General features: G+C 51.3%; 2 protein-coding genes and 1 long non-coding RNA gene across 9 annotated transcripts in view; 1 reads left to right on the top strand and 2 right to left on the bottom strand.

Moving 5' to 3' along the window:
* The window catches only part of LOC111922368 (TOG array regulator of axonemal microtubules protein 2-like), a 38736-nt gene extending 26282 nt beyond the window's left edge, over positions 1 to 12454 (bottom strand). For all 5 annotated transcript variants that reach the window (XM_086871591.1, XM_086871586.1, XM_086871570.1 and 2 more), the window contains exons 1-7: positions 12246 to 12454; positions 10848 to 11059; positions 9161 to 9321; positions 7873 to 7919; positions 4534 to 4745; positions 2838 to 2998; positions 1553 to 1599 (exon numbers count right to left, since the gene is read on the bottom strand). In XM_086871591.1, coding sequence (XP_086727717.1) covers positions 1553 to 1599; positions 2838 to 2998; positions 4534 to 4745; positions 7873 to 7919; positions 9161 to 9321; positions 10848 to 11059; positions 12246 to 12285 — 880 coding nt within the window. In that variant the 5' untranslated portion in view covers positions 12286 to 12454. The remainder of the gene's footprint in view (positions 1 to 1552; positions 1600 to 2837; positions 2999 to 4533; positions 4746 to 7872; positions 7920 to 9160; positions 9322 to 10847; positions 11060 to 12245) is intronic.
* Positions 12455 to 23041: 10587 nt separating this feature from the next.
* On the bottom strand, positions 23042 to 72973 carry LOC111944117 (TOG array regulator of axonemal microtubules protein 2-like). Of its 3 annotated transcripts, XM_086871487.1 has the most exons (30): positions 72692 to 72973; positions 71300 to 71508; positions 64520 to 64680; positions 63234 to 63280; positions 60672 to 60880; positions 58964 to 59124; positions 57456 to 57502; positions 54890 to 55101; positions 54331 to 54491; positions 52822 to 52868; positions 50251 to 50462; positions 49692 to 49852; positions 48228 to 48274; positions 45666 to 45877; positions 45107 to 45267; positions 43596 to 43642; positions 42663 to 42751; positions 41579 to 41729; positions 40317 to 40478; positions 38053 to 38185; positions 36242 to 36347; positions 35280 to 35515; positions 33597 to 33749; positions 32299 to 32416; positions 31236 to 31339; positions 29661 to 29865; positions 28262 to 28478; positions 27086 to 27172; positions 24447 to 24894; positions 23042 to 23983 (listed from the first exon to the last, which is right to left on the bottom strand). In XM_086871487.1, exons 1-29 carry the CDS (start codon positions 72729 to 72731, stop codon positions 24659 to 24661), a joined length of 4131 nt encoding a protein of 1376 aa, XP_086727613.1. In that variant the 5' UTR covers positions 72732 to 72973; the 3' UTR covers positions 23042 to 23983; positions 24447 to 24658. The 3 variants fall into 3 exon arrangements, with proteins under 3 accessions (XP_086727613.1, XP_086727633.1, XP_086727624.1); XM_086871507.1 differs by lacking the exons at positions 58964 to 59124; positions 60672 to 60880; positions 63234 to 63280 and having other exon boundaries at positions 72692 to 72910; XM_086871498.1 differs by lacking the exons at positions 63234 to 63280; positions 64520 to 64680; positions 71300 to 71508 and having other exon boundaries at positions 72692 to 72762.
* A 1141-nt stretch (positions 72974 to 74114) lies between these two features.
* Positions 74115 to 77094, top strand: LOC147655113 (uncharacterized). Its single transcript, XR_015281483.1, has 3 exons — positions 74115 to 74962; positions 75357 to 75517; positions 76972 to 77094. It is a non-coding gene; the product is annotated as an uncharacterized LOC147655113 (long non-coding RNA).
* The last annotated feature ends 64977 nt before the right edge of the window (positions 77095 to 142071 follow it).

Here is a 142071-nt window from a genome sequence, read left to right as displayed (position 1 = left end):
TCAATTCTAGATTGATTTTTGCACTTTGGGGAATTTTTATATTACTCATTCCATTAAAGGAAATGCTGGGACACAATGGCACCCCACATTAGACATAAAAGAAGCTTTGCTTTCTCCATTAGATGTCCCCAGTTTTCTGTGAGCATGTATTTCTGGAAGTAAAACAATCATCCAAAACTTCCACTTCTACTGTTATTTCCTGTTCCAGGGGTTTATTATGGACTTTCTTTTCTGCAGAGATGTCCATACCAAAGATAAACATGATCTGCCTCCAAACAGTTCTGATCATGCCTAATACTATCAATTCAAAGTTTGCTTAGAGGAAATACAAGAGAGCAGATCATTTTGAAACACTCTCCAACAGAGGTGTTGAAATTCACAGAACTAATCATTCTTTACATGGCTTCATGTAAGAAAAAATCATGTGGCAGCCAAACCTTAAGAGAGGAATGAAAACCTGTCTTAAAAATGGATTCTTTCCCCTGGAGAACATTCTAGTCAGCAATAAAAGTCAGACAGGTAAGGTTTAATGAGATAAATCATTTCTAGCCCAGAATTAATCCAGCACAAATGTCACCTGAGCAATATTTATCACTAGCTGCATTCAGGAATTAAGGAGTCTTTCTAAAGGAGCTGTACCCAGGATTTGGCAAAATAAACCCTAAGCAGAGGGACCAGGACATCTGATCCCTTTTCCTGCAGCTTTATGTCTTCAAGTTATCAAATTATATCAAATTATGTCTTCAAGTCTCATCTCTCCTATCAGTAAATGCCCAGAGATGGCAAAGGAACAACAACAGACTTTCATTGAGGCTTTCAACTTGAAAGCACTGGCTGACACAGACGCACCAGAGACTGCATTTTGTCTGGCACAATTCTACTTGTCAGGGATCAGGCAAGGCAGGCAGGGAGGGACAAGGCAGAAGGCATCTCCTCCTGCAGCCTCAGCCTGCAGCACTGACCCAGGCAGAGAGAGTCGGGGAAGAGATTTGTCATGGTGAACCTGCCATAGGTGGCTTTGGGCTTGTGCTGTCAGAGGATGACAAACTCAGACCCTGCATAGGCTGCATCCATTTGGAAACCTCCTTCTCCTTAATTGGAAATTTCACAAGGACTTTACCACAGAGGAGGTTTCTCTATTTCTCCCAGTGCAGAACCAGACAATGTCCATGAATTTCCATGACGAAGGAGCGGGAACATTTCCCATTTCATACTTTTTCTCTACTAACTGTGACACTAGAAAGGCTTCAGGGAGATAAAGGGCATGTGCAGGATGGAGAAGAATGTTTCGTTTTCCTGCACTACATTTCCAGGGCCGCAAGGTACCACTCCAGCTCCTGCAACTCAACACTTCACACTGGAGGAATTTTCACTGCACCACCACAGCACATTCCCAGTGATTGGGCTCTCCATGAGTCCACTGAGCCCATCAAGGAATTGAAACGAATTTAAAGAAATTTTTAAAATATTGGTTTTTATCCAAGCTCTCAAAATGTCACCTCTGAGCTAAAATTCCAACAGCCAGTTCAGGACAGACATGCCCAGTACCTACCTGCTTGTTCAGAGTCCATGTCTTTGGTAGTGCTGGTGGATCTTGCCCTTGAGAAAATGGAGGAGAAAAGAACATATGAGGAGGTAGAAAGCAAAGCAAGGGAATGCATGTAGCATGAAAGGAGGCAAACCATCTCAGCATGGTCACTCTGATGAAGGAGGAAATGCAACACAGAAACTAAACAAGATGCAAAGCTGATTCATTGTCCTTAAGCTCTCAGTTGCTGGAGTCAGACAGAGCTGGCCAAGCTCCGGCTGAAACACAGCAGTCATTCTTCAACTTGCATCCTAACCCCCCAGTTCTGCTGTCTCTCCTTTTGGAGCCAAGTGGCTCCTACAGCCCCTCTGAAGCAGCAAGAGCTGCTGAGCTGAGACACGAGTCTCTATGGAGGGCAGCTGCTTTTGTACTGCTGCAAAGCTTGACTTTGCCTGCTTGTGCCTTACACTGGTGACAGTCTCGTGCTCCATGTGGTCAGAGCACTGCTGTCTCCTGAGAATGATATTACACCTCCTTACTCTTTCAGAAAGAAGAAGGCTTTTTCACATTCAGCTGCTAGGGTAGGATATTCACATAGCACATTAAAAGCCCTACAGAAGATTTTCAATTAGAATGATACTTTGGAGACTACCTCTTTACTGTTATCACTCAGAGAAGCTTGACAGCTACATTTTCTCACAAATATCCAAGCCAATATCTTCCCATCAGGTACAGTCCTATACCTCTTCTCTAGCACCTTGCCCTCTTTGATCTTAAGCCCAGATTGAAATATTAAACATTCATCAGATTATGCATCCCAAAACTTCTCTGGGACCTCATTTCACAGTGGAGGCCCAGGCATAGAGAAGTTATGACTGACATTTACAAAGGCACCACTGCAATTTGTAAACACCTCTAAATCAGCCAATATTTGCCCAAACATGTTCTCATGGCTGAAGAAATTGACAGTCAAGGATTAGAGTATTCAAATATCTGCAGCATCCAGACCCATGCAATACAGTCCCCAAATGACACCACAAACATTACAGAGGAAATCAACAGCCAAGTCCAGAAGAGGACCTGTCTTGAGGAGCTTTTCAGCCCTGCCACCTCTTCCCCACCACCACCTCTGCTCTTGGGCCATATGGTGCTGGGTTTGACATTGGGCTGGATCACCACAGATAGGGCCAAATGCTGAATACACAGAGGTTTGCCTAAATACATGGGAGAGCTGACTGTGCAAAATAACCTCACGAGATGGGAAGAGCGAGGTGAACAGCACACTGGAGCAGCAGACACCTTGACTTACCTCATCTCCTGGGACTCTTGGTCATCCAGCTGCAGAGAGCTTTGCAGAGACTCTGCAGCACTGCCAGCACCAGGACTTACTGCCCTGCATATCGGGGGGATCAGAGGGAGACCCAATGACTCCTTCTTCTTATCCCCTTCAGTGTGATACAGCAAGGAAGCCTGCAAAGAGTAGAACACAGTGCTCACAATCAAGCATCCAGTCTTGTCCCCTTTCATGCCTCAAGAAAGTTAGCCATGCTCTTCACAGAGACCTGGCAGGAAAAGAAAAGTCAGACTGATGAAGCAGCTTGGCCCAGGATGGAGAATGGTGCCCTAGGACAGGCAGGTGGTGGGGGAGAGATCATGTCACACATTTACCACCTCTCCCCTCATGCTCACTTCCATGTAAATGTGGCTACATTCCCAGCAGGCATCCACATGTTTGACATCAAGATATGCTCAGGTGACGATGCCTCCACTGGCCTTTTGGATGTATGGGAAGCTGTTTAGATTCCTATAAACTCCCTGCCCCTAAAGCACCTAACAACCACTGCTGATCTCCAGCCACGTCCCCACAAAGCCATTCTGCAGGATGGCAAAACCTGCTTTTCTTAACCCCTCATTTCTTTTGCTGCTGCCCTTCCCTCCTACAGTTCCCCAGCAGCCTTTGAGGCCAGATGCTGCTGAGCCCTCAGGATGCCCAGAGCTCTCCAGCTCCCACACATCCAGCATCTCAGGCTCACTGGCATTTAGGAAGTTCAGCAGAGCTCTCTGATCTGCGGCTCAATGCAAGGTCTCTGCCTGCCCAAGTTGCTCCAGGGCTCCCATGCCATGACCAGGAAGGGGGGTGGAGGAAGTAGGGACAGATGCACACCCTTCCTTAGTATCCCATCATTTCTGGCACAGCTAAAAAGCCAAATCAGGACCTGTTCAATCTTCAGTAAAACATCAGTTCCTGTCAGGGATACATGGGACCCTTTCTCAGCAAGGCTGAGACCAAGTACCCAAGCCTTTGACTGGACATTCAGTCTGCCAAAGCTGTTGTCCATCTGCCTCCTCCTGCACCCCATGGCAAACCCAAAACAACTGCAGCTCCTGGCCCTGCTGCAAAGCTAATGGTGTGGCTGGGCTCTGGGCTGTTCTCCCCATGGCCACCTCCCACCCCTTCCCTATGGACAAAGCCACGCCAGAGCACACAGCTGCCCAGAAGCTGATGAAGTCTAGAAACAACATCACAGACAACTGTGCAGAAGGCCATGGCTGTACAGCTCCAAAGCTGAGACAACCTGGAACTGACTGTGCAGGACTGCCTGTTCCAGCAAACACCTTTTTCCATCCAAACCAGACACACTTGACAGAAAACACCACCAAGACAGAGACATGCTCCACAGATACTCATAGGTTACTAAACGTAGAAGGATTGTCTGGCCAGAGTAGACAACTTTACATGCTCTGACTGCTTCTGGGCATTTTCTCAGCCACAAGACAGAGGATGAACCAGGACAGAGCCCAGAAACCATTCAAAGGCCTCTCCTGCTCTGGATAGAAGTCTGCACCACACACCCATTACAACGACAGCTTCAAGTGCTGTGCCCAGCTGAGCTCTTTGGCTCAGCAGCTTCCCTGGGATCACACCACAGGCAAAGCTCTCTGAGCTCCGTCTGTAGCACATAGACTGAAAATCTCCCACACACGACTTAGCTTGGTCTCCTTACCTTACATCCTTTTCCCTCTGAACTCAGCTCCTGTTTTTTTCTGCTGTCGTCATTGTCATAGCCAGTGCCACTTTTCCCAGTCCCTTGCTCTCCGCTGCACATCTTGCTTGTCTTGGAAGAGCTCTTCGGGATAGGAGGCAATGGCTTGGAGGGCAGGAGCATAGAGGGATTTGCCAGAGAAATCCTCTTGGCAAGAGGGTAGCCAGTAAGTCCTGCAAAGTGGAGACACAAAATATAACACAGGATGCAGTGCAAACCTAAAGCACCTGAAGCTCCATATTTCATGGGACAGACTTGCTGCAAACTTCTAAATAGCTGCACAGGGAAACATGCTCCTGCCTGCAGCCACTTGAGGCAGGCCAGGGGACACCCTGCTACCACTTGCACAGAGCTACCACAGGAACAGCCTGGCCTCTGGGCTGGCCTGGGACAGCAGGGAGCCCAGAGCCCTGGGCTTTGCAGCCATGGCTCAGCTGCACATGCAGCCTCCTGCTCCTGTCCCTGCCCCACAGCTGAGCAGCCCTACAGCTGCACGGGGCACTGGCAGCAGCACAGCTCATTGCAGGGGGCACATGCAGGGCAGAACTGTTCCCTGGGGATGAGCACAGGCTCTCTAGGCTGGCACAAGACCCTTCCTCCTGCCAGAGAGCAGCCCAGCTCCCACCTTACCTCATGGCTGAGGCATGCTCAAAAGGGAAGAAGTGAGTTAGGTGAACTCCCACCTTTACAATCAATCCATCTAATGCATGAGCCATCCAGGGGGATTTTTGAATTTTTAAGAAGATCGATTTGGTTGTTATTTTTCATGAAACTAGCATCACTAGAATTCCTCTGAACTGTATGGAGCTGGCAAGCCAGGAGACACAGCTTCTACTACTTTGCTTATGTGTTGCTCATTGCCCATCCACTACTTTGGGATCTCTTTCCTTCCTCCCAACAGCTGGCAAGCCACAGTGGTCTCCAGAATTTGACAACTACACTTAGGAAGTAATTCCTTTCTAAAGCTAGTTTTCATAGCCTTTGTTTCTGTAACTCCCGCTCTGTTCTTGATGGGGTTTTATCAGTTGCTTTTATTTCTCTACATAGCAAAGGAAGTGCTGGCACATGAACAGTGGCACCCCATGTTAGAAGTAAGAGAAGCTTTGCGCTCCCCATTACAGGTCCCAAGTATTCAAGGACCCAAATCTGCAGGGAACAAATTTGGCATCCAATTGCAAAATGCCGCTTTACTCTTTGTCATTCATGCATAGGTTCACTCCCTGCCTTCATTCCTTATTGCAGAGACACCCAAACCCCACATAAACATGATCTGCATCAAAACAGTTCTGATCTTGGATAAACCTGACAATTCAAAATTTTCTTCATGGAAATAATGAAGAGTTAGTCATTTTGAAACACTCTCCAACAGAGGTGTTGAAATTCACAGAACTAATCATTCTTTACACGGCTTCACATAAGAAAAAATCATGTGGCAGCCAAACCTTAAGAGAGGAATGAAAAACCTGTCTTAAAACTGGATTCTTTCCCCTAGAGAACATTCTAGTCAGCAATAAAAGTCAGACAGATAGGGTTTAATGAGATAAATAATTTCTAGCCCAGAATTAATCCAGCACAAATGTCACCTGAGCAATATTTATCACAAGCTGCATTCAGCATCTCCGCTGCATATCAGCAATTAAGGAGTCTTTCCAAAGGGGCTGTACCCAGGATTTGGCAAAATAAACCCTGAGCAAAGGGACCAGGACATCTGATCCCTTTTCCTGCAGCAGCAAAATTATGTCTTCAAGTCTCATCTCTCCTATCAGTAAATGCCCAGAGATGGCAAAGGAACAACAACAGACTTTCATTGAGGCTTTCAACTTGAAAGCATTGGCTGACACAGACGCACCAGAGACTGCATTTTGTCTGGCACAATTCTACTTGTCAGGGATCAGGCAAGGCAGGCAGGGAGGGACAAGGCAGAAGGCATCTCCTCCTGCAGCCTCAGCCTGCAGCACTGACCCAGGCAGAGAGAGTCGGGGAAGAGATTTGTCATGGTGAACCTGCCATAGGTGGCTTTGGGCTTGTGCTGTCAGAGGATGACAAACTCAGACCCTGCATAGGCTGCATCCATTTGGAAACTTCCTTCTCCTTAACTGGAAATTTCACAAGGACTTTACCTCAGAGGAGGTTTCTCTCTTTCTCCCAGTGTAAAACCAGACAATGTCCATGAATTGGAGTAGGAACATTTCCCATTTCATGCTTTTTCTCTACTAACTGTGACACTAGAAAGGCTTCAGGGGATAAAGGGCATGTGCAGGATGGAGAAGAATGTTTCGTTTTCCTGTGCTGCATTTCCAGGGCCACAAGGTGTTAGAGTCTAGAATACAGAGTTTGAGCCCTTGTTTCTGATACTTAGTTACAAGATCTAGAAAAACATTGAATTTCATATAATATGAAATTCATGAACATGTTTTCATGGTGATACGTGAAAACAAATGTTAAAATTATATAGAAAAAGCTAAAAGTGTAAGTGTCTAGATTAGAAAGTATTTTTAAATCACTGGGTGAAAAAGTTAGTTTAGAGAACAGGAGACAAGATAGAAGATTTAGAGTGTTGTCTCTTGTCCCTTCTTCTTTCTTCTTCGTGTTCTTCTCCTGGAAGTTTCTGAGTAATAGGAAGTGATTAGATAAAAAATGCCACAGTGCATCACACAGGTGATGGGTCATTGAGTCATTAAGAAAAATAATATACGTATCTACTGTTAATTAAGTAAAAATAGGTATAAAGATAAAAGAACTGCGTAGTTTGGGGCCATTCTGTGCATCAGACACGATGTGTGCCACAAGGCCTTGTCTGTACCATCAAAAGAAAGAAATGAGCCAAATAGCAAAGATTAACCTTGTAACCAACCTAGAGAGATCTGTTAAGTTTTGTGATCACCTGTTAAAAAACACGAGAAACAAGATTCAAACAAGCTCAGGAGTTTTCTTTGAATAATAAGGACTGAGATAAGTGAGACTCCACACGAGGGAGGATCCCAGAGGAATTCAGCCCAAAGGATGCTGAGAGACTAGAGAAAAGTTATATCCACAGAGAATTGAGCCTAAAGGAGGCAAAATACACAAGGTACCACTCCAGCTCCTGCAACTCAACACTTCACACTGGAGGAATTTTCACTGCACCACCACAGCACATTCCCAGTGATTGGGCTCTCCATGTGTCCACTGAGCCCATCAAGGAATTGAAATGAATTTAAAGAAATTTTTAAAATAATGGTTTTTATCCAAGCTCTCAAAATGTCACCTCTGAGCTAAAATTCCAACAGCCAGTTCAGGACAGACATGCCCAGTACCTACCTGCTTGTTCAGAGTCCATGTCTTTGGTAGTGCTGGTGGATCTTGCCCTTGAGAAAATGGAGGAGAAAAGAACATATGAGGAGGTAGAAAGCAAAGCAAGGGAATGCATGTAGCATGAAAGGAGGCAAACCATCTCAGCATGGTCACTCTGATGAAGGAGGAAATGCAACACAGAAACTAAACAAGATGCAAAGATGATTCATTGTCCTTAAGCTCTCAGTTGCTGGAGTCAGACAGAGCTGGCCAAGCTCTGGCTGAAACACAGCAGTCATTCTTCAACTTGCATCCTAACCCCCCAGTTCTGCTGTCTCTCCTTTTGGAGCCAAGTGGCTCCTACAGCCTCTCTGAAGCAGCAAGAGCTGCTGAGCTGAGACACGAGTCTCTATGGAGGGCAGCTGCTTTTGTACTGCTGCAAAGCTTGACTTTGCCTGTTTGTGCCTTACACTGGTGACAGTCTCGTGCTCCATGTGGTCAGAGCTCTGCTGTCTCCTGAGAATGATATTACACCTCCCTTCCCTTTCAGAAAGAAGAAGGCTTTTTCACATTCAGCTGCTAGGGTAGGATATTCACATAGCACATTAAAAGCCCTACAGAAGATTTTCAATTAGAATGATACTTTGGAGACTACCTCTTTACTGTTATCACTCAGAGAAGCTTGACAGCTACATTTTCTCACAAATATCCAAGCCAATATCTTCCCATCAGGTACAGTCCTATACCTCTTCTCTAGCACCTTGCCCTCTTTGATCTTAAGCCCAGATTGAAATATTAAACATTCATCAGATTATGCATCCCAAAACTTCTCTGGGACCTCATTTCACAGTGGAGGCCCAGGCATAGAGAAGTTATGACTGACATTTACAAAGGCACCACTGCAATTTGTAAACACCTCTAAATCAGCCAATATTTGCCCAAACATGTTCTCATGGCTGAAGAAATTGACAGTCAAGGATTAGAGTATTCAAATATCTGCAGCATCCAGACCCATGCAATACAGTCCCCAAATGACACCACAAACATTACAGAGGGAATCAATAGCCAAGTCCAGAAGAGGACCTGTCTTGAGGAGCTTTTAAACCCAGCCACCTCTTCCCCACCACCACCACCTCTGCTCTTGGGCCATATGGTGGTAGGTTTGACATTGGGCTGGATCACCACAGATAGGGCCAAATGCTGAATACACAGAGGTTTGCCTAAATACATGGGAGAGCTGACTGTGCAAAATAACCTCACGAGATGGGAAGAGCGAGGTGAACAGCACACTGGAGCAGCAGACACCTTGGCTTACCTCATCTCCTGGGACTCTTGCACATCCAGCTGCAGAGAGCTTTGCAGAGACTCTGCAGCACTGCCAACATCGGGACTTACTGCCCTGCGTATCGGGGGGATCAGAGGGAGACCCAATGACTCCTTCTTCATATCCCCTTCAGTGTGATACAGCAAGGAAGCCTGCAAAGAGTAGAACACAGTGCTCACATCAAGAATCCAGTCTTGTCCCCTTTCATGCCTCAAGAAAGTTAGCCATGCTCTTCACTGGGACCTGGCAGGAAAAGACCAGTCAGGCTGATGGAGCAGCTTGGCCCAGGATGGAGAATGGTGCCCTAGGACAGGCAGGTGGTGGGGGAGAGATCATGTCACACATTTACCACCTCTCCCCTCATGCTCACTTCCATACAAATGTGGCTACATTCCCAGCAGGCATCCACATGTTTGACATTAAGATGTGCTCCAGTAACAGTGCCTCCACTGGCCTTTTGGATGTATGGGAAGGCATTTATATCCCTATAAACTCCCTGCCCCTAAAGCACCTAACAACCACTGCTGATTTCCAGCCACGTCCCCACAAAGCCATTCTGCAGGATGGCAAAACCTGCTTTTCTTAACCCCTCATTTCTTCTGCTGCTGCCCTTCCCTCCTACAGTTCCCCAGCAGCCTTTGAGGCCAGATGCTGCTGAGCTCTCAGGATGCTCAGAGCTCTCCAGCTCCCACACATCCAGCATCTCAGGCTCACTGGCATTTAGGAAGTTCAGCAGAGCTCTCTGATCTGTGGCTCTTTGGAAGGTCTCTGCCTGCCCAAGTTGCTTCAGGGCTCCCATGCCATGACCAGGAAGGGGGGTGGAGGAAGCAGGGACAGATGCACACCCTTCCTTAGTATCCCATCATTTCTGGCACAGCTAAAAAGCCAAATCAGGACCTGTTCAATCTTCAGTAAAACATCAGTTCCTGTCAGGGATACACGGGGCCCTTTCTCAGCAAGGCTGAGACCAAGTACCCAAGCCTTTGACTGGACATTCAGTCTGCCAAAGCTGTTGTCCATCTGCCTCCTCCTGCACCCCATGGCAAACCCAAAACAACTGCAGCTCCTGGCCCTGCTGCAAAGCTAATGGTGTGGCTGGGCTCTGGGCTGTTCTCCCCATGGCCACCTCCCACCCCTTCCCTATGGACAAAGCCACGCCAGAGCACACAGCTGCCCAGAAGCTGATGAAGTCTAGAAACAACATCACAGACAACTGTGCAGAAGGCCATGTCTGTACAGCTCCAAAGCTGAGACAACCTGGAACTGACTGTGCAGGACTGCCTGTTCCAGCAAACACCTTTTTCCATCCAAACCAGACACACTTGACAGAAAACACAGAGATGCTTCACAGATACTCATAGGTTACTAAACGTAGGAGGATTGCTTGGCCAGAGTAGACAACTTTACATGCTCTGACTTCTTGTTAGTGTTCTCTCAGCCACAAGACAGAGGATGAACCAGGACAGAGCCCAGAAACCATTCAAAGGCCTCTCCTGCTCTGGATACAAGTCTGCACCACACACCCATTACAACGACAGCTTCAAGTGCTGTGCCCAGCTGAGCTCTTCCTTGGCTCAGCAGCTTCCCTGGGATCACACCACAGGCAAAGCTCTCTGAGCTCCGTCTGTAGCACATAGACTGAAAATCTCCCACACACGACTTAGCTTGGTCTCCTTACCTTACATCCTTTTCCCTCTGAACTCAGCTCCTGTTTTTTTCTGCTGTCGTCATTGTCATAGCCAGTGCCACTTTTCCCAGTCCCTTGCTCTCCGCTGCACATCTTGCTTGTCTTGGAAGAGCTCTTCGGGATAGGAGGCAATGGCTTGGAGGGCAGGAGCATAGAGGGATTTGCCAGAGAAATCCTCTTGGCAAGAGGGTAGCCAGTAAGTCCTGCAAAGTGGAGACACAAAATATAACACAGGATGCAGTGCAAACCTAAAGCCTCTGAAGCTCCATATTTCATGGGACAGACTTGCTGCAAACTTCTAAATAGCTGCACAGGGAAACATGCTCCTGCCTGCAGCCACTTGAGGCAGGCCAGGGGACACCCTGCTACCACTTGCACAGAGCTACCACAGGAACAGCCTGGCCTCTGGGCTGGCCTGGGACAGCAGGGAGCCCAGAGCCCTGGGCTTTGCAGCCATGGCTCAGCTGCACATGCAGCCTCCTGCTCCTGTCCCTGCCCCACAGCTGAGCAGCCCTACAGCTGCACGGGGCACTGGCAGCAGCACAGCTCATTGCAGGGGGCACACGCAGGGCAGAACTGTTCCCTGGGGATGAGCACAGGCTCTCTAGGCTGGCACAAGACCCTTCCTCCTGCCAGAGAGCAGCCCAGATCCCCCCTCACCTCTGTGTGAGGCTGTGGCATGCTCAAAAGTCTTCGAAGAAGTGAGTTAGGTGAACTCCCACCATTATCATCAACACATCTCTTTGATGAGATGCTAGAGAGATTTTTTTTAACTATTGAGAAATTGTCTTCAAGTTTTATTTCTCATGTAACTAACCTGCATGTAATTCTTCTGAATAATATTGACTTATTAAGTCACATGGGAAAAGTGGAAGGCTCAAAAAATGAGAGGTGAAAAAGATCCTCTCTTGAGGTTTGGCCTTCTGTGAATACCCATTAAAGCCCTACACAACTCTGAGTGCAGTTTCTGAAAACCACAAAACTTCTCCACATGAGCCCTTGCTGGTGTTCTTATAACACAGTAATAGCGTCCTCAGGGTTAGATGCGATCAGCAAGCAGAGCAAGGACAGGAAATTGATCTGTTGCGAGACCCGACATTCATGGCAAAGAATGAAACAGGACTTGCATCTCATGGCCATGTCCAATTTGTGGTCAGCTGTGGCCACTGTCCCTGTCCTGGCTGACAGGATGAATGATTTGGCTACTATCAAAAAGGAGAACGCAGAGTAGACTAACGACAAAATTTTGTGATGCCATGGGCATCCTTGCAGGATCATCTGTCAGCCACCTACAGAGCCAGAACTGACCACCATGGACCAGTTTTCCCTGAAATCTGGTGGGACTTTTTACCATTTGGCTCAGACCTTTCAGCTCCTTTCTATCCTCACCTTTTCCTTCCATGCTCTTTCCTTTTCCGGTGAAGTTCATGTTGAACCCGTGCTTCTGCCTCGCAGAAGTATCTGGGTTTGAACTTGAGAACGGTCTCCGCGTAGACAGCGAATGGAGCTTGCTACCCAGCCCTAGAGCAAGGTCTCGTGACTCCAATCGCCAGCAGTCGGCACAGAGAGGCAGAGCCAGACGCGTCTCCTGCCGCTGTGTCCGTGTCAACCACAACCGTCACAACCCCAGCTCGTGGCTGCCCCTTTGTGATGCGCTCGCCCACGGTTCTGTTTCCATGGCTACAAAACCCCCACCCCAACTCCATCCCTTTCCCTTCCCAAGGACAGCCAGCCCTGGGCCCAGCCAGGCCAGGCCGGAGGGCTTCACACTGTCTAGGAAGTAAATGCTTTCCTAAGCTACTTTCCAAGGCCTTTATTTCTGTAATTCTCACTCAGTTCTGGGTTGCAGCTTGCTGGTGTGGGATTTTGTTTATTTCTCTTCACGTCCAACAAAGTGCTGGGACACAAACAATGGCACCAGGAGTTGCAAGTAAAAGAAGCTTTGCACTCCCCAGCAGATGAGCCCAGAATTCAGGTGGCCAATATCTGGAGGGAGGAATATGACCACCCAAATGTTCCACTTTTGCTCCACTTCACTGTTCCAGGGGTTTATTCCCAGCTTTCCATATTGCAGAGACGCCCAAACCTGACAAAAATATGATATGCCTCAAAACTTTTCTGATCTTGGCAGTTCCTGACAATTCAAAATCTCCTTAATGGAAATATCATGGGGCAGGTCATTCTGAAATACTCTCCCACAGAGCAGTTAAAACTAATCATGCTTGATTTGGCAGAACTAATTGTGAGCCAAAGGTCCAGTGGGTCTCATCCCTTTTTCTCCATCAGCTAAACTATTTCTTCAAGTCTCATCTCTCCAATATGTTCAAAGAAGCTTTGCAGTCTGCATTAGATGCCCCCAGTATTCAGTGGGCCAATATGATCATTGTAGCTGTAGGGTGTAAATTGGCCATGCAGAGTTCTCCTTCATTGTGGCAGTGCTTTATTCCTGCTTGCTTTCCTGCAGACACACCCAAACCCAACGTTACAAAACCGGCCTCAAAACAATTCTCATTTTGACTGTTCCTGAAAATTCAAAGCTATACTAAAAGCATTTTTTTATTTTTCCCTTTATTCTTGGATCTGTTCAAACATGCTGTAGACTGAAAAAAACCCAGACAAACCCCGGCATCTCACACCCTTGGCTCACCAGGGCCTGGGCCTCGACACTTTCCGGTGTCGGAGAGACTGAGAAGAACCTGAGCAAGCTGAGCTACACCACACGAAAAGGACTTTTTTTCCTGGATTTGCCATCTCATCGAACAGCTAGAAGTTTTATTGTTTAATATTATTCCATTTCTGTTAAATAAACAGTTTTTTCCACTTCTCTCCAAGGAAATGTCTTTTCCTGAACCAGTTGGGGGGAGGGCCTGTTTGAATTTGCTTTTCTAGGGGAACCCCATTTGGAGGTTCTCTCCCAGTTTTGCCCTGAAACAGGACAAATACAGTTCTTGGCCTGTTCCCAGGGACAGGCTCCAAGGCTGGGCTCTCACCTGCACGGGATGAAGAAGAGCTGCTGCACTTGCCAGCAACACCAGGGTCTCGCCATCAGCGCTTTGAATGCGGCTTTTGTACACACTCTGCCGAGTTTGTACACACTCCCTGAGCCAAGCAGCATCCCTGGGCATCTGCACTGCCTCTGTGGGCCAACATCCTCCAGGCACAGCTGCAGGAACGAGATTGCAACAAGTCCTGGCTGAAGGAGTCTCCAGTCAGCTGCAGCCCTTCACCTGCGGCAGAATCACCTGGCGCTGCCATGGGGGGAGTAAAGGGGTGGAGGGCTCTTGGTAGATGAGGGTCTCCTCCATGTGCTGCTGCTCACTGGGCCTGAAACAGCTGCTGGTGCCTTCCCCCACAGCTGTATCAGGAGCCTGCCTGGAAAAGTAACACTGCCAGTGCAAGTGACAGCCACTCATCCCGGCCATGGCCCTGCCCACAGGGCGTCCTGCCTACCAAACTGCTCCAGTCAGGTGATGGTGGCCAACAGCAAAATACGTTCAAACGATGCCTTTTCCACATTCTGGCAAAATCATGGCCATACAGTGCACATGGTGGAGGCAGACTGCTCTTGGCAGAATGGGGGAAGCCCCAGCAGCTGCTCTCCCCACGGCTGGATGGACACAGCAGCAGAGGCAAGTCTCTCACCGTGCCCACTGCTGTGGGGCCCCGTGCTTTGGAGCTGCTCCCGCTCAACTCAGGCTGCTGCTACAGCAGCAACATCACTTCACACATTTGATAACAGAGAGTTGGAATGGCACACAGGACTTGCCCCAAGAGCTACATAAAAACAAAAAAGGGGGGGAGGGGTCAGGGGAGTTAGAATAGTTTGCTCCTTCTAAATACAAGCATAACTGGACTTTAGCAGGGACATTGGGCTGATCATATTGGGGACTGGTTTGTAAGCCTTGTCTCTAGCAATTCCCACCAGTCTGCAAGATTTTTTACGTACAAACATGTAGATAAATTTTACAGAACTTTAACGAGCAAGCCTGTGCCAGAACTCAAAGCACAAGACAAATACTCCCAAATCTGCCCCCCACGAGGAAAGGAAGCAGAAAAGCAGATGAAAAAAGCGCCATTGAAGCTAAATGGTCTGTGTTTATCCCATGGTCCTACCTTTTTATACAAAAGCACCTCAATTCAAACACACAGCTTTAGATCAAGGAATAAAGGTGTTTCAAGAGCATCTAAAGCCTGATTCCTATTACTTTCAAGGAAAGGTGGATGCTAAATTCCTTAAAAACCCAAATGTGGATCTATTTGGGACTGCATCCTTCAAAACAAGGAGTGGAGGTTTAGAATTGCAGAACTGCTTCCACTGGAAAAGACTTTGAAGATCATAATGAGTCCCCCCCCAATAACCTGAGACCGCTAACCCTGCCAAGGCCACCACTGCAGCATATCCCAGGAAGGGATGCTATTGGCCTTCTTGGCCACCTGGGCACGCACAGGCTCACCTTCAGCCACTGCCAACCAGCACCCCCAGGTCCTTTTCTGCTGGGCGGCTTTCCAGCCACGCTGCCCCCAGCCTCTAGACTTCCATGGGGTTGTTGTGGCCCAAGAGCAGGACAAGGCACTTCACCTTGTTGAACCTCAAACAAGTGGCCTCAGCTCATGATCCAGCCTGTCCAGATCTCTCTGCAGAGACTTCCTACACTCCAGCAGATCAACAACCCCACCCAGCTTGGTGTCGTCTGCAAACTGCCTGAGGTGCCCCTGATCCTCTCCTCCACATCACTGATAAAGATATGAACACAACTGGCCCCAGTGCTGAGCCCTGGAGAATACCACTTGTCACCAGGCACCAGCTGGATTTAATTCCATTGAATACCACCACTCCCTGGGCCTGCCCATACTGACTGTTTTTACCTAGGAAAGAGTGCATTAAGTACTTCAGTCTTTTCCTCATCCTTTGTTCTATGTTTCCCCCCACATCCGACAGAAGACAGAAATTCTCCTTTTGTTGCTGATGCAGAAATAGTTCTACTCTAAGCTGCAAGTTTCTAGGAAGAAATTCTTTCCTGTGAGGCTGGTGAGGCACTGAGAACAGGTTACCCAGAGAAGCTGTGGATGCCCCAAGCTTAGAAGCATTCAAGGCCAGTTTGGATGGGGTCCTGAGCAACCTGGCGTAGTGGAAGGTGCCCCTGCCCACATCCAGGGGTTTGGGAGTAGACAATCTTTCAGGTCCTTTCCAAACTAAATCATCCTGGGATTCTATGATTTCACTGCTGTAGCCAGATTAAACTTGGGCTTTGTCCCTTCGAATTTTGTTGTCCCTGCAAATCCTCGCAACATCCTTAGAGTCCTCCCGAGTTGCCTGCCCCTTTCTCCAAAGACGATAAACTCTCCCGCTCTCCTGTGTTCCAGCCAGAGCTCTCTGTGGGACCCATTGCCAGTGGGACTCGTACAGAAAGCACGGAGTCAGGTCTGTCTTCCTGGGTCTCATTTCATAGGAACAATAGCTAGGAAATATCTCAATGGCAATTCTTGGCTGGTTAAGTTCATCTCCTCAATGAGGAGGACCATGCCCTCTTGCCTAAGGTATTAAAAATGACCAAGGGAAAGTTAAATACCAGAAATTAGTGCATCCTGTAGCTGCCTCTTGCATTGGCTTACCTGTAACACAAAGCCAGCTTCCACATGCCTCCATTTTTTCCCTCTCCCAGGCAGTTCTACCTCCAAACTAGCCTGTTGTACAGTGGCACCAGGAAGGGCATTACTTATGGCACCTCCCCTCTTGGTGCCTAAAGGCTTAGTTGCTGAAATTCAGCACACAGAACCTAATGGAGGCCAGCTAAGTGATATGGAAAATACCAAAGGTAAAGCTAGGTACCCCTTTCTCGCTTGCAATGAAACCCCTGCAGCTGGAATGACCGTGGCAAAGCAATATGCCTGCAGTCTGGGGGAGCCCTGGATTGCAGAAAACCTGCTGGTGTCATCAAATGGAAATGAATCCTCTGGAATTCCCAGCTTCTTAGGATCATTAGCACCCAGTAAATCAAAACAGAGACCTCAGGCCTGCAGGCAAATCACTGTGCAGCTCCTCTTGCTACTGATTCCATCTCTCCCCATTTTTCTATGTTCTTGGAGGCAAGGTCACTTAGGTTAGATACACAGCCTACAAGAAGTGTTCCTCTATTTTACTGCACAACTAATACATGTAAGATTACATATGCTAAATCTGTGTTGCCCTACTGTCAAACTGTCTGATTCAAGGAATTTCTGAAGCACCAAACTTTCTTCCTCAAATATTACTCTGTGAGGCAATGAGCATAAAGATTTAATGTTGAAAGCAACTTTAATTATGTCTATGAAAAACATTTCAACTATACACCATGCTTTGAGATGCTTGAACACATCATAAGCTTAAAAGTCCGTATCAACAACTAAGATGAAGAATTCAAGGGGTTCATGATGTGCAACAAACCCTGAGCAGCCTCCACAGCATCTTCTGAGCGTGCAACACTAACCCAGATGAAAACTAACCCTCCCTTGTGTAGGAAGGGATTTGTGCAGCCTCCCCATCCAGGCAGCTTCTCTCCCTGCCTGGCTGCAAGGCTGATGTGTGGAACCCCGGCCTTGCCAATGGAGACTTCGTTCCCGGTCTGTTCAGGGGCCTTGGCCCAGGAGCCCTGGCAGAGGCAGCGGAGCAGCGCTGTCCCCAGGGTCACTGCCAGGAAAGAGGACAAGGTGAAGGCCGAGCAAGGCTCAGCCTCACAAAGAAGTGAGGCAGGAGCTGGGCTGCTCTCTGGTGGTGAATGCCTCACCCAGTAGATGGGTTGATTGTCAAGGTGTGCACTTACCCCACTCACTTTGTCCCTTTTACCTGATCTGTATCTCCTGAATACCTATCAACAACTCAGAAGAAGAAGGCAAGGAGTTCATTGAGTGTGACATGCTCTGTTCACACTCTACAGCTTCATCTGACACAGCATCAACAACCCAGTGAAAGATGATAAGGGTTTCAGGGCATGCAACTGCTCCTGGACAGCCTCCACAGCTTCCTCAAGTCCATATCAACATTATTTTTGTCCTGAGATTTGGTGATACTCCTAAGAAAGTGAAGCAGAAGGCACCGGACCTGTTGGCCTGAGATCATAGGCACGCTAAAAGATGGGTTAAAGCCAGGGAAAAGCCCTGGGAAGCCTCTACAGCATCTTCCGAGTCTGAAACAATACAGAGGAAGAAAGCAAGGCGTTCATGGAGTGTGACAAATACCAAGCAGCCTCTACACCTTCCTCTGAATCTGCATCAACAAACCACAGAAAGAAGGCAAGTGTTTCAAGGAGTGCCACAAGCCGTGGACAACCTCTACAGCTTCCTCTGAGTCCATATCAACATTATTATTGTCTTGAGAATATCTATCAGCCACAAGAAAGTGAAGCAGAAAGCGCTGGACGTGCTGGCAGAAATCATTGGCATCCTGGAAGATGCCTTGAGCCCGGTGATCATCCATTTGGTGGAAGGAATTACAAACAACTTGAATTCAAAGGATCCCGGGGTTCATTCTGCAGCTGTGAAAGCTCTGGAAGAATCCATTTCTCATTTAGGTAAGGCTGACCCCTGACATGGACTCTCCTCAGCTGTGTCTCTGCCTCTCCCACACAAGAGAATGCTGAGAGCCTTGATAGCTCTTGTTGTCTGTGGAACGCTGCAGCTGACATCCACCAGAAGCTGTGGAGCTGCAGTCCTTACACACCAGTGCCCCAACAGGCTTGAATGTGCATCAGCATTTCCCAAAGGTCCCAGGAGCCCTTGGCTCTGTGCTGCTTGTCTGAAGAGGAAGTCCTGGAAGCCTACAGCTTTGCTAGAATGCAGAGCCAAGGGGATTTTGGAGTTTGCTTGGGCCCCATTTGACTTCCCAAGTGAATAGCTTTGCTGTTGGCATGAAGGGACACAGGCCCATCAGAGCTTCTGCAGAGCAGCCTCCTGGAAGGCTCTACATTATAGACATTATAGGCTCTTCATGTAGGTTCTTCATTGGGATAGCAGAATCAGTTCTTTAGTGCATGCTTGCATGAAGATAATTTGGTACCACCTGTTTGTATCTCCTGCAGGAAAGGAGCTCTTGATAATACCGTGCTACTTAAACCCACATTGGGATGTAGCTCTGTTGTGGTTCACAATGAAGCAGATTGCCTGCTTTGTCCCTGTCCACCCTGGTGATCCTGCGAGGGACTGTAGTGTATACCATGCACGTTTGGCCTCCAAGAAAAGCTTGGATTTGCTTCTTAGTGCGGAATAAATATTAGAGTAATAAAATGGACAATTAAACTGCTCACTGTGGAAGACATGCTCATGCTTTTGTATGTCAGCCTTGCATCTCATGCTTCCAAGGTTTGTTACTCATCATGAAAGAGTTTAATAGAAAAAACTCAGATCCCATGTTATTTTTGAATATAACTGCATCAGATCATTGAGAATTCTGCTGACAGGAACAAGGCAAAAGTCTTCTGACACTCACTTGCAGCTGTCCTGGATTTTGGCAGCCCTTTGTGACAAGTTGCTGTAGGAGGTAGAGTGTTTGGAGTTGGTTTCATGGCCTTTCTGAAAGGTGTGTGGAACAGTATGCAGGGCTCTCCTAGCAGAAAATGCCTGGCCAGCAATCATATTTTAGGAGTCCCCTGTGATGGCTTCACACAGCAACGCCAAAGCTGCTGAGAGGAAGGCCCAGAGGAAGACAGCCCTCATATTTCTGAGGGAATATCTCTGACAACAATCCAACTTGTCAAGCAGCTGTGAGAAATACTCACTCACTGGTAAAGGTGAAAGAGGAGAAAGCCATCTAAGCAAAACTCTTTATGAATATAAACGAGTCAGCTGAGCCGGGTGCATTCTGCTGACAAGGCGCACCTCCCCTCAAATGCACAAACCTTTATGCACTTCCCGGGCCCGCGGGGGTGCCTGTCCCCTTTCCCCCCGGCTGCTACTCAGGAACTTCCCTTCTTTCCGGCCGCCTACCAGGCTCCAACCAACACCTCCTTTCCCTTCCCCTTTCTCTGCCCGGTAACAAGCCTGGCTTCACTGCCCTTTTCCTCCCGCCCACACTCACCAGGCCCGGCCTATGGATGCTAAATCTGAGCAGTACCGTGCCTGTACAAATTACAGGCCGCATGGCTCCTCAGGCTGCCTGAGAAAGCAGCCTGGGAAAAATATGAGAAGGATTTCAAAACAATTCTCAGGGACACTGAACAGCCTTGCAGGTGTTGTTTTGCAGTCTTGTTTCCTCTTGCAGGAGAAGGCCAGAGGGGTGATGAGTGCCCCTGACCAATGATGGTAATGTAGCACTTTGTTAACCAGTAAGAGTTTCCTTTCTGTACTTTCCACGTATCTGTCTATAAGACAAGTCTGAAGCAATAAACTAGAGAATTCTCGTGTTGAAACTCCCTTGAGAGTTTATGTCGTTCTTTCTAGCCGTTCCCAATCGGAACGACACCGGCCTGCTGCTCCTCACCTCTTTGCCTGCCTGACGTGAGCTCTCCTTCCTATGGCTACCTACCATGGCCGAAGGAAAACATTATTTCTTATCCCTCACACAGCTGACCTGACGTTTCCAGCCATGGGCCAAAGGGGAAAGCTTTCAGTGTGTTGGGGCAAGGCCGGGTTATGCTCAAGGCAAAGGTGTGTCAGTGCACTTGGCTCCTTCTCTCCTCCTTGTGTCTGGCACACTCCGGAGCCCACAGCTCCTGCAGAAACCATCACAGCACTCAGCGGGAGCAACCTTGTGTCCAGTCCTCACAGGGAGCTGTGGTGTCCAGCACTCCACCTCACTGGAATGAGGAACTGATGCAGCCCCTTTAGAAGGAGCTGAGGAGGTTTGGCCTTCAGATCAGCTCCTTCCCACCTCTTGATTTGCTGCCCTGGCCAAGCTGCTGCTTGTGGCAGCACTTGTTTCACAGCTGAGAGCCCTGCTCTGCTGGCGTGCAGCCATTGCAGGAGCTTTTGCTAGGGACATGGAGCCTTTCAGATCCTCCTAAGGAAAGCTCGGGGCAGAATTTGTCAAAAGATCATTGCATGGGCGATGCTTTTGCCATTAAATCCTTTCTCTGTGCTCCATGCCTCACACAGTTAATATTTGAGGAAACAAGTTTGCTGCTCCAGAAATTCCTCACATCAGTCAGTTTGCCCATACAAGTACACTATTTTGGATGTGTAATTGTGGACAGGACCCACGGTGGGCTGGGGGTCAGAATAAGGAGTTGACAGAAAGAGGAAGCCAGCAAGATTCCTGTGTGTCCATGAGAAGAAGGGAATGAAGATAAAGGTAGAAGGAAACAAAGAACATCTATGCTGCAAAAAACACCATGGAAAACCAGGATTTATCTGTATTTTTGATTTTTGGGGATGCTTGCTCAAAACAGTGGTTAGACCAATGGACTTGAGGGGTGGTGTGATGATGGCCAATGAGATGGGATGCATTGTGAGGTCAGAAGGCAATAAAAATGCTATGTATGGGCACAAATAAAAAACTTGGAAGGAGTTTCTTTGTGTCGTGTCTGCTCTGACAACGACATGTAATCTCACTTTAATTCATTGTGCAGAAAAACAGAAGAGCACTTCTTGTGATCTGTGTGTCTAACCTAAGTGACCTTGCCTCCAAGAACTTGGAAAAGTGGGGAGAGATGGAATCAGTAGCACAAGGATCTGCACAGTGATTCTCCCACAGGCCTGAGGAAACAGCCCACTTCCACTGGGCCACGGCTTTTTAGCCTACATCAAAACTTCATGCTTCAGATTGTGGTGGTGAATCCCCCCAGCCTTGTCAGGCCACACTGTGACCTGAGAAACGCTGGTTAGTCCTTGGCCTTGCTGAACAGCCCCTGGGCTCAGCTCCTCTTGAGCTTATCGGAAACACTGAGCGCCGCCAGGAACTTGTGCTGTCTAACGAGCTCCTGGGGTTTTCTATGAACAGCCTTGGAAATTACTTTTCTTGCCTGAATGGCATAACATCCTTCTTCTCACACTTTCAAAGGCTGGGTGCTGACCCAAAGTGCGGCCAGGATGAAACATTTTGTGACTGAGGCCCACTCTCTTGTGGCCCATGAACAGCGGTCCAAAGGAGGCCCTTGGAGCTCTCCTGGACCACAGGGGCTGCCAGCAGCAACCGCCCTCGGAGTGGGGCCTCTCAGAGCCAGCGAGCTCTCACGCTTGCTGCACTCGCAGGATCGCCCATCAGCAATGGATCCTGGGCCGATACCCCCACTCCTGGAGGCTGCAGTTTAACTACTGTTAAGCTTGAGTGCTGTTAAGCTTTTAGGCCATATTCCTTTTTATCCTTGTCCCTTATGTTCCTTTGTCAAACACACCTAAACACACACACAAAGATAGTTCTTGGTTCATTTCTGGTTTCATTGACTGCATTTTGTTGGTTGTTTTTTTCCTTGTTTTCCTTACATTAACTGATTTGTAAGTAAGAGTGTGAAAGTTGCCAATGAATTTTGTTGAGCTATTTTTTCATATTCAATCTGGTTTTTACCAATAACCTTGCTGGAAAACTTTTAAGCAATCTCAAACACTTGTTTGTAACAAGCTGTGGGAGCATTAGGTACAACCTCGGTTGACACTGAAAAGCAGGAGAGTCATTCTAAAGTGACAAGTTTAATTGCCCATTTTATTACTCTTCTATTTCTTTGACTCTAGGAAGTGAGGCCAAAGTTTTTTTGGAGGCAGAACGTGTGTGAGATGCACTTTGGGATTATCCCATAGCTCTGGGCTGAATGGCACCCAGGAGTACAGACAGATTTGAGGAACCCTCATCACTGGTTGTTGGCCTCACATCCACTCATCCTTCTGCAAACAAGTAGCAAACAACACTGCTGAACTGCTGTCCTGGATAAATGTACATACAGATGACTTTTCCAAAGCAGTGCATCTTTTCCCACATGCTCTTCTTACCTATGAAATTGTGATTGAAGACACCTCTGAGCCAGATCGGTGTGAGCTTGCAAAGGGGCAAAGCTTTGGGATTTGGGCACACTTCTCTTTGTTTCTTTGCTCAGGCCTTTTGTGAGCACAGAATACATGTAGGTAGAAAACTTTTGACTATACAGGATCTTTTGGGTCTATTGTCCCCTGTCCTAGTTCAGGGCAAATTTGGGAGAACAGCTCCAAATGGGGGTTTCCCCAGGGAAAAAAATTCAAATGACCCCTCCCCGCAACTGGTCTGGGAAAAATAATTGCCTTGGAGAGAAGTGGAAAAAGCTGTTTATTTAACAGGAATTGAATAATATTAAACAATAAAACGTCTTGTTGTTCGATGGGATGGCGAATCCAGGAAGAAAAGTCCTTTTCCATGTGGTGTAGTTCGGATTGCTCAGGTTCTTCTCAGTCCTTTTGGTGATGGATAGTGCCGAGGCCCAGGCCCCGGTGGGCCAAGGGCTTGAGCTCCTGGGGTTTGTCTGGGTGTTTTTCAGTCCAAAGCAGATTTGCACAGATCCAGGAGAAAAAGAAAAAAAGGTCCAGGGAACTCCTCTGCCTCAGCTAACTAAAACTAACTAAAAGCCAAAGAGAAGCTCTGTCCCGCTGTCTCTCCGTGCTGCAGAGAGCACAATCCAGGAGCAGGATGCAGGGGGGGTGAGTTTTCTTTCAACACAAGCTGCATGCTTCTTCTACCCCCCATTGCTCTCAGAGCCAGTCTCAAAGGTGAGAGGCCCAGCGAGGAAAGGACGTGGTGAGTCACTGGGACATCAAGTGAGCTGTACTCTGATAACCTCAGCACATCTCCTCTAACCTAGCAGGTCCTAGTCTCACATTCTATGCTTGTATTTTTAAAAATTTAACTTACATAACATTAAAAAAACCCACTGTATCTACAAAAATATATATAAAGAATTAAAATATGTCATCACAATTTAAAAACTACAATCAAAATGTATCCTCAAATGTACATTATAATATAAGAACACTTCATCCCTACTATACTATATCCCTATACTACACTACTATCCCTTTACTATATCCTACATCCCTAACTCTAAAGCCTAAGCCATTAAACCTATTTGTCAACCAGGTTCGGAGAGGCAGAAGCTTCTTCCTGAGCTCTGAAGAAAGAGGGCTCTTCTGGATGGGAGGCAAGGACTCTGTGGGCACCCATGGAGCATGAAGAGAAAACTTCTTCGTAGGAGAGGAGCCTGTCAGATATGCAAAATGGAAACACAAAGTATAACAGAGACTGCAGTGCAAACCTAAAGCACCTGGAGCTCCATATATCATGGGACAGATTCCTGCAAACTTCTAAATAGCTGCACAGGAAATATGTTCCTGCCTGCAGCCACTTGAGGCAGGCCAGGGGACACCCTGCCCCGCTTGCACAGAGCTCCCACAGGAACAGCCTGGCCTCTGGGCTGGCCTGGGACAGCAGGGAGCCCAGAGCCCTGGGCTTTGCAGCCATGGCTCAGCTGCACATGCAGCCTCCTGCTCCTGTCCCTGCCCCACAGCTGAGCAGCCCTACAGCTGCACGGGGCACTGGCAGCAGCACAGCTCATTGCAGGGGGCACATGCAGGCCAGAACTGTTCCCTGGGGATGAGCACAGGCTCCCTAGGCTGGCACAAGACCCTTCCTCCTGCCAGAGAGCAGCCCAGATCCCCCCTCACCTGTGAGAGGCTGAGCCCTGCTCAGCCTTCGTCTTGTCCTCAATCCGGAGTTGCTTCAGGCCCCCCATGCCTTGACTAGGAAGGGCAGTGGAGAGAGTGGGGGCGGATGCAAACCCTTCCTCAGTATTTTGTCGTTGTTGGCACAGCTAAGAAGTCATGTCCGGAGGTGTGTGAGTCAGCTCTTCGTCATCTTCCTGGAGAGCATCAGTCCCTCACCAGCCCAAGATGCTGGAGAGGTTATCCCGCACATGTGGAGGCTGGCTGGCAGCACACTTCCTCAGCTTGGTGCCCATCACCTTGTAGAGGGCAGAGGCAAGCTTGGTGACCACAGTGCGGACATTGGCGCTTCGCACGGGCAGCGCCTTGTTCCCCAGGAAGGACCAGAGCACGGGCAGGGCGTAGCGCTGGACGACTTCAGGGCTCCTGGGATAAACCCATTCCACAAGCACTGCCAGGAGAGAGACACAAGCTTCTTAACCACCAACCTGAATGCAAACAAGGATCTATTTCTAAGTTTTGCCTCTGGCTAAGATCAGAGAAAGAGCACACAGAACCTCTTGAGCCAGAAATGGGCAAAGCAGCTGATCCTCCCAGAAACAGAACCAGCAACCCCCCAGGATTAATTTCTCCAAGCAGGGCCTTGTAGCTCTGGCAGACTTTGTACTTTTACTAAACTATTTCATGATCTGTATCTGCAGGGATAATTCCTGAATATGACAAATTGCCTTTTATTTCCATGAAGAAGTTGTCTAAACCCACACTGAAAATGTGGACATGCACCGTAGAGAGTCAATTGAAGGATTTGCAATAAAAAGGATGATTCCATTTTTGTGACCTTTGATGTCAAGTGCCAAAAGTTTAATCTGGCTCTTCCCTTTGCTCAGTGGCACGCAGCAAAGGGCAGTACTAGACCACACTTCAAAACTCCAGCCCACCAGAGGTGGGTGCTGCTTGACACTTGGAGAAGAAACATCAGTGACTGGCTGGTGTCATTGGCAGAATGCTTTTGTGGCTTCCAACAAACAGCAGTTCCAAACCCCAAGGTGTCTTAGATAATGACCCAGACCCCATTGCCATGGCATCTGAGCATCTCCACATTTTAATGGCATTTCCCCTCCCAATGTTAATGGCATTTTTCCTTACAATGTGCAGGAAAAGAGAGAGAAAACTGTTACCCAGGGGACTGCAATTTAACCAAAACATGAGTGTTTCCTCACATTGTGAGAAATGTGAGAAATCTGAAGCATCCTCTCTGCTTGTTTTCTGAACTGAACAATATGAAACACAGAGTATCAACTCTGTGAAAAAAAAGAAGACTGAGTATCAACAGGTTCCGTGCACAGCAGATATGGCTGAGAGATCAAAAGCTGAAATGGTCTGGAGAGCATTCTCATTTTCTAAACAGGCAAAATGTTGTGTAGGAGCCATTTATTATACTGTGTTGGAAGAGACTTCATTTTCTCTATGCTGTTAATTCACCAGCAGTTATCAACATTTCAACAGCTCCTGGAAGTACCCAAAACCAATGCTTCTAAGTGGGAAAAGGGTTATGGTATCCATTTAAAAACGGGGGTTCACTTGAGTTGAAATGCAATTAAAGACATTGGTCAGTATGGAAGTTGAGAAGAGAAAGAGTTGTGTGTTCCTACTAAATCTCAGAGAGCGCTTCTGCTCTTTCTAAACTAGCCCTAATTAATGTTTAATTCCTTCATTTGAAAAAGAGATCAAAATAACTGCAAAACTAAACTCCCTGTTCCTGGAGATCTACTTTATTCAACTGCTCTTTAACACGCCTTTGACATTCCCAATCGCTGAACATGCCCTTTTGAGATTCACAATGAAGATACAAAGTGTATTAAACCTTGCATTTAAAGATGCTGGCAGAATTAGTGGTGGATTTAGCCCCAGTTAAAGCAAGGCCATAAATCAGCTTCTCCACTATATATTGAGATGATGATGTTTCCATTCCTTGTCTATTGCTGCCATAGCAAGCTCCTCTGAGGAATCAATTAGCAGCTGCATTTGTAGCATTTTGGACAGCGCTGACATAGGAAGACACTGTTTGCACTCCCTGAAATGCTCAGCCCAATGCCACTTTGACAGCACAGGCAGGGAGCCTGAGCACTCTGCTTCTGCCCCTCTGCCCACAAAGGCTACCCTTGCACTAAATCTGTGCCTCTAATATGTGTGTTGAGTTTTGACCTAAGCTGAGAGCCCCAGGCCCTGCAGGGTTCAGCCTCAAAACCTCCCAAGAGCAAAACAAGGATTCTGTTAGGACAAAACAAACTGATCCCCTGAAACAGCATTTGCCACCACTTTCCCTCAAGGGTCACAGATGCCCCTGAACTTCCAAGGGAGGAGCCAGCTAGGATATTTTTAGCCCTTCCCTTTCCTGAAGGTGGCTTCTGAGGTGTCCCACTGAGAGCTCAGCCATGAGGCTGCACGCTGCCCCCGTCTCAGATGCTGCACACCACGGCAGCAGCCAGGAAAACCTGCCCAATACACCTGCCATGGGTGTTGGGCAGGAGGGACAAGCTCAGCAGGTCCTGATTTGGAGGAGCTACTCTACTGTCTATTTACAGGCATTCCCTGAACATTCTTCCTAGGAAGACCTCTTGGCTTAGAAGGGTTGGCCATACCTGTGATACGCTCAGTGACATCCAGCAGAGCTTGGCCACTCAGTTGACTCCATCTGTGGCCAAACTCTTTCATCAGTGATACTTTATCTACAAGAGAAACACACGTTTCTGCTCACTCTTCGGAGGTCATAGGAGAAAGGACAGTGGGGTGGGAAAGGGCAGGAGCAAGCCCTTATTTTATAAAATAAAAGTCAATTTCTGCTGGTTCTTGAATCCATTTCTTCTTTCCTTCCAGCCTCCTAGGGAGGGTTTTTAATTCCAAAAGAAAAGCTCTCCTTGCACAATTGTAGATCCAAAATTGTCTGCTGTACCAGGAGCTACGTTAAACATTTCACATCAGGGACTTCAAGAGTTCAATCACATGTAAGCAGTGAAAAGGGTTTGCATCCCAGAGCAAAAATGTGCCCCCCATACTTGGAACAGAGAAAGGCACTGAGTCAGGCAGTTCATGAGCTCACAGAGCAGCTGAGGTGGAGAAAGTGGAAACTCCCCTGGAAGACCTGCCTTTTTAACACTTCATTTCTCACGCATATTCCCCAGTGCGGCATTTTCAGAGCTGACATAAATCTGTGTGGCAAAGGAATTTGCAGCAGCCCTTGCCTAGGTAGCTATTTGCTACAGCCATCTTGCACCATGCAAAACAACATGTGGAACAAGGCATCATTGACAGCTGGATTTCTACCTGTTTCTTATAAGGAAATGAAGCTGCTGAATCGTAAGTTCACCTTTGAAAAAAGAAGCCAAAGAAGGAAGGTGGGAAATGGGCAGCTAATGCCTATAAATGTAGATTCTTCCAGGAGGCTGCTCTGCAGAAGCTCTGATGGGCCTGTGTCCCTTCATGCCAACAGCAAAGCTATTCATTTGGGAAGTCAAATGGGGCCCAAGCAAACTCCAAAATCCCCTTGGCTCTGAATTCTAGCAAAGCTGTAGGCTTCCAGGACTTCCTCTTCAGACAAGCAGCACAGAGCCAAGGGCTCCTGGGACCTTTGGGAAATGCTGATGCACATTCAAGCCTGTTGGGGCACTGGTGTGTAAGGACTGCAGCTCCACAGCTTCTGGTGGATGTCAGCTGCAGTGTTCCACAGACAACAAGAGCTGTCAGGGCTCTCAGCATTCTCTTGTGTGGGAGAGGCAGAGACACAGCTGAGGAGAGTCCATGTCAGGGGTCAGCCTTACCTAAATGAGAAATAGATTCTTCCAGAGCTTTCACAGCTGCAGAATGAACCCCGGGATCCTTCGAATTCAAGTTGTTTGTAATTCCTTCAACCAAATGGATGATCACCGGGCTCAAGGCATTTTCCAGGATGCCAATGATTTCTGCCAGCACGTCCAGCGCTTTCTGCTTCACCCTCTTGTGAGTGTCAGATATTCTCAGGACCAAATAATCAAAAATCTGTGGAGAGAACAAACAAAATGACAGCTGGATTACAATGTCCTTGTTTGAAGAGGGGATGTGGACATGTGCACTCAGCAATGTAAAAGATGAATCTGATCCTTTTGGACAGGTCAACACTTGCTTGCACAATTTCATTGTTTTCCTGGGGACCACTAACTGCAGTGGTTGCACAACCTCATGCTGGTTGAAAGATTTTCATCTATTTTGATGAGGTATGGGTGGGAACAGAATAATTCCTATGGTGTTTCCCTCCCCCTGTAAATCATTTGATTAAATAAATTAATTCATTTATTAATTGAAAAATATGACCTTTGCTTTAGAAGTATGGAACCAGATATTTACAGTGCTCATCTCTCTGTACACTTGCCTCAAGTACTGAGGGCAATTTTGATATTGCCAAAACTATGGCTGGAGGAGATCTAAGTTTTCTTTAGTCTGTCTCTATCTCTGTGTCTGGAGAAGTGCAGGGCTCTGATCAACTCTTCCAGGAACCACACCATTTGTCTAACTAACATGTAGGCTTCTGAAATTTATTGTGCTGTACAGCTCTTATTAGAGCAGGTTCAGTCCCTTGACAGCCACATTATCAGGCACCATTTACTGGAGAAAGGGAAAAAGCAGCTTCTGGGAGGAGAAGGCACAGATCTGTTCTTATTCATTTTCCTCCTTTTCCAGAGAGAAGAACAGGACCCCCCAAGAAGGTTGAGCACCATCTTTCCCAAGAGGAATAGGGAATGGAAATGAGTAGCCAGACGTGTGCCTGTGCAAGACAAGATTAAGTTTACAGAAGTGTAGTATAAAACAATCTGGGTTTAATCCAACCCAGCCTGATACTTCTCCATCCAAACCCATTTTTTATCAAGAGAATAATTGCCATGCTTTCAGTGCTGCTATTCCCTTCACTTAACCCAGCTGGGAGTAGGAGAGAGCATCAGCTACAGCAGCAGCAAACTCTGTCATCATTTGATGAACAGCATCAATAGGCACCTGCCCAACAAATACAGCTGGACTGAAAGAACTTGTTCTGAAGCCTGGATCTGAATGAAATTTGTCTGTGTAAGAGGGACCAGCCTGGCCCAAACTGCCAGGATGTAGTGCCAAGACACACAGAATGAACTTCACTGCTCCAGGCTTGGGGAAGGAGCTAAAGGAAAGGAACAATGAAGATACCCTACATACTTGGACAATGTTAGTGGAGATGAGCTGGGGGCGAGTTTGGCACAGCTCGAGAAGGAATGCCAGTCCTTCCAGCCGTGTCTGAAACCCCTTGGCTTCCAGGAGACTGTAAAGCTTCTGGAGCGGCTCTGTTTCTTCCACAGATGGAGGTAACGTGACCTGGGCTTTTGCACGGTGGAGGAGGCGTCCCTCAGAGGTAGACTTCACCCTGGAAAATAAAACCAAATTAGAACTTGGTGGTGATAATACCTTCAGTTAATGGAGAGCAAAACATCTCAAGGAGCATCCCTAATGATGTGATTTCCAGCTAGAAAATCATGAGGCTCTGAAAAACAATGTGGACCTCATGACAATCATTACAGGAGACAATCTGCGAGTAACATTCTCACCAGTGCTCACTCAGGAAAACCAAGGATGAGATGTATCTGATCTACCTTCAGATGGCTTCCCAGGCACAAAGGTCTCATTGCTTTGTGGGGAAAGAGAATTTAAACTTGCAAGTTTAAATGCCTCCTCATAGGGGACATGTGTGTCTTATAGTAAGGAAACTCATCACTCTGGAGAAGTGTCTCTACAGCAGGCATGACAATCTGTAACAGTAGCTCAGATGCCTCTGAACAGATGAACAGGGGCATATCTGAAGGATCCAGGAAATCAGTAACAGAGATAAAAACAGAAGGCAGACATCCCAGCACTATGCTAACTTTATGTTTGCTTCCCCAGAGACTAGATCCACAGCTTAACAAACCCACAGGGAACAATTCTCCTGCATCAACCTGTCTCTTCCATGAGCATTCCAAGTTCCTAGCTATGCTACTGAGGCATGTGCTCACTCTTCTGCCACCACTGAGCATGACAGAGCTAAAGAACTTTCCTCTGTTATCACAGGAGAACAGGTACAAGTAGCTCTGCCCCTGGCAGAAAGGACAGCAAGGACCAAATTGCTGTCTTAAATTTGGACTGCAGCACAGGGGGAAATAAACCAACATGCAGTCCATCAAGCAAACAGTGTGAAGGACAGGAATATCATAACAAAACATCCACATTGAGACACCTGTTGACCAATGTCGCTTAGGAATTGCCTTGATACTTACTACTCAAACTTGGTACAGTTTGAGAGTAAGAAAGCCATGAATCAGCCAGGCCCAACAACTTGCATGGGAGCTGCTTGTTTGGGGAATGGCATCTTGTTTCCTGACTGGGACTTCTCATCAAGACACCAATCTGAAAAAGACTCCTCTCTGATGAAAAAAACCAACCCTGATTGAATTTACTTTTCCCAAGTCCAGCAGCAGAGACACAGCCCTCTCCATGCCTCCACAACACTGCCCTTGCCAGTGCACTGCATTGTCTGAGCCACAACCAATGGGTGTCTTTTTGTTGCCCAATTTCTGTGGAAACCTCTCCAGAGAAGCTGTGTTCAGTGTAATGCAGAAGTAGCCAATTTTTATCATGGAGCATTTGTAGGGAATGGAAACAATCTCTGGTACGGGTCATCTGCCCCAGAAAGATTTTCCTGAGGAAGGACATGTAAAGCTTGTCACATGCTTTGTCCCATCTAACAAAAGTGCTCAGTACCGTTTACTAGAAGGCAATGTGGCCTGGGGCTTCTTCGAGGAATCGCTGCTCTTCTTCACCGGCATCTTGACTGATGGGCCTTCACCCTTCTGGCTTTCCATCTCCTACAAAGACATAAAGAAACCCCATGACTCTTTAGAAAATGCAATAGGAAACTCCCTGTTTAAAACACAAGTTGGAACCTCAGGATCACAGCTACCAAGACTTAGGGAGACATTTCCTAGCTTACGGAAGGCAACAGACCAGAGATTCAGTGATGCCAACTCTTTGTTCTCAATAGCCCAAGGCAGGTTATGGGTGCTGCCATACTGAGCAGCACTCTAAAATCCCAATTTCATTAGTCTTGAGCAGAAATGGGAATAATGCACACTGGTAGGCAATGAGTGTTCTTTAAGGAAGCAGCAGAAAAATTTGGACTCTCTGGGAGCTGGCCCATTGTGTTGGAAGTTGATTCAACACTCGCTCTCCCTGTTCCTCCACAACGTCACGCTCCCTTCTATAATGTAGATAAGAAGAATAAAAAAAACCCCTCAAACAAACAGGTGGTTTTCCACTGGATGCTGCTGAATTCACCAATCTTCCTCCAGCTCCATAGGGTTAAGAGCTATAATGCAGTAGGACAGTATTCCCAGCAGACAGATGGTAATTGTAGTAATCAGGATTGACATGTACATCTTTTGCATATTTGGAAGTTTTCCTGGCACTACAACATCCAGTGTCTTTTGCATAGACTATGTTATCTTCAGAAGCACTATTCGCATTTAATTCCTTTACTGGGGGCATAGCAGGGAGAGCATGGTGAGGGGTTACACTTAAATGAAAACCCTTTTTCTCCTCTTCCCCTTTCCCCTTTGTGATATTCAAAATATTCAAAACCCCACTTTTTCACTAAGAATACCAGTCCCTTTGTAGTCTGCAGGTGAACAAGCTGAGGATTAACAGCTCATTCCCAGGAGCAAAGTGATTCAGGAGAATGAGATAAAGACTAATTAGGTATAATTGATCTCATATAAGCATTGGCAATCCTTGCACAAAGGAGACATTTCTCCTGCCAAGCACTTACTTTCTTCTTAATTCTTGTCAGAATATCTTCCAGGTCACGGGTAGAAACAGATTTCTCCAAAAGCCTTTTAAATTTTGGATGACTTAGCATCATCTTCACCATCTCCTGTCCACAATGCCTAAGGAACAAAGGAAGGGAAAGAAAGAAAAGTGAACAAACATAGGAAGAGTGTTAACAGAAGAGGCTGATACCTTAAACTCATCAGGTGCAATCCTTGCATAAGAAGGCATTACCTACTCAGCAAAGAGAGACATTTACCTCCACTTGTCACTGCACAGTGCTGTCAGCTGATCACAAGAGGCAAGAGGAGAACGTGGGGCAACAGAAAATACCATTTGATTCTGAAACTGTGTGTGTGCTTCTGTGGGATCAATGGATCCCAGGGAACAATCAAAACACATCTGCTTGGTTGTCAGAGCCTATTAACAGTGTCTTGCTACCACTGCACAATAATTTGCCTTCCTTTAACAGGCAGGGAGGCCAGGACAAAACACCTCTTGCTTCCTATTGATTATTCTATACCATATGTATGGACAGGGGCAGCTAGTTGCTCCTGTGTTCTTGGCAGCTATTAATGGGAATTTAATCATCAATGCAAAAGAATTCAATTATCAAAGTAAGGGGATTTTGGTGGTTTGGGTTGATTTTGCCACTCAGAACCTGCAGTGCTCTTCAAGAACAAATTTGGAGGCCATTCAGCTACAGATAACAGCATTATAGATTTCTTCAGAATAGGTTTAGAAAGACTGAATACATTGGCTAAAGACCCCTGAAGTATTTCTAGGAAAATCTTAAGTTAATGAGAAATATGTATTTGGGATCCTTCAGTGATGAAAAGTAGGCAACACTTTGTCTTTGTGTGGTCCACCTAAGGCCAAACAAAACTGTTAGTCTGGCTAATCTGAGCTCTTTTGATCTCAGTCAAAATCCTTCAAGTCACAGGAAGCTGGCAATGCTCCTTCTTGCTGGACAACCTCAGGTTACCCAGTACAGTCATTTCCCTGGGGAACCCAGAGCACCGGTCACAATACCAAGGCTGACAGAGCTGAAGAAGGGTTTGGACAATGCTCTTGGGCACATGAGGTGTCTCTTGGGGTGTCCTGCACATGGCCAGGAGCTGGACCTGATGACCCTGATGAGTCCCTTCCAACTCAGCGTATTCCGTGATTCTATGCCCCTTATCCACATGGAGAGGTAACATATTATTTCCTGTTGTTTATACAATTTTGTGGGTTTCCCTTTTAAAGCCAGACACCAAACAGATTTCCTGTTTTAGGAGGTGAAATGAAGATCATTACCTTGTGTCCTTGTGACAGTCCTGAGCAAGTTTCCCTGCCACCTGTGCCAGGGTCTCAGCCCTGGGTGTGCCTGCGATCTTCGTGACTCCAATTTTCCCCATCAAGGACAGGAGGAGTTCGGCCGCACACTTCCGCACCTGGACGTAGCGGCTCCTGGGAAGAAGAGAGCAAACACTGGGACACAGGGAGAAGGAGGCACAGCAGCACAGGCCTTGGCCAGAGAATGCTCCCTGTCCTTGCTGGGCAAAGGAGGCCTGGGTTCTCCCTGCAACTTTAGACACCTGTAGGAGGTTCTGTCCTCAGATAAACACAAAGTTAGCATTGCACAGAAGGAGTGCCTGCAAGGAAGAGGGAGGAATTCAGTCTCCCTGCATTATCTGATACTCAATTTCTTTCCCAAAAATTTCCCTGAGAAAGATTAAAAAATAGATTACATATGAATAATTTAGTAATTAATGACAACTCATGCTGACCCATCAGAGGCACCCACTACACCAAGCAGCAGAAGCAGGACTGAGGCTCTTTCCTCCCATTTACCCCCCAATTCTAGAGACCTCTTAAGAAAAAAAAATGCAGGGAAAATGCCCCATGATTTGGGGCGTGAGGTTGCAGAATATCCAGCAATGCTGCCTGTTCCTTCTGTGAGGCTTGGCAAGGGATACATCTGAATGTTTTACCCTATTCCAAAGCTGAGGAAGGGGTGGCAGGCAGTTTAGCCAGGTTGTCCTGTTCTAGAGACTGTCTCTTGGGAACTATCAGGCCCAGCACCAACACTTAAGGCAGCATTTGCTTCAGCTGTCCAATGGCATTCGGCCTGTGAAGGTGCCTATAAAGTGATTCATCATCTCAAAGCTAACATGAAACATCAGTTTGAACAGAAAGTAAAGCTCTAAGGCCAGGACAGTCCTACAAGAATCCTTTTGGCAGGAGCTGCACCTGCTGTGCTGTCTGTGCCCCACCCAGCACATTCTCTCCCATGTGCTCCATGCCCCAGCAAGTCCCCTCCTTCTTTCTCAAGCTAATGGCATAATGAGGAGGCATGGTTTGTCCCAGGGCCTCTGTGCTTAGCGCTGTGAAATATCAAAGAGCGCTCACAGCTACAACTTCAATTGTCACTCTTCCCACAAAAGCACAAGGCTCTATCCTTAGCCTTTGCAGGCACTATCCTTTTCCCAGCATTCACCAGTTCTGGGAAGCTCTGACAGGCTGGGAGAATTCCAGGAAGCAGCAGGAAGCTGAGTCAGAGGAGGTTTAGGTTGGATATGAGGAAAAGGGTTTTCACCCAGAGGGTGGTTGAGCACTGGAACAGGCTCCCCAGGGCAGTGGTCACAGCACCAAGCCTGACAGAGTTGAAGAAGCATTTTAACAACAATCTCAGGCACTTGGTGTGATCCTTGGGGTGTTCTGTGCAAGGCCAGGAGCTGACCTCGATGCTCCTGATGGGCCCCTTCCAACTCCCCATATTCTACAGCTCTGTGATTCTGTGAACTTATAGGCTGCAGGAAGGCAGAAACAGGTGACAAGAGGAAAGAAGTGAGGTTGATGGGGGAATGAAGTCCCTGACTTCACAGAAGATGCAGGATGCAGGAGCCTTCCCTCCCACCATTCCCATTCTGTCTCTCATCCCTTCCCCCACGCACACACTAGAAGGTGAAGAAGATCACTAGAAGAAGAAGAACCTACTTGGCTCCCCTGTCCATGAGAGCAGCCAGTGCTCGTGCAGGAGTCACGTTCTCCACCATGATCCCCAGGGTCTGATTGGCTGCTTTCTCCAGAAACTCTGGGGAATTCCAAACCATCGGGAGCAGGACCTGAGCAACCTCATCCACTTTGGAGTCCATGTCCTTCTTCAAGGCTGCAAAGAGCTCTCCAAGAGTGACGATTGCAGCGTAGGACACCTTGGAGCGGAGGTTGCTCACCTGGGGAAGTGATGAGAGAAACATAAGAATCACCTTGAAAAGAAAACCAGTGGCCTTAGACAACAGTCCCAGGAACTGACAACACGTCCCACTGTGTCCAGGGGAAGATGAAAGCACAATAAGAGCAGGAGAGCATAGGCACACAAAGGCACTTAGTCTGGCACCAGTTTCTGGCCTCAGACCTGCTGACAGCAGGCCTAAAAACAAATCATTTCAATTAACTCTTCTATCATGTCCACCCCTTTGATTTTAGGCCCGTTTATTCGGAAATAAACAAATTAAACAAGCGCTGCTAGCAAACGATAAGGCACAAGTCATAAAGAGAAAAGAATCATGTCCTCCTGTTCAAAAAAGCAACACCAGTAGCTGAAGGACTTAGCCAAGAAATGGAAAGCACAGGCTCAAATCTACAGACTAATTGGCAGTGTTGAATTACATCTCAGGCAGAGATTAGGACACTGGAAAATAACATAATTAATGTCTCAGTTTGTGCATTTGCACCTTGCTTTACAATGACACCTCACTCAAAGATGAGTGTCAGACAGCCAACCTACCAGGAAATACAGCTACATGCACACACTGATCCTAGCTGAGAGACATTAGAAATACAAGGTCTAGAAACAGAAATGAAGGCAATCCCTGAGCACACATGGACATGAACATGCACATATCTACTCTACACACCATGTATGAGGTATGGGGGAAAAGTCAGAAGAATGTTCTCACCTCGCTGGTAACTGCCAGGCAAACTTCACGAAGTCTACAAAGCACGACTTCTGAATGGGACCCAGCCAGCTGTCCGATGCTGGAGAGCGCCTTCTCCTTCAGCTCCCTGAAAGGCAAGTCCCAAAAAGATTGGTTTTTCTCTCCACCCAAGAACTAGGCAGCACCCTCTGAAATGACCAGGCTGGCAGCTCAGTGGGACCTCAGTGGGAGGTGCTTTTCAAGGAGCACTTCAGGAAATTGTGGAACTCGTGGCCACAGGATGCTGAGGCTGTCAAAAGCACACACAGATCCAAGAGGCAAAGAGAGGGGTTTCAGAGTCTTCATTTGTGGCCATTTTACAAGACAGCCTTTCTGAAACCTCTGGCTCATGAGGTCCGTGTTTCACTGCTTCTTAGAAGCTGTGAGACCAAACCAAGCTGCTGTTTCCTGTCACCTCCCTGTTCCTGCCCCTGAGACACAGTCCCATGGGGCTGTTACTGGGGCTTTTTCCTTCTTTACAAGCCCCAGCAGGCAGTTCAGCAGTAAGAGACTGCACTGGCACTCTGGAGCTGACTTTCCACTCTGCAATCCAGGCCTGTCTCTCACCCACTCCACTTCTTTTCCTCCTTGCCCAAAAAAGCAGCAGGATGTCCCAGAAGATTCCACACCTGGGCAAGAACAGTTGAAACTCTGGCAAAACCCACTACCTAAAACAACCCCCACAAGAGCAATATGTTATTTAAAAGGTGCAAACAACTCCATCTCCCAGCACCTGCTTTGTGCAGGCCCTCAGCTACAGGCAGGTTTGTGAGGCATCAGGGCTGCAGCACAGGGCTGGTGATCGATCCCACAGGAACCCCTGATGTCACCCAGACTCCCCCACACCTCCAGAGGCTCTCTGCACCTCACAGGGCACCAAGGAGAAATGGGGAAGAGAAAGCAGAAGAGAAAGGGCAAAGCAAAGGTGACTGCACAAGGAGATGCATTGTGGCAGATTTTTCATGTTTATCCCAGTGTGAGTGGAGTCCTTATCTCTGTGTGAATGAAGCATCCACCAGTGAGTGGATGCCAACCCAGACATCAAAAAGACAACCAATACCACCCAACATTCAGGTTAGCACCTCTGGGCCTCCTTCTGACTGTGTCAAATTTTGGGACACGATGTGAGTTATAACCAAGTATCTCAGGCCCATATGAAGCAGTGAGAAGTAAAATTTGAAGGAAAAAGTTAAATTCCAAAAGTGCAAGATTCCTGAGGATTATATTTCTTTTTCCTTCTCTTCTGCCATGAGCCCTTCAGAAGTAATGACAGGCTGAGGGACTTGAAAGCACAAGTCAGGCCATTTCTCAGGAAGAGGAACTCCCTGGAGCTGCTTCTGGCATTCACAGCAGGAGGTCCCAGGGAGACCCTGTCAGCTGCCATTGCTGTCAGCAGTGGGGCCAGAGAGAAGAAATCTTACTCAGTCCCACTGGACCAGTGCTCCAAGGCACCCAAATCTCTACACTCAAAAGTGCTGCCATCCTGCTTCTGCCTTCAGCCAGCAAATCATCTTGTCCCACAGCTTTCTCTCTTCCCTCAAGATTTCCTCTGCAGCTCCATGGAGCAGCAGGCGAAGCAAGCAAACAGCAGGGACCTGCTGCAGCTGGAGCACTGCTGCAGACCAAGGCCAAGAAAAGGCTGCTGTCAAATCTTTATCCTCTCACGGCTCTGCAGTGGTTTCACTGGTGCCCCTTGGCCCTCTGGGCTGTCGGGGCTCAGAGGCACTAGCAAGATCCACTTCTGAGCTACCTTAACGCTAAGAGGGAGACAGAGTGAACGGGGCCTTTCTTACCAGTCATCGCTGCCCAGCAAGGACAGTGCCTTGAGCAAGGCCTGCTGTGGGTCACAAGAGGCTGTGTCCTTCTGCCAGTTCCCACGCAGCGGCTCCTCTCGACGCTTGGCACCAGAGGCCGTCTGCGAGGTCACTGTGAGGAGAGGGTCAGCCATGAGCGCTGCAGCCCCGGGCAAGGCACCCCGCCATGGAGCGGCCTGCAGCCCCATCTCCCAGCCAGGCTTCCGTGTGGGACAAAGTGGCACTGGGACAGACACTTCCCTGCTGCCTGGCTCCTTGGGCTGCTTGCTTTCTCCCAGCCCCCCCAGCTGGGCCCAGCTCCAGGCTAAAGCTGACAGCTGCCCACACAGCGCCAGCTGCCAAGTGCCACAGCACAGCAGCGGCAGCTTCCTGAGGCCGCAGAGCTCCCACTGCCTGCCAGACAGCGCCCACCAGCAGGACTTGCTAGCCCAGGAGAGAACCCCTCAGCTGCCTCTCTTGTCTCAGCGCCCTGATTTCCCCCAGCCCCGACGACAGAGGCACTCTGCAACTCCCTGAGGAAAGACCTGCAGCTGCCTCGCCACAGCACCAAGCCCAGCCTGAACAACCCAGCCCTGCTGGGCCCGGCTGAATCCCCACGGAGCAGCTACCAGGGAGCAGCGATACCTGACCCTTCACTCCTGACAGCGCCTCTCTTCCCATTGCCTTCAAATCTTCTAGACAGCAGACAGCTGACTGCACATACATTGTAGCCTACTGTTGCCCAGGGAGTACTTTATGGATTTTGTTCTTTCCAAGCATCATGAGTCTTTGCCCTTTCAGAGGGGCACACTGGCTGTATTTCAAAGATGCTGAAGTGAAATTTCTTTGTCATCAAATGGATGTGTTTGTGAACTCAGCAGTGCCTAAGCCTTCACTTGAGGAAAAATGCCACTTCCAGTCTAGACAGTTGATATAAAAGCCTTTCAAATGCAAACTGAGGATAAAAATATGCAAATACAGCTGCAAATTGTTGCCAGACACATGCTCTTGATAATCAGGTGTCCAGGCTTTGCCTTAATTGAATTTTTTGGTATGGAAAAAAATGTACAAGCTATGAGAAAAATCAGATGATAAATGCATGTCTTATGAAACCCAATTGTCATCAAAAGCACTGTGCATCCAAAATTTCATGTCATGCTCTCAATAGCTCATTTCCTAATGTGTAGATGAAAACATCAGAGCTGTCTACAATGATGGACTATCAACACTGAACAGAATCTAGATGAACTTCTCTAGACTCTGCTGGGTTTCTGTGCTACCTTGCCTGTTCTCACAAAGTATACCATAACATCAAAAATATTCAGACGGGGGCTAATGTGGATGTCACTGATGTACCCCAGACACTGACATCAGTGATGTCACTGCAGAAGTGTGTGGACATACACATCTAGATTCACTATGAATGGAGAGCCACGTCAGGCTACTTCTGGTCAATTCTCAACATGGAAGTAGCACCTCTAGAAAGGAGCATTCCAAGTATCATTCCTAGCTCCTTTCTTCTTATCTCACCCTACCTGGAATGCTAGCACAGGCACTCTACCCACAAGGGAGAGACAAGAGCCACTAGGGACTATCTGCTGGGTATTTACTGCAGGCAGCAAACAGCCTGGGAGCACCAGGCAGCCCCTCCTGGCTGTCACCTGCTACATACGGCCACTGTATTTGGCTGGGGTGACACAGGAGGCACTGCTTGTTCCCTCTTGGCATTGCAGGCTGTGGGATGGCAGCAGTGAGGAGCCACTGGGCACTTCTGGGAGCAGCAGCACGACTGCACCAAGCTGCTGACTGCCACGCAGAGACAGCCCTTGCTGGGATAGCAGGAAAGCTGTCTGCAGAGCCGGACAGCAGCACAGGCAGAGGGATGAGATGGTGAGTGGACAACTGATCGTGGTGGTACTCGTAGGTGCCCAGTGAGCACACCCTGGCACACTGCCCCACAGCTCATCCCTGCAGTTACAGCTGCCTCTTGCACCAGTGCTGTGGTTTGGACTATGAGGAGGGACAAAAGCCAGAGCTTAGGCCTTTACCACTACTTTATTCAGCTCAACTTTCCAATGGAACTCTAAGAACCAACTGCTCCACTACTGCAGAGCTGGACTAACTCAGAAGTACACTTGCTGTTCATTCTCAGGACAGGCTATGGACCCAAGATCCCAGCTGTGCTGGGTGAGGCAGGTGGCAGTTTGTGCCCCATGGGCAAGGAAAAACCCATGTGGGAAAAAGCTGCCTCAGAGCAGGCTTACCTGAGGAGTTGCGTGGGAAGCTGCCAATCCCATGGATGATGGGCATATTGGGCAGTGAGGGCATGTTGTCCTGCTTCCTCAAGACCTTCTCCTTCAAGGCACTACCAGGGTATTTTCTCCGCACACTGGAAGCTGTGCCATCGACAGGCGGTACGCTAAAGCCTGTGGGGAGACCAAAGAGGAGCTTGTAAGTGGAGGCTGCTGCACAGGGTGACGATGGAAAGGGCCAGAAAACTTGCTGGACTTGGGTAACAGCTCTTTGTTATCCCAAAGAACTTCAAGTATAACAGTGGCATGCTAACATGGGACTGTGATCACAGTATCACAGAATCCTAGAAGAGTTTGGCTTGGAAGGCACCTCTAAGCACCATCTAGTCCAACCCCTGTGAACAGGGACATCTTCATCTAGATGAGATTCCTCAGAGCCCCATGTAAATTGGCTTTGAACACCTTCAAGAATGGATCAACAGCAGCTTCTGTGAGCCCACCCTTCCAGTGCTTCATCCCCTTCATTATAAAAACATTCCCCCTAGAATCTAACCTGAATCTACCCTCTTCTAGTTTAAAACCAAATTGCAGTGATGCTTCCCCTAAGAAAGAAGGAAAACACAGTATTGCTTTGCTTTTGTTTTTCTGTTTCTGAGTCTGGCTGGGGAAGTTACCAAATGAAAGTGCAGATAGCCTTGAGTGATGCCCTTGGGCTGAGTGCTGCCTCCTAAGGTCCCTGCTGCCACCCTGGGGGCAGCACACACAGCACTGCAGTCAGAGCCCCTCAGCCAGGATTCAGTCAGGAACGCTCCTTGCTCCTGGGGCTACAACAGAAGCAGTGGCTCAGGGCTTCAGCACAGCTCTACAGTGCCAGCTCCTCAGCAGGCTGTGGCAGGAGAAGGATCTCTGGTGTTTTCATTAGAAGCAGTTGAATTTTGTTTCTTCTCAGTTCCACCATGGCTGAGAAGCATTCTTCTGGGCTCCCCTTCCCTGCAGGCTGCTCTCCAGGAGAGAGTCTGAAGCCCCAGTTAACTTTGCAAGACAAAATTTTCTACTCTGAAAGACTTTGGAGATGAAGGTGGGAAGCTGATATTCTGTTACTGAGTCTGTGAAACCTTGGGCATGACTCTTCATGCCTCTGTATTATTTTGGGGGGAAGGGAAAGAACTCCTCTTCAAGCTTCCACTCAGATGCAAGCAGAACAGCCTGACTGCAGCACCGTGCAAAGGGCAAGCAAGTGGTCAAAAAGGACCACAGGTGTAGTCTGCACTTACTTGCTTCTTCTGCATCCCCAGGGTCAGCTGTCTGTGGAGGCAGCTGCAAGGATGTTTCTGTTTGCCTCCTTCTCTTGAGCTCTTTCTCCAACAGCTCCATTTTCTTCCGCTCTAAGTTCTTTTGAGCCAACTTGCACAATGCAGGACGGATCTAGTTGCAAAGGAAATACATCACAGATGTAAGCAGAGACACCCAAACCAGACACAACATCTCATCAGGAGCACAGGATCCATGGAGAGCCACAGTCTTTAATGCAGCTCCATATTCATTCCAAGTGTTTCAGAAGAATGTCTCCCAACCTCATCTTGGCAATTACACACAAGGAGGTGGAAGACTTTAGGGCCACAACCTTACATTGCTCCAACTGCAGCCTATGACAGGAAGCCCTGCTTGAAGCACCAAAGTCATACGAGTGCTCCAAGACAGGTGAAGAGCTCACATGACCAGAGAGCAGGCAGTTCAGTTCCTACAGGCCATGGCAGCAGAATAAAAACCATGTGCAATAAATACGCAGCAAGGAGGGGTAATTGCTCTTGCTTAACACTCATGGCCAGGAATGGCAGCTGTTCTCACTTCCTGGCTTCTGAAGAGCTCAGCTCTAAAGGTCTCTGAAGGACCTCAAGGAAAGGACTCACGTGAAAACAATTTCCAGAAATATTGATATTAATGAGCAGAAAAATTGAGAAAGAGAGGGCTGTGAGATACAGCCAGAAAGGTTACCATGAAAAATCAAACTCTCATTTTATTTTTCAGCCTTACTTACGCTTAACATTACAATCTTTGCTTCTCTGCTCCTGCGGGTGCAATTTGCACACATTCACAAGTCTGCAGCTTGCTCTGCCATTCAGAACTTCTCTAAAATGACCATGGCACCTAAAGAATGCTTCTGGCATGACCTTAGCACCATCTCCAAATCAGTCACCTTTTCACCACTAGTAAAAGCCACACAATTGCTCTTTAAAAAGCAAATATATTCCAAGAAGAATCCCCATCCCTCAGGAATGGAAGACTATGATTATCAGTGACATTTGGGGCCAAGCAATAAGGAAAGGAAGTCTGCTCATCCCTGTCTTTAACCCTTACCTTTCCAGAGCTGTCCCTCAGGTCTTCATCACTCATATGACCAGGACTGGTGGGACGATCTGTCCCCTTGGCTTGGCTCAGTGGGAGGCCTGGGAATGGAAAGAAAGGTTGGTGTAAATCTCTGACAGATTTCAAGCCCTCAAAAACACCATTCTGGGCAACAGGCAAGAAAGATTCCAGACAGCAGAGCTCTCATAAGAAATAGCAATTGTGTATGAGAGCAGCAAGGCACATATGCCTAGATATCCTCCCAATGAACGGGCTACTGGCACAAGCAGAGAGAGTCAGGGAAGAGATTTGTCATGGTGAACCTGCCATAGGTGGCTTTGGGCTTGTGCTGTCAGAGGATGACAAACTCAGACCCTGCATAGGCTGCATCCATTTTATAAACCTCCTTCTCCTTAACTGGAAATTTCACAAGGACTTTCTCTCAGAGGAGGTTTCCCCATATCTCCCAGTGCAGAACCAGGCAATGTCCATGAATCTCCTTCAGATCTCAAAAGGGTTCAGCCCAGAAACTGCTGCAAGGAAAGGTTTTCTCCTTTAAGGGCAGGAAGAAGGACTGGGAACATTTCCCATTTCATGCTCAATGCCTGCTTATTCTCTACTAACTGTGACACTGGAAATGCTGCAGGGAGATAAAGAGCAAGTGCTGGATGGAGAGGAATGTTTCCTTTTCCTGTGCTGCACTTCCAGGGCCCCAAGGTACCACTCCAGCTCAGCCACACAACACTTCACACTGGAGGAATTTTCACTGCACCATCACAGCACACTCCCATGATTGGGCTCTTCAGGAGCCCACTGAGCCCAATAAAAAAGTGAAATCAAATTGAAGAATTTTTGAAGAGAATTATTTTTACCCAATCATTCAAAATACGAATTCTGTGTCAAAATTCCAACGGTCATTTGAGGACAGACATGTCCTGTACCTACCTCCTTCTTCAGAGTCGTCATCTACACTTCTGCTGCCGGATGTGGACCTTGAGAAAATAGAGGACAAAAGAACATATTAAGAGGAAGAAAGAGAAAGGAGGGAATGTGTGTAGCATGAAAGGAGGCAACCCTTCTTAGCATGGTCACTGTGATGAAGGAGGAAATGCAACACAGAAACTAAACAAGATGCAAAGCTGATTCATTGTCCTTAAGCTCTCAGATGCTGGAGTCAGACAGAGCTGGCCAAGCTCTGTCTGAAACACAGCAGTCATTCTTCAACTTGCATCATAACCCCCCAGTTCTTCTGTCTCTCCTTTTGGAGCCAAGTGGCTCCTACAGCCTCTCTGAAGCAGCAAGAGCTGCTGAGCTGAGACACGAGTCTCTATGGAGGGCAGCTGCTTTTGTACTGCTGCAAAGCTTGACTTTGCCTGTTTGTGCCTTACACTGGTGACAGTCTCATGCTCCATGTGGTCAGAGCACTGCTGTCTCCTGAGAATGATATTACACCTCGTTGCTCTTTCAAGAAGAAAAAGACTTTTTCACACACAGCTGCTATGGACAGGATATTGAGATTGCACTTTAAAAGCCCTACAGAAGATTTTCAATTAGAATGAGAGTTCTGTGATTTTTCCTTCGTTATTGTTACCACTCAGATAAGCTTGACAGCTACATTTTCTCACACTTCTCCAAGCCAATATCTTTCCATCAGCTACAGTCCTGTACCTCTTCTCCAGCACCTCGCTCTTTTTGATCTTAAGCCCAGATTGAAATATTAATCATCACTTGGATTATGCAGCTGTACCCCAAAACTTCTCTGGGATCTCATTTCATAGTGGAGGCCCAGGCACAGGGAAGTTGTACCTTAGGTTTACTTTGGGATCCCTTTTCTTCCAAACAGTTGGCAACACACAATGGTCTCCAGAATTTGTGTTATATCTAGAAAGTAATTGCTTCCAAAAGCTAGTTTTCATGGCCCTTGTTTCTGTAACTCTCACTCAGTTCTGTGTTGGGGTTTGTCAGTATATTTTGTTTTAAAAAAAAATGTTGTTTTATAAATGCTGGCACATGAACTATGGCACCTAACTTTAAAGAATGAGCACAGGAAATTGAAGACACCTTAACATTTCCAATATTTGTCCAATCATATTCTTGTGGCTGCAGAAGTTGACAGTGAAGGATCACATTATTTAAAGATCTGCAGCATCCAGACCCATGCAATACAGTTCCCAAATGACACCACAAACATCACAGAGGGAATCAACAGCCAGGTCCAGAAGAGAACCTGTCTTGAGGAGATTTTCAGCCCTGCCACCTCTTCCCCACCACCACCTCTGCTCTTGGGCCATATGGTGCTGGGTTTGACATTGGGCTGGATCACCACAGATAGGGCCAAATGCTGAATACACAGAGGTTTGCCTAAATACATGGGAGAGCTGACTGTGCAAAATAACCTCACGAGATGGGAAGAGCGAGGTGAACAGCACACTGGAGCAGCAGACACCTTGGCTTACCTCATCTCCTGGGACTCTTGCACATCCAGCTGCAGAGAGCTTTGCAGAGACCCTGCAGCACTGCCAACATCGGGACTTACTGCCCTGCGTATCGGGGGGATCAAAGGCAGTCCCAGTGACCCCTTCTTCTTATCCCCTTCAGTGGGATACAGCAAGGAAGCCTGCAAAGAGTAGAACACAGTGTTCACATCAAGTATCCAGTCTTGTCCCCCTCAAGACATGCCTCAAGACATTTAGCCATGTTCTTCACTGGAACCTGGCAGAAGAACAGAAATCAGACTGATGGAGCAGCTTGGGCCAGGATTGGGAATGCAAAGGGAAGTGCAGAGGGAGAACCCAGAAACCCTTCAAAGTCCTCTCCTGCTATTGTTACACACTGAAAATGTGAAGTCTGCACCACACACCCTTTGCAAAGACATCCTGAAGCTCAGTGTCCAGCTGAGTTCTTCCTTGGCTCAGCTGCTTCCCTGGGCTCACTTCACAGAGAAAGCTCTCCAAGCTCTGCCGGCAGCACATCGACTGAAAATCTCCCACACAGGACATGGCTTGGTCTCCTTACCTTACACCTTTTTCCCTTTGACTTCAGCTCCTCTCTTTCTCTGGTGTCTTCCTCATAGCCACTGCCATTTTTCCCACTCTCCTTCTCAAAGCTGCACATTTCTCTTCTGTTGGAAGACTGAGAGGTTTTCCGGATGGGAGGCAACGGAGCAGAGGGAAGGAGCATAGAAGGAGATAGCCGGAAAGATTCAGAAAAAATGAACCTAGTCAGCCCTGCAAAGAAGAAACAAAAAATGTAACTGAGGCGGCAAAGCAAATCTAAAGCATCTGAAGCTCCATATTTTGTGGGAGAGACTTCCTGAAAACTCCTAAATAGCTGCACAAGTTGACATTTCCAGGCATGAAGACCCTTGAAGCACTCCAGAGGAAAAGTCCTGTCCCGCTTGCACAGAGCTCCCACAGGAACAGCCTGGCCTCTGGGCTGGCCTGGGACAGCAGGGAGCCCAGAGCCCTGGGCTTTGCAGCCATGGCTCAGCTGCACATGCAGCCTCCTGCTCCTGTCCCTGCCCCACAGCTGAGCAGCCCTACAGCTGCACGGGGCACTGGCAGCAGCACAGCTCATTGCAGGGGGCACATGCAGGGCAGAACTGTTCCCTGGGGATGTGCACAGGCTCTCTAGGCTGGCACAAGACCCTTCCTCCTGCCAGAGAGCAGCCCAGCTCCCACCTTACCTCATGGCTGAGGCATGCTCAAAAGGGAAGAAGTGAGTTAGGTGAACTCCCCCCTTTACAATCAATCCATCTAATGGATGAGCCATCCAGGGGGGTTTTGAATTATTCCCATGATCGCTTTGTTTTTTATTTTTCATGCAACTAGCATCACTAGAATTCCTCTGAACTGTATAGAGCTGGCAATCCAGGAGACACAGCTTCTACTACTTTGCTTATGTGTTGCTCATTGCCCATCCACTACTTTGGGAACTCTTTCCTTCCTCCAAAGAGTTGCCAGACACAGTGGTCTCCAGAATTTGACAACTACACCTTGGAAGTCATTGCTTTCCAAAGCTCGTTTTCATCGCCCTTGTTTCTGTAACTCCCACTCATTTCAGGGTGGGGTTTTGTTGGTTGCTTTTATTTCTCTTCACAACTAAGGAGGTGCTGGCACATGAACAATGGCACCCCATGTTAGAAGTGAATGAACCTTTGTACTCCCCTTCACATGTCCTCAGTGTTCAAGGAGCCCAAATATGTAAGGGAAAATTTGGTTTTCCAACATTGCAATTTGCTCTGATTCCCTGCCCCTGGGGTTTATTCCCTGCTTGCTTTCCTGCAGAGACGCCAAATACCAACGCAAAGATCACCTGCAACAAAACATTTCTGACCATGGCAGTTAAAAACCATTAAGAATTTCCTAAATGCAAACAGCAGAGTGTAGAGCATAAAAAGAAGACACGGATAAAATCTGTGTTTCTTTATCCCAGTACAATGGTGACATCATTTACAAAAGAGCATCTGACAACCTTTGATGAGGTAGGTAATTTCTAGGCCAGAATCAATCCAGCAAAAATGTCACCTGAGCAATACTGAGCAGTAATTCTCCTCAACTGCATTCAGCATTGCAGCTGCATATCAGCAATTAAGGAGTCTTTCCAAAGGGGCTGTACCCAGGATTTGGCAGAACAAACCCTGAGCAAAGGGACCAGGACATCTGATCCCTTTTCCTGCAGCAGCAAAATTATGTCTTCAAGTCTCATCTCTCCTATCAGTAAATGCCCAGAGATGGCAAAGGAACAACAACAGACTTTCATTGAGGCTTTCAACTTGAAAGCACTGGCTGACACAGATGCACCAGAGACTGCATTTTGTCTGGCACAATTCTACTTGTCAGGGATCAGGTAAGGCAGGGAGGGAGGGACAAGGCAGAAGGCATCTCCTCCTGCAGCCTCAGCCTGCAGCACTGACCCAGGCAGAGAGAGTCGGGGAAGAGATTTGTCATGGTGAACCTGCCATAGGTGGCTTTGGGCTTGTGCTCTCAGAGGATGACAAACTCAGACCCTGCATAGGCTGCATCCATTCGGAAACCTCCTTCTCCTTAATCGGAAATTTCACAAGGACTTTCCCTCAGAGGAGGTTTCCCTATTTCTCCCAGTGCAGAACCAGACAGTGTCCATGGATCTCCTTCAGATCTCAAAGGGTTCATCTCAGAAACTGCTGCAAGGAAAGGTTTTCTCCTTCAAGGGCAGGACGTAGGACTGGGAACATTTCCCATTTCATGCTCAATGCCTGCTTATTCTCTACTAACTGTGACACTGGAAAGGCTGCAGGGAGATGAAGGGCAAGTGCTGGATGGAGAGGAATGTTTCCTTTTCCTGTGCTGCATTTCCAGGGGCCCAAGGTACCACTCCAGCTCAGCCACACAACACCTCACACTGGAGGAATTTTCACTGCACCACCACAGCACACTCCCAGTGATTGGGCTCTTCAGGAGTCCACTGAGCACATCAATGCATTGATATCAATTTGAAGAATTTTTGAAGAGAATTATTTTTAACCAACCATTCAAAATACAAATTCTGTGTCAAAATTCCAATGGTCATTTGACGACAGACATGCCCTGTACCAACCTCCTTCTTCAGAGTCATCATCTTCGCTTCTGCTGCTGGGTGTGGACCTTGAGGAAATGGAAGACAAAAGAACAGATGAGGAGGAAGAAAGAGAAGGGAGGGAATGTGTGAAGCATGAAAGGAAGCAAACCTTCTTAGCATGGTCACTGGGATGAAGGAGGAAATGCAACACAGAAACTAAACAAGATGCAAAGCTGATTCATTGTCCTTAAGCTCTCAGTTGCTGGAGTCAGACAGAGCTGGCCAAGCTCTGTCTGAAACACAGCAGTCATTCTTCAACTTGCATCATAACCCCCCAGTTCTGCTATCTCTCCTTTTGGAGCCAAGTGGCTCCTACAGCCCCTCTGAAGCAGCAAGAGCTGCTGAGCTGAGACACGAGTCTCTATGGAGGGCAGCTCCTTTTGTACTGCTGCAAAGCTTGACTTTGCCTGCTTGTGCCTTACACTGGTGACAGACTCGTGCTCCATGTGGTCAGAGCACTGCTGTCTCCTGAGAATAATATTACATCTCCTTGATCTTTCCAGAAAAACTAGGCTTTTTCACACACAGCGGCTATGGACAGGATATTTACACTGCACTTTAAAAGCCTTATAGAAGATTTTCAATGTGAGTGATACTTCTGAGACTCCTTCTTTATCGTTATCACTCAGTCAAGCATGACAGCTACATTTTCTCACACTTCTCCAAGCTAATATCTTTCCATCAGCTACAGTCCTATACCTCTTCTCCAGCACCTTGCTCTTTTTGATCTTAAGCCCAGACTGAAATATTAAACATCACATGGGTTATGCAGCTCTATCTCATAACATCTCTGGGAACTCATTTCTAAGTGGAGGCCCATGCACAAAACAGATGGCAACACATAATGGTATCCAGAATTTGACAGTTACATCTAGGAAGTAATTGCTTCCCAAAGCTAGTTTTCATCACCCTTGTTTCCGTAACCCCCACTTAGTTCTGCGTTGGGTGCTGTCAGTATATTTTTCTTCTCAAAATATAAGTGCTGGCAAATAAACTACAGCACATGACTATAAAAGTACAAGAATCAGAACAGGAATTTGCGTACACCTCCATATTTGCCAATATTTGTCCAATCATATTCTTGTGGCTGCAGAAGTTGACAGTGAAGGGTCACAGTACTCAAAGATCTGCAGCATCCAGACCCATGCAATACAGTTCCCAAATGACACCACAAACATCACAGAGGGAATCAACAGCCAGGTCCAGAAGAGGACCTGTCTTGAGGAGCTTTTCAGCCCTGCCTCCTCTTCCCCACCACCACCTCTGCTCTTGGGCCATATGGTGCTGGGTTTGACATTGGGCTGGATCACCACAGATAGGGCCAAATGCTGAATAGACAGAGGTTTGCCTAAATACATGGGAGAGCTGACTGTGCAAAATAACCTCACGAGATGGGAAGAGCGAGGTGAACAGCACACTGGAGCAGCAGACACCTTGGCTTACCTCATCTCCTGGGACTCTTGCACATCCAGCTGCAGAGAGCTTTGCAGAGACCCTGCAGCACTGCCAACATCGGGACTTACTGCCCTGCGTATCGGGGGGATCAAAGGCAGTCCCAGTGATTCCTTCTTCTTATCCCCTTCAGTGGGATACAGCAAGGAAGCCTGCAAAGAGTAGAACACGGTGCTCACATCAAGTATCCAGTCTTGTCCCCCTCAAGACATGCCTCAAGACATTTAGCCATGTTCTTCACTGGAACCTGGCAGGAGAACAGAAATCAGACTGATGGAGCAGCTTGGCCCAGGATTGGGAATGCAAAGGGAAGTGCTGAGGGAGGACCCAGAAACCCTTCAAAGTCCTCTCCTGCTATTGTTACACACTGAAAATGTGAAGTCTGCACCACACACCCATTGCAAAGACATCCTGAAGCTCAGTGTCCAGCTGAGCTCTTCCTTGGCTCAGCTGCTTCCCTGGGCTCACTTCACAGGGAAAGCTCTCCAAGCTCTGCCGGCAGCACATCGACTGAAAATCTCCCACACAGGACATAGCTTGGTCTCCTTACCTTACAACCTTTTCCTTTTGACTTCAGCTCCTCTCTTTCTCTGGTGTCTTCCTCATAGCCACTGCCATTTTTCCCACTCTCCTTCTCAAAGCTGCACATTTCTCTTCTGTTGGAAGACTGAGAGGTTTTCCAGCTGGGAGGAAACAGAGCGGAGGCAAGGAGCATAGAAGGAGATCGCCGGAAAGATTTGGAAAAAATGAACCTAGTCAGCCCTGCAAAGAAGAAACAAAAAAAAAATGTAAATGAGGTGGCAAAGCAAGTCTAAAGCATCTGAAGCTCCATATTTTGTGGGAGAGACTTCTTGAAAACTCCTAAATAGCTGCACAAGTTGACATTTCCAGGCATGAAGACCCTTGAAGCACTCCAGAGGAAAAGCCCTGTCCCGCTTGCACAGAGCTCCCACAGGAACAGCCTGGCCTCTGGGCTGGCCTGGGACAGCAGGGAGCCCAGAGCCCTGGGCTTTGCAGCCATGGCTCAGCTGCACATGCAGCCTCCTGCTCCTGTCCCTGCCCCACAGCTGAGCAGCCCTACAGCTGCACGGGGCACTGGCAGCAGCACAGCTCATTGCAGGGGGCACATGCAGGGCAGAACTGTTCCCTGGGGATGAGCACAGGCTCTCTAGGCTGGCACAAGACCCTTGCTCCTGCCAGAGAGCAGCCCAGCTCTCACCTTAACTCATGGCTGAGGCATGCTCAAAAGGGAAGAAGTGAGTTAGGTGAACTCCCACCTTTACAATCAATCCATCTAATGCATGAGCCATCCAGGGGGGTTTTGAATTATTCCGAAGATCGCTTTGTTTTTTATTTTTCATGAAACTAGCATCACTAGAATTCCTCTGAACGGTATGGAGCTGGCAAGCCAGGAGACAGAGCTTCTACTACTTTGCTTATGTGTTGCTCGCTGCCCATCCACTACTTTGGGAACTCTTTCCTTCCTCCAAAGAGATGCCAGACACAGTGGTCTCCAGAATTTGACAACTACACCTAGGAAGTCATTGCTTTCCAAAGCTCATTTTCATGGCTTTTGTTTCTGTAACTCCCACTCAGTTCAGGGTGGGGATTTGTTGGTTTCTTTTATTTCTCTTCACAGCAAAGGAAGTGCTGGCACATGAACAGTGGTACCCCATGTTAGAAGTGAATGAACATTTGTACTCCCCTTCACATGTCCTCAGTGTTCAAGGAGCCCAAATATGTAAGGGAAAATTTGGTTTTCCAACATTGCAATTTGCTCTGATTCCCTGCCCCTGGGGTTTATTCCCTGCTTTCTTTCCTGCAGAGACACCAAATACCAACACAAAGATCACCTGCAATAAAACATTTCTGATCATGGCAGTTAAAAACCACTAAGAATTTCCTAAATGCAAACAGCAGAGTGTAGAGCATAAATAGAAGACTCGGGTAAAATCTGTGTTTCTTTATCCCAGTACAATGGTGACATCATTTACAAAAGAGCATCTGGCAACCTTTGATGAGATAGGTAATTTCTAGGCCAGAATCAATCCAGCAAAAATGTCACCTGAGCAATACTGAGCAGCAATTCTCCCCAACTGCATTCAGCATTGCAGCTGCATATCAGCAATTAAGGAGTCTTTCCAAAGGGGCTGTACCCAGGATTTGGCAGAACAAACCCTGAGCAAAGGGACCAGGACATCTGATCCCTTTTCCTGCAGCAGCAAAATTATGTCTTCAAGTCTCATCTCTCCTATCAGTAAATGCCCAGAGATGGCAAAGGAACAACAACAGACTTTCATTGAGGCTTTCAACTTGAAAGCATTGGCTGACACAGATGCACCAGAGACTGCATTTTGTCTGGCACAATTCTACTTGTCAGGGATCAGGCAAGGCAGGCAGGGAGGGAGGGACAAGGCAGAAGGCATCTCCTCCTGCAGCCTCAGCCTGCAGCACTGACCCAGGCAGAGAGAGTCGGGGAAGAGATTTGTCATGGTGAACCTGCCATAAGTGGCTTTGGGCTTGTGCTGTCAGAGGATGACAAACTCAGACCCTGCATAGGCTGCATCCATTTGGAAACCTCCTTCTCCTTAATCGGAAATTTCACAAGGACTTTCCCTCAGAGGAGGTTTCTCTATTTCTCGCAGTGCAGAACCAGGCAATGTCCATGAATCTCCTTCAGATCTCAAAGGGTTCAGCCCAGAAAGTGCCCCAAGGAAAGGTTTTCTCCTTCAAGGGCAGGACGTAGGACTGGGAACATTTCCCATTTCATGCTCAATGCCTGCTCATTTTCTACTAACTGTGACTCTGGAAATGCTGCAGGGAGATAAAGGGCAAGTGCTAGGTGGAGTAGATTGTTTCTTTTTCCTGCACTGCATTTCCAGGGCCCAAAGGTACCACTCCAGCTCCTGCCATTCAACACTTCACACTGGCGGCCTATTCACTGCACCACCAGAGCACACTCCCTGTGACTGGACTCTCCAGGAGCCCACTGGGCCCATCAAGGTATTGAAATGAAGTCAAATAAATTTTAAAATTAATTATTTTCAACCAAGCTTTCAAAATGACACCTCTGAGTCAAAATTCCAATGGTCATTTGAGGACAGACATGTCCTGTACCTACCTCCTTCTTCAGAGTTGTCATCTTCGCTTCTCCTGGTGGATCTGGGCCTTGAGAAAATGGAAGACAAAAGAACAGATGAGGAGGAAGAAAGAGAAGGGAGGGAATGTGTGAAGCATGAAAGGAAGCAAACCTTCTTAGCATGGTCACTGTGATGAAGGAGGAAATGCAACACAGAAACTAAACAAGTTGCAAAGATGATTCATTGTCCTTAAGCTCTCAGTTGCTGGAGTCAGACAGAGCTGGCCAAGCTCCGGCTGAAACACAGCAGTCATTCTTCAACTTGCATCATAACCCCCCAATTCTGCTGTCTCTCCTTTTGGAGCCAAGTGGCTCCTACAGCCTCTCTGAAGCAGCAAGAGCTGCTGAGCTGAGCCATGAGTCTCTATGGAGGGCAGCTGCTTTTGTACTGCTGCAAAGCTTGACTTTGCCTGTTTGTGCCTTACACTGGTGACAGTCTCGTGCTCCATGTGGTCAGAGCACTGCTGTCTCCTGAGAATGATATTACACCTCCTTGATCTTTCAAGAAGAAAAAGGCTTTTTCACACACAGCTGCTATGGAAGGATATTCAGACTGCACTTTAAAAGCCCTACAGAAGATTTTCAATGTGAGTGATAGTTCTGTGACTCCTTCTTTATTGTTGTCACTCAGACAAGCATGACAGCTACATTTTCTCACACTTCTCCAAGCCAATATTTTGCCATCAGGTACAGTCCTATAACTCTTCTCCAGCACCTTCCTCTTTTTGATCTTAAACCCAGATCTAAATACTAAATGTTGATTAGATTATACATCTATACCCCAAAACATCACTGGAATCTCATTTCATAGTGGTGGTCCAGGCACAGAGAAATTGCACCTTAGGTTTATTTTGGGATCCCTTTTCTTCAAAACAGTTGGGACACACAGTGCTCCCCAGAATCTGACAATTAATCTAGCAAGTAATCGCTTCCCAAAGCTATTTTTCATGGCCCTTGTTTCTGTAACCCCCACTTAGTTCTGCGTTGGGGTTTGTCAGTATATTTTTAAAAAAAGAATTTTATTGTTTTATAAGTGTTGGCACATGAACTATGGCGCCTGACTATAAAACAATGAGCACTTGAATTTGCAGACAGCTTAACAATTTCCAATATTTGTCCAGTCATATTCTTGTGGCTGCAGAAGTTGACAGTGAAGGATCACAGTGTTCAAAGATCTGCAGCATCCAGACCCATGCAATACAGTTCCCAAATGACACCACAAACATTACAGAGGGAATCAACAGCCAGGTCCAGAAGAGAACCTGTCTTGAGGAGCCTTTCAGCCCTGCCTCCTCTTCCGCACCACCACCTCTGCTCTTGGGCCATATGGTGCTGGGTTTGACATTGGGCTGGATCACCACAGATAGGGCCAAATGCTGAATACACAGAGGTTTGCCTAAATACATGGGAGAGCTGACTGTGCAAAATAACCTCACGAGATGGGAAGAGCGAGGTGAACAGCACACTGGAGCAGCAGACACCTTGGCTTACCTCATCTCCTGGGACTCTTGCACATCCAGCTGCAGAGAGCTTTGCAGAGACCCTGCAGCACTGCCAACATCGGGACTTACTGCCCTGCGTATCGGGGGGATCAAAGGCAGTCCCAGTGATTCCTTCTTCTTATCCCCTTCAGTGGGATACAGCAAGGAAGCCTGCAAAGAGTAGAACACGGTGCTCACATCAAGTATCCAGTCTTGTCCCCCTCAAGACATGCCTCAAGACATTTAGCCATGTTCTTCACTGGAACCTGGCAGGAGAACAGAAATCAGACTGATGGAGCAGCTTGGCCCAGGATTGGGAATGCAAAGGGAAGTGCGGAGGGAGAACCCAGAAACCCTTCAAAGTCCTCTCCTGCTATTGTTACACACTGAAAATGTGAAGTCTGCACCACACACCCATTGCAAAGACATCCTGAAGCTCAGTGTCCAGCTGAGCTCTTCCTTGGCTCAGCTGCTTCCCTGGGCTCACTTCACAGGGACAGCTCACCAAGCTCTGCCGGCAGCACATCGACTGAAAATCTCCCACACAGGACATAGCTTGGTCTCCTTACCTTACAACCTTTTCCTTTTGACCTCATCTCCTCTCTTTCTCTAGTGTCATCATCGTAGTTGGTGCCATTTTTCCCACTCTCCTTCTCAACTCTGCACATTTCTCTTCTGTTGGAAGACTGAGAGGTTTTCCGGATGGGAGGAAATAGAGCAGAGGCAAGGAGCATAGAAGGAGATCTCCGGAAAGATTTGGAAAAAATGAACCTAGTCAGCCCTGCAAAGAAGAAAAAAAAAAAAATGTAAATGAGGTGGTAAAGCAAATCTAAAGCATCTGAAGCTCCATATTTCTTGGGAGAGACTTCCTGAAAACTCCTAAATAGCTGCACAAGTTGACATTTCCAGGCATGAAGACCCTTGAAGCACTCCAGAGGAAAAGCCCTGTCCCGCTTGCACAGAGCTCCCACAGGAACAGCCTGGCCTCTGGGCTGGCCTGGGACAGCAGGGAGCCCAGAGCCCTGGGCTTTGCAGCCATGGCTCAGCTGCACATGCAGCCTCCTGCTCCTGTCCCTGCCCCACAGCTGAGCAGCCCTACAGCTGCACGGGGCACTGGCAGCAGCACAGCTCATTGCAGGGGGCACATGCAGGGCAGAACTGTTCCCTGGGGATGTGCACAGGCTCTCTAGGCTGGCACAAGACCCTTCCTCCTGCCAGAGAGCAGCCCAGCTCCCACCTTACCTCATGGCTGAGGCATGCTCAAAAGGGAAGAAGTGAGTTAGGTGAACTCCCACCTTTACAATCAATCCATCTAATGCATGAACCATCCAGGAGGTTTTTGAATTATTCCAAAGATCGCTTTGTTTTTTATTTTTTATGAAACTAGCATCACTAGAATTCCTCTGAACTGTATGGAGCTGGCAAGCCAGGAGACAGAGCTTCTGCTACTTTGCTTATGTGTTGCTCATTGCCCATCCACTACTTTTGGACCTCTTTCCTTCCTCCAAAGAGTTGCCAGACACAGTGGTCTCCAGAATTTGACAACTACACCTAAGAAGTAATTGCTTTCCAAAGCTCGTTTTCATGGCTTTTGTTTCTGTAACTCCCACTCAGTTCAGGGTGGGGATTTGTTGGTTGCTTTTATTTCTCTTCACAACTAAGGAGGTGCTGGCACATGAACAATGGCATCCCATGTTAGAAGTGAATGAACATTTGTACTCCCCTTCACATGTCCTCAGTGTTCAAGGAGCCCAAATATGTAAGGGAAAATTTGGTTTTCCAACATTGCAATTTGCTCAGATTCCCTGCCCCTGGGGTTTATTCCCTGCTTGCTTTCCTGCAGAGACACCAAATACCAACGCAAAGATCACCTGCAACAAAACATTTCTGATCATGGCAGTTAAAAACCATTAAGAATTTCCTAAATGCAAACAGCAGAGTGTAGAGCAGAAAAAGAAGACAGGGATAAAATCTGTGTTTCTTTATCCCAGTACAATGGTGACGTCATTTACAAAAGAGCATCTGGCAACCTTTGATGAGATAGGTAATTTCTAGGCCAGAATCAATCCAGCAAAAATGTCACCTGAGCAATACTGAGCAGTAATTCTCCCCATCTCCATTCAGCATTGCAGCTGCATATCAGCAATTAAGGAGTCTTTCCAAAGGGGCTGTACCCAGGATTTGGCAGAACAAACCCTGAGCAAAGGGACCAGGACATCTGATCCCTTTTCCTGCAGCAGCAAAATTATGTCTTTAAGTCTCATCTCTCCTATCAGTAAATGCCCAGAGATGGCAAAGGAACAACAACAGACTTTCATTGAGGCTTTCAACTTGAAAGCATTGGCTGACACAGATGCACCAGAGACTGCATTTTGTCTGGCACAATTCTACTTGTCAGGGATCAGGCAAGGCAGGCAGGGAGGGACAAGGCAGAAGGCATCTCCTCCTGCAGCCTCAGCCTGCAGCACTGACCCAGGCAGAGAGAGTCGGGGAAGAGATTTGTCATGGTGAACCTGCCATAGGTGGCTTTGGGCTTGTGCTGTCAGAGGATGACAAACTCAGACCCTGCATAGGCTGCATCCATTTGGAAACCTCCTTCTCCTCAATTGGAAATTTCACAAGGACTTTCCCTCAGAGGAGGTTTCTCTATTTCTCCCAGTGCAGAACCAGGCAATGTCCATGAATCTCCTTCAGATCTCAAAAGGGTTCAGCCCAGAAAGTGCCCCAAGGAAAGGTTTTCTCCTTCAAGGGCAGGACGAAGGACTGGGAACATTTCCATTTCATGCTCAATGCCTGCTTATTCTCTACGAATTATGATACTAGAATGGCTTCAGAGAGATAAAGGGCAAGTGGTGGATGGAGTAGAATCTTTCCTTTTCCTGCACTGCATTTCCAGGGCCCAAAGGCACCACTCCAGCTCCAGCCACTCAGCACTTCACACTGGAGGATATTTCACTGCACCACCAGAGCACACTCTCAGTAACTGGACTCTCCAGGAGCCCACTGGGCCCATCAAGGTATTGAAATGAAGTCAAATAAATTTTAAAATTAATTATTTTCAACCAAGCTTTCAAAATGTCACCTCTGAGTCAAAATTCCAATGGTCATTTGAGGACAGACATGTCCTGTACCTACCTCCTTCTTCAGAGTTGTCATCTTTGCTTCTCCTGGTGGATCTGGGCCTTGAGAAAATGGAAGACAAAAGAACAGATGAGGAGGAAGAAAGAGAAAGGAGGGAATGTGTGAAGCATGAAAGGAGGCAACTCTTCTTAGCTTGGTCACTGTGATGAAGAAGGAAATGCAACACAGAAACTAAACAAGATGCAAAGCTGATTCATTGTCCTTAAGCTCTCAGATGCTGGAGTCAGACAGAGCTGGCCAAGCTCTGTCTGAAACACAGCAGTCATTCTTCAACTTGCATCATAACCCCCCAATTCTGCTGTCTCTCCTTTTGGAGCCAAGTGGCTCCTACAGCCTCTGAAGCAGCAAGAGCTGCTGAGCTGAGACACAAGGCTCTATGGAGGGCAGCTGCTTTTGTACTGCTGCAAAGCTTGACTTTGCCTGCTTGTGCCTTACACTGGTGACAGACTCGTGCTCCATGTGGTCAGAGCACTGCTGTCTCCTGAGAATGATGTTACACCTCGTTGCTCTTTCAAGAAGAAAAAGGCTATTTCACACACAGCTGTTAGAGAAGGATATTCAGATTGCACTTTAAAAGCTCTACAGAAGATTTTCAATTAGAATGATACTTCTGAGACTCCTTCTTTATCGTTATCACTCAGACAAGCATGACAGCTACATTTTCTCACACTTCTCCAAGCCAATATTTTGCCATCAGGTACAGTCCTAAAACTCTTCTCCAGCACCTTGCTCTTTTTGATCTGAAGCCCAGACTGAAATACTAAATGTTGATCAGATTATACATCTATTCCCCAAAACATCACTGGGATCTCATTTCATAGTGGTGGTCCAGGCACAGAGAAATTGCACCTTAGGTTTACTTTGGGATCTCTTTTCTTTCAAACAGTTGGGAACACACCATGATCTCCAGAATTTGACAATTACATCTAGCAAGTAATTACTTCCCAAAGATATTTTTCATAGCCCTTGTTTCTGTAACACCCACTCAGTTCTGTGTTGGGGTTTGTCAGTATATTTTTAAAAAAAGAATTTTATTGTTTTCTAAATGCTGGCACATGAACTATGGCGCCTGACTTTAGAGAATGAGCACCGGAATTTGCAGACAGCTTAACAATTGCCAATATTTGTCCAGTCATATTCTTGTGGCTGCAGAAGTTGACAGTGAAGGATCACAGCATTCAAAGATCTGCAGCATCCAGACCCATGCAATACAGTCCCCAAATGACACCACAAACATTACAGAGGGAATCAACAGCCAGGTCCAGAAGAGGACCTGTCTTGAGGTGCTTTTCAGCCCTGCCTCCTCTTCCCCACCACCACCTCTGCTCTTGGGCCATATGGTGGCGGGTTTGACACTGGGCTGGATCACCACAGATAGGGCCAAATGCTGAATACACAGAGGTTTGCCTAAATACATGGCAGAGCTGACTGTGCAAAATAACCTCACGAGATGGGAAGAGCGAGGTGAACAGCACACTGGAGCAGCAGACACCTTGGCTTACCTCATCTCCTGGGACTCTTGAACATCCAGCTGCAGAGAGCTTTGCAGAGACCCTGCAGCACTGCCAACATCGGGACTTACTGCCCTGCGTATCGGGGGGATCAAAGGCAGTCCCAGTGATTCCTTCTTCTTATCCCCTGCAGTGGGATACAGCAAGGAAGCCTGCAAAGAGTAGAGTACAATGCTCACATCAAGCATCCAGTCTTGTCCCCTTCAAGACATGCCTCAAGACATTTAGTGACATTCTCCTCTGGGACCTGGCAGAAAAAAACAAGACTGATAGAGCAGCTTGGCCCAGCATGGCGAATGGTTTTGTAGGAAAGGGAGGTGGTGAGGGAGAGATCATGTCACACATTTGCCACCTCTCCCCTCATGCTCACATATGTACAAGTCTGGCTACATTCCCAGCTGGCATCCACATGTTTGACATCAAGATGTGCTCCAGTAACAGTGCCTCCACTGGACTTTTGGATGCATAGGTAAGTGCTTAGATCCAAATTCTCTCCCTGCCCCTAAAGCACCTAACAACCACTGCTGATCTTCAGCCACGTCCCCACAAAGCCATTCTACAGGATGGCAAAACCTGCTTTTCCCAAGCCCATCATGCCTTCTGATGTTACCCTTCCCTCCTACATACAGTTCCCCAGCAGCCTTTGAGGCCAGAAGCTGCTGAGCTCTCAGGATGCTCAGAGCTCTCCAGCTCCCACACATCCAGCACCTCAGGCTCACAGGCATTTAGGAAGTTCAGCAGAGCTCTCTGATCTGCAGCTCTCTGGAAGGCCTCTGCCTGCCCAAGTTGCTCCAGGGCTCCCATGCCATGACCAGGAAGGGGGGTGGAGGAAGCAGGGACAGATGCACACCCTTCCTTAGTATCTCATAATTTCTGGCACAGCTAAAAAGCCAAATCAGGACCTGTTCAATCTTCAGTGAAAACATCAGTTCCTGTCAGGGATACACGGGGCCCTTTCTCAGCAAGGCTGAGACCAAGTACCCAAGCCTTTGACTGGACATTCAGTCTGCCAAAGCTGTTGTCCATCTGCCTCCTCCTGCACCCCATGGCAAACCCAAAACAACTGCAGCTCCTGGCCCTGCTGCAAAGCTAATGGTGTGGCTGGGCTCTGGGCTGTTCTCCCCATGGCCACCTCCCACCCCTTCCCTATGGACAAAGCCACGCCAGAGCACACAGCTGCCCAGAAGCTGATGAAGTCTAGAAACAACATCACAGACAACTGTGCAGAAGGCCATGGCTGTACAGCTCCAAAGCTGAGACAACCTGGAACTGACTGTGCAGGACTGCCTATTCCAGCAAACATCCCAACCAGACCCAGCTGAGACAAAACACCACCCAGACATAGAGATGCTTCAAAGATACTCATAGGTTACTAAATGTAGAAGGATTGCTTGGCCAGAGTGGACAACTTTACATGCTCTGACTGCTTCTGGGTGTTCTCTCAGCCACAAGACAGAGGAGGAACCATGGCATAGCCCAGAAACCCTTCAAAGGCCTCTCCTGCTCTTGATAGGTGCTGAGGACGTGAAGTCTGCACCACAGACCCATTGCAAAGGCATGCTGACCTGCAGGGTCCAGCTGAGCTCTTCCTTGGCTCAGCAGCTTCCCTGGGATCACACCACAGGGAAAGCTCTCCGAGCTCTGTCTACAGCACAGAAACTGAAAATCTCCCACACATGACTTAGCTTGGTCTCCTTACCGTACGTCCTTTTCCCTCTGAACATGACTCCTGTTCTTTTCCACTGTCATTGTCATTGCCAGTGCCACTTTTCCCAGTAACGTGCTCTCCGATGCAGCTCTTCATTGGCTTGGAAGAGCTCCTTGGGATGAGGGGCATTGGCTTGGAGGGAAGGAGCAGAGAAGGATTTGCCAAAGAAAATCTCTTGGCAAGAGGGTAGCCAGTCTGGCCTGTAAAGTGGAGACACAAAATATAACACAGGTTGCAGTGCAAACCTAATGCATCTGGAGCTCCATATTTCATGGGACAGACTTGCTCCAAACTCTTAGAAAGCTGCACAGGGAAACATGCTCCTGCCTTCAGCCACTTGAGGCAGGCCAGGGGACACCCTGCCCCACTTGCACAGAGCAACCACAGGAACAGCCTGGCCTCTGGGCTGGCCTGGGACAGCAGGGAGCCCAGAGCCCTGGGCTTTGCAGCCATGGCTCAGCTGCACATGCAGCCTCCTGCTCCTGTCCCTGCCCCACAGCTGAGCAGCCCTACAGCTGCACGGGGCACTGGCAGCAGCACAGCTCATTGCAGGGGGCACATGCAGGGCAGAACTGTTCCCTGGGGATGAGCACAGGCTCCCTAGGCTGGCACAAGACCCTTCCTCCTGCCAGAGAGCAGCCCAGCTCCCACCTTACCTCATGGCTGAGGCATGCTCAAAAGGGAAGAAGTGAGTTAGGTGAACTCCCACCTTTACAATCAATCCATCTAATGCATGAACCATCCAGGGGGGTTTTGAATTATTCCGAAGATCGCTTTGTTTTTTATTTTTCATGAAACTAGCATCACTAGAATTCCTCTGAACGGTATAGAGCTGGCAAGCCAGGAGACAGAGCTTCTACTACTTTGCTTATGTGTTGCTCATTGCCCATCCACTACTTTTGGACCTCTTTCCTTCCTCCAAAGAGTTGCCAGACACAGTGGTCTCCAGAATTTGACAACTACACCTAGGAAGTCATTGCTTTCCAAAGCTCATTTTCATCGCCCTTGTTTCTGTAACTCCCACTCAGTTCAGGGTGGGGATTTGTTGGTTGCTTTTATTTCTCTTCACAACTAAGGAAGTGCTGGCACATGAACAATGGCACCCCATGTTAGAAGTGAATGAACATTTGTACTCCCCTTCACATGTCCTCAGTGTTCAAGGAGCCCAAATGTGGAGCGAACAAATTCATTTTCCAACATTGCAATTTGCTCAGATTCCCTGCCCCTGGGGTTTATTCCCTGCTTTCTTTCCTGCAGAGACACCAAATACCAACACAAAGATCACCTGCAACAAAACATTTCTGACCATGGCAGTTAAAAACCATTAAGAATTTCCTAAATGCAAACAGCAGAGTGTAGAGCATAAAAAGAAGACAGGGATAAAATCTGTGTTTCTTTATCCCAGTACAATGGTGACGTCATTTACAAAAGAGCATCTGACAACCTTTGATGAGGTAGGTAATTTCTAGGCCAGAATCAATCCAGCAAAAATGTCACCTGAGCAATACTGAGCAGCAATTCTCCCCAACTGCATTCAGCATTGCAGCTGCATATCAGCAATTAAGGAGTCTTTCCAAAGGGGCTGTACCCAGGATTTGGCAGAACAAACCCTGAGCAAAGGGACCAGGACATCTGATCCCTTTTCCTGCAGCAGCAAAATTATGTTTTCAAGTCTCATCTCTCCTATCAGTAAATGCCCAGAGATGGCAAAGGAACAACAACAGACTTTCATTGAGGCTTTCAACTTGAAAGCATTGGCTGACACAGATGCATCAGAGACTGCATTTTGTCTGGCACAATTCTACTTGTCAGGGATCAGGCAAGGCAGGCAGGGAGGGAGGGACAAGGCAGAAGGCATCTCCTCCTGCAGCCTCAGCCTGCAGCACTGACCCAGGCAGAGAGAGTCGGGGAAGAGATTTGTCATGGTGAACCTGCCATAGGTGGCTTTGGGCTTGTGCTCTCAGAGGATGACAAACTCAGACCCTGCATAGGCTGCATCCATTTGGAAACCTCCTTCTCCTTAATCGGAAATTTCACAAGGACTTTCCCTCAGAGGAGGTTTCTCTATTTCTCCCAGGGCAGAACCAGGCAATGTCCATGAATCTCCTTCAGATCTCAAAGGGTTCAGCTCAGTAAGTGCCGCAAGGAAAGATTTTCTCCTTCAAGGGCAGGAAGAAGGACTGGGAATATTTCCCATTTCATGCTCAATGCCTGCTTATTCTCTACTAACTGTGACACTGGAAATGTTGCAGGGAGATAAAGGGCAAGTGGTGGATGGAGTAGAATCTTTCCTTTTCCTGCACTGCATTTCCAGGGCCCAAAGGTACCACTCCAGCTCCTGCCATTTAACACTTCACACTGGAGGACTTCTCACTGCAACACCAGAGCACACTCCCAGTAACTGAGCTCTCCAAGAGTCCACGGAGCCCATCAAGAAATTGAAAACAAGTTAAAGAAATTTTGAAGAGAATTATTTTAAACCAACCATTCAAAATGTCACCTCTGAGTCAAAATTCCAATGGTCATTTGAGGACAGACATGTCCTGTACCTACCTGTATGTTGAGATTTCATGTCCTTGCTTCTGCTGCTGGGTGTGGACCTTGAGAAAATGGAAGACAAAAGACCATATGAGGAGGAAGAAAGAGAAAGGAGGGAATGCATGTAGCATGAAAGGAGACAACCCTTCTTATCGTGGTCACTGTGATGAAGAAGGAAATGCAACACAGAAACTAAACAAGATGCAAAGCTGATTCATTGTCCTTAAGCTCTCAGATGCTGGAGTCAGACAGAGCTGGCCAAGCTCCGGCTGAAACACAGCAGTCATTCTTCAACTTGTATCATAACCCCCCAGTTCTGCTGTCTCTCCTTTTGGAGCCAAGTGGCTCCTACAGCCTCTGAAGCAGCAAGAGCTGCTGAGCTGAGACACGAGTCTCTATGGAGGGCAGCTGCTTTTGTACTGCTGCAAAGATTGACTTTGCCTGCTTGTGCCTTACACTGGTGACAGTCTCGTGCTCCATGTGGTCAGAGCACTGCTGTCTCCTGAGAATGTTACACCTCCTTGCTCTTTCAAGACAAAACATGCTTTTTCACACACAGCTGTTATGGAAGGATATTCAGACTGCACTTTAAAAGCCCTACAGAAGATTTTCCAAGTGAGTGATACTTCTGAGACTCCTTCTTTATTGTTATCACTCAGACAAGATTGACCGCTACATTTTCTCACACTTCTCCAAGCCAATATCTTTCTATCAGGTACAGTCCTATTCCTCTTATCTAGTGCCTTGCCCTCTTTGATCTTAAGCCATCACCGAAATATTAAATGTGGATCGGATTATATGCACATCCCCCAGAATTTCTCTGGGATCTCATTTCACAGTAAGGGTCCAGGCACAGAAAAGTTACATCTAACATTTACAGAAACAACACCCAAATTTGCAGACACCTCTAAAGTAGCCAATATTTGTGCAAACATGTTAATGTGTCTGCAGAAGTTGACAGTGAAGGATCACAGTATTCAAAGATCTGCAGCATCCAGACCCATGCAATACAGTTCCCAAATGACACCACAAACATTACAGAGGGAATCAACAGCCAGGTCCAGAAGAGAACCTGTCTTGAGGAGCTTTTCAGCCCTGCCTCCTCTTCCCCACCACCACCTCTGCTCTTGGGCCATATGGTGCTGGGTTTGACATTGGGCTGGATCACCACAGATAGGGCCAAATGCTGAATACACAGAGGTTTGCCTAAATACATGGGAGAGCTGACTGTGCAAAATAACCTCACGAGATGGGAAGAGCGAGGTGAATAGCACACTGGAGCAGCAGACACCTTGGCTTACCTCATCTCCTGGGACTCTTGCACATCCAGCTGCAGAGAGCTTTGCAGAGATCCTGCAGCACTGCCAACATCGGGACTTACTGCCCTGCGTATCGGGGGGATCAAAGGCAGTCCCAGTGATTCCTTCTTCTTATCCCCTGCAGTGGGATACAGCAAGGAAGCCTGCAAAGAGCAAATCACAGTGCTCACAATCAAGCATCCAGCCTTGTACCCCTCATGCCTCAATATATTTAGCCAAATTCTTCAATTGGACCTGGCAGGAAAAGACAAGTCAGATTGATAGAGCAGCTTGGTCCAGGATGGAGAATGGTGTCCTAGGACAGGCAGGTGGTGGGGGAGAGATCATGTCACACATTTACCACCTCTCCCCTCATGCTCACTTCTGTACAAGTGTGACTGCATTCCCAGCTGGGAATCATCCACGTTTTTGACATTAAGATGTTCTCAGGTGACGATGCCTCCACTGGCCTTTTGGATGTATGGGAAGGCATTTAGATCCCTATAAACTCCCTGCCCCTAAAGCACCTAACAACCATTGCTGATTTCCAGCCACGTCCCCACAAAGCCATTCTGCAGGATGGCAAAACCTGCTTTTCTCAAGCCCCTCATTCCTTCTGCTGCTGCCCTTCCCTCCTACAGTTCCCCAGCAGCCTTTGAGGCCAGATGCTGCTGAGCTCTCAGGATGCTCAGAGCTCTCCAGCTCCCACACATCCAGCACCTCAGGCTCACAGGCATTTAGGAAGTTCAGCAGAGCTCTCTGATCTGCGGCTCAATGCAAGGTCTCTGCCTGCCCAAGTTGCTCCAGAGTGCCCATGCCAAGGCCAGGAAGGGGGGTGGAGGAAGCAGGGACAGATGCACACCCTTCCTTAGTATCCCATCATTTCTGGCACAGCTAAAAAGCCAAATCAGGACCTGTTCAATCTTCAGTAAAACATCAGTTCCTGTCAGGGATACACGGGGCCCTTTCTCAGCAAGGCTGAGACCAAGTACCCAAGCCTTTGACTGGACATTCAGTCTGCCAAAGCTGTTGTCCATCTGCCTCCTCCTGCACCCCATGGCAAACCCAAAACAACTGCAGCTCCTGGCCCTGCTGCAAAGCTAATGGTGTGGCTGGGCTCTGGGCTGTTCTCCCCTGTTGTAGTTAGGGCCTGACGCTGCGGAAGAACTCGGGATGTAACGGAAAGCTAGCAGACCCCCTCTCTGCTAAGATAGTAAGTTCTCTTGCAATTAGCCAATAGCACCTAGGTGTGACGTATGCAGATGGGAGTAACACAGTGAACCCAGGCTATAAAATGTTAAGTTTCCCTGTAATAAATTGCCATATTTGCCGTCCATCACATTGATGCTGTGGAGTATGGTCCGCGCGGCTGGGATAGCCACTGCTGGAGTGGGTCAGGGTGCTTATCTTGCTTTAAACCCAACATCTTGTGCCGGAATCCCGGGAGAAGAAAAAAGTGGGAAGAAGCATGAGAAGAAATTAGAAAAGCAAGGATACCCTGGTTCAGCTGACAGCGGCCAAGTGAGCTGGACTGTTCTTGGCGTGAAATGCCTGGGCCCAGAAGGATGATGGAATCATAAAAAAGGTTAGATTGCTAATAAGTTGTAAACATAATTTGCTTGCTATTGCAAGAATTTAGGTTGTTGAAGCTGTAAATGAGTTTGGAAAGATTATCCGCCCTAAGGTGTGGGACAGATGTGCTAAAATCCTTGCTGAACAAATTTGGGAAACGACAAGGAACTATTTGCTGGCTACCCTGAAATTTAGGGTCAGAGCTTTACAGCCCCCAGATGGGAGAAGCTCAACTGAGCCGGGAGCGGGGCTGGGAGTCCCCTCAGTCCCTAAATTCTTATCTGCTCTCAGAGAAACAGCGAAGAGCAGAAGATTTTTGGAAAAAGTTAACAGAAATAGCCAGAGGTGTGGCAGAAAAAATAAGAAGAAAGCATCCCCCCAAAGTCATAAAGATGGTGCAGAGAAAGAAATTGTAGCGCGGGAAAATATGTCTCTAACAAAGAACTAAATCTGGCCTTGGAAGGTGGGCACAGTCGGGGGGATGGGAGAGAAAAGGAATGTGAAGAAGTGAAGTGAAAGAGATAAGACGCGGCGAATGGGAACAGAGACACAGAGATTGGAATGCAAAGAGATAAGGAGGAGAAGAAGGCGAAAGGAAAGGTGGGGTAAAAGGCGGAGTGGAGGGTGGAAGGAAAGGCGTGGAGAGCCGGGGGGGAGGGAGCAGCCTGCCCACAGGGGTGGTAGCGGAGCCGGGGCCCAAGAAAAACGCACAGAAAACAGGAAGTAACCAGCCAGGTCTGACTTTGGCCGAGACACGAGCGGTTCACCAGGCCCACCCCCCCGAGAAGAAGCGCCGGGATAATACCGAGTTTGTTACGAAGTCATAATTTACTGAGTTTTTAAAAGGTGTTTATGTATCTTTTTAGAGTTAATTTTGTGTTTTGAGTAATTATGAGTTTATCTAGTTAGAGTTTTCAGAGTTTTTCTCAGATTTAAAAAGTAGCTCGGCGCCGATGACTTTAAAAAACACACACGGCAAAACACTGTTGCCAAGACAACCACCGGTGAAACAAGTAACAGTGACTTCAATAAACTGCGGAAAGCAAAGCAATAAAACAATAAAAAACAACAAAAAGCTGGATATTTTGGAGAGGGATAAAAAAGAGAGGGTTTTAATTAGACAATTCAAAAATTAAAAGTTTTATAAATTGTATTGTTTGTAAATCAGCAAATTGTTGCAATCAAGATTGAAATTTAAAAATAAGTTTCTATTAAATGAAGCGCCTTTAAAAATAGATTAAAAAGTTTAAATGTTGTATTTCTGTATCCCAAGAAACTTAAAAGATTTTTGTTTTGTTTTAGTAATCTCAAAGTTATGTTAACCATGTATTATCCATTTGTTGAGTTTTTGACAATTTTAATAAAGAAATTATAATGTGAATCTTTTTGTTATATAAAACACATATAACAGCATATATACCAATTTGGATTTTTGATTTTAGTTTAAAAATTGGACTTGATGTTTCTGAGAAGTGCTACAAAAGCTAAATGACAACTTGCCCAATCCTGTGTTGTTGTGGCTTTTCTTTAGAGAAGCTGCACTTTAGAATTTTAATTAATTTGAACATATACTAGGCAAATTCTTGTTGTGAATGAGTGTTTTTGGTAACATTTGCAGTTATTGTGAGTTATTCTCAAAGCTAGATAACATGGAATTGTGATGTATTTGTTACATTTTTATAATTTTTATAGTGAATCCATGTTACCGTTAGCTTGAATGTTTTTTAGTTAAGCTGTGTAACTTAGATATTCTTTAAAAGTTAAGTTTTGTTATTTTCTTTTGTTACAAATAATTATTGTTAAGTTTAAATGTTGTTTAATTTAAATTGTTTTATGTTTTATTAGAAACACTTGTCTAAATTGCAAAGTATAGTTGTTTTCCTAGAAATATGAAGACAGATACAACTGAAGCAACTGTGATGGACCACTGGTGACCACCTGCTTGTAGACAAAAATAAATACAGTTTGTGACATCCTTGATTTCATCAAGAGCTCTATGAATTGTTGCAATCTTTGCAGTTTTGTTTGTTATAACTTCTTATTTTTCAGTGTTTCCAGAATTTTAGTAAGATGTACCATTGCTAAAGATTAACTGCCATTGAAGAAGCTTCAAATTAAACCAACTGCTGAATGATTTAATTCGTCTAGTATCTAAAGTTCTTAATTATTTGCTTTGTACAAATGCATTATAACAGTTTGCTGTGCTGTAAGCATCTCATAGCTGTTGCTATTGAAAACCTTGTTTTAAAAATAAGTTAAGAAACATCTTTCCAGTTTAAAGTCTAAGACCCTGGCCAAGTCTTAACTTTACCTGGACAGAATGTTTATCAATAGATCCAGATGTTCTTGTACCAAATCAGTATTTGAGTCACGTTTTAACTCAACAATTTGACCCTATTAATATGACAGCTGGATCAATTTTGAAGTAGACTTGGAGAATCATTTCTGGACTGGTTATCCAATCCTTCATTGATAATTTTTGGTTTTGTTTGTTTATTAACTATGAGATGCTGGTGCAGTGTTTTAATAATTAATAGTACTTTTATATTAATTGATTTTCAACTGTTATAAGTTCTTACTAATTGTATATAAAGTTTTGTGTTAATGTTGAACAGAAATACATTTCATTTTTATTTTTTAAGGAAAAGGGGGGAAATTGATACCCTAAAAGCAATTTGATTAGTGTAATTCATTAACTTCAAGGAGAGAAGTGTCTGTGTTTTGTTGGCAGGTTCAGAAAGGTCACCTGTCCATCTGACCAGACTGTCTGTCTCTGAACACACGAGATCCAGTGAACAGAGACATCATCACACAGCCTTGGTGCTCCAGACATGGATCAGAAGTGGAGCTGCCAGGACACAGTTGTGTCTGAACACTACACAGTTTACCAACAGAAATTTTATGTTGTTATTATGATGTTGTGTCTCTACCAATTTTTCAGTTATCCTTTGTTTTAAGATTTAGAAGGGTTTGAAAAACAACTTGAACATCAAAACCCTCAGTCACCGATCAGCTGCCAGCTGACATCACGGGAGCAGTGAACATTCCAGGACTGAATCGTGTTGGAAAAATTCTGTAGAAGATTTGAGAGGTGTAGAGACTCCATCTAACTATATACAAAGCAAATTGTAATTGTGTGTTTATCCTTTTAGCAAATTGTTTTCACGCTTAGATTACATATATACCAGAGCACGTGTATTAAAAGTAGTTAGATAATAGTTTAAGGTAAAATGTTTAGCCTGTGTAGTAATTGTTATGTTAGTATAAAGTATAAGTATTTTTCTTTAAGAAGTAGTGTAAGCATCTTTGAAAGTTCATTTAACGTTAAAGTTTTAGCTGTGAGTTTGCAAGTATGGTGTCATTTACATGGTAAGCTGCTTATGGTAACTGTGCTGTTTATAGGTATAACACCTGAATCAGTGAGCCCCAATTTTGTGGTACAGGCTGAGAACCCATGATCTAAGAGTCTAGCCCTTGCATTTATACCCAAAGTTTAAACTCCTCTGTTGACTTTTGTGTATTAGCTGTTATCATCCCCAGAGTCCTATACCACCTGGATGAAGAGTTGAGCCTGCAAGTGGAGAGACTCACCCAACTTCAGAAAAGAGAAGTGGTGACAGGTGTAACCATGGCAGTGCTGCTTAACCTGAAAGCAGCTGGTGCTGCCACAGGTGTCTCTGCCATCGTGACCCAACAACAGAGACTGCTTTAGCTACAGATGACTAAAAAGTGAGGTCTTGACCTTCTGTTCATGCAGCAAGGAGGCCTCTGCATCGCCCTGAAAGAAGAATGCTGCTTCTACGCTGACCACACCAGAGTAGTGAGAGACACCATGGCAGAACTACGAGACAGGCTGTCTCAGCAAAAAGCAGAAAGAGAAGCTCAGCAAAACTGGTTCCAATCCTGGTTCGATCAAGCTCCGTGGCTAACCACCCTGGTGTCTACCCTGATTGGACCAGTTATGATGATTTTACTCGTGTTAATTTTTGGACCATGTATTTTGAATAAGCTTGTGCCCTTTGTTTAGAACCGATTAGAAAAAGTTAACATTCAGTTTATAAAAAAGCAACAGATGCTTTAAAAATATACTTAGTCATTGCATGTGCTTTATATTTACTAATGAAAACTGTATTATCTATTTTATAAGTTTTTAGTTTTTAGTTAAGTATAATGTATTTTATATTTTACTCAATTTTATACTATTTACTTTTAAAAACTTTTTAATAAAGATAAATAAATAAAGTGTTTAGAGATACATATATAAAATAACATTAGAATTTTAAAGACTAATATACCTTATATTTTAGCAAATTAGTTAGTCATAGAGAGGGGGGGAAATATGTTGTAGTTAGGGCCTGGCGCTGCGGAAGAACTCGGGATGTAACGGAAAGCTAGCAGACCCCCTCTCTGCTAAGATAGTAAGTTCTCTTGCAATTAGCCAATAGCACCTAGGTGTGACGTATGCAGATGGGAGTAACACAGTGAACCCAGGCTATAAAATGTTAAGTTTCCCTGTAATAAATCGCCATATTTGTCGTCCATCACATTGATGCTGTGGAATATGGTCCGCGCGGCTGGGATAGCCACTGCTGGAGTGGGTCAGGGTGCTTATCTTGCTTTAAACCCAACACTCCCCATGGCCACCTCCCACCCCTTCCCTATGGACAAAGCCACCCCAGAGCACACAGCTGCCCAGAAGCTGATGAAGTCTAGAAACAACATCACAGACAACTGTGCAGAAGGCCATGGCTGTACAGCTCCAAAGCTGAGACAACCTGGAACTGACTGTGCAGGACTGCCTGTTCCAGCAAACATCCCAACCAGACCCAGCTGAGACAAAACACCACCCAGACATAGAGATGCTTCACAGATACTCGTAGGTTACTAAATGTAGAAGGATTGCTTGGCCAGAGTGGACAACTTTACATGCTCTGACTGCTTCTGAGTGTTCTCTCAGCCACAAGACAGAGGAGGAACCATGGCATAGCCCAGAAACCCTTCAAAGGCCTCTCCTGCTCTTGATAGATGCTGAGGACATGAAGTCTACACTACACACCCATTGCAAAGACAGCCTGACCTGCAGGGTCCAGCTGAGCTCTACCTTGGCTCAGCAGTTTCCCTGGGATCACACCACAGGGAAAGCTCTCTGAGCTCTGTCTACAGCACAGAAACTGAAAATCTCCCACACATGACTTAGCTTGGTCTCCTTACCTTACGTCCTTTTCCCTCTGAACATGACTCCTGTTCTTTGCCACTGTCATTGTCATTGCCAGTGCCACTTTTCCCAGTAACGTGCTCTCCAATGCAGCTCTTCATTGGCTTGGAAGAGCTCCTTGGGATGAGGGGCATTGGCTTGGAGGGAAGGAGCACAGAAGGATTTGCCAGAGAAAATCTCTTGGCAAGAGGGTAGCCAGTCAGGCCTGTAAAGTGGAGACACAAAATATAACACAGGTTGCAGTGCAAACCTAATGCATCTGGAGCTCCATATTTCATGGGACAGACTTGCTGCAAACTTCTAAATAGCTGCACAGGGAAACATGTTCCTGCCTGCAGCCACTTGAGGCAGGCCAGGGGACACCCTGCTACCACTTGCACAGAGCAACCACAGGAACAGCCTGGCCTCTGGGCTGGCCTGGGACAGCAGGGAGCCCAGAGCCCTGGGCTTTGCAGCCATGGCTCAGCTGCACATGCAGCCTCCTGCTCCTGTCCCTGCCCCACAGCTGAGCAGCCCTACAGCTGCACGGGGCACTGGCAGCAGCACAGCTCATTGCAGGGGGCACATGCAGGGCAGAACTGTTCCCTGGGGATGAGCACAGGCTCTCTAGGCTGGCACAAGACCCTTCCTCCTGCCAGAGAGCAGCCCAGATCCCCCCTCACCTCTGTGTGAGGCTGAGGCATGCTCAAAAGTCTTCGAAGAAGTGAGATAGGTGAACTCCCACCATTATCATCAACACATCTCTTTGATGAGACGCTAGAGAGATTTTTTTAACTATTGAGAAATTGTCTTCAGTTTTATTTCTCATGTAACTAGCCTGCATGTAATTCTTCTGAATAATATTGACTTATTAAGTCAGATGGAAAAGGTAGATTGCTCAAAAAATGAGAGGTGAAAAAGATCCCTTCTTGAGGTTGGCCTTCTGTGAATACCCATTAAAGCCCTACACAACTGTGAGTGCAGTTTCTGAAAACCACAAAACTTCTCCGCATGAGCCCTTGCTGGTGTTCTTATAACACAGTAATAGCGTCCTCAGGGTTAGATGCGATCAGCAAGCAGAGCAAAGACAGGAAATTGATCTGTTGCGAGATCCGACATTCATGGCAAAGAATGAAACAGGACTTGCATCTCATGGCCATGTCCAATTTGTGGTCAGCTGTGGCCACCGTCCCTGTCCTGGCTGACAGGATGAATGATTTGGCTACTATCAAAAAGGAGAACGCAGAGTAAACTAATGACAGAATTTTGTGATGCCATGGGCATCCTTGCAGGATCATCTGTCAGCCACCTACAGAGCCAGAACTGACCACCATGGACCAGTTTTCCCTGAAATCTGGTGGGACTTTTTACCATTTGGCTCAGACCTTTCAGCTCCTTTCTATTCTCACCTTTTCCTTCCATGCTCTTTCCTTTTCCAGTGAAGTTCATGGTGGAACCAGTGCTTCTGCCTTGCAGAAGTATCTGGGTTTGAACTTGAGAACGGTCTCCACGTAGACAGCGAATGGAGCTTGCTACCCAGCCCTAGAGCAAGGTCTCGTGACTCCAATCGCCAGCAGTCGGCACAGAGAGGCAGAGCCAGACGCGTCTCCTGCCGCTGTGTCCGTGTCAAGCACAACCGTCACAACCCCAGCTCGTGGCTGCCCCTTTGTGATGCGCTCGCCCACGGTTCTGTTTCCATGGCTACAAAACCCCCACCCCAACTCCATCCCTTTCCCTTCCCAAGGACAGCCAGCCCTGGGCCCAGCCAGGCCAGGCCGGAGGGCTTCACACTGTCTAGGAAGTAAATGCTTTCCTAAGCTACTTTCCAAGGCCTTTATTTCTGTAATTCTCACTCAGTTCTGGGTTGCAGCTTGCTGGTGTGGGATTTTGTTTATTTCTCTTCACGTCCAACAAAGTGCTGGGACACAAACAATGGCACCAGGAGTTGCAAGTAAAAGAAGCTTTGCACTCCCCAGCAGATCACGCCAGAATTCAGGTGGCCAATATCTGGAGGGAGGAATATGACCACCCAAATGTTCTACTTTTGCTCCACTTCACTGTTCCAGGGGTTTATTCCCAGCTTTCCATATTGCAGAGACGCCCAAACCTGACAAAAATATGATCTGCCTCAAAACTTTTCTGATCTTGGCAGTTCCTGACAATTCAAAATCTCCTTAATGGAAATATCATGGGGCAGGTCATTCTGAAATACTCTCCCACAGAGCAGTTAAAACTAATCATGCTTGATTTGGCAGAACTAATTGTGAGCCAAAGGTCCAGTGGGTCTCATCCCTTTTTCTCCATCAGCTAAACTATTTCTTCAAGTCTCAGCTCTCCAATATGTTCAAAGAAGCTTTGCAGTCTGCATTAGATGCCCCCAGTATTCAGTGGGCCAATATGATCATTGTAGCTGTAGGGTGTAAATTGGCCATGCAGAGTTCTCCTTCATTGTGGCAGCGCTTTATTCCTGCTTGCTTTCCTGCAGACACACCCAAACCCAACATTACAAAACCGGCCTCAAAACAATTCTCATTTTGACTGTTCCTGAAAATTCAAAGCTATACTAAAAGCATTTTTTTATTTTTCCCTTTATTCTTGGATCTGTTCAAACATGCTGTAGACTGAAAAAAACCCAGACAAACCCCGGCATCTCACACCCTTGGCCCACCAGGGCCTGGGCCTCGACACTTTCTGGTGTCGGAGAGACTGAGAAGAACCTGAGCAAGCTGAGCTACACCACACGAAAAGGACTTTTTTTCCTGGATTTGCCATCTCATCGAACAGCTAGAAGATTTATTGTTTAATTTTATTCCATTTCTGTTAAATAAACAGTTTTTTCCACTTCTCTCCAAGGAAATGTGTTTTCCTGCACCAGTTGGGGGGAGGGGCTGTTTGAATTTGCTTTTCTAGGTGAACCCCATTTGGAGGTTCTCTCCCAGATTTGCCCTAAAACAGGACAGATACAGTTCTTGGACAAGACGAAGGCTGAGCAGGGCTCAGCCGCTCACAGGTGAGGGGGGAGCTGGGCTGCTCTCTGGCAGGAGGAAGGGTCTTGTGCCAGCCTAGAGAGCCTGTGCTCATCCCCAGGGAACAGTTCTGCCCTGCATGTGCCCCCTGCAATGAGCTGTGCTGCTGCCAGTGCCCCGTGCAGCTGTAGGGCTGCTCAGCTGTGGGGCAGGGACAGGAGCAGGAGGCTGCATGTGCAGCTGAGCCATGGCTGCAAAGCCCAGGGCTCTGGGCTCCCTGCTGTCCCAGGCCAGCCCAGAGGCCAGGCTGTTCCTGTGGGAGCTCTGTGCAAGCGGGACAGGGCTTTTCCTCTGGAGTGCTTCAAGGGTCTTCATGCCTGGAAATGTCAACTTGTGCAGCTATTTAGGAGTTTTCAAGGAGTCTCTCCCACAAAATATGGAGCTTCTGATGCTTTAAGTTTGCTTTGCTGCCTCAGTAACATTTTTTGTTTCTTCTTTGCAGGGCTGAGTAGGTTCATTTTTTCCAAATCTTTCTGGCGATCTCCTTCTATGCTCCTTCCCTCCACTCTGTTTCCTCCCAGCTGGAAAAACTCTCAGTCTTCCAACAGAAGAGAAATGTGCAGCTTTGAGAAGGAGAGTGGGAAAAATGGCAGTGGCTACGATGAAGACACCAGAGAAAGAGAGGAGCTGAAGTCAAAGGGAAAAAGGTGTAAGGTAAGGAGACCAAGCTATGTCCTGTGTGGGAGATTTTCAGTCGCTGTGCTGCCGGCAGAGCTTGGAGAGCTTTCCCTGTGAAGTGAGCCCAGGGAAGCAGCTGAGCCAAGGAAGAGCTCAGCTGGACACTGAGCTTCAGGATGTCTTTGCAAAGGGTGTGTGGTGCAGACTTCACATTTTCAGTGTATAACAATAGCAGGAGAGGACTTTGAAGGGTTTCTGGGTTCCCCCTCAGCACTTCCCTTTGCATTCCCAATCCTGGGCTGGGCTGTTCCATCAGTCTGATTTCTGTTCTCCTGCCAGGTTCCAGTGAAGAACATGGCTAAATGTCTCGAGGCATGAATGGGGAGAAGACTGGATGCTTGATGTGAGCATTGTACTCTACTCTTTGAAGGCTTCCTTGCTGTATCCCACTGAAGGGGATAAGAAGAAGGAATCACTGGGACTGCCTTTGATCCCCCCGATACGCAGGGCAGTAAGTCCCGATGTTGGCAGTGCTGCAGGGTCTCTGCAAAGCTCTCTGCAGCTGGATGTGCAAGAGTCCCAGGAGATGAGGTAAGCCAAGGTGTCTGCTGCTCCAGTGTGCTGTTCACCTCGCTCTTCCCATCTCGTGAGGTTATTTTGCACAGTCAGCTCTGCCATGTATTTAGGCAAACCTCTGTGTATTCAGCATTTGGCCCTATCTGTGGTGATCCAGCCCAATGTCAAACCCAGCACCATATGGCCCAAGAGCAGAGGTGGTGGTGGGGAAGTGGAGGCAGGGCTGAAAGGCTCCTCAAGACAGGTCCTCTTCTGGACCTGGCTGTTGATTCCCTCTGTAATGTTTGTGGTGTCATTTGGGAACTGTATTGCATGGGTCTGGATGCTGCAGATCTTTGAATACTGTGATCCTTCACTGTCAACATCTGCAGCCACATTAACATGTTTGGGCAAATATTGGCAATTGTTAAGGTGTCTGCAAATTCCAGTGCTCATTGCTTTAAAGTCAGGTGCCATAGTTCATGTGCCAACACTTCTAAAATAATTTTTTTTTTATATACTGACAATCCCTAACACAGAACTAAGTGGGAGTTACAGAAAAAAGGGCGATGAAAACTAGCTTTGGGAATCAATTACTTCATTGATGTAATTGTCAGATTCTGGAGATCATTGTGTGTTGCCAACTGTTTGAAAGAAAAGGGATCCCAAAGTAAACCTAAGGTGCAAATTCTCTGTGCTGGGCCTCGACTGTGAAATGAGATCCCAGAGATGTTATGGGGTATAGATGTATAATCAAATTGATGTTTAATATTTCAATCTGGGCTTCAGATCAAAAAGAGCGAGGTGCTGGAGAAGAGGTACAGGACTGTAGCTGATGGAAAGATATTGGCTTGGAGAAGTGTGAGAAAATGTAGCTGTCAAGCTTGTCTGAGTGATAACAAAAAAGGAGGGGTCATCCAATTATCATTCACATTGAAAATCTTCTGTAGGACTTTTAAAGTGCCATCTGAATATCCTTCCATAGATGCTATGTGTGAAAAAGCCTGTTTTGTCTTGAAAGAGCAAGGAGGTGTAATATAATTCTCAGGAGACAGCAGTGCTCTGACCACATGGAGCACGAGACTGTCACCAGTGTAAGGCACAAACAGGCAAAGTCAAGCTTTGCAGCAGTACAAAAGGAGCTGCCCTCCATAGAGACTCGTGTCTCAGCTCAGCAGCTCTTGCTGCTTCAGAGGGGCTGTAGGAGCCACTTGGCTCCAAAAGGAGAGACAGCAGAATTGGGGGGTTAGGATGCAAGTTGAAGAATGACTGCTGTGTTTCAGCCGGAGCTTGGCCAGCTCTGTCTGACTCCAGCAACTGAGAGCTTAAGGACAATGAATCATCTTTGCAACTTGTTTAGTTTCTGTGTTGCATTTCCTCCTTCATCAGAGTGACCATGCTAAGAAGGGTTGCCTCCTTTCATGCTACACGCATTCCCTCCTTTCTCTTTCTTCCTCCTCATCTGTTCTTTTGTCTTCCGTTTTCTCAAGGTCCACACCCAGCAGGAGAAGTGAAGATGATGACTCTGAAGAAGGAGGTTGGTACAGGGCATGTCTGTCCTCAAATGACCTTAAGAATTTTGACACAGAAGTGACATTTTGCCAAGAAAGAAATTTGAAAAGCCCGGACTGGATTTTTCCCGGAGTCCTGAATGGAGTCGGCAACCTAGAAAACCCGGAACGGATTTTTCCCGCAGTCCGGAATGGAGTCGGCAACCCGGAAAACCCGGACGGGATTTATCCCGCAGTCCGGAATGGAGTCGGCAACCTGGAAAACCCGGACCGGATTTTTCCCGCAGTCCGGAATGGAGTCGGCAACCTGGAAAACCCGGAACGGATTTTTTCCGGAGTCCGGAATGGAGTCGGTAATTTGGAAAACCCGGACCGGATTTTCCCTGGAGTCCGGAATGGAGTCGGCAACCTGGAAAACCCGGACCGGATTTTTCCCGGAGTCCGGAATGGAGTCGGCAACCCGGAAAACCCGGACCGGATTTTTCCCGGAGGTCGGAATGGAGTCGGCAACCTGGAAAACCCGGACCGGATTTTTCCTGGAGTCCGGAATGGAGTCGGCAACCTGGAAAACCCGGACCGGATTTTTCCTGGAGTCCGGAATGGAGTCGGCAACCCGGGAAACCCGGACCGGATTTTTCCCGGAGTCCGGAATGGAGTCGGTAATTTGGAAAACCCGGACCGGATTTTTCCCGGAGTCCGGAATGGAGTCGGCAACCTAGAAAACCCGGACCGGATTTTTCCCGGAGGCCGGAATGGAGTCAGCAACCCGGAAAACCCGGACCGGATTTTTCCGGAGTCCGGAATGGAGTCGGCAACCTGGAAAACCCGGACCGGATTTTTCCCAGAGTCCGGAATGGAGTTGGTAATTTGGAAGACCCGGACCGGATTTTTCCCGGAGGCCGGAATGGAGTCGGCAACCTGGAAAACCCGGACCGGATTTTTCCCGGAGGCCGGAATGGAGTCCGTAATTTGGAAAACCCGGACCGGATTTTTCCCGGAGTCCGGAATGGAGTCGGCAACTTGGAAAACCCGGACCGGATTTTTCCCGGAGTCCGGAATGGAGTCGGCAACTTGGAAAACTCGGACCGGATTTTTCCCGGAGTCCGGAATGGAGTCGGCAACCCGGAAAACCCGGACCGGATTTTTCCCGGAGGCCGGAATGGAGTCGGCAACCCGGGAAACCCGGACCGGATTTTTCCCGGAGTCCGGAATGGAGTCGGTAATTTGGAAAACCCGGACCGGATTTTTCCTGGAGTCCGGAATGGAGTCGGCAACCTGGAAAACCCGAACCGGATTTTTCCTGGAGTCCGGAATGGAGTCGGCAACCTGGAAAACCCGGACCGGATTTTTCCCGGAGGCCGGAATGGAGTCGGCAACCTGGAAAACCCGGACCGGATTTTTCCCGGAGGCCGGAATGGAGTCGGCAACCTGGAAAACCCGGACCGGATTTTTCCCAGAGTCCGGAATGGAGTCGATAATTTGGAAAACCCGGACCGGATTTTTCCCAGAGTCCGGAATGGAGTCGGCAACCCGGAAAACCAGGACCGGATTTTTCCCGGAGTCCGGAATGGAGTCGGTAATTTGGAAAACCCGGACCGGATTTTTCCCGGAGGCCGGAATGGAGTCGGCAACCTGGAAAACCCGGACCGGATTTTTCCCGGAGTCCGGAATGGAGTCGGCAACCTGCAAAACCCGGACCGGATTTTTCCCGGAGTCCGGAATGGAGTCGGCAACCTGGAAAACCCGGACCGGATTTTTCCCGGAGTCCGGAATGGAGTCGGCAACCCGGAAAACCCGGACCGGACTTTTCCCGCAGTCCGGAATGGAGTTGGTAATTTGGAAAACCCGGACCGGATTTTTCCCGGAGTCCGGAATGGAGTCGGCAATCTGGAAAACCCGGACCGGATTTTTCCCGGAGTCCGGAATGGAGTCGGTAATTTGGAAAACCCGGACCGGATTTTTCCCGGAGTCCGGAATGGAGTCGGCAACCTGGAAAACCCGGACCGGATTTTTCCCGGAGTCCAGAATTGAGTGGGCAACCTGGAAAACCCGGACCGGATTTTTCCCGGAGTCCGGAATGGAGACGGCAACCTGGAAAACCCGGACCGGATTTTTCCCGGAGTCCGGAATGGAGTCGGCAACCTGGAAAACCTGGACCGGATTTTTCCCGGAGGCCGGAATGGAGTCGGCAACCTGGAAAACCCGGACCGGATTTTTCCCAGAGTCCGGAATGGAGTCGGCAACCTGGAAAACCTGGACCGGATTTTTCCCGGAGTCCGGAATGGAGTCGGCAACCTGGAAAACCCGGACCGGATTTTTCCCAGAGTCCGGAATGGAGTCGGCAACCTGGAAAACCTGGACCGGATTTTTCCCGGAGTCCGGAATGGAGTCGGTAATTTGGAAAACCCGGACCGGATTTTTCCCGGAGTCCGGAATGGAGTCGGCAACCCGGAAAACCAGGACCGGATTTTTCCCGGTGTCCGGAATGGAGTCGGTACTTTGGAAAACCCGGACCGGATTTTTCCCGGAGTCCGGAATGGAGTCGGTAATTTGGAAAACCCGGACCGGATTTTTCCCGGAGGCTGGAATGGAGTCGGCAACCTGGAAAACCCGGACCGGATTTTTCCCAGAGTCCGGAATGGAGTCGGCAACCTGGAAAACCCGGACCGGATTTTTCCCCCGGAGTCCGGAATGGAGTCGGCAACCTGGAAAACCCGGACCGGATTTTTCCCGGAGTCCGGAATGGAGTCGGCAACCCGGAAAACCCGGACCGGACTTTTCCCGCAGTCCGGAATGGAGTTGGTAATTTGGAAAACCCGGACCGGATTTTTCCCGCAGTCCGGAATGGAGTCGGCAATCTGGAAAACCCGGACCGGATTTTTCCCGGAGTCCGGAATGGAGTCGGTAATTTGGAAAACCCGGACCGGATTTTTCCCGGAGTCCGGAATGGAGTCGGCAACATGGAAAACCCGGACCGGATTTTTCCCGGAGTCCGGAATGGAGTCGGCAACCTGCAAAACCCGGACCGGATTTTTCCTGGAGTCCGGAATGGAGTCGGCAATTTGGAAAACCCGGACCGGATTTTTCCCGGAGGCCGGAATGGAGTCGGCAACCCGGAAAACCCGGACCGGATTTTTCCCGGAGGTCGGAATAGAGTCGGTAATTTGGAAAACCCGGACCGGATTTTTCCCGGAGGCCGGAATGGAGTCGGTAATTTGGAAAATCAGGACCGGATTTTTCCCGGAGTCCGGAATGGAGTCGGCAACCTGGAAAACCCGGACCGGATTTTTCCCGCAGTCCGGAATGGAGTCGGCAACCTGGAAAACCCGGACCGGATTTTTCCCGCACTCCGGAATGGAGTCGGTAATTTGGAAAACCCGGACCGGATTTTTCCCGGAGTCCGGAATGGAGTCGGCAACCTGGAAAACCCGGACCGGATTTTTCCCGGAGGCCGGAATGGAGTCGGCAACCTGGAAAACCCGGACCGGATTTTTCCGGAGTTTGGAATGGAGTCGGCAACCTGGAAAACCCGGACCGGATTTTTCCCGGAGTCCGGAACGGAGTCGGTAATTTGGAAAACCCGGACCGGATTTTTCCCGCAGTCCGGAATGGAGTCGGCAACCTGGAAAACCCGGACCGGATTTTTCCCGGAGGCCGGAATGGAGTCGGCAACCTGGAAAACCCGGACCGGATTTTTCCCGGAGGCCGGAATGGAGTCGGCAACCTGGAAAACCCGGACCGGATTTTTCCGGAGTTTGGAATGGAGTCGGCAACCTGGAAAACCCGGACCGGATTTTTCCCGGAGTCCGGAATGGAGTCGGTAATTTGGAAAACCCGGACCGGATTTTTCCCGGAGTCCGGAATGGAGTCGGCAAACCGGAAAACCCGGACCGGATTTTTCCCGGAGTCCGGAATGGAGTCGGCAACCTGGAAAACCCGGACCGGATTTCTCCCGGAGTCCGGAATGGAGTCGGCAACCTGCAAAACCCGGACCGGATTTTTCCCGGAGGCCGGAATGGAGTCGGTAATTTGGAAAACCCGGACCGGATTTTTCCTGGAGTTTGGAATGGAGTCGGCAACCTGGAAAACCCGGACCGGATTTTTCCGGAGTCCGGAATGGAGTCGGCAGTTTGGAAAACCCGGACCGGATTTTTCCCGGAGTCCGGAATGGAGTCGGTAATTTGGAAAACCCGGACCGGATTTTTCCCGGAGTTTGGAATGGAGTCGGCAACCCGGAAAACCCGGACCGGATTTTTCCCGGAGGCCGGAATGGAGTCGGCAACCTGGAAAACCCGGACCGGATTTTTCCTGGAGGCCGGAATGGAGTCGGTAAATTGGAAAACCCGGACCGGATTTTTCCCGCAGTCCGGAATGGAGTCGGCAACCTGGAAAACCTGGACCGGATTTTTCCCGGAGTCCGGAATGGAGTCGGTAATTTGGAAAACCCGGACCGGATTTTTCCCGGAGTCCGGAATGGAGTCGGCAACCCGGAAAACCAGGACCGGATTTTTCCCGGTGTCCGGAATGGAGTCGGTACTTTGGAAAACCCGGACCGGATTTTTCCCGGAGTCCGGAATGGAGTCGGTAATTTGGAAAACCCGGACCGGATTTTTCCCGGAGGCTGGAATGGAGTCGGCAACCTGGAAAACCCGGACCGGATTTTTCCCAGAGTCCGGAATGGAGTCGGCAACCTGGAAAACCCGGACCGGATTTTTCCCCCGGAGTCCGGAATGGAGTCGGCAACCTGGAAAACCCGGACCGGATTTTTCCCGGAGTCCGGAATGGAGTCGGCAACCCGGAAAACCCGGACCGGACTTTTCCCGCAGTCCGGAATGGAGTTGGTAATTTGGAAAACCCGGACCGGATTTTTCCCGCAGTCCGGAATGGAGTCGGCAATCTGGAAAACCCGGACCGGATTTTTCCCGGAGTCCGGAATGGAGTCGGTAATTTGGAAAACCCGGACCGGATTTTTCCCGGAGTCCGGAATGGAGTCGGCAACCTGGAAAACCCGGACCGGATTTTTCCCGGAGTCCGGAATGGAGTCGGCAACCTGCAAAACCCGGACCGGATTTTTCCTGGAGTCCGGAATGGAGTCGGCAATTTGGAAAACCCGGACCGGATTTTTCCCGGAGGCCGGAATGGAGTCGGCAACCCGGAAAACCCGGACCGGATTTTTCCCGGAGGTCGGAATAGAGTCGGTAATTTGGAAAACCCGGACCGGATTTTTCCCGGAGGCCGGAATGGAGTCGGTAATTTGGAAAATCAGGACCGGATTTTTCCCGGAGTCCGGAATGGAGTCGGCAACCTGGAAAACCCGGACCGGATTTTTCCCGCAGTCCGGAATGGAGTCGGCAACCTGGAAAACCCGGACCGGATTTTTCCCGCACTCCGGAATGGAGTCGGTAATTTGGAAAACCCGGACCGGATTTTTCCTGGAGTCCGGAATGGAGTCGGCAACCTGGAAAACCCGGACCGGATTTTTCCCGGAGGCCGGAATGGAGTCGGCAACCTGGAAAACCCGGACCGGATTTTTCCGGAGTTTGGAATGGAGTCGGCAACCTGGAAAACCCGGACCGGATTTTTCCCGGAGTCCGGAACGGAGTCGGTAATTTGGAAAACCCGGACCGGATTTTTCCCGCAGTCCGGAATGGAGTCGGCAACCTGGAAAACCCGGACCGGATTTTTCCCGGAGGCCGGAATGGAGTCGGCAACCTGGAAAACCCGGACCGGATTTTTCCCGGAGGCCGGAATGGAGTCGGCAACCTGGAAAACCCGGACCGGATTTTTCCGGAGTTTGGAATGGAGTCGGCAACCTGGAAAACCCGGACCGGATTTTTCCCGGAGTCCGGAATGGAGTCGGTAATTTGGAAAACCCGGACCGGATTTTTCCCGGAGTCCGGAATGGAGTCGGCAAACCGGAAAACCCGGACCGGATTTTTCCCGGAGTCCGGAATGGAGTCGGCAACCTGGAAAACCCGGACCGGATTTCTCCCGGAGTCCGGAATGGAGTCGGCAACCTGCAAAACCCGGACCGGATTTTTCCCGAAGGCCGGAATGGAGTCGGTAATTTGGAAAACCCGGACCGGATTTTTCCTGGAGTTTGGAATGGAGTCGGCAACCTGGAAAACCCGGACCGGATTTTTCCGGAGTCCGGAATGGAGTCGGCAGTTTGGAAAACCCGGACCGGATTTTTCCCGGAGTCCGGAATGGAGTCGGTAATTTGGAAAACCCGGACCGGATTTTTCCCGGAGTTTGGAATGGAGTCGGCAACCCGGAAAACCCGGACCGGATTTTTCCCGGAGGCCGGAATGGAGTCGGTAATTTGGAAAACCCGGACCGGATTTTTCCCGGAGTCCGGAATGGAGTCGATAATTTGGAAAACCCGGACCGGATTTTTCCCAGAGTCCGGAATGGAGTCGGCAACCCGGAAAACCAGGACCGGATTTTTCCCGGAGTCCGGAATGGAGTCGGCAACCTGGAAAACCCGGACCGGATTTTTCCCGGAGTCCGGAATGGAGTCGGCAACCCGGAAAACCCGGACCGGACTTTTCCCGCAGTCCGGAATGGAGTTGGTAATTTGGAAAACCCGGACCGGATTTTTCCCGGAGTCCGGAATGGAGTCGGCAATCTGGAAAACCCGGACCGGATTTTTCCCGGAGTCCGGAATGGAGTCGGTAATTTGGAAAACCCGGACCGGATTTTTCCCGGAGTCCGGAATGGAGTCGGCAACCTGGAAAACCCGGACCGGATTTTTCCCGGAGTCCAGAATTGAGTGGGCAACCTGGAAAACCCGGACCGGATTTTTCCCGGAGTCCGGAATGGAGACGGCAACCTGGAAAACCCGGACCGGATTTTTCCCGGAGTCCGGAATGGAGTCGGCAACCTGGAAAACCTGGACCGGATTTTTCCCGGAGGCCGGAATGGAGTCGGCAACCTGGAAAACCCGGACCGGATTTTTCCCAGAGTCCGGAATGGAGTCGGCAACCTGGAAAACCTGGACCGGATTTTTCCCGGAGTCCGGAATGGAGTCGGCAACCTGGAAAACCCGGACCGGATTTTTCCCAGAGTCCGGAATGGAGTCGGCAACCTGGAAAACCTGGACCGGATTTTTCCCGGAGTCCGGAATGGAGTCGGTAATTTGGAAAACCCGGACCGGATTTTTCCCGGAGTCCGGAATGGAGTCGGCAACCCGGAAAACCAGGACCGGATTTTTCCCGGTGTCCGGAATGGAGTCGGTACTTTGGAAAACCCGGACCGGATTTTTCCCGGAGTCCGGAATGGAGTCGGTAATTTGGAAAACCCGGACCGGATTTTTCCCGGAGGCTGGAATGGAGTCGGCAACCTGGAAAACCCGGACCGGATTTTTCCCAGAGTCCGGAATGGAGTCGGCAACCTGGAAAACCCGGACCGGATTTTTCCCCCGGAGTCCGGAATGGAGTCGGCAACCTGGAAAACCCGGACCGGATTTTTCCCGGAGTCCGGAATGGAGTCGGCAACCCGGAAAACCCGGACCGGACTTTTCCCGCAGTCCGGAATGGAGTTGGTAATTTGGAAAACCCGGACCGGATTTTTCCCGCAGTCCGGAATGGAGTCGGCAATCTGGAAAACCCGGACCGGATTTTTCCCGGAGTCCGGAATGGAGTCGGTAATTTGGAAAACCCGGACCGGATTTTTCCCGGAGTCCGGAATGGAGTCGGCAACCTGGAAAACCCGGACCGGATTTTTCCCGGAGTCCGGAATGGAGTCGGCAACCTGCAAAACCCGGACCGGATTTTTCCTGGAGTCCGGAATGGAGTCGGCAATTTGGAAAACCCGGACCGGATTTTTCCCGGAGGCCGGAATGGAGTCGGCAACCCGGAAAACCCGGACCGGATTTTTCCCGGAGGTCGGAATAGAGTCGGTAATTTGGAAAACCCGGACCGGATTTTTCCCGGAGGCCGGAATGGAGTCGGTAATTTGGAAAATCAGGACCGGATTTTTCCCGGAGTCCGGAATGGAGTCGGCAACCTGGAAAACCCGGACCGGATTTTTCCCGCAGTCCGGAATGGAGTCGGCAACCTGGAAAACCCGGACCGGATTTTTCCCGCACTCCGGAATGGAGTCGGTAATTTGGAAAACCCGGACCGGATTTTTCCCGGAGTCCGGAATGGAGTCGGCAACCTGGAAAACCCGGACCGGATTTTTCCCGGAGGCCGGAATGGAGTCGGCAACCTGGAAAACCCGGACCGGATTTTTCCGGAGTTTGGAATGGAGTCGGCAACCTGGAAAACCCGGACCGGATTTTTCCCGGAGTCCGGAACGGAGTCGGTAATTTGGAAAACCCGGACCGGATTTTTCCCGCAGTCCGGAATGGAGTCGGCAACCTGGAAAACCCGGACCGGATTTTTCCCGGAGGCCGGAATGGAGTCGGCAACCTGGAAAACCCGGACCGGATTTTTCCCGGAGGCCGGAATGGAGTCGGCAACCTGGAAAACCCGGACCGGATTTTTCCGGAGTTTGGAATGGAGTCGGCAACCTGGAAAACCCGGACCGGATTTTTCCCGGAGTCCGGAATGGAGTCGGTAATTTGGAAAACCCGGACCGGATTTTTCCCGGAGTCCGGAATGGAGTCGGCAAACCGGAAAACCCGGACCGGATTTTTCCCGGAGTCCGGAATGGAGTCGGCAACCTGGAAAACCCGGACCGGATTTCTCCCGGAGTCCGGAATGGAGTCGGCAACCTGCAAAACCCGGACCGGATTTTTCCCGGAGGCCGGAATGGAGTCGGTAATTTGGAAAACCCGGACCGGATTTTTCCTGGAGTTTGGAATGGAGTCGGCAACCTGGAAAACCCGGACCGGATTTTTCCGGAGTCCGGAATGGAGTCGGCAGTTTGGAAAACCCGGACCGGATTTTTCCCGGAGTCCGGAATGGAGTCGGTAATTTGGAAAACCCGGACCGGATTTTTCCCGGAGTTTGGAATGGAGTCGGCAACCCGGAAAACCCGGACCGGATTTTTCCCGGAGGCCGGAATGGAGTCGGCAACCTGGAAAACCCGGACCGGATTTTTCCTGGAGGCCGGAATGGAGTCGGTAAATTGGAAAACCCGGACCGGATTTTTCCCGCAGTCCGGAATGGAGTCGGCAACCTGGAAAACCTGGACCGGATTTTTCCCGGAGTCCGGAATGGAGTCGGTAATTTGGAAAACCCGGACCGGATTTTTCCCGGAGTCCGGAATGGAGTCGGCAACCCGGAAAACCAGGACCGGATTTTTCCCGGTGTCCGGAATGGAGTCGGTACTTTGGAAAACCCGGACCGGATTTTTCCCGGAGTCCGGAATGGAGTCGGTAATTTGGAAAACCCGGACCGGATTTTTCCCGGAGGCTGGAATGGAGTCGGCAACCTGGAAAACCCGGACCGGATTTTTCCCAGAGTCCGGAATGGAGTCGGCAACCTGGAAAACCCGGACCGGATTTTTCCCCCGGAGTCCGGAATGGAGTCGGCAACCTGGAAAACCCGGACCGGATTTTTCCCGGAGTCCGGAATGGAGTCGGCAACCCGGAAAACCCGGACCGGACTTTTCCCGCAGTCCGGAATGGAGTTGGTAATTTGGAAAACCCGGACCGGATTTTTCCCGCAGTCCGGAATGGAGTCGGCAATCTGGAAAACCCGGACCGGATTTTTCCCGGAGTCCGGAATGGAGTCGGTAATTTGGAAAACCCGGACCGGATTTTTCCCGGAGTCCGGAATGGAGTCGGCAACCTGGAAAACCCGGACCGGATTTTTCCCGGAGTCCGGAATGGAGTCGGCAACCTGCAAAACCCGGACCGGATTTTTCCTGGAGTCCGGAATGGAGTCGGCAATTTGGAAAACCCGGACCGGATTTTTCCCGGAGGCCGGAATGGAGTCGGCAACCCGGAAAACCCGGACCGGATTTTTCCCGGAGGTCGGAATAGAGTCGGTAATTTGGAAAACCCGGACCGGATTTTTCCCGGAGGCCGGAATGGAGTCGGTAATTTGGAAAATCAGGACCGGATTTTTCCCGGAGTCCGGAATGGAGTCGGCAACCTGGAAAACCCGGACCGGATTTTTCCCGCAGTCCGGAATGGAGTCGGCAACCTGGAAAACCCGGACCGGATTTTTCCCGCACTCCGGAATGGAGTCGGTAATTTGGAAAACCCGGACCGGATTTTTCCCGGAGTCCGGAATGGAGTCGGCAACCTGGAAAACCCGGACCGGATTTTTCCCGGAGGCCGGAATGGAGTCGGCAACCTGGAAAACCCGGACCGGATTTTTCCGGAGTTTGGAATGGAGTCGGCAACCTGGAAAACCCGGACCGGATTTTTCCCGGAGTCCGGAACGGAGTCGGTAATTTGGAAAACCCGGACCGGATTTTTCCCGCAGTCCGGAATGGAGTCGGCAACCTGGAAAACCCGGACCGGATTTTTCCCGGAGGCCGGAATGGAGTCGGCAACCTGGAAAACCCGGACCGGATTTTTCCCGGAGGCCGGAATGGAGTCGGCAACCTGGAAAACCCGGACCGGATTTTTCCGGAGTTTGGAATGGAGTCGGCAACCTGGAAAACCCGGACCGGATTTTTCCCGGAGTCCGGAATGGAGTCGGTAATTTGGAAAACCCGGACCGGATTTTTCCCGGAGTCCGGAATGGAGTCGGCAAACCGGAAAACCCGGACCGGATTTTTCCCGGAGTCCGGAATGGAGTCGGCAACCTGCAAAACCCGGACCGGATTTTTCCCGGAGGCCGGAATGGAGTCGGTAATTTGGAAAACCCGGACCGGATTTTTCCTGGAGTTTGGAATGGAGTCGGCAACCTGGAAAACCCGGACCGGATTTTTCCGGAGTCCGGAATGGAGTCGGCAGTTTGGAAAACCCGGACCGGATTTTTCCCGGAGTCCGGAATGGAGTCGGTAATTTGGAAAACCCGGACCGGATTTTTCCCGGAGTTTGGAATGGAGTCGGCAACCCGGAAAACCCGGACCGGATTTTTCCCGGAGGCCGGAATGGAGTCGGTAATTTGGAAAACCCGGACCGGATTTTTCCCGCAGTCCGGAATGGAGTCGGCAACCTGGAAAACCCGGACCGGATTTTTCCCGGAGGCCGGAATGGAGTCGGCAACCTGGAAAACCCGGACCGGATTTTTCCCGGAGTCCGGAATGGAGTCGGTAATTTGGAAAATCAGGACCGGATTTTTCCCGGAGTCCGGAATGGATTTGGCAACCCGGAAAACACGGACCGGATTTTTCCCGGAGTCCGGAATGGAGTCGGTAATTTGGAAAACCCGGACCGGATTTTTCCCGCAGTCCGGAATGGAGTCGGCAATCTGGAAAACCCGGACCGGATTTTTCCCGCACTCCGGAATGGAGTCGGTAATTTGGAAAACCCGGACCGGATTTTTCCCGGAGTCCGGAATGGAGTCAGCAACCTGGAAAACCCGGACCGGATTTTTCCCGCAGTCCGGAATGGAGTCGGCAACCCGGAAAACCCGGACCGGATTTTTCCCGGAGTTTGGAATGGAGTCGGCAACCTGGAAAACCCGGACCGGATTTTTGCTGGAGGCCGGAATGGAGTCGGTAATTTGGAAAACCCGGACCGGATTTTTCCCGGAGTCCGGAATGGAGTCGGCAACCTGGAAAACCCGGACCGGATTTCTCCCGGAGTCCGGAATGGAGTCGGCAACCTGCAAAACCCGGACCGGATTTTTCCGGGAGTCCGGAATGGAGTCGGCAACCTGGAAAACCCGGACCGGATTTTTCCCGGAGTCCGGAATGGAGTCGGCAACCCGGAAAACCCGGACCGGATTTTTCCCGGAGTCCGGAATGGAGTCGGCAACCTGGAAAACCCGGACCGGATTTTTCCCGGAGGCCGGAATGGAGTCGGTAATTTGGAAAACCCGGACCGGATTTTTCCCGGAGTTTGGAATGGAGTCGGCAACCCGGAAAACCAGGACCGGATTTTTCCCGGTGTCCGGAATGGAGTCGGTACTTTGGAAAACCCGGACCGGATTTTTCCCGGAGTCCGGAATGGAGTCGGTAATTTGGAAAACCCGGACCGGATTTTTCCCGGAGGCTGGAATGGAGTCGGCAACCTGGAAAACCCGGACCGGATTTTTCCCAGAGTCCGGAATGGAGTCGGCAACCTGGAAAACCCGGACCGGATTTTTCCCGGAGGCTGGAATGGAGTCGGCAACCTGGAAAACCCGGACCGGATTTTTCCCCCGGAGTCCGGAATGGAGTCGGCAACCTGGAAAACCCGGACCGGATTTTTCCCGGAGTCCGGAATGGAGTCGGCAACCTGGAAAACCCGGACCGGATTTTTCCCGGAGTCCGGAATGGAGTCGGCAACCCGGAAAACCCGGACCGGACTTTTCCCGCAGTCCGGAATGGAGTTGGTAATTTGGAAAACCCGGACCGGATTTTTCCCGCAGTCCGGAATGGAGTCGGCAATCTGGAAAACCCGGACCGGATTTTTCCCGGAGTCCGGAATGGAGTCGGTAATTTGGAAAACCCGGACCGGATTTTTCCCGCAGTCCGGAATGGAGTCGGCAATCTGGAAAACCCGGACCGGATTTTTCCCGGAGTCCGGAATGGAGTCAGCAACCCGGAAAACCCGGACCGGATTTTTCCGGAGTCCGGAATGGAGTCGGCAACCTGGAAAACCCGGACCGGATTTTTCCCAGAGTCCGGAATGGAGTTGGTAATTTGGAAAACCCGGACCGGATTTTTCCCGGAGGCCGGAATGGAGTCGGCAACCCGGAAAACCCGGACCGGACTTTTCCCGGAGTCCGGAATGGAGTCGGCAACCTGGAAAACCCGGACCGGATTTTTCCCGGAGGCCGGAATGGAGTCCGTAATTTGGAAAACCCGGACCGGATTTTTCCCGGAGTCCGGAATGGAGTCGGTAATTTGGAAAACCCGGACCGGATTTTTCCCGCAGTCCGGAATGGAGTCGGCAACCCGGAAAACCCGGACCGGATTTTTCCGGGAGTCCGGAATGGAGTCGGCAACCTGGAAAACCCGGACCGGATTTTTCCCGCAGTCCGGAATGGAGTCGGTAATTTGGAAAACCCGGACCGGATTTTTCCCGGAGGCCGGAATGGAGTCGGCAACCTGGAAAACCCGGAGCGGATTTTTCCCGGAGGCCGGAATGGAGTCGGTAATTTGGAAAACCCGGACCGGATTTTTCCCGGAGGCTGGAATGGAGTCGGCAACCTGGAAAACCCGGACCGGATTTTTCCCGGAGTCCGGAATGGACTCGGCAACCTGGAAAACCCGGACCGGATTTTTCCCGGAGTCCGGAATGGACTCAGCAACCTGGAAAACCCGGGCCGGATTTTTCCCGGAGTCCGGAATGGAGTCGGCAACCTGGAAAACCCGGACCGGATTTTTCCCGGAGTTTGGAATGGAGTCGGCAACCTGGAAAACCCGGACCGGATTTTTCCCGGAGGCCGGAATGGAGTCGGCAACCTGGAAAACCCGGACCGGATTTTTCCCGGAGTCCGGAATGGCGTCGGTAATTTGGAAAACCCGGACCGGATTTTTCCCGGAGTCCGGAATGGAGTCGGCAACGTGGAAAACCCGGACCGGATTTTTCCCGCAGTGCGGAATGGAGTCGGCACCCCGGATAACCCGGACCGGATTTTTCCCGGAGGCCGGAATGGAGTCGGCAACCTGGAAAACCCGGACCGGATTTTTCCTGGAGTTTGGAATGGAGTCGGCAACCTGGAAAACCCGGACCGGATTTTTCCGGAGTCCGGAATGGAGTCGGTAATTTGGAAAACCCGGACCGGATTTCTCCCGGAGTCCGGAATGGAGTCGGCAACCCGGAAAACCCGGACCGGATTTTTCCCGGAGTCCGGAATGGAGTCGGCAACCTGGAAAACCCGGACCGGATTTTTCCCGGAGGCCGGAATGGAGTCGGTAATTTGGAAAACCCGGACCGGATTTTTCCCGGAGTTTGGAATGGAGTCGGCAACCCGGAAAACCTGGACCGGATTTTTCCCGGAGTCCGGAATGGAGCCGGCAACCTGGAAAACCCGGACCGGACTTTTCCCGCAGTCCGGAATGGAGTTGGTAATTTGGAAAACCCGGACCGGATTTTTCCCGCAGTCCGGAATGGAGTCGGCAATCTGGAAAACCCGGACCGGATTTTTCCCGGAGTCCGGAATGGAGTCGGTAATTTGGAAAACCCGGACCGGATTTTTCCCGCAGTCCGGAATGGAGTCGGCAATCTGGAAAACCCGGACCGGATTTTTCCCGGAGGCCGGAATGGAGTCAGCAACCCGGAAAACCCGGACCGGATTTTTCCGGAGTCCGGAATGGAGTCGGCAACCTGGAAAACCCGGACCGGATTTTTCCCAGAGTCCGGAATGGAGTTGGTAATTTGGAAAACCCGGACCGGATTTTTCCCGGAGGCCGGAATGGAGTCGGCAACCCGGAAAACCCGGACCGGACTTTTCCCGGAGTCCGGAATGGAGTCGGCAACCTGGAAAACCCGGACCGGATTTTTCCCGGAGGCCGGAATGGAGTCCGTAATTTGGAAAACCCGGACCGGATTTTTCCCGGAGTCCGGAATGGAGTCGGTAATTTGGAAAACCCGGACCGGATATTTCCCGGAGTCCGGAATGGAGTCGGCAACCCGGAAAACCCGGACCGGATTTTTCCCGGAGTCCGGAATGGACTCGGCAACCTGGAAAACCCGGGCCGGATTTTTCCCGGAGTCCGGAATGGAGTCGGCAACCTGGAAAACCCGGACCGGATTTTTCCCGGAGTTTGGAATGGAGTCGGCAACCTGGAAAACCCGGACCGGATTTTTCCCGGAGGCCGGAATGGAGTCGGCAACCTGGAAAACCCGGACCGGATTTTTCCCGGAGTCCGGAATGGCGTCGGTAATTTGGAAAACCCGGACCGGATTTTTCCCGGAGGCCGGAATGGAGTCGGCAACGTGGAAAACCCGGACCGGATTTTTCCCGCAGTGCGGAATGGAGTCGGCACCCCGGATAACCCGGACCGGATTTTTCCCGGAGGCCGGAATGGAGTCGGCAACCTGGAAAACCCGGACCGGATTTTTCCTGGAGTTTGGAATGGAGTCGGCAACCTGGAAAACCCGGACCGGATTTTTCCGGAGTCCGGAATGGAGTCGGTAATTTGGAAAACCCGGACCGGATTTTTCCCGGAGTCCGGAATGGAGTCGGTAATTTGGAAAACCAGGACTGGATTTTTCCCGGAGTCCGGAATGGAGTCGGTAATTTGGAAAACCCGGACCGGATTTTTCCCGGAGTCCGGAATGGAGTCGGCAATTTGGAAAACCCGGACCGGATTTTTCCCGGAGTCCGGAATGGAGTCGGCAATTTGGAAAACCCGGACCGGATTTTTCCCGGAGTCCGGAATGGAGTCGGCAACCTGGAAAACCCGGACCGGATTTTTCCCGGAGTCCGAAATGGAGTCGGCAACCTGGAAAACCCGGACCGGATTTTCCCCGGAGTTTGGAATGGAGTCGGCAACCTGGAAAACCCGGACCGGATTTTTCCCGGAGGCCGGAATGGAGTTGGTAATTTGGAAAACCCGGACCGGATTTTTCCCGGAGGCCGGAATGGAGTCGGCAACCTGGAAAACCCGGACCGGATTTTTCCCTGAGGCCGGAATGGAGTCGGCAACCTGGAAAACCTGGACCGGATTTTTCCCGCAGTCCGGAATGGAGTCGGTAATTTGGAAAACCCGGACCGGATTTTTCCCGGAGTCCGGAATGGAGTCGGCAACCTGGAAAACCCGGACCGGATTTTTCCCGGAGTCCGGAATGGAGTCGGTAATTTGGAAAACCCGGACCGGATTTTTCCGGGAGTCCGGAATGGAGTCGGTAATTTGGAAAACCCGGACCGGATTTTTCCCGCAGTCCGGAATGGAGTCGGCAACCTGGAAAACCCGGACCGGATTTTTCCCGGAGGCCGGAATGGAGTCGGTAATTTGGAAAACCCGGACCGGATTTTTCCCGGAGTCCGGAATGGAGTCGGCAACCTGGAAAACCCGGACCGGATTTTTCCCGGAGTCCGGAATGGAGTCGGCAACCTGGAAAACCCGGACCGGATTTTTCCCGGAGGCCAGAATGGAGTCGGTAATTTGGAAAACCAGGACCGCATTTTTACCCGGAGTCCGGAATGGAGTCGGCAACCCGGAAAACCCGGACCGGATTTTTCCCGGAGGCCGGAATGGAGTCGGTAATTTGGAAAACCCGGACCGGATTTTTCCCGGAGTCCGGAATGGAGTCGGTAATTTGGAAAACCCGGACCGGATTTTTCCGGAGTCTGGAATGGAGTCGGTAATTTGGAATACCCGGACCGGATTTTTCCCGCAGTCCGGAATGGAGTCGGCAACCTGGAAAACCCGGACCGGATTTTTCCCGGAGGCCGGAATGGAGTCGGTAATTTGGAAAACCCGGACCGGATTTTTCCCGGAGTCCGGAATGGAGTCGGCAACCTGGAAAACCCGGACCGGATTTTTCCCGGAGGCCGGAATGGAGTCGGCAACCTGGAAAACCCGGACCGGATTTTTCCCGCAGTCCGGAATGGAGTCGGCAACCTGGAAAACCCGGACCGGATTTTTCCCGGAGTCCGGAATGGAGTCGGTAATTTGGAAAACCAGGACTGGATTTTTCCCGGAGTCCGGAATGGAGTCGGTAATTTGGAAAACCCGGACCGGATATTTCCCGGAGTCCGGAATGGAGTCGGCAACCCGGAAAACCCGGACCGGATTTTTTCCGGAGTCCGGAATGGAGTCGGCAACCCGGAAAACCCGGACTGGATTTTTCCCGGAGTCCGGAATGGAGTCGGTAATTTGGAAAAGCCGGACCGGATTTTTCCCGGAGGCCGGAATGGAGTCGGCAACCTGGAAAACCCGGACCGGATTTTTTTCGGAGTCCGGAATGGAGTCGGTAATTTGGAAAACCCGGACCGGATTTTTCCCGGAGTCCGGAATGGAGTCGGTAATTTGGAAAACCCGGACCGGATTTTTCCCGGAGGCCGGAATGGAGTCGGCAACCTGGAAAACCCGGACCGGATTTTTCCCGCAGTCCGGAATGGAGTCGGCAACCTGGAAAACCCGGACCGGATCTTTCCCGGAGGCCGGAATGGAGTCGGTAATTTAAAAAACCAGGACCGGATTTTTACCCGGAGTCCGGAATGGAGTCGGTAATTTGGAAAACCCGGACCGGATTTTTCCCGCAGTCCGGAATGGAGTCGGCAACCTGGAAAACCCGGACCGGATTTTTCCCGGAGTCCGGAATGGAGTCGGCAACCTGCAAAACCCGGACCGGATTTTTCCCGGAGTTTGGAATGGAGTCGGCAACCTGGAAAACCCGGACCGGATTTTTCCCTGAGGCCGGAATGGAGTCGGCAAACTGGAAAACCCGGACCGGATTTTTCCCGCAGTCCGGAATGGAGTCGGTAATTTGAAAAACCCGGACCGGATTTTTCCCGGAGGCCGGAATGGAGTCGGCAACCTGGAAAACCCGGACCGGATTTTTCCCAGAGTCCGGAATGGAGTCGGCAATTTGGAAAACCCGGACCGGATTTTTCCCGGAGGCCGGAATGGAGTCGGTAATTTGGAAAACCCGGACCGGATTTTTCCCGGAGTCCGGAATGGAGTCGGCAACCTGGAAAACCCGGACCGGATTTTTCCCGCAGTCCGGAATGGAGTCGGCAACCTGGAAAACCCGGACGGGATTTTTCCCGGAATTTGGAATGGAGTCGGCAACCTGCAAAACCCGGACCGGATTTTTCCCGGAGTCCGGAATGGAGTCGGTAATTTGGAAAACCCGGACCGGATTTTTCCGGGAGTCCGGAATGGAGTCGGCAACCTGGAAAACCCGGACCGGATTTTTCCCGGAGTCCGGAATGGAGTCGGCAACCTGGAAAACCCGGACCGGATTTTTCCCGGAGGCCGGAATGGAGTCGGCAACCTGGAAAACCCGGACCGGATTTTTCCCAGAGTCCGGAATGGAGTCGGCAACCTGGAAAACCCGGACCGGATTTTTCCCGGAGTCCGGAATGGAGTCGGTAATTTGGAAAACCCGGACCGGATTTTTCCCGGAGTCCGGAATGGAGTCGGTAATTTGGAAAACCCGGACCGGATTTTTCCCGGAGGCCGGAATGGAGTCGGCAACCTGGAAAACCCGGACCGGATTTTTTTCGGAGTCCGGAATGGAGTCGGTAATTTGGAAAACCCGGACCGGATTTTTCCCGGAGTTTGGAATGGAGTCGGCAACCTGGAAAACCCGGACCGGATTTTTCCGGGAGTCCGGAATGGAGTCGGCAACCTGGAAAACCCGGACCGGATTTTTCCCGGAGTCCGGAATGGAGTCGGCAACCTGGAAAACCCGGACCGGATTTTTCCCGGAGGCCGGAATGGAGTCGGCAACCTGGAAAACCCGGACCGGATTTTTCCCGGAGTCTGGAATGGAGTCGGTAATTTGGAAAACCCGGACCGGATTTTTCCCGGAGTCCGGAATGGAGTCGGCAACCTGGAAAACCCGGACCGGATTTTTCCCGGAGTCCGGAATGGAGTCGGTAATTTGGAAAACCCGGACCGGATTTTTCCCGGAGTCCGGAATGGAGTCGGCAACCTGGAAAACCCGGACCGGATTTTTCCGGAGTCTGGAATGGAGTCGGTAATTTGGAAAACCCGGACCGGATTTTTCCCGCAGTCCGGAATGGAGTCGGTAATTTGGAAAACCCGGACCGGATTTTTCCCGCAGTCCGGAATGGAGTCGGCAACCTGGAAAACCCGGACCGGATTTTTCCCGGAGTCCGGAATGGAGTCGGTAATTTGGAAAACCCGGACCGGATTTTTCCCGGAGGCCGGAATGGAGTCGGCAACCCGGAAAACCCGGACCGGATTTTTCCCGGAGTTTGGAATGGAGTCGGCAACCCGGAAAACCCGGACCGGATTTTTCCCGCAGTCCGGAATGGAGTCGGCAACCCGGAAAACCCGGACCGGATTTTTCCCTGAGGCCGGAATGGAGTCGGCAACCTGGAAAACCCGAACCGGATTTTTCCCGCAGTCCGGAATGGAGTCGGTAATTTGGAAAACCCGGACCGGATTTTTCCCGCAGTCCGGAATGGAGTCGGTAATTTGGAAAACCCGGACCGGATTTTTCCCGGAGTCCGGAATGGAGTCGGCAACCTGGAAAACCCGGAATGGATTTTTCCCGGAGTCCGGAATGGAGTCGGCAACCTGGAAAACCCGGACCGCATTTTTGCCGGAGGCCGGAATGGAGTCGGTAATTTGGAAAACCCGGACCGGATTTTTCCCGGAGGCCGGAATGGAGTCGGCAACCTGGAAAACCCGGACCGGATTTTTCCCAGAGTCCGGAATGGAGTCGGCAATTTGGAAAACCCGGACCGGATTTTTCCCGGAGGCCGGAATGGAGTCGGCAACCTGGAAAACCCGGACCGGATTTTTCCCGGAGTCCGGAATGGAGTCGGCAACCTGGAAAACCCGGACGGGATTTTTCCCGGAATTTGGAATGGAGTCGGCAACCTGGAAAACCCGGACCGGATTTTTCCCGGAGTCCGGAATGGAGTCGGCAACCCGGAAAACCCGGACCGCATTTTTCCCGGAGGCCGGAATGGAGTCGGTAATTTGGAAAACCCGGACCGGACTTTTTCCCGGAGTCCGGAATGGAGTCGGTAATTTGGAAAACCCGGACCGGACTTTTTCCCGGAGTCCGGAATGGAGTCGGCAACCTGGAAAACCCGGACCGGATTTTTCCCGGAGGCCGGAATGGAGTCGGGAACCCGGAAAACCCGGACCGGATTTTTCCCGGAGTCCGGAATGGAGTCGGTAATTTGGAAAACCCGGACCGGATTTTTCCGGAGTCCGGAATGGAGTCGGTAATTTGGAAAACCCGGACCGTATTTTTCCCGGAGGCCGGAATGGAGTCGGCAACCTGGAAAACCCGGACCGGATTTTTCCCAAAGTTTGGAATGGAGTCGGCAACCTGGAAAACCCGGACCGGATTTTTCCCGGAGTCCGGAATGGAGTCGGCACCCTGGAAAACCCGGACCGGATTTTTCCCGGAGTCCGGAATGGAGTCGGTAATTTGGAAAACCCGGACCGGATTTTTCCCGGAGTCGGGAATGGAGTCGGTAATTTGGAAAACCCGGACCGGATGTTTCCCGGAGGCCGGAATGGAGTCGGCAACCTGGAAAACCCGGACCGGATTTTTCCCGGAGGCCGGAATGGAGTTGGCAACCTGGAAAACCCGGACCGGAGTTTTCCCGGAGGCCGGAATGGAGTCGGTAATTTGGAAAACCCGGACCGGATTTTTACCCGCAGTCCGGAATGGAGTCGGCAACCTGGAAAACCCGGACCGGATTTTTCCGGAGTCCGGAATGGAGTCGGTAATTTGGAAAAGCCGGACCGGATTTTTCCCGGAGGCCGGAATGGAGTCGGTAATTTGGAAAACCCGGACCGGATTTTTCCCGGAGTCCGGAATGGAGTCGGCAACCTGGAAAACCCGGACCGGATTTTTCCCGCAGTCCGGAATGGAGTCGGCAACCTGGAAAACCCGGACCGGATTTTTCCCGGAGGCCGGAATGGAGTCAGCAACCTGGAAAACCCGGACCGGATTTTTCCGGGAGTCCGGAATGGAGTCGGCAACCTGGAAAACCCGGACCGGATTTTTCCCGGAGTCCGGAATGGAGTCGGCAACCTGGAAAACCCGGACCGGATTTTCCCGGAGTCCGGAATGGAGTCGGTAATTTGGAAAACCCGGACCGGACTTTTCCAGAGTCCGGAATGGAGTCGGTAATTTAGAAAACCCGGACCGGATTTTTCCCGGAGTTTGGAATGGAGTCGGCAACCTGGAAAACCCGGACCGGATTTTTCCCGGAGGCCGGAATGGAGTCGGCACTTTGTAAAACCCGGACCGGATTTTTCCCGGAGTCCGGAATGGAGTCGGCAACCCGGAAAACCCGGACCGGATTTTTCCCTGAGGCCGGAATGGAGTCGGCAACCTGGAAAACCCGGACCTGATTTTTCCCGCAGTCCGGAATGGAGTCGGTAATTTGGAAAACCCGGACCGGATTTTTCCCGGAGTCCGGAATGGAGTCGGTAATTTGGAAAACCCGGACCGGATTTTTCCCGGAGTCCGGAATGGAGTCGGTAATTTGGAAAACCCGGACCGGATTTTTCCCAGAGTCCGGAATGGAGTCGGGAACCCGGAAAACCCGGACCGGATTTTTCCCGGAGGCCGGAATGGAGTCGGCAACCTGGAAAACCCGGACCGGATTTTTCCCGGAGGCCGGAATGGAGTCGGCAACCCGGAAAACCCGGACCGGATTTTTCCCGGAGGCTGGAATGGAGTCGGTAATTTGGAAAACCCGGACCGGATTTTTCCCGGAGTCCGGAATGGAGTCGGCAATTTGGAAAACCCGGACCGGATTTTTCCCGGAGTCCGGAATGGAGTCTGCAACCTGGAAAACCCGGACCGGATTTCTCCCGGAGTCCGGAATGGAGTCGGTAATTTGGAAAACCCGGACCGTATTTTTCCCGGAGGCCGGAATGGAGTCGGCAACCCGGAAAACCCGGACCGGATTTTTCCCGGAGTCCGGAATGGAGTCGGCAACCTGGAAAACCCGGACCGGATTTTTCCCGGAGGCCGGAATGGAGTCGGCAACCTGGAAAACCCGGACCGGATTTTTCCCGGAGGCCGGAATGGAGTCGGTAATTTGGAAAACCCGGACCGGATTTTTCCCGGAGTCCGGAATGGAGTCGGCAACCTGGAAAACCCGGACCGGATTTTTCCCAAAGTTTGGAATGGAGTCGGCAACCTGGAAAACCCGGACCGGATTTTTCCCGGAGTCCGGAATGGAGTCGGCACCCTGGAAAACCCGGACCGGATTTTTCCCGGAGTCCGGAATGGAGTCGGTAATTTGGAAAACCCGGACCGGATTTTTCCCGGAGTCGGGAATGGAGTCGGTAATTTGGAAAACCCGGACCGGATGTTTCCCGGAGGCCGGAATGGAGTCGGTAATTTGGAAAACCCGGACCGTATTTTTCCCGGAGTCCGGAATGGAGTCGGCAACCTGGAAAACCCGGACCGGATCTTTCCCGGAGTCGGGAATGGAGTCGGCAACCTGGAAAACCCGGACCGGATTTTTCCCGGAGGCCGGAATGGAGTCGGTAATTTTGAAAACCCGGACCGGATTTTTCCCGGAGTCCGGAATGGAGTCGGCAACCTGGAAAACCCGGACCGGATTTTTCCCGGAGTCCGGAATGGAGTCGGCGACCTGGAAAACCCGGACCGGATTTTTCCCGGAGGCCGGAATGGAGTCGGCAACCTGGAAAACCCGGACCGGATTTTTCCCGGAGGCCGGAATGGAGTCGGTAATTTGGAAAACCCGGACCGGATTTTTACCCGCAGTCCGGAATGGAGTCGGCAACCTGGAAAACCCGGACCGGATTTTTCCGGAGTCCGGAATGGAGTCGGTAATTTGGAAAACCCGGACCGGATTTTTCCCGCAGTCCGGAATGGAGTCGGTAATTTGGAAAAGCCGGACCGGATTTTTCCCGGAGTCCGGAATGGAGTCGGCAACCTGGAAAACCCGGACCGGATTTTTCCCGCAGTCCGGAATGGAGTCGGCAACCTGGAAAACGTGGACCGGATTTCTCCCAGAGTCCGGAATGGAGTCGGCAACCTGGAAAACCCGGACCGGATTTTTCCGGAGTCTGGAATGGAGTCGGTAATTTGGAAAACCCGGACCGGACTTTTCCAGAGTCCGGAATGGAGTCGGTAATTTAGAAAACCCGGACAGGATTTTTCCCGGAGGCCGGAATGGAGTCGGCAACCTGGAAAACCCGGACCGGATTTTTCCCGGAGGCCGGAATGGAGTCGGTAATTTGGAAAACCCGGACCGGATTTTTCCCGGAGTCCGAAATGGAGTCGGCAACCTGGAAAACCCGGACCGGATTTTTCCCGGAGTCCGGAATGGAGTCGGTAATTTGGAAAACCCGGACCGGATTTTTCCCGGAGGCCGGAATGGAGTCGGCAACCTGGAAAACCCGGACCGGATTTTTCCCGGAGTTTGGAATGGAGTCGGCAACCTGGAAAACCCGGACCGGATTTTTCCCGGAGGCCGGAATGGAGTCGGTAATTTGGAAAACCCGGACCGGATTTTTCCCGGAGGCCGGAATGGAGTCGGCAACCTGGAAAACCCGGACCGGATTTTTCCCGGAGTCCGGAATGGAGTCGGCACTTTGTAAAACCCGGACCGGATTTTTCCCGCAGTCCGGAATGGAGTCGGCAACCCGGAAAACCCGGACCGGATTTTTCCCTGAGGCCGGAATGGAGTCGGCAACCTGGAAAACCCGGACCGGATTTTTCCCGCAGTCCGGAATGGAGTCGGCAACCTGGAAAACCCGGACCGGATTTTTCCCGGAGTCCGGAATGGAGTCGGCAACCTGGAAAACCCGGACCGGATTTTTCCCGGAGTCCGGAATGGAGTCGGCGACCTGGAAAACCCGGACCGGATTTTTCCCGGAGGCCGGAATGGAGTCGGTAATTTGGAAAACTAGGACCGGATTTTTACCCGGAGTCCGGAATGGAGTCGGCAACCCGGAAAACCCGGACCGGATTTTTCCCGGAGGCCGGAATGGAGTCGGTAATTTGGAAAACCCGGACCGGATTTTTCCCGGAGTCCGGAATGGAGTCGGTAATTTGGAAAACCCGGACCGGATTTTTCCCGGAGTCCGGAATGGAGTCGGTAATTTGGAAAACCCGGACCGGATTTTTCCGGAGTCTGGAATGGAGTCGGTAATTTGGAATACCCGGACCGGATTTTTCCCGCAGTCCGGAATGGAGTCGGCAACCTGGAAAACCCGGATTGGATTTTTCCCGGAGGCCGGAATGGAGTCGGCAACCTGGAAAACCCGGACCGGATATTTCCCGGAGGCCGGAATGGAGTCGGCAACCTGGAAAACCCGGACCGGATTTTTCCCGGAGGCCGGAATGGAGTCGGCAACCTGGAAAACCCGGACCGGATTTTTCCCGGAGGCCGGAATGGAGTCGGCAACCTGGAAAACCCGGACCGGATATTTCCCGGAGGCCGGAATGGAGTCGGCAACCTGGAAAACCCGGACCGGATTTTTCCCGGAGGCCGGAATGGAGTCGGCAACCTGGAAAACCCGGACCGGATTTTTCCCGGAGTCCGGAATGGAGTCGGCAACCTGGAAAACCCGGACCGGATTTTTCCCGGAGTCCGGAATGGAGTCGGCAACCTGGAAAACCCGGACCGGATTTTTTTCGGAGTCCGGAATGGAGTCGGTAATTTGGAAAACCCGGACCGGATTTTTCCCGGAGTCCGGAATGGAGTCGGTAATTTGGAAAACCCGGACCGGATTTTTCCCGGAGTCCGGAATGGAGTCGGTAATTTGGAAAACCCGGACCGGATTTTTCCCGCAGTCCGGAATGGAGTCGGCAACCTGGAAAACCCGGACCGGATTTTTCCTGGAGTCCGGAATGGAGTCGGCAACCTGGAAAACCCGGACCGGATTTTTCCCGGAGTTTGGAATGGAGTCGGCAACCTGGAAAACCCGGACCGGATTTTTCCCGGAGGCCGGAATGGAGTCGGCAACCTGGAAAACCCGGACCGGATTTTTCCCTGAGGCCGGAATGGAGTCGGCAAACTGGAAAACACGAACCGGATTTTTCCCGCAGTCCGGAATGGAGTCGGTAATTTGGAAAACCCGGACCGGATTTTTCCCGGAGGCCGGAATGGAGTCGGCAACCTGGAAAACCCGGACCGGATTTTTCCCAGAGTCCGGAATGGAGTCGGCAATTTGGAAAACCCGGACCGGATTTTTCCCGGAGGCCGGAATGGAGTCGGTAATTTGGAAAACCCGGACCGGATTTTTCCCGGAGTCCGGAATGGAGTCGGCAACCTGGAAAACCCGGACCGGATTTTTCCCGGAGTCCGGAATGGAGTCGGCAACCTGGAAAACCCGGACGGGTTTTTTCCCGGAATTTGGAATGGAGTCGGCAACCTGCAAAACCCGGACTGGATTTTTCCCGGAGTCCGGAATGGAGTCAGCAACCTGGAAAACCCGGACCGGATTTTTCCCGGAGTCCGGAATGGAGTCGGTAATTTGGAAAACCCGGACCGGATTTTTCCGGGAGTCCGGAATGGAGTCGGCAACCTGGAAAACCCGGACCGGATTTTTCCCGGAGTTTGGAATGGAGTCGGTAATTTGGAAAACCCGGACCGGATTTTTCCCGCAGTCCGGAATGGAGTCGGTAATTTGGAAAACCCGGACCGGATTTTTCCCGCAGTCCGGAATGGAGTCGGTAATTTGGAAAACCCGGACCGGATTTTTCCCGCAGTCCGGAATGGAGTCGGCAACCTGGAAAACCCGGACTGGATTTTTCCCGGAGTCCGGAATGGAGTCGGTAATTTGGAAAACCCGGACCGGATTTTTCCCGGAGTCCGGAATGGAGTCGGCAACCTGGAAAACCCGGACCGGATTTTTCCCGGAGGCCGGAATGGAGTCGGCAACCTGGAAAACCCGGACCGGATTTTTCCCGGAGGACGGAATGGAGTCGGTAATTTGGAAAACCAGGACTGGATTTTTCCCGGAGTCCGGAATGGAGTCGGTAATTTGGAAAACCCGGACCGGATTTTTCCCGGAGGCCGGAATGGAGTCGGCAACCTGGAAAACCCGGACCGGATTTTTTTCGGAGTCCGGAATGGAGTCGGTAATTTGGAAAACCCGGACCGGATTTTTCCCGGAGTCCGGAATGGAGTCGGCAACCTGGAAAACCCGGACCGGATTTTTCCCGGAGTCCGGAATGGAGTCGGCAACCTGGAAAACCCGGACCGGATTTTTCCCGCAGTCCGGAATGGAGTCGGCAACCTGGAAAACCCGGACCGGATTTTTCCCGGAGGCCGGAATGGAGTCGGCAACCTGGAAAACCCGGACCGGACTTTTCCAGAGTCCGGAATGGAGTCGGTAATTTAGAAAACCCGGACAGGATTTTTCCCGGAGGCCGGAATGGAGTCGGTAATTTGGAAAACCCGGACCGGATTTTTCCCGGAGGCCGGAATGGAGTCGGCAACCTGGAAAACCCGGACCGGATTTTTCCCGGAGTCCGGAATGGAGTCGGTAATTTGGAAAACCCGGACCGGATTTTTCCCGGAGGCCGGAATGGAGTCGGTAATTTGGAAAACCCGGACCGGATTTTTCCCGGAGTCCGGAATGGAGTCGGCAACCTGGAAAACCCGGACCGGATTTTTCCCGGAGGCCGGAATGGAGTCGGTAATTTGGAAAACCCGGACCGGATTTTTCCCGGAGTCCGGAATGGAGTCGGCAACCTGGAAAACCCGGACCGGATTTTTCCCGGAGTCCGGAATGGAGTCGGTAATTTGGAAAACCCGGACCGGATTTTTCCCGGAGTCCGGAATGGAGTCGGTAATTTGGAAAACCCGGACCGGATGTTTCCCGGAGGCCGGAATGGAGTCGGTAATTTGGAAAACCCGGACCGGATTTTTCCCGCAGTCCGGAATGGAGTCGGCACTTTGGAAAACCCGGACCGGATTTTTCCCGGAGTTTGGAATGGAGTCAGCAACCTGGAAAACCCGGACCGGATTTTTCCGGGAGTCCGGAATGGAGTCGGCAACCTGGAAAACCCGGATTGGATTTTTCCCGGAGTCCGGAATGGAGTCGGCAACCCGGAAAACCCGGACCGGATTTTTCCCGGAGTCCGGAATGGAGTCGGTAATTTGGAAAACCCGGACCGGATTTTTACCCGGAGTCCGGAATGGAGTCGGCAACCCGGAAAACCCGGACCGGATTTTTCCCGGAGGCCGGAATGGAGTCGGTAATTTGGAAAACCCGGACCGGATTTTTCCCGGAGTCCGGAATGGAGTCGGTAATTTGGAAAACCCGGACCGGATTTTTCCGGAGTCTGGAATGGAGTCGGTAATTTGGAATACCCGGACCGGATTTTTCCCGCAGTCCGGAATGGAGTCGGCAACCTGGAAAACCCGGACCGGATATTTCCCGGAGGCCGGAATGGAGTCGGCAACCTGGAAAACCCGGACCGGATTTTTCCCGGAGTCCGGAATGGAGTCGGCAACCTGGAAAACCCGGACCGGATTTTTCCCGGAGTCCGGAATGGAGTCGGCAACCTGGAAAACCCGGACCGGATTTTTCCCGGAGTTTGGAATGGAGTCGGCAACCTGGAAAACCCGGACCGGATTTTTCCCGGAGGCCGGAATGGAGTCGGCAACCCGGAAAACCCGGACCGGATTTTTCCCTGAGGCCGGAATGGAGTCGGCAAACTGGAAAACACGAACCGGATTTTTCCCGCAGTCCGGAATGGAGTCGGTAATTTGGAAAACCCGGACCGGATTTTTCCCGGAGGCCGGAATGGAGTCGGCAACCTGGAAAACCCGGACCGGATTTTTCCCAGAGTCCGGAATGGAGTCGGCAATTTGGAAAACCCGGACCGGATTTTTCCCGGAGGCCGGAATGGAGTCGGTAATTTGGAAAACCCGGACCGGATTTTTCCCGGAGTCCGGAATGGAGTCGGCAACCTGGAAAACCCGGACCGGATTTTTCCCGGAGTCCGGAATGGAGTCGGCAACCTGGAAAACCCGGACGGGATTTTTCCCGGAATTTGGAATGGAGTCGGCAACCTGCAAAACCCGGACCGGATTTTTCCCGGAGTCCGGAATGGAGTCGGTAATTTGGAAAACCCGGACCGGATTTTTCCGGGAGTCCGGAATGGAGTCGGCAACCTGGAAAACCCGGACCGGATTTTTCCCGGAGTTTGGAATGGAGTCGGTAATTTGGAAAACCCGGACCGGATTTTTCCCGGAGTCTGGAATGGAGTCGGTAATTTGGAAAACCCGGACCGGATTTTTCCCGGAGTCCGGAATGGAGTCGGCAACCTGGAAAACCCGGACCGGATTTTTCCCGGAGGCCGGAATGGAGTCGGCAACCTGGAAAACCCGGACCGGATTTTTCCCGGAGGACGGAATGGAGTCGGTAATTTGGAAAACCAGGACTGGATTTTTCCCGGAGTCCGGAATGGAGTCGGTAATTTGGAAAACCCGGACCGGATTTTTCCCGGAGGCCGGAATGGAGTCGGCAACCTGGAAAACCCGGACCGGATTTTTTTCGGAGTCCGGAATGGAGTCGGTAATTTGGAAAACCCGGACCGGATTTTTCCCGGAGTCCGGAATGGAGTCGGCAACCTGGAAAACCCGGACCGGATTTTTCCCGGAGTCCGGAATGGAGTCGGCAACCTGGAAAACCCGGACCGGATTTTTCCCGCAGTCCGGAATGGAGTCGGCAACCTGGAAAACCCGGACCGGACTTTTCCAGAGTCCGGAATGGAGTCGGTAATTTAGAAAACCCGGACAGGATTTTTCCCGGAGGCCGGAATGGAGTCGGTAATTTGGAAAACCCGGACCGGATTTTTCCCGGAGGCCGGAATGGAGTCGGCAACCTGGAAAACCCGGACCGGATTTTTCCCGGAGTCCGGAATGGAGTCGGCAACCTGGAAAACCCGGACCGAATTTTTCCCGGAGTCCGGAATGGAGTCGGCACTTTGGAAAACCCGGACCGGATTTTTCCCGGAGTCCGGAATGGAGTCGGTAATTTGGAAAACCCGGACCGGATTTTTCCCGCAGTCCGGAATGGAGTCGGCAACCCGGAAAACCCAGACCGGATTTTTCCCGGAGTTTGGAATGGAGTCGGCAACCCGGAAAACCCGGACCGGATTTTTCCCGCAGTCCGGAATGGAGTCGGTAATTTGGAAAACCCGGACCGGATTTTTCCCGCAGTCCGGAATGGAGTCGGCAACCTGGAAAACCCGGAATGGATTTTTCCCGGAGTCCGGAATGGAGTCGGCAACCTGGAAAACCCGGACCGCATTTTTGCCGGAGGCCGGAATGGAGTCGGCAATTTGGAAAACCCGGACCGGATTTTTCCCGGAGGCCGGAATGGAGTCGGCAACCTGGAAAACCCGGACCGGATTTTTCCCGGAGTCCGGAATGGAGTCGGCAACCTGGAAAACCCGGACGGGATTTTTCCCGGAATTTGGAATGGAGTCGGCAACCTGGAAAACCCGGACCGGATTTTTCCCGGAGTCCGGAATGGAGTCGGTAATTTGGAAAACCCGGACCGGATTTTTCCCGGAGTCCGGAATGGAGTCGGTAATTTGGAAAACCCGGACCGGATGTTTCCCGGAGGCCGGAATGGAGTCGGTAATTTGGAAAACCCGGACCGGATTTTTCCCGCAGTCCGGAATGGAGTCGGCACTTTGGAAAACCCGGACCGGATTTTTCCCGGAGTTTGGAATGGAGTCAGCAACCTGGAAAACCCGGACCGGATTTTTCCGGGAGTCCGGAATGGAGTCGGCAACCTGGAAAACCCGGACCGGATTTTTCCCGGAGTCCGGAATGGAGTCGGCAACCTGGAAAACCCGGATTGGATTTTTCCCGCAGTCCGGAATGGAGTCGGCAACCCGGAAAACCCGGACCGGATTTTTCCCGGAGTCCGGAATGGAGTCGGTAATTTGGAAAACCCGGACCGGATTTTTCCCGGAGTCCGGAATGGAGTCGGCAACCTGGAAAACCCGGACCGGATTTTTCCCGGAGTCCGGAATGGAGTCGGCAACCTGGAAAACCCGGACCGGATTTTTCCCGGAGTCCGGAATGGAGTCGGCGACCTGGAAAACCCGGACCGGATTTTTCCCGGAGGCCGGAATGGAGTCGGTAATTTGGAAAACCAGGACCGGATTTTTACCCGGAGTCCGGAATGGAGTCGGCAACCCGGAAAACCCGGACCGGATTTTTCCCGGAGGCCGGAATGGAGTCGGTAATTTGGAAAACCCGGACCGGATTTTTCCCGGAGTCCGGAATGGAGTCGGCAACCTGGAAAACCCGGACCGGATTTTTCCCGGAGTCCGGAATGGAGTCGGCAACCTGGAAAACCCGGACGGGATTTTTCCCGGAATTTGGAATGGAGTCGGCAACCTGCAAAACCCGGACCGGATTTTTCCCGGAGTCCGGAATGGAGTCGGTAATTTGGAAAACCCGGACCGGATTTTTCCGGGAGTCCGGAATGGAGTCGGCAACCTGGAAAACCCGGACCGGATTTTTCCCGGAGTTTGGAATGGAGTCGGTAATTTGGAAAACCCGGACCGGATTTTTCCCGGAGTCTGGAATGGAGTCGGTAATTTGGAAAACCCGGACCGGATTTTTCCCGGAGTCCGGAATGGAGTCGGCAACCTGGAAAACCCGGACCGGATTTTTCCCGGAGGCCGGAATGGAGTCGGCAACCTGGAAAACCCGGACAGGATTTTTCCCGGAGGACGGAATGGAGTCGGTAATTTGGAAAACCAGGACTGGATTTTTCCCGGAGTCCGGAATGGAGTCGGTAATTTGGAAAACCCGGACCGGATTTTTCCCGGAGGCCGGAATGGAGTCGGCAACCTGGAAAACCCGGACCGGATTTTTTTCGGAGTCCGGAATGGAGTCGGTAATTTGGAAAACCCGGACCGGATTTTTCCCGGAGTCCGGAATGGAGTCGGCAACCTGGAAAACCCGGACCGGATTTTTCCCGGAGTCCGGAATGGAGTCGGCAACCTGGAAAACCCGGACCGGATTTTTCCCGCAGTCCGGAATGGAGTCGGCAACCTGGAAAACCCGGACCGGATTTTTCCCGCAGTCCGGAATGGAGTCGGCAACCTGGAAAACCCGGACCGGACTTTTCCAGAGTCCGGAATGGAGTCGGTAATTTAGAAAACCCGGACAGGATTTTTCCCGGAGGCCGGAATGGAGTCGGTAATTTGGAAAACCCGGACCGGATTTTTCCCGGAGGCCGGAATGGAGTCGGCAACCTGGAAAACCCGGACCGGATTTTTCCCGGAGTCCGGAATGGAGTCGGCAACCTGGAAAACCCGGACCGAATTTTTCCCGGAGTCCGGAATGGAGTCGGCACTTTGGAAAACCCGGACCGGATTTTTCCCGGAGTCCGGAATGGAGTCGGTAATTTGGAAAACCCGGACCGGATTTTTCCCGCAGTCCGGAATGGAGTCGGCAACCCGGAAAACCCAGACCGGATTTTTCCCGGAGTTTGGAATGGAGTCGGCAACCCGGAAAACCCGGACCGGATTTTTCCCGCAGTCCGGAATGGAGTCGGTAATTTGGAAAACCCGGACCGGATTTTTCCCGCAGTCCGGAATGGAGTCGGTAATTTGGAAAACCCGGACCGGATGTTTCCCGGAGGCCGGAATGGAGTCGGTAATTTGGAAAACCCGGACCGGATTTTTCCCGCAGTCCGGAATGGAGTCGGCACTTTGGAAAACCCGGACCGGATTTTTCCCGGAGTTTGGAATGGAGTCAGCAACCTGGAAAACCCGGACCGGATTTTTCCGGGAGTCCGGAATGGAGTCGGCAACCTGGAAAACCCGGACCGGATTTTTCCCGGAGTCCGGAATGGAGTCGGCAACCTGGAAAACCCGGACGGGATTTTTCCCGGAATTTGGAATGGAGTCGGCAACCTGGAAAACCCGGACCGGATTTTTCCCGGAGTCCGGAATGGAGTCGGTAATTTGGAAAACCCGGACCGGATTTTTCCCGGAGTCCGGAATGGAGTCGGTAATTTGGAAAACCCGGACCGGATGTTTCCCGGAGGCCGGAATGGAGTCGGTAATTTGGAAAACCCGGACCGGATTTTTCCCGCAGTCCGGAATGGAGTCGGCACTTTGGAAAACCCGGACCGGATTTTTCCCGGAGTTTGGAATGGAGTCAGCAACCTGGAAAACCCGGACCGGATTTTTCCGGGAGTCCGGAATGGAGTCGGCAACCTGGAAAACCCGGACCGGATTTTTCCCGGAGTCCGGAATGGAGTCGGCAACCTGGAAAACCCGGACCGGATTTTTCCGGAGTCTGGAATGGAGTCGGTAATTTGGAATACCCGGACCGGATTTTTCCCGCAGTCCGGAATGGAGTCGGCAACCTGGAAAACCCGGATTGGATTTTTCCCGCAGTCCGGAATGGAGTCGGCAACCCGGAAAACCCGGACCGGATTTTTCCCGGAGTCCGGAATGGAGTCGGTAATTTGGAAAACCCGGACCGGATTTTTCCCGGAGTCCGGAATGGAGTCGGCAACCTGGAAAACCCGGACCGGATTTTTCCCGGAGTCCGGAATGGAGTCGGCAACCTGGAAAACCCGGACCGGATTTTTCCCGGAGTCCGGAATGGAGTCGGCGACCTGGAAAACCCGGACCGGATTTTTCCCGGAGGCCGGAATGGAGTCGGTAATTTGGAAAACCAGGACCGGATTTTTACCCGGAGTCCGGAATGGAGTCGGCAACCCGGAAAACCCGGACCGGATTTTTCCCGGAGGCCGGAATGGAGTCGGTAATTTGGAAAACCCGGACCGGATTTTTCCGGAGTCTGGAATGGAGTCGGTAATTTGGAATACCCGGACCGGATTTTTCCCGCAGTCCGGAATGGAGTCGGCAACCTGGAAAACCCGGATTGGATTTTTCCCGGAGGCCGGAATGGAGTCGGTAATTTGGAAAACCCGGACCGGATTTTTCCCGGAGTCCGGAATGGAGTCGGTAATTTGGAAAACCCGGACCGGATTTTTCCCGGAGTCCGGAATGGAGTCGGTAATTTGGAAAACCCGGACCGGATTTTTCCCGGAGGCCGGAATGGAGTCGGCAACCTGGAAAACCCGGACCGGATTTTTCCCGCAGTCCGGAATGGAGTCGGCAACCTGGAAAACCCGGACCGGATTTTTACCCGGAGTCCGGAATGGAGTCAGCAACCTGGAAAACCCGGACCGGATTTTTCCCGGAGTCCGGAATGGAGTCGGCAACCTGGAAAACCCGGACCGGATATTTCCCGGAGTTTGGAATGGAGTCGGCAACCTGGAAAACCCGGACCGGATTTTTCCCGGAGGCCGGAATGGAGTCGGTAATTTGGAAAAGCCGGACCGGATTTTTCCCGGAGTCCGGAATGGAGTCGGCAACCTGGAAAACCCGGACCGGATTTTTCCCGGAGTCCGGAATGGAGTCGGGAACCTGGAAAACCCGGACCGGATTTTTCCCGGAGTTTGGAATGGAGTCGGCAACCTGGAAAACCCGGACCGGATTTTTCCCGGAGGCCGGAATGGAGTCGGCAACCTGGAAAACCCGGACCGGACTTTTCCAGAGTCCGGAATGGAGTCGGTAATTTAGAAAACCCGGACCGGATGTTTCCCGGAGGCCGGAATGGAGTCGGTAATTTGGAAAACCCGGACCGGATTTTTCCGGGAGTCCGGAATGGAGTCGGTAATTTGGAAAACCCGGACCGGATGTTTCCCGGAGGCCGGAATGGAGTCGGTAATTTGGAAAACCCGGACCGGATTTTTCCCGCAGTCCGGAATGGAGTCGGCACTTTGGAAAACCCGGACCGGATTTTTCCCGGAGTTTGGAATGGAGTCAGCAACCTGGAAAACCCGGACCGGATTTTTCCGGGAGTCCGGAATGGAGTCGGCAACCTGCAAAACCCGGATTGGATTTTTCCCGGAGTCCGGAATGGAGTCGGCAACCCGGAAAACCCGGACCGGATTTTTCCCGGAGTCCGGAATGGAGTCGGTAATTTGGAAAACCCGGACCGGATTTTTACCCGGAGTCCGGAATGGAGTCGGTAATTTGGAAAACCCGGACCGGATTTTTCCGGAGTCTGGAATGGAGTCGGTAATTTGGAATACCCGGACCGGATTTTTCCCGCAGTCCGGAATGGAGTCGGCAACCTGGAAAACCCGGATTGGATTTTTCCCGGAGGCCGGAATGGAGTCGGCAAACTGGAAAACCCGGACCGGATATTTCCCGGAGGCCGGAATGGAGTCGGCAACCTGGAAAACCCGGACCGGATTTTTCCCGGAGGCCGGAATGGAGTCGGCAACCTGGAAAACCCGGACCGGATTTTTCCCGGAGTCCGGAATGGAGTCGGCAACCTGGAAAACCCGGACCGGATTTTTCCCGGAGTTTGGAATGGAGTCGGCAACCTGGAAAACCCGGACCGGATTTTTCCCGGAGTCCGGAATGGAGTCGGCAACCCGGAAAACCCGGACCGGATTTTTCCCTGAGGCCGGAATGGAGTCGGCAAACTGGAAAACACGAACCGGATTTTTCCCGCAGTCCGGAATGGAGTCGGTAATTTGGAAAACCCGGACCGGATTTTTCCCGGAGGCCGGAATGGAGTCGGCAACCTGGAAAACCCGGACCGGATTTTTCCCAGAGTCCGGAATGGAGTCGGCAATTTGGAAAACCCGGACCGGATTTTTCCCGGAGGCCGGAATGGAGTCGGTAATTTGGAAAACCCGGACCGGATTTTTCCCGGAGTCCGGAATGGAGTCGGCAACCTGGAAAACCCGGACGGGATTTTTCCCGGAATTTGGAATGGAGTCGGCAACCTGGAAAACCCGGACCGGATTTTTCCCGGAGGACGGAATGGAGTCGGTAATTTGGAAAACCAGGACTGGATTTTTCCCGGAGTCCGGAATGGAGTCGGTAATTTGGAAAACCCGGACCGGATTTTTCCCGGAGGCCGGAATGGAGTCGGCAACCTGGAAAACCCGGACCGGATTTTTTTCGGAGTCCGGAATGGAGTCGGTAATTTGGAAAACCCGGACCGGATTTTTCCCGGAGTCCGGAATGGAGTCGGCAACCTGGAAAACCCGGACCGGATTTTCCCGGAGTCCGGAATGGAGTCGGCAACCTGGAAAACCCGGACCGGATTTTTCCCGCAGTCCGGAATGGAGTCGGCAACCTGCAAAACCCGGACCGGACTTTTCCAGAGTCCGGAATGGAGTCGGTAATTTAGAAAACCCGGACAGGATTTTTCCCGGAGGCCGGAATGGAGTCGGTAATTTGGAAAACCCGGACCGGATTTTTCCCGGAGGCCGGAATGGAGTCGGCAACCTGGAAAACCCGGACCGGATTTTTCCCGGAGTCCGGAATGGAGTCGGCAACCTGGAAAACCCGGACCGAATTTTTCCCGGAGTCCGGAATGGAGTCGGCACTTTGGAAAACTCGGACCGGATTTTTCCCGGAGTCCGGAATGGAGTCGGTAATTTGGAAAACCCGGACCGGATTTTTCCCGCAGTCCGGAATGGAGTCGGCAACCCGGAAAACCCAGACCGGATTTTTCCCGGAGTTTGGAATGGAGTCGGCAACCCGGAAAACCCGGACCGGATTTTTCCCGCAGTCCGGAATGGAGTCGGTAATTTGGAAAACCCGGACCGGATTTTTCCCGCAGTCCGGAATGGAGTCGGTAATTTGGAAAACCCGGACCGGATTTTTCCCGGAGTCCGGAATGGAGTCGGCAACCTGGAAAACCCGGAATGGATTTTTCCCGGAGTCCGGAATGGAGTCGGCAACCTGGAAAACCCGGACCGCATTTTTGCCGGAGGCCGGAATGGAGTCGGCAATTTGGAAAACCCGGACCGGATTTTTCCCGGAGGCCGGAATGGAGTCGGCAACCTGGAAAACCCGGACCGGATTTTTCCCGGAGTCCGGAATGGAGTCGGCAACCTGGAAAACCCGGACGGGATTTTTCCCGGAATTTGGAATGGAGTCGGCAACCTGGAAAACCCGGACCGGATTTTTCCCGGAGTCCGGAATTGAGTCGGTAATTTGGAAAACCCGGACCGGATTTTTCCCGGAGTCCGGAATGGAGTCGGCAACCTGGAAAACCCGGACCGGATTTTTCCCGGAGGCCGGAATGGAGTCGGTAATTTGGAAAACCCGGACCGGATTTTTCCCGGAGTCCGGAATGGAGTCGGTAATTTGGAAAACCCGGACCGGATGTTTCCCGGAGGCCGGAATGGAGTCGGTAATTTGGAAAACCCGGACCGGATTTTTCCCGCAGTCCGGAATGGAGTCGGCACTTTGGAAAACCCGGACCGGATTTTTCCCGGAGTTTGGAATGGAGTCAGCAACCTGGAAAACCCGGACCGGATTTTTCCGGGAGTCCGGAATGGAGTCGGCAACCTGGAAAACCCGGACCGGATTTTTCCCGGAGTCCGGAATGGAGTCGGCAACCTGGAAAACCCGGACCGGATTTTTCCGGAGTCTGGAATGGAGTCGGTAATTTGGAATACCCGGACCGGATTTTTCCCGCAGTCCGGAATGGAGTCGGCAACCTGGAAAACCCGGATTGGATTTTTCCCGCAGTCCGGAATGGAGTCGGCAACCTGGAAAACCCGGACCGGATTTTTCCCGGAGTCCGGAATGGAGTCGGCGACCTGGAAAACCCGGACCGGATTTTTCCCGGAGGCCGGAATGGAGTCGGTAATTTGGAAAACCAGGACCGGATTTTTACCCGGAGTCCGGAATGGAGTCGGCAACCCGGAAAACCCGGACCGGATTTTTCCCGGAGGCCGGAATGGAGTCGGCAACCTGGAAAACCCGGACCGGATTTTTCCCGGAGTCCGGAATGGAGTCGGTAATTTGGAAAACCCGGACCGGATTTTTCCGGAGTCTGGAATGGAGTCGGTAATTTGGAATACCCGGACCGGATTTTTCCCGCAGTCCGGAATGGAGTCGGCAACCTGGAAAACCCGGATTGGATTTTTCCCGGAGGCCGGAATGGAGTCGGTAATTTGGAAAACCCGGACCGGATTTTTCCGGAGTCCGGAATGGAGTCGGCAACCTGCAAAACCCGGACCGGATTTTTCCCGGAGGCCGGAATGGAGTCGGCAACCTGGAAAACCCGGACCGGATTTTTCCCGAAGGCCGGAATGGAGTCGGCAACCCGGAAAACCCGGACCGGATTTTTCCCGGAGTCCGGAATGGAGTCGGCAACCTGGAAAACCCGGACCGTATTTTTCCCGGAGGCCGGAATGGAGTCGGCAACCTGGAAAACCCGGACCGGATTTTTTTCGGAGTCCGGAATGGAGTCGGTAATTTGGAAAACCCGGACCGGATTTTTCCCGGAGTCCGGAATGGAGTCGGTAATTTGGAAAACCCGGACCGGATTTTTCCCGGAGTCCGGAATGGAGTCGGTAATTTGGAAAACCCGGACCGGATTTTTCCCGGAGGCCGGAATGGAGTCGGCAACCTGGAAAACCCGGACCGGATTTTTCCCGCAGTCCGGAATGGAGTCGGCAACCTGGAAAACCCGGACCGGATTTTTACCCGGAGTCCGGAATGGAGTCAGCAACCTGGAAAACCCGGACCGGATTTTTCCCGGAGTCCGGAATGGAGTCAGTAATTTGGAAAACCCGGACCGGATTTTTCCCGGAGTCCGGAATGGAGTCGGCAACCTGGAAAACCCGGACCGGATTTTTCCCGGAGTTTGGAATGGAGTCGGCAACCTGGAAAACCCGGACCGGATTTTTCCCGGAGGCCGGAATGGAGTCGGTAATTTGGAAAAGCCGGACCGGATTTTTCCCGGAGTCCGGAATGGAGTCGGCAACCTGGAAAACCCGGACCGGATTTTTCCCGGAGTCCGGAATGGAGTCGGCAACCTGGAAAACCCGGACCGGATTTTTCCCGCAGTCCGGAATGGAGTCGGCAACCTGGAAAACCCGGACCGGACTTTTCCAGAGTCCGGAATGGAGTCGGTAATTTAGAAAACCCGGACAGGATTTTTCCCGGAGTCCGGAATGGAGTCGGTAATTTGGAAAACCCGGACCGGATTTTTCCCGGAGTCCGGAATGGAGTCGGCAACCTGGAAAACCCGGACCGGATTTTTCCCGGAGGCCGGAATGGAGTCGGTAATTTGGAAAACCCGGACCGGATTTTTCCCGGAGTCCGGAATGGAGTCGGTAATTTGGAAAACCCGGACCGGATGTTTCCCGGAGGCCGGAATGGAGTCGGTAATTTGGAAAACCCGGACCGGATTTTTCCCGGAGTCCGGAATGGAGTCGGCAACCTGGAAAACCCGGACCGGATTTTTCCCGCAGTCCGGAATGGAGTCGGCAACCTGGAAAACCCGGACCGGATTTTTCCCGGAGTTTGGAATGGAGTCGGCAACCCGGAAAACCCGGACCGGACTTTTCCAGAGTCCGGAATGGAGTCGGTAATTTAGAAAACCCGGACAGGATTTTTCCCGGAGGCCGGAATGGAGTCGGTAATTTGGAAAACCCGGACCGGATTTTTCCCGGAGGCCGGAATGGAGTCGGCAACCTGGAAAACCCGGACCGGATTTTTCCCGGAGTCCGGAATGGAGTCGGCAACCTGGAAAACCCGGACCGAATTTTTCCCGGAGTCCGGAATGGAGTCGGCACTTTGGAAAACCCGGACCGGATTTTTCCCGGAGTCCGGAATGGAGTCGGTAATTTGGAAAACCCGGACCGGATTTTTCCCGCAGTCCGGAATGGAGTCGGCAACCTGGAAAACCCGGATTGGATTTTTCCCGGAGGCCGGAATGGAGTCGGTAATTTGGAAAACCCGGACCGGATTTTTCCGGAGTCCGGAATGGAGTCGGCAACCTGCAAAACCCGGACCGGATTTTTCCCGGAGGCCGGAATGGAGTCGGCAACCTGGAAAACCCGGACCGGATTTTTCCCGAAGGCCGGAATGGAGTCGGCAACCCGGAAAACCCGGACCGGATTTTTCCCGGAGTCCGGAATGGAGTCGGCAACCTGGAAAACCCGGACCGTATTTTTCCCGGAGGCCGGAATGGAGTCGGCAACCTGGAAAACCCGGACCGGATTTTTTTCGGAGTCCGGAATGGAGTCGGTAATTTGGAAAACCCGGACCGGATTTTTCCCGGAGTCCGGAATGGAGTCGGTAATTTGGAAAACCCGGACCGGATTTTTCCCGGAGTCCGGAATGGAGTCGGTAATTTGGAAAACCCGGACCGGATTTTTCCCGGAGGCCGGAATGGAGTCGGCAACCTGGAAAACCCGGACCGGATTTTTCCCGGAGTCCGGAATGGAGTCGGCAACCTGGAAAACCCGGACCGGATTTTTCCCGCAGTCCGGAATGGAGTCGGCAACCTGGAAAACCCGGACCGGACTTTTCCAGAGTCCGGAATGGAGTCGGTAATTTAGAAAACCCGGACAGGATTTTTCCCGGAGTCCGGAATGGAGTCGGTAATTTGGAAAACCCGGACCGGATTTTTCCCGGAGTCCGGAATGGAGTCGGCAACCTGGAAAACCCGGACCGGATTTTTCCCGGAGGCCGGAATGGAGTCGGTAATTTGGAAAACCCGGACCGGATTTTTCCCGGAGTCCGGAATGGAGTCGGTAATTTGGAAAACCCGGACCGGATGTTTCCCGGAGGCCGGAATGGAGTCGGTAATTTGGAAAACCCGGACCGGATTTTTCCCGGAGTCCGGAATGGAGTCGGCAACCTGGAAAACCCGGACCGGATTTTTCCCGCAGTCCGGAATGGAGTCGGCAACCTGGAAAACCCGGACCGGATTTTTCCCGGAGTTTGGAATGGAGTCGGCAACCCGGAAAACCCGGACCGGACTTTTCCAGAGTCCGGAATGGAGTCGGTAATTTGGAAAACCCGGACCGGATTTTTCCCGGAGGCCGGAATGGAGTCGGCAACCTGGAAAACCCGGACCGGATTTTTCCCGGAGTCCGGAATGGAGTCGGCAACCTGGAAAACCCGGACCGAATTTTTCCCGGAGTTCGGAATGGAGTCGGCACTTTGGAAAACCCGGACCGGATTTTTCCCGGAGGCCGGAATGGAGTCGGTAATTTGGAAAACCCGGACCGGATTTTTCCCGGAGTCCGGAATGGAGTCGGTAATTTGGAAAACCCGGACCGGATGTTTCCCGGAGGCCGGAATGGAGTCGGTAATTTGGAAAACCCGGACCGGATTTTTCCCGGAGTCCGGAATGGAGTCGGCAACCTGGAAAACCCGGACCGGATTTTTCCCGCAGTCCGGAATGGAGTCGGCAACCTGGAAAACCCGGACCGGATTTTTCCCGGAGTTTGGAATGGAGTCGGCAACCCGGAAAACCCGGACCGGACTTTTCCAGAGTCCGGAATGGAGTCGGTAATTTAGAAAACCCGGACAGGATTTTTCCCGGAGGCCGGAATGGAGTCGGTAATTTGGAAAACCCGGACCGGATTTTTCCCGGAGGCCGGAATGGAGTCGGCAACCTGGAAAACCCGGACCGGATTTTTACCCGGAGTCCGGAATGGAGTCGGCAACCCGGAAAACCCGGACCGGATTTTTCCCGGAGGCCGGAATGGAGTCGGCAACCTGGAAAACCCGGACCGGATTTTTCCCGGAGGCCGGAATGGAGTCGGTAATTTGGAAAACCAGGACCGGATTTTTACCCGGAGTCCGGAATGGAGTCGGCAACCCGGAAAACCCGGACCGGATTTTTCCCGGAGGCCGGAATGGAGTCGGCAACCTGGAAAACCCGGACCGGATTTTTCCCGGAGGCCGGAATGGAGTCGGTAATTTGGAAAACCCGGACCGGATTTTTCCGGAGTCCGGAATGGAGTCGGCAACCTGCAAAACCCGGACCGGATTTTTCCCGGAGGCCGGAATGGAGTCGGCAACCTGGAAAACCCGGACCGGATTTTTCCCGAAGGCCGGAATGGAGTCGGCAACCCGGAAAACCCGGACCGGATTTTTCCCGGAGTCCGGAATGGAGTCGGCAACCTGGAAAACCCGGACCGTATTTTTCCCGGAGGCCGGAATGGAGTCGGCAACCTGGAAAACCCGGACCGGATTTTTTTCGGAGTCCGGAATGGAGTCGGTAATTTGGAAAACCCGGACCGGATTTTTCCCGGAGTCCGGAATGGAGTCGGTAATTTGGAAAACCCGGACCGGATTTTTCCCGGAGTCCGGAATGGAGTCGGTAATTTGGAAAACCCGGACCGGATTTTTCCCGGAGGCCGGAATGGAGTCGGCAACCTGGAAAACCCGGACCGGATTTTTCCCGGAGTCCGGAATGGAGTCGGCAACCTGGAAAACCCGGACCGGATTTTTCCCGCAGTCCGGAATGGAGTCGGCAACCTGGAAAACCCGGACCGGACTTTTCCAGAGTCCGGAATGGAGTCGGTAATTTAGAAAACCCGGACAGGATTTTTCCCGGAGTCCGGAATGGAGTCGGCAACCTGGAAAACCCGGACCGGATTTTTCCCGGAGGCCGGAATGGAGTCGGTAATTTGGAAAACCCGGACCGGATTTTTCCCGGAGTCCGGAATGGAGTCGGCAACCTGGAAAACCAGGACCGGATTTTTCCCGGAGTCCGGAATGGAGTCGGTAATTTGGAAAACCCGGACCGGATGTTTCCCGGAGGCCGGAATGGAGTCGGTAATTTGGAAAACCCGGACCGGATTTTTCCCGGAGTCCGGAATGGAGTCGGCAACCTGGAAAACCCGGACCGGATTTTTCCCGGAGTTTGGAATGGAGTCGGCAACCCGGAAAACCCGGACCGGACTTTTCCAGAGTCCGGAATGGAGTCGGTAATTTAGAAAACCCGGACAGGATTTTTCCCGGAGGCCGGAATGGAGTCGGTAATTTGGAAAACCCGGACCGGATTTTTCCCGGAGGCCGGAATGGAGTCGGCAACCTGGAAAACCCGGACCGGATTTTTCCCGGAGTCCGGAATGGAGTCGGCAACCTGGAAAACCCGGACCGAATTTTTCCCGGAGTCCGGAATGGAGTCGGCACTTTGGAAAACCCGGACCGGATTTTTCCCGGAGTCCGGAATGGAGTCGGTAATTTGGAAAACCCGGACCGGATTTTTCCCGCAGTCCGGAATGGAGTCGGCAACCCGGAAAACCCAGACCGGATTTTTCCCGGAGTTTGGAATGGAGTCGGCAACCCGGAAAACCCGGACCGGATTTTTCCCGCAGTCCGGAATGGAGTCGGTAATTTGGAAAACCCGGACCGGATTTTTCCCGCAGTCCGGAATGGAGTCGGTAATTTGGAAAACCCGGACCGGATTTTTCCCGGAGTCTGGAATGGAGTCGGCAACCTGGAAAACCCGGAATGGATTTTTCCCGGAGTCCGGAATGGAGTCGGCAACCTGGAAAACCCGGACCGCATTTTTGCCGGAGGCCGGAATGGAGTCGGCAATTTGGAAAACCCGGACCGGATTTTTCCCGGAGGCCGGAATGGAGTCGGCAACCTGGAAAACCCGGACCGGATTTTTCCCGGAGTCCGGAATGGAGTCGGCAACCTGGAAAACCCGGACGGGATTTTTCCCGGAATTTGGAATGGAGTCGGCAACCTGGAAAACCCGGACCGGATTTTTCCCGGAGTCCGGAATGGAGTCGGTAATTTGGAAAACCCGGACCGGATTTTTCCCGGAGTCCGGAATGGAGTCGGCAACCTGGAAAACCCGGACCGGATTTTTCCCGGAGGCCGGAATGGAGTCGGTAATTTGGAAAACCCGGACCGGATTTTTCCCGGAGTCCGGAATGGAGTCGGTAATTTGGAAAACCCGGACCGGATGTTTCCCGGAGGCCGGAATGGAGTCGGTAATTTGGAAAACCCGGACCGGATTTTTCCCGCAGTCCGGAATGGAGTCGGCACTTTGGAAAACCCGGACCGGATTTTTCCCGGAGTTTGGAATGGAGTCAGCAACCTGGAAAACCCGGACCGGATTTTTCCGGGAGTCCGGAATGGAGTCGGCAACCTGGAAAACCCGGACCGGATTTTTCCCGGAGTCCGGAATGGAGTCGGCAACCTGGAAAACCCGGACCGGATTTTTCCGGAGTCTGGAATGGAGTCGGTAATTTGGAATACCCGGACCGGATTTTTCCCGCAGTCCGGAATGGAGTCGGCAACCTGGAAAACCCGGATTGGATTTTTCCCGCAGTCCGGAATGGAGTCGGCAACCCGGAAAACCCGGACCGGATTTTTCCCGGAGTCCGGAATGGAGTCGGTAATTTGGAAAACCCGGACCGGATTTTTCCCGGAGTCCGGAATGGAGTCGGCAACCTGGAAAACCCGGACCGGATTTTTCCCGGAGGCCGGAATGGAGTCGGTAATTTGGAAAACCCGGACCGGATTTTTCCCGGAGTCCGGAATGGAGTCGGTAATTTGGAAAACCCGGACCGGATGTTTCCCGGATTCCGGAATGGAGTCGGTAATTTGGAAAACCCGGACCGGATTTTTCCCGCAGTCCGGAATGGAGTCGGCACTTTGGAAAACCCGGACCGGATTTTTCCCGGAGTTTGGAATGGAGTCAGCAACCTGGAAAACCCGGACCGGATTTTTCCGGGAGTCCGGAATGGAGTCGGCAACCTGGAAAACCCGGACCGGATTTTTCCCGGAGTCCGGAATGGAGTCGGCAACCTGGAAAACCCGGACCGGATTTTTCCGGAGTCTGGAATGGAGTCGGTAATTTGGAATACCCGGACCGGATTTTTCCCGCAGTCCGGAATGGAGTCGGCAACCTGGAAAACCCGGATTGGATTTTTCCCGCAGTCCGGAATGGAGTCGGCAACCCGGAAAACCCGGACCGGATTTTTCCCGGAGTCCGGAATGGAGTCGGCGACCTGGAAAACCCGGACCGGATTTTTCCCGGAGGCCGGAATGGAGTCGGTAATTTGGAAAACCAGGACCGGATTTTTACCCGGAGTCCGGAATGGATTCGGCAACCTGGAAAACCCGGACCGGATTTTTCCCGGAGTCCGGAATGGAGTCGGTAATTTGGAAAACCCGGACCGGATTTTTCCCGGAGTCCGGAATGGAGTCGGCAACCTGGAAAACCCGGACCGGATTTTTCCCGGAGGCCGGAATGGAGTCGGCACTTTGTAAAACCCGGACCGGATTTTTCCCGAAGGCCGGAATGGAGTCGGCAACCCGGAAAACCCGGACCGGATTTTTCCCGGAGTCCGGAATGGAGTCGGTAATTTGGAAAACCCGGACCGTATTTTTCCCGGAGGCCGGAATGGAGTCGGCAACCTGGAAAACCCGGACCGGATTTTTTTCGGAGTCCGGAATGGAGTCGGTAATTTGGAAAACCCGGACCGGATTTTTCCCGGAGTCCGGAATGGAGTCGGTAATTTGGAAAACCCGGACCGGATTTTTCCCGGAGTCCGGAATGGAGTCGGTAATTTGGAAAACCCGGACCGGATTTTTCCCGGAGGCCGGAATGGAGTCGGCAACCTGGAAAACCCGGACCGGATTTTTCCCGCAGTCCGGAATGGAGTCGGTAATTTGGAAAACCCGGACCGGATTTTTCCCGGAGTCCGGAATGGAGTCGGTAATTTGGAAAACCCGGACCGGATTTTTCCCGGAGGCCGGAATGGAGTCGGTAATTTAAAAAAACAGGACCGGATTTTTACCCGGAGTCCGGAATGGAGTCAGCAACCTGGAAAACCCGGACCGGATTTTTCCCGGAGTCCGGAATGGAGTCGGCAACCTGGAAAACCCGGACCGGATTTTTCCCGGAGTTTGGAATGGAGTCGGCAACCTGGAAAACCCGGACCGGATTTTTCCCGGAGGCCGGAATGGAGTCGGCAACCCGGAAAACCCGGACCGGATTTTTCCCTGAGGCCGGAATGGAGTCGGCAAACTGGAAAACACGAACCGGATTTTTCCCGGAGTCCGGAATGGAGTCGGCGACCTGGAAAACCCGGACCGGATTTTTCCCGGAGGCCGGAATGGAGTCGGTAATTTGGAAAACCAGGACCGGATTTTTACCCGGAGTCCGGAATGGAGTCGGCAACCCGGAAAACCCGGACCGGATTTTTCCCGGAGTCCGGAATGGAGTCGGTAATTTGGAAAACCCGGACCGGATTTTTCCGGAGTCTGGAATGGAGTCGGTAATTTGGAATACCCGGACCGGATTTTTCCCGCAGTCCGGAATGGAGTCGGCAACCTGGAAAACCCGGATTGGATTTTTCCCGGAGGCCGGAATGGAGTCGGCAACCTGGAAAACCCGGACCGGATATTTCCCGGAGGCCGGAATGGAGTCGGCAACCTGGAAAACCCGGACCGGATTTTTCCCGGAGTCCGGAATGGAGTCGGCAACCTGGAAAACCCGGACCGGATTTTTCCCGGAGGCCGGAATGGAGTCGGCAACCTGCAAAACCCGGACCGGATTTTTCCCGGAGGCCGGAATGGAGTCGGCACTTTGTAAAACCCGGACCGGATTTTTCCCGAAGGCCGGAATGGAGTCGGCAACCCGGAAAACCCGGACCGGATTTTTCCCGGAGTCCGGAATGGAGTCGGCAACCTGGAAAACCCGGACCGTATTTTTCCCGGAGGCCGGAATGGAGTCGGCAACCTGGAAAACCCGGACCGGATTTTTTTCGGAGTCCGGAATGGAGTCGGTAATTTGGAAAACCCGGACCGGATTTTTCCCGGAGTCCGGAATGGAGTCGGTAATTTGGAAAACCCGGACCGGATTTTTCCCGGAGTCCGGAATGGAGTCGGTAATTTGGAAAACCCGGACCGGATTTTTCCCGGAGGCCGGAATGGAGTCGGCAACCTGGAAAACCCGGACCGGATTTTTCCCGCAGTCCGGAATGGAGTCGGTAATTTGGAAAACCCGAACCGGATTTTTCCCGGAGTCCGGAATGGAGTCGGTAATTTGGAAAACCCGGACCGGATTTTTCCCGGAGGCCGGAATGGAGTCGGTAATTTAAAAAAACAGGACCGGATTTTTACCCGGAGTCCGGAATGGAGTCAGCAACCTGGAAAACCCGGACCGGATTTTTCCCGGAGTCCGGAATGGAGTCGGCAACCTGGAAAACCCGGACCGGATTTTTCCCGGAGTTTGGAATGGAGTCGGCAACCTGGAAAACCCGGACCGGATTTTTCCCGGAGGCCGGAATGGAGTCGGCAACCCGGAAAACCCGGACCGGATTTTTCCCTGAGGCCGGAATGGAGTCGGCAAACTGGAAAACACGAACCGGATTTTTCCCGCAGTCCGGAATGGAGTCGGTAATTTGGAAAACCCGGACCGGATTTTTCCCGGAGGCCGGAATGGAGTCGGCAACCTGGAAAACCCGGACCGGATTTTTCCCAGAGTCCGGAATGGAGTCGGCAATTTGGAAAACCCGGACCGGATTTTTCCCGGAGTCCGGAATGGAGTCGGTAATTTGGAAAACCCGGACCGGATTTTTCCGGGAGTCCGGAATGGAGTCGGCAACCTGGAAAACCCGGACCGGATTTTTCCCGGAGTCCGGAATGGAGTCGGCAACCTGGAAAACCCGGACCGGATTTTTCCGGAGTCTGGAATGGAGTCGGTAATTTGGAAAACCCGGACCGGATTTTTCCCGCAGTCCGGAATGGAGTCGGTAATTTGGAAAACCCGGACCGGATTTTTCCCGGAGGCCGGAATGGAGTCGGCAACCTGGAAAACCCGGACCGGATTTTTTTCGGAGTCCGGAATGGAGTCGGTAATTTGGAAAAGCCGGACCGGATTTTTCCCGGAGTCCGGAATGGAGTCGGCAACCTGGAAAACCCGGACCGGATTTTTCCCGGAGTCCGGAATGGAGTCGGCAACCTGGAAAACCCGGACCGGATTTTTCCCGCAGTCCGGAATGGAGTCGGCAACCTGGAAAACCCGGACCGGATTTTTCCCGGAGGCCGGAATGGAGTCGGCAACCTGGAAAACCCGGACCGGACTTTTCCAGAGTCCGGAATGGAGTCGGTAATTTAGAAAACCCGGACAGGATTTTTCCCGGAGGCCGGAATGGAGTCGGCAACCTGGAAAACCCGGACCGGATTTTTCCCGGAGTCCGGAATGGAGTCGGCAACCTGGAAAACCCGGACCGAATTTTTTTCGGAGTCCGGAATGGAGTCGGTAATTTGGAAAACCCGGACCGGATTTTTCCCGGAGTCCGGAATGGAGTCGGTAATTTGGAAAACCCGGACCGGATTTTTCCCGCAGTCCGGAATGGAGTCGGCAACCCGGAAAACCCAGACCGGATTTTTCCCGGAGTTTGGAATGGAGTCGGCAACCCGGAAAACCCGGACCGGATTTTTCCCGCAGTCCGGAATGGAGTCGGTAATTTGGAAAACCCGGACCGGATTTTTCCCGCAGTCCGGAATGGAGTCGGTAATTTGGAAAACCCGGACCGGATTTTTCCCGGAGTCCGGAATGGAGTCGGCAACCTGGAAAACCCGGAATGGATTTTTCCCGGAGTCCGGAATGGAGTCGGTAATTTGGAAAACCCGGACCGGATTTTTCCCGGAGTCCGGAATGGAGTCGGTAATTTGGAAAACCCGGACCGGATTTTTCACGGAGGCCGGAATGGAGTCGGCAACCTGGAAAACCCGGACCGGATTTTTCCCAGAGTCCGGAATGGAGTCGGCAACCTGGAAAACCCGGACGGGATTTTTCCCGGAATTTGGAATGGAGTCGGCAACCTGGAAAACCCGGACCGGATTTTTCCCGGAGTCCGGAATGGAGTCGGTAATTTGGAAAACCCGGACCGGATTTTTCCCGGAGTCCGGAATGGAGTCGGTAATTTGGAAAACCCGGACCGGATTTTTCCCGCAGTCCGGAATGGAGTCGGTAATTTGGAAAACCCGGACCGGATTTTTCCCGGAGTCCGGAATGGAGTCGGCAACCTGGAAAACCCGGACCGGATTTTTCCCGGAGGCCGGAATGGAGTCGGCACTTTGTAAAACCCGGACCGGATTTTTCCCAGAGTCCGGAATGGAGTCGGCAATTTGGAAAACCCGGACCGGATTTTTCCCGGAGGCCGGAATGGAGTCGGCAACCTGGAAAACCCGGACCGGATTTTTCCCGGAGTCCGGAATGGAGTCGGCAACCTGGAAAACCCGGACGGGATTTTTCCCGGAATTTGGAATGGAGTCGGCAACCTGGAAAACCCGGACCGGATTTTTCCCGGAGTCCGGAATGGAGTCGGTAATTTGGAAAACCCGGACCGGATTTTTCCCGGAGTCCGGAATGGAGTCGGCAACCTGGAAAACCTGGACCGGATTTTTCCCGGAGGCCGGAATGGAGTCGGTAATTTGGAAAACCCGGACCGGATTTTTCCCGGAGTCCGGAATGGAGTCGGTAATTTGGAATACCCGGACCGGATTTTTCCCGCAGTCCGGAATGGAGTCGGCAACCTGGAAAACCCGGATTGGATTTTTCCCGCAGTCCGGAATGGAGTCGGCAACCCGGAAAACCCGGACCGGATTTTTCCCGGAGGCCGGAATGGAGTCGGTAATTTGGAAAACCCGGACCGGATTTTTCCCGGAGGCCGGAATGGAGTCGGCAACCTGGAAAACCCGGACCGGATTTTTCCCGGAGTCCGGAATGGAGTCGGCAACCTGGAAAACCCGGACCGGATTTTTCCCGGAGTCCGGAATGGAGTCGGCGACCTGGAAAACCCGGACCGGATTTTTCCCGGAGGCCGGAATGGAGTCGGTAATTTGGAAAACCAGGACCGGATTTTTACCCGGAGTCCGGAATGGAGTCGGCAACCCGGAAAACCCGGACCGGATTTTTCCCGGAGGCCGGAATGGAGTCGGTAATTTGGAAAACCCGGACCGGATTTTTCCCGGAGTCCGGAATGGAGTCGGTAATTTGGAAAACCCGGACCGGATTTTTCCGGAGTCTGGAATGGAGTCGGTAATTTGGAATACCCGGACCGGATTTTTCCCGCAGTCCGGAATGGAGTCGGCAACCTGGAAAACCCGGATTGGATTTTTCCCGGAGGCCGGAATGGAGTCGGCAACCTGGAAAACCCGGACCGGATATTTCCCGGAGGCCGGAATGGAGTCGGCAACCTGGAAAACCCGGACCGGATTTTTCCCGGAGGCCGGAATGGAGTCGGCAACCTGGAAAACCCGGACCGGATTTTTCCCGGAGTCCGGAATGGAGTCGGCAACCTGGAAAACCCGGACCGGATTTTTCCCGGAGGCCGGAATGGAGTCGGCAACCTGGAAAACCCGGACCGGATTTTTCCCGGAGGCCGGAATGGAGTCGGCAACCCGGAAAACCCGGACCGGATTTTTCCCGGAGTCCGGAATGGAGTCGGCAACCTGGAAAACCCGGACCGGATTTTTTTCGGAGTCCGGAATGGAGTCGGTAATTTGGAAAACCCGGACCGGATTTTTCCCGGAGTCCGGAATGGAGTCGGTAATTTGGAAAACCCGGACCGGATTTTTCCCGGAGTCCGGAATGGAGTCGGTAATTTGGAAAACCCGGACCGGATTTTTCCCGCAGTCCGGAATGGAGTCGGCAACCTGGAAAACCCGGACCGGATTTTTCCCGGAGTCCGGAATGGAGTCGGCAACCTGGAAAACCCGGACCGGATTTTTCCCGGAGTTTGGAATGGAGTCGGCAACCTGGAAAACCCGGACCGGATTTTTCCCGGAGGCCGGAATGGAGTCGGCAACCTGGAAAACCCGGACCGGATTTTTCCCTGAGGCCGGAATGGAGTCGGCAAACTGGAAAACACGAACCGGATTTTTCCCGCAGTCCGGAATGGAGTCGGTAATTTGGAAAACCCGGACCGGATTTTTCCCGGAGGCCGGAATGGAGTCGGCAACCTGGAAAACCCGGACCGGATTTTTCCCAGAGTCCGGAATGGAGTCGGCAATTTGGAAAACCCGGACCGGATTTTTCCCGGAGGCCGGAATGGAGTCGGTAATTTGGAAAACCCGGACCGGATTTTTCCCGGAGTCCGGAATGGAGTCGGCAACCTGGAAAACCCGGACGGGTTTTTTCCCGGAATTTGGAATGGAGTCGGCAACCTGCAAAACCCGGACCGGATTTTTCCCGGAGTCCGGAATGGAGTCGGTAATTTGGAAAACCCGGACCGGATTTTTCCCGCAGTCCGGAATGGAGTCAGCAACCTGGAAAACCCGGACCGGATTTTTCCCGGAGTCCGGAATGGAGTCGGTAATTTGGAAAACCCGGACCGGATTTTTCCGGGAGTCCGGAATGGAGTCGGCAACCTGGAAAACCCGGACCGGATTTTTCCCGGAGTTTGGAATGGAGTCGGTAATTTGGAAAACCCGGACCGGATTTTTCCCGGAGTCCGGAATGGAGTCGGTAATTTGGAAAACCCGGACCGGATTTTTCCCGCAGTCCGGAATGGAGTCGGTAATTTGGAAAACCCGGACCGGATTTTTCCCGCAGTCCGGAATGGAGTCGGCAACCTGGAAAACCCGGACCGGATTTTTCCCGGAGTCCGGAATGGAGTCGGTAATTTGGAAAACCCGGACCGGATTTTTCCCGGAGTCCGGAATGGAGTCGGCAACCTGGAAAACCCGGACCGGATTTTTCCCGGAGGCCGGAATGGAGTCGGCAACCTGGAAAACCCGGACCGGATTTTTCCCGCAGTCCGGAATGGAGTCGGTAATTTGGAAAACCAGGACTGGATTTTTCCCGGAGTCCGGAATGGAGTCGGTAATTTGGAAAACCCGGACCGGATTTTTCCCGGAGGCCGGAATGGAGTCGGCAACCTGGAAAACCCGGACCGGATTTTTTTCGGAGTCCGGAATGGAGTCGGTAATTTGGAAAACCCGGACCGGATTTTTCCCGGAGTCCGGAATGGAGTCGGCAAACTGGAAAACCCGGACCGGATTTTTCCCGGAGTCCGGAATGGAGTCGGCAACCTGGAAAACCCGGACCGGATTTTTCCCGCAGTCCGGAATGGAGTCGGCAACCTGGAAAACCCGGACCGGATTTTTCCCGGAGTCCGGAATGGAGTCGGTAATTTGGAAAACCCGGACCGGATTTTTCCCGCAGTCCGGAATGGAGTCGGCAACCCGGAAAACCCAGACCGGATTTTTCCCGGAGTTTGGAATGGAGTCGGCAACCCGGAAAACCCGGACCGGATTTTTCCCGCAGTCCGGAATGGAGTCGGTAATTTGGAAAACCCGGACCGGATTTTTCCCGGAGGCCGGAATGGAGTCGGCAACCTGGAAAACCCGGACCGGATTTTTCCCAGAGTCCGGAATGGAGTCGGTAATTTGGAAAACCCGGACCGGATTTTTCCCGCAGTCCGGAATGGAGTCGGTAATTTGGAAAACCCGGACCGGATTTTTCCCGGAGGCCGGAATGGAGTCGGCAACCTGGAAAACCCGGACCGGATTTTTTTCGGAGTCCGGAATGGAGTCGGTAATTTGGAAAAGCCGGACCGGATTTTTCCCGGAGTCCGGAATGGAGTCGGCAACCTGGAAAACCCGGACCGGATTTTTCCCGGAGTCCGGAATGGAGTCGGCAACCTGGAAAACCCGGACCGGATTTTTCCCGCAGTCCGGAATGGAGTCGGCAACCTGGAAAACCCGGACCGGATTTTTCCCGGAGGCCGGAATGGAGTCGGCAACCTGGAAAACCCGGACCGGACTTTTCCAGAGTCCGGAATGGAGTCGGTAATTTAGAAAACCCGGACAGGATTTTTCCCGGAGGCCGGAATGGAGTCGGTAATTTGGAAAACCCGGACCGGATTTTTCCCGCAGTCCGGAATGGAGTCGGCAACCCGGAAAACCCAGACCGGATTTTTCCCGGAGTTTGGAATGGAGTCGGCAACCCGGAAAACCCGGACCGGATTTTTCCCGCAGTCCGGAATGGAGTCGGTAATTTGGAAAACCCGGACCGGATTTTTCCCGGAGTTTGGAATGGAGTCGGCAACCTGGAAAACCCGGACCGGATTTTTCCCGGAGTCCGGAATGGAGTCGGTAATTTGGAAAACCCGGACCGGATTTTTCCCGGAGGCCGGAATGGAGTCGGTAATTTGGAAAACCCGGACCGGATTTTTCCCGCAGTCCGGAATGGAGTCGGTAATTTGGAAAACCCGGACCGGATTTTTCCCGGAGTCCGGAATGGAGTCGGCAACCTGGAAAACCCGGACCGGATTTTTCCCGGAGGCCGGAATGGAGTCGGCACTTTGTAAAACCCGGACCGGATTTTTCCCAGAGTCCGGAATGGAGTCGGCAACCTGGAAAACCCGGATTGGATTTTTCCCGCAGTCCGGAATGGAGTCGGCAACCCGGAAAACCCGGACCGGATTTTTCCCGGAGGCCGGAATGGAGTCGGTAATTTGGAAAACCCGGACCGGATTTTTCCCGGAGGCCGGAATGGAGTCGGCAACCTGGAAAACCCGGACCGGATTTTTCCCGGAGTCCGGAATGGAGTCGGCAACCTGGAAAACCCGGACCGGATTTTTCCCGGAGTCCGGAATGGAGTCGGCGACCTGGAAAACCCGGACCGGATTTTTCCCGGAGGCCGGAATGGAGTCGGTAATTTGGAAAACCAGGACCGGATTTTTACCCGGAGTCCGGAATGGAGTCGGCAACCCGGAAAACCCGGACCGGATTTTTCCCGGAGGCCGGAATGGAGTCGGTAATTTGGAAAACCCGGACCGGATTTTTCCCGGAGTCCGGAATGGAGTCGGTAATTTGGAAAACCCGGACCGGATTTTTCCGGAGTCTGGAATGGAGTCGGTAATTTGGAATACCCGGACCGGATTTTTCCCGCAGTCCGGAATGGAGTCGGCAACCTGGAAAACCCGGATTGGATTTTTCCCGGAGGCCGGAATGGAGTCGGCAACCTGGAAAACCCGGACCGGATATTTCCCGGAGGCCGGAATGGAGTCGGCAACCTGGAAAACCCGGACCGGATTTTTCCCGGAGGCCGGAATGGAGTCGGCAACCTGGAAAACCCGGACCGGATTTTTCCCGGAGGCCGGAATGGAGTCGGCAACCTGGAAAACCCGGACCGGATTTTTCCCGGAGTCCGGAATGGAGTCGGCAACCTGGAAAACCCGGACCGGATTTTTCCCGGAGTTTGGAATGGAGTCGGTAATTTGGAAAACCCGGACCGGATTTTTCCCGGAGTCTGGAATGGAGTCGGTAATTTGGAAAACCCGGACCGGATTTTTCCCGGAGTCCGGAATGGAGTCGGCAACCTGGAAAACCCGGACCGGATTTTTTTCGGAGTCCGGAATGGAGTCGGTAATTTGGAAAACCCGGACCGGATTTTTCCCGGAGTCCGGAATGGAGTCGGTAATTTGGAAAACCCGGACCGGATTTTTCCCGGAGTCCGGAATGGAGTCGGTAATTTGGAAAACCCGGACCGGATTTTTCCCGCAGTCCGGAATGGAGTCGGCAACCTGGAAAACCCGGACCGGATTTTTCCCGGAGTCCGGAATGGAGTCGGCAACCTGGAAAACCCGGACCGGATTTTTCCCGGAGTTTGGAATGGAGTCGGCAACCTGGAAAACCCGGACCGGATTTTTCCCGGAGGCCGGAATGGAGTCGGCAACCTGGAAAACCCGGACCGGATTTTTCCCTGAGGCCGGAATGGAGTCGGCAAACTGGAAAACACGAACCGGATTTTTCCCGCAGTCCGGAATGGAGTCGGTAATTTGGAAAACCCGGACCGGATTTTTCCCGGAGGCCGGAATGGAGTCGGCAACCTGGAAAACCCGGACGGGTTTTTTCCCGGAATTTGGAATGGAGTCGGCAACCTGCAAAACCCGGACCGGATTTTTCCCGGAGTCCGGAATGGAGTCGGTAATTTGGAAAACCCGGACCGGATTTTTCCCGCAGTCCGGAATGGAGTCAGCAACCTGGAAAACCCGGACCGGATTTTTCCCGGAGTCCGGAATGGAGTCGGTAATTTGGAAAACCCGGACCGGATTTTTCCGGGAGTCCGGAATGGAGTCGGCAACCTGGAAAACCCGGACCGGATTTTTCCCGGAGTTTGGAATGGAGTCGGTAATTTGGAAAACCCGGACCGGATTTTTCCCGGAGTCCGGAATGGAGTCGGTAATTTGGAAAACCCGGACCGGATTTTTCCCGGAGTCCGGAATGGAGTCGGTAATTTGGAAAACCCGGACCGGATTTTTCCCGCAGTCCGGAATGGAGTCGGCAACCTGGAAAACCCGGACCGGATTTTTCCCGGAGGCCGGAATGGAGTCGGCAACCTGGAAAACCCGGACCGGATTTTTCCCGCAGTCCGGAATGGAGTCGGTAATTTGGAAAACCAGGACTGGATTTTTCCCGGAGTCCGGAATGGAGTCGGTAATTTGGAAAACCCGGACCGGATTTTTCCCGGAGGCCGGAATGGAGTCGGCAACCTGGAAAACCCGGACCGGATTTTTTTCGGAGTCCGGAATGGAGTCGGTAATTTGGAAAACCCGGACCGGATTTTTCCCGGAGTCCGGAATGGAGTCGGCAAACTGGAAAACCCGGACCGGATTTTTCCCGGAGTCCGGAATGGAGTCGGCAACCTGGAAAACCCGGACCGGATTTTTCCCGCAGTCCGGAATGGAGTCGGCAACCTGGAAAACCCGGACCGGATTTTTCCCGGAGGCCGGAATGGAGTCGGCAACCTGGAAAACCCGGACCGGACTTTTCCAGAGTCCGGAATGGAGTCGGTAATTTAGAAAACCCGGACAGGATTTTTCCCGGAGGCCGGAATGGAGTCGGTAATTTGGAAAACCCGGACCGGATTTTTCCCGGAGGCCGGAATGGAGTCGGCAACCTGGAAAACCCGGACCGGATTTTTCCCGGAGTCCGGAATGGAGTCGGCAACCTGGAAAACCCGGACCGAATTTTTCCCGGAGTCCGGAATGGAGTCGGCAACCTGGAAAACCCGGACCGGATTTTTCCCGGAGTCCGGAATGGAGTCGGTAATTTGGAAAACCCGGACCGGATTTTTCCCGCAGTCCGGAATGGAGTCGGCAACCCGGAAAACCCAGACCGGATTTTTCCCGGAGTTTGGAATGGAGTCGGCAACCCGGAAAACCCGGACCGGATTTTTCCCGGAGTCCGGAATGGAGTCGGCAACCTGGAAAACCCAGACCGGATTTTTCCCGGAGTTTGGAATGGAGTCGGCAACCTGGAAAACCCGGACCGGATTTTTCCCGGAGGCCGGAATGGAGTCGGCAACCTGGAAAACCCGGACCGGATTTTTCCCGGAGTCCGGAATGGAGTCGGTAATTTGGAAAACCCGGACCGGATTTTTCCGGAGTCTGGAATGGAGTCGGTAATTTGGAAAACCCGGACCGGATTTTTCCCGCAGTCCGGAATGGAGTCGGCAACCTGGAAAACCCGGATTGGATTTTTCCCGGAGGCCGGAATGGAGTCGGTAATTTGGAAAACCCGGACCGGATTTTTCCGGAGTCCGGAATGGAGTCGGCAACCTGCAAAACCCGGACCGGATTTTTCCCGGAGGCCGGAATGGAGTCGGCAACCTGGAAAACCCGGACCGGATTTTTCCCGGAGTTTGGAATGGAGTCGGCAACCTGGAAAACCCGGACCGGATTTTTTTCGGAGTCCGGAATGGAGTCGGTAATTTGGAAAACCCGGACCGGATTTTTCCCGGAGTCCGGAATGGAGTCGGTAATTTGGAAAACCCGGACCGGTTTTTTCCGGAGTCCGGAATGGAGTCGGTAATTTGGAAAACCCGGACCGGATTTTTCCCGGAGGCCGGAATGGAGTCGGCAACCTGGAAAACCCGGACCGGATTTTTCCCGCAGTCCGGAATGGAGTCGGCAACCTGGAAAACCCGGACCGGATTTTTACCCGGAGTCCGGAATGGAGTCAGCAACCTGGAAAACCCGGACCGGATTTTTCCCGGAGTCCGGAATGGAGTCGGCAACCTGGAAAACCCGGACCGGATTTTTCCCGGAGTTTGGAATGGAGTCGGCAACCTGGAAAACCCGGACCGGATTTTTCCCGGAGGCCGGAATGGAGTCGGTAATTTGGAAAAGCCGGACCGGATTTTTCCCGGAGTCCGGAATGGAGTCGGCAACCTGGAAAACCCGGACCGGATTTTTCCCGGAGTCCGGAATGGAGTCGGCAACCTGGAAAACCCGGACCGGATTTTTCCCGCAGTCCGGAATGGAGTCGGCAACCTGGAAAACCCGGACCGGATTTTTCCCGGAGGCCGGAATGGAGTCGGCAACCTGGAAAACCCGGACCGGATTTTTCCCGGAGTCCGGAATGGAGTCGGCAACCTGGAAAACCCGGACCGGATTTTTCCCGGAGTCCGGAATGGAGTCGGTAACCTGGAAAACCCGGACCGGATTTTTCCCGGAGTCCGGAATGGAGTCGGCAACCTGGAAAACCCGGACCGGATTTTTCCCGGAGGCCGGAATGGAGTCGGCAACCTGGAAAACCCGGACCGGATTTTTCCCGGAGTCCGGAATGGAGTCGGCAACCCGGAAAACCCGGACCGGATTTTTCCCGGAGTCCGGAATGGAGTCGGCAACCTGGAAAACCCGGACCGGATTTTTCCCGGAGTCCGGAATGGAGTCGGCAACCTGGAAAACCCGGACCGGATTTTTCCCGGAGTCCGGAATGGAGTCGGCAACCCGGAAAACCCGGAACGGATTTTTCCCGGAGTTTGGAATGGAGTCGGCAACCCGGAATACCCCGACCGGATTTTTCCCGCAGTCCGGAATGGAGTCGGTAATTTGGAAAACCCGGACCGGATTTTTCCCGGAGTCCGGAATGGAGTCGGCAACCTGGAAAACCCGGACCGGATTTTTCCCACAGTCCGGAATGGAGTCGGCAACCTGGAAAACCCGGACCGGATTTTTCCCGGAGTCCGGAATGGAGTCGGTAATTTGGAAAACCCGGACCGGATTTTTCCCGCAGTCCGGAATTGAGTCGGCAACCCGGAAAACCGGAACAGGATTTTTCCCGGAGGCCGGAATGGAGTCGGCAACCTGGAAAACCCGGACCGGATTTTTCCCGCAGTCCGGAATGGAGTCGGCAACCTGGAAAACCCGGACCGGATTTTTCCCACAGTCCGGAATGGAGTCGGTAATTTGGAAAACCCGGACCGGATTTTTCCCAAAGTTTGGAATGGAGTCGGCAACCTGGAAAACCCGGACCAGATTTTTCCCGGAGTCCGGAATGGAGTCGGCAACCTGGAAAACCCGGACCGGATTTTTCCCGGAGGCCGGAATGGAGTCGGCAACCTGGAAAACCCGGACCGGATTTTTCCGGGAGTCCGGAATGGAGTCGGTAATTTGAAAAACCCGGACCGGATTTTTCCCGCAGTCCGGAATGGAGCCGGCTACCTGGAAAACCCGGACCGGATTTTTCCCGGAGGCCGGAATGGAGTCGGCAACCTGGAAAACCCGGAGCGGATTTTTCCCGGAGGCCGGAATGGAGTCGGCAACCTGGAAAACCCGGACCGGATTTTTCCCGCAGTCCGGAATGGAGTCGGCAACCTGGAAAACCCGGACCGGATTTTTCCCGGAGTCCGGAATGGAGTCGGTAATTTGGAAAACCCGGACCGGATTTTTCCCGGAGTCCGGAATGGAGTCGGCAACCTGGAAAACCCGGACCGGATTTTTCCTGGAGGCCGGAATGGAGTCGGTAAATTGGAAAACCCGGACCGGATTTTTCCCGCAGTCCGGAATGGAGTCGGCAACCTGGAAAACCTGGACCGGATTTTTCGCGGAGGCCGGAATGGAGTCGGTAATTTGGAAAACCCGGACCGGATTTTTCCCGGAGGCCGGAATGGAGTCGGTAATTTGGAAAACCCGGACCGGATTTTTCCCGCAGTCCGGAATGGAGTCGGTAATTTGGAAAACCCGGACCGGATTTTTCCCGCAGTCCGGAATGGAGTCGGTAACCTGGAAAACCCGGACCGGATTTTTCCCGGAGTTTGGAATGGAGTCGGCAACCTGGAAAACCCGGAGCGGATTTTTCCCGGAGGCCGGAATGGAGTCGGCAACCTGGAAAACCCGGACCGGATTTTTCCCGGAGGCCGGAATGGAGTCGGTAATTTGGAAAACCCGGACCGGATTTTTCCCGGAGGCCGGAATGGAGTCGGTAATTTGGAAAACCCGGACCGGATTTTTTCCGGAGGCCGGAATGGAGTCGGTAATTTGGAAAACCCAGACCGGATTTTTCCCGCAGTCCGGAATGGAGTCGGCAACCTGGAAAACCCGGACCGGATTTTTCCCGGAGTCCGGAATGGAGTCGGCAACCTGGAAAACCCGGACCGGATTTTTCCCGCAGTCCGGAATGGAGTCGGTAATTTGGAAAACCCGGACCGGATTTTTCCCGGAGGCCGGAATGGAGTCGGCAACCTGGAAAACCCGGACCGGATTTTTCCCGGAGTCCGGAATGGAGTCGGCAACCTGGAAAACCCGGACCGAATTTTTCCCGGAGTCCGGAATGGAGTCGGCAACCTGGAAAACCCGGACCGGATTTTTCCCGCAGTCCGGAATGGAGTCGGCAACCTGGAAAACCCGGACCGGATTTTTCCCGGAGGCCGGAATGGAGTCGGTAATTTGGAAAACCCGGACCGGATTTTTCCCGGAGTCCGGAATGGAGTCGGTAATTTGGAAAACCCGGACCGGATTTTTCCCGGAGTCCGGAATGGAGTCGGCAACCTGGAAAACCCGGACCGGATTTTTCCCGGAGGCCGGAATGGAGTCGGCAACCTGGAAAACCCGGACCGGATTTTTCCCGGAGGCCGGAATGGAGTCGGCAACCTGGAAAACCCGGACCGGATTTTTCCCGGAGTCCGGAATGGAGTCGGCAATTTGGAAAACCCGGACCGGATTTTTCCCGGAGTCCGGAATGGAGTCGGCAACCCGGAAAACCCGGACCGGATTTTTCCCGGAGTTTGGAATGGAGTCGGCAACCTGGAAAACCCGGACCGGATTTTTCCCGGAGGCCGGAATGGAGTCGGTAATTTGGAAAACCCGGACCGGATTTTTCCCGCAGTCCGGAATGGAGTCGGTAATTTGGAAAACCCGGACCGGATGTTTCCCGGAGGCCGGAATGGAGTCGGTAATTTGGAAAACCCGGACCGGATTTTTCCCGGAGTCCGGAATGGAGTCGGTAATTTGGAAAACCCGGACCGGATTTTTCCCGGAGGCCGGAATGGAGTCGGCAACCTGGAAAACCCGGACCGGATTTTTCCCGCAGTCCGGAATGGAGTCGGCAACCTGGAAAACCCGGACCGGATTTTTACCCGGAGTCCGGAATGGAGTCAGCAACCTGGAAAACCCGGACCGGATTTTTCCCGGAGTCCGGAATGGAGTCGGCAACCTGGAAAACCCGGACCGGATATTTCCCGGAGTTTGGAATGGAGTCGGCAACCTGGAAAACCCGGACCGGATTTTTCCCGGAGGCCGGAATGGAGTCGGTAATTTGGAAAAGCCGGACCGGATTTTTCCCGGAGTCCGGAATGGAGTCGGCAACCTGGAAAACCCGGACCGGATTTTTCCCGGAGTCCGGAATGGAGTCGGGAACCTGGAAAACCCGGACCGGATTTTTCCCGGAGTTTGGAATGGAGTCGGCAACCTGGAAAACCCGGACCGGATTTTTCCCGGAGGCCGGAATGGAGTCGGCAACCTGGAAAACCCGGACCGGACTTTTCCAGAGTCCGGAATGGAGTCGGTAATTTAGAAAACCCGGACCGGATGTTTCCCGGAGGCCGGAATGGAGTCGGTAATTTGGAAAACCCGGACCGGATTTTTCCGGGAGTCCGGAATGGAGTCGGTAATTTGGAAAACCCGGACCGGATGTTTCCCGGAGGCCGGAATGGAGTCGGTAATTTGGAAAACCCGGACCGGATTTTTCCCGCAGTCCGGAATGGAGTCGGCACTTTGGAAAACCCGGACCGGATTTTTCCCGGAGTTTGGAATGGAGTCAGCAACCTGGAAAACCCGGACCGGATTTTTCCGGGAGTCCGGAATGGAGTCGGCAACCTGCAAAACCCGGATTGGATTTTTCCCGGAGTCCGGAATGGAGTCGGCAACCCGGAAAACCCGGACCGGATTTTTCCCGGAGTCCGGAATGGAGTCGGTAATTTGGAAAACCCGGACCGGATTTTTACCCGGAGTCCGGAATGGAGTCGGTAATTTGGAAAACCCGGACCGGATTTTTCCGGAGTCTGGAATGGAGTCGGTAATTTGGAATACCCGGACCGGATTTTTCCCGCAGTCCGGAATGGAGTCGGCAACCTGGAAAACCCGGATTGGATTTTTCCCGGAGGCCGGAATGGAGTCGGCAAACTGGAAAACCCGGACCGGATATTTCCCGGAGGCCGGAATGGAGTCGGCAACCTGGAAAACCCGGACCGGATTTTTCCCGGAGGCCGGAATGGAGTCGGCAACCTGGAAAACCCGGACCGGATTTTTCCCGGAGTCCGGAATGGAGTCGGCAACCTGGAAAACCCGGACCGGATTTTTCCCGGAGTTTGGAATGGAGTCGGCAACCTGGAAAACCCGGACCGGATTTTTCCCGGAGTCCGGAATGGAGTCGGCAACCCGGAAAACCCGGACCGGATTTTTCGCTGAGGCCGGAATGGAGTCGGCAAACTGGAAAACACGAACCGGATTTTTCCCGCAGTCCGGAATGGAGTCGGTAATTTGGAAAACCCGGACCGGATTTTTCCCGGAGGCCGGAATGGAGTCGGCAACCTGGAAAACCCGGACCGGATTTTTCCCAGAGTCCGGAATGGAGTCGGCAATTTGGAAAACCCGGACCGGATTTTTCCCGGAGGCCGGAATGGAGTCGGTAATTTGGAAAACCCGGACCGGATTTTTCCCGGAGTCCGGAATGGAGTCGGCAACCTGGAAAACCCGGACGGGATTTTTCCCGGAATTTGGAATGGAGTCGGCAACCTGGAAAACCCGGACCGGATTTTTCCCGGAGGACGGAATGGAGTCGGTAATTTGGAAAACCAGGACTGGATTTTTCCCGGAGTCCGGAATGGAGTCGGTAATTTGGAAAACCCGGACCGGATTTTTCCCGGAGGCCGGAATGGAGTCGGCAACCTGGAAAACCCGGACCGGATTTTTTTCGGAGTCCGGAATGGAGTCGGTAATTTGGAAAACCCGGACCGGATTTTTCCCGGAGTCCGGAATGGAGTCGGCAACCTGGAAAACCCGGACCGGATTTTTCCCGGAGTCCGGAATGGAGTCGGCAACCTGGAAAACCCGGACCGGATTTTTCCCGCAGTCCGGAATGGAGTCGGCAACCTGCAAAACCCGGACCGGACTTTTCCAGAGTCCGGAATGGAGTCGGTAATTTAGAAAACCCGGACAGGATTTTTCCCGGAGGCCGGAATGGAGTCGGTAATTTGGAAAACCCGGACCGGATTTTTCCCGGAGGCCGGAATGGAGTCGGCAACCTGGAAAACCCGGACCGGATTTTTCCCGGAGTCCGGAATGGAGTCGGCAACCTGGAAAACCCGGACCGAATTTTTCCCGGAGTCCGGAATGGAGTCGGCACTTTGGAAAACCCGGACCGGATTTTTCCCGGAGTCCGGAATGGAGTCGGTAATTTGGAAAACCCGGACCGGATTTTTCCCGCAGTCCGGAATGGAGTCGGCAACCCGGAAAACCCAGACCGGATTTTTCCCGGAGTTTGGAATGGAGTCGGCAACCCGGAAAACCCGGACCGGATTTTTCCCGCAGTCCGGAATGGAGTCGGTAATTTGGAAAACCCGGACCGGATTTTTCCCGCAGTCCGGAATGGAGTCGGTAATTTGGAAAACCCGGACCGGATTTTTCCCGGAGTCCGGAATGGAGTCGGCAACCTGGAAAACCCGGAATGGATTTTTCCCGGAGTCCGGAATGGAGTCGGCAACCTGGAAAACCCGGACCGCATTTTTGCCGGAGGCCGGAATGGAGTCGGCAATTTGGAAAACCCGGACCGGATTTTTCCCGGAGGCCGGAATGGAGTCGGCAACCTGGAAAACCCGGACCGGATTTTTCCCGGAGTCCGGAATGGAGTCGGCAACCTGGAAAACCCGGACGGGATTTTTCCCGGAATTTGGAATGGAGTCGGCAACCTGGAAAACCCGGACCGGATTTTTCCCGGAGTCCGGAATGGAGTCGGTAATTTGGAAAACCCGGACCGGATTTTTCCCGGAGTCCGGAATGGAGTCGGCAACCTGGAAAACCCGGACCGGATTTTTCCCGGAGGCCGGAATGGAGTCGGTAATTTGGAAAACCCGGACCGGATTTTTCCCGGAGTCCGGAATGGAGTCGGTAATTTGGAAAACCCGGACCGGATGTTTCCCGGAGGCCGGAATGGAGTCGGTAATTTGGAAAACCCGGACCGGATTTTTCCCGCAGTCCGGAATGGAGTCGGCACTTTGGAAAACCCGGACCGGATTTTTCCCGGAGTTTGGAATGGAGTCAGCAACCTGGAAAACCCGGACCGGATTTTTCCGGGAGTCCGGAATGGAGTCGGCAACCTGGAAAACCCGGACCGGATTTTTCCCGGAGTCCGGAATGGAGTCGGCAACCTGGAAAACCCGGACCGGATTTTTCCGGAGTCTGGAATGGAGTCGGTAATTTGGAATACCCGGACCGGATTTTTCCCGCAGTCCGGAATGGAGTCGGCAACCTGGAAAACCCGGATTGGATTTTTCCCGCAGTCCGGAATGGAGTCGGCAACCCGGAAAACCCGGACCGGATTTTTCCCGGAGTCCGGAATGGAGTCGGTAATTTGGAAAACCCGGACCGGATTTTTCCCGGAGTCCGGAATGGAGTCGGCAACCTGGAAAACCCGGACCGGATTTTTCCCGGAGTCCGGAATGGAGTCGGCAACCTGGAAAACCCGGACCGGATTTTTCCCGGAGTCCGGAATGGAGTCGGCGACCTGGAAAACCCGGACCGGATTTTTCCCGGAGGCCGGAATGGAGTCGGTAATTTGGAAAACCAGGACCGGATTTTTACCCGGAGTCCGGAATGGAGTCGGCAACCCGGAAAACCCGGACCGGATTTTTCCCGGAGGCCGGAATGGAGTCGGCAACCTGGAAAACCCGGACCGGATTTTTCCCGGAGTCCGGAATGGAGTCGGTAATTTGGAAAACCCGGACCGGATTTTTCCGGAGTCTGGAATGGAGTCGGTAATTTGGAATACCCGGACCGGATTTTTCCCGCAGTCCGGAATGGAGTCGGCAACCTGGAAAACCCGGATTGGATTTTTCCCGGAGTCCGGAATGGAGTCGGCAACCTGCAAAACCCGGACCGGATTTTTCCCGGAGGCCGGAATGGAGTCGGCAACCTGGAAAACCCGGACCGGATTTTTCCGGAGTCCGGAATGGAGTCGGCAACCTGCAAAACCCGGACCGGATTTTTCCCGGAGGCCGGAATGGAGTCGGCAACCTGGAAAACCCGGACCGGATTTTTCCCGAAGGCCGGAATGGAGTCGGCAACCCGGAAAACCCGGACCGGATTTTTCCCGGAGTCCGGAATGGAGTCGGCAACCTGGAAAACCCGGACCGTATTTTTCCCGGAGGCCGGAATGGAGTCGGCAACCTGGAAAACCCGGACCGGATTTTTTTCGGAGTCCGGAATGGAGTCGGTAATTTGGAAAACCCGGACCGGATTTTTCCCGGAGTCCGGAATGGAGTCGGTAATTTGGAAAACCCGGACCGGATTTTTCCCGGAGTCCGGAATGGAGTCGGTAATTTGGAAAACCCGGACCGGATTTTTCCCGGAGGCCGGAATGGAGTCGGCAACCTGGAAAACCCGGACCGGATTTTTCCCGCAGTCCGGAATGGAGTCGGCAACCTGGAAAACCCGGACCGGATTTTTACCCGGAGTCCGGAATGGAGTCAGCAACCTGGAAAACCCGGACCGGATTTTTCCCGGAGTCCGGAATGGAGTCAGTAATTTGGAAAACCCGGACCGGATTTTTCCCGGAGTCCGGAATGGAGTCGGCAACCTGGAAAACCCGGACCGGATTTTTCCCGGAGTTTGGAATGGAGTCGGCAACCTGGAAAACCCGGACCGGATTTTTCCCGGAGGCCGGAATGGAGTCGGTAATTTGGAAAAGCCGGACCGGATTTTTCCCGGAGTCCGGAATGGAGTCGGCAACCTGGAAAACCCGGACCGGATTTTTCCCGGAGTCCGGAATGGAGTCGGCAACCTGGAAAACCCGGACCGGATTTTTCCCGCAGTCCGGAATGGAGTCGGCAACCTGGAAAACCCGGACCGGACTTTTCCAGAGTCCGGAATGGAGTCGGTAATTTAGAAAACCCGGACAGGATTTTTCCCGGAGTCCGGAATGGAGTCGGTAATTTGGAAAACCCGGACCGGATTTTTCCCGGAGTCCGGAATGGAGTCGGCAACCTGGAAAACCCGGACCGGATTTTTCCCGGAGGCCGGAATGGAGTCGGTAATTTGGAAAACCCGGACCGGATTTTTCCCGGAGTCCGGAATGGAGTCGGTAATTTGGAAAACCCGGACCGGATGTTTCCCGGAGGCCGGAATGGAGTCGGTAATTTGGAAAACCCGGACCGGATTTTTCCCGGAGTCCGGAATGGAGTCGGCAACCTGGAAAACCCGGACCGGATTTTTCCCGCAGTCCGGAATGGAGTCGGCAACCTGGAAAACCCGGACCGGATTTTTCCCGGAGTTTGGAATGGAGTCGGCAACCCGGAAAACCCGGACCGGACTTTTCCAGAGTCCGGAATGGAGTCGGTAATTTAGAAAACCCGGACCGGATTTTTCCCGCAGTCCGGAATGGAGTCGGTAATTTGGAAAACCCGGACCGGATTTTTCCCGCAGTCCGGAATGGAGTCGGCAACCTGGAAAACCCGGATTGGATTTTTCCCGGAGGCCGGAATGGAGTCGGTAATTTGGAAAACCCGGACCGGATTTTTCCGGAGTCCGGAATGGAGTCGGCAACCTGCAAAACCCGGACCGGATTTTTCCCGGAGGCCGGAATGGAGTCGGCAACCTGGAAAACCCAGACCGGATTTTTCCCGAAGGCCGGAATGGAGTCGGCAACCCGGAAAACCCGGAACGGATTTTTCCCGGAGTCCGGAATGGAGTCGGCAACCTGGAAAACCCGGACCGTATTTTTCCCGGAGGCCGGAATGGAGTCGGCAACCTGGAAAACCCGGACCGGATTTTTTTCGGAGTCCGGAATGGAGTCGGTAATTTGGAAAACCCGGACCGGATTTTTCCCGGAGTCCGGAATGGAGTCGGTAATTTGGAAAACCCGGACCGGATTTTTCCCGGAGTCCGGAATGGAGTCGGTAATTTGGAAAACCCGGACCGGATTTTTCCCGGAGGCCGGAATGGAGTCGGCAACCTGGAAAACCCGGACCGGATTTTTCCCGGAGTCCGGAATGGAGTCGGCAACCTGGAAAACCCGGACCGGATTTTTCCCGCAGTCCGGAATGGAGTCGGCAACCTGGAAAACCCGGACCGGACTTTTCCAGAGTCCGG

This window comes from Cyanistes caeruleus, chromosome 2 (assembly GCF_971803275.1).
Source record: "Cyanistes caeruleus chromosome 2, bCyaCae1.hap1.1, whole genome shotgun sequence".
In the NCBI taxonomy this organism is placed as follows: domain Eukaryota; kingdom Metazoa; phylum Chordata; class Aves; order Passeriformes; family Paridae; genus Cyanistes; species Cyanistes caeruleus.
Note: the sequence above shows the minus strand (reverse complement) of the source record. Positions and strands in the feature narration are given on the sequence as shown.

Bases quoted from the DNA above. Each gene is read 5' to 3' on its own strand.
- LOC111944117 (XM_086871487.1), bottom strand. From the start codon at position 72,731: ATGAACTTCACTGGAAAAGGAAAGAGCATGGAAGGAAAAG. The intron at 50,463-52,821 runs GTAGGTACAGGA...TCTTCTTTGCAG, and splicing joins TGACAACTCTGAAGAAGGAG to GGCTGACTAGGTTCATTTTT. The intron at 45,878-48,227 runs GTTGGTACAGGG...TCTTCTTTGCAG, and splicing joins TGATGACTCTGAAGAAGGAG to GGCTGACTAGGTTCATTTTT.